Raw genomic sequence first — 144,179 nt, 5'->3', positions numbered from 1 at the left:
AGATCCCTCATTGTCATCAACAGTGGTTTGGTGTTTTATAACTAACCCTAAAGTGCTTCACTACTGGTAAACGAATGATTTAAAAAGCTTCACTACTGGTAAACAAATGATTCCAAAAGTTTAACTACTGGTGAACGAATGGTTCGCGAAAGAGTAATAACTCAGTATGATGCATTACTTTACCTGAAGGTAGGCTACACAAAAAGCTTCACTACTGGTAAACGAATGATTCAAAAAGCTTCACTACTGGTAAACGAATGGTTGAAAAAGCTTAACTACTGGTGAACGAATGGTTCGCGAAAGAGTAACAACTCAGTATGATGCATTACTTTACATGAAGGTAAACAAAAAGCTTCACTACTGGTAAACGAATTGTTGAAAAAGCTTAACTACTGGTGAACGAATGGTTCGTGAAAGAGCAACAACTCAGTATGATGCATTACATTACATGAAGGTACTGTGGCAACCCGCTCCTTGAATGAGCCGGGTTACCGGTACAAACTACGCGTTTATCGAGGGTTAACGCCATCCCAGGCATTTATTATATACAACTTAAATCAAACAAGGCACTCGCGGTCTCTAGGGCCTCTAGCTGCTCGTGGACCCGAGCGCTTCCTTCTTCCTAGCTCTCCTCCACCCTTTGTCCAAGCCCCGGGTAGACAAGTCCCCCGCCCAGGCAGGAATCCCTTCGGGACAAGGCCTCGGCAGCGTCGTCTCCGGCAGCGTCGTCTCCGGCAGCGTCGTCTCCGGCAGCGTCGTCTCCGGCAGCGTCGTCTCCGGCCGCTTCGTCTCCGGCCGCTTCGTCTCCCGCCGCCTCGTCTCCCGCTGCGCCGGCGGCGGCTGCATCTCCTGCCCCGGCGGCGACCGCATCTCTCCTACCCCGGGACTCTAGTGCCGGGTCCCAAAGCCGACGGAAAATCGGGCAGTCCGTCCCGATGAGGAGCGGTACCGGGAGGTGGGGAACAACCCCTACCCGAGCCGTGAACACCCCGCGTGGTGTCCGGATAACCACATGGCGGGACTCGTAGGTCCGTATGTCCCCATGCACGCAGGCCACCTCCATGGGTTTCCCCTCCCTCCCTCCCGTCAAGTCGGGGCGGAGGAGGGTGACCACGCTGCCAGTGTCCAATATGGCCTGCGTGTCCTGGTTCATAACCCTTGCTGGTATGGTCGGGCTCCGGGACGTACTTTGCGTCCAACAGGTCGCCAGCACACAGGGCCGACCCGTCCCCATGTCCGGCGTCCCTTGCGGCGGCGGTGGCGTCCCTTAAAGGCTGGTTTATGCTCGGTTACGTAAGCGTAAGCGCAAGCGCAAGAGGCCCTTGCGCGCCCTTGCGCCCCCCTTGCGCGACTTCTCACGTCTTGCGTGCGTCGGGTGATTTTTCTAGACTTGCGTCATTTTTTACGTAAGCTTTTACGCGAGCCGCCCAGCCTGCAAGGCTGTGATTGGTTTGCTGGTCTGGTTACTACTTCCTGTCTGGAGTATCACCCGGCAGGCTCATATACAAAAGCATTAACCTGAAGTGAAGTTAACTTTGCTGCCAACACATTATGTCGTTTTAAAATGTAGAGAGATATGCACATTTATACAACCCCAATGATCAACAACTTCATCACCCCTGTTCCTCTGTCTGTTGCCATCATGCAGCCGCCTTAAGGCGGCTGCATGCTTCAGCGTTGGTGTTACGTTGTTGCGCAAAATGTACTCAAAGCAATTCATGCTCCCTTTTAGGTTGCGCGTGTTGCGCGTGTTGCCAAGCAATTTACCGCCAGAACAGTAGGTGGAGTAATATGTGGAGGAAAGTTTTTCGTTGAAGACGACCTCGAGAATGACGTCTTTGTCTGTGGGAGTCGTTGGTTTGTTTATGTGCCAGATCGTGTTCTCCCCATACACAGTGAATGATGGCAACAGACAGAGGAACAGGGGTGATGAAGTTGTTGATCATTGGGGTTGTATAAATGTGCATATCTCTCTACATTTTAAAACGACATAATGTGTTGGCAGCAAAGTTAACTTCACTTCAGGTTAATGCTTTTGTATATGAGCCTGCCGGGTGATACTCCAGACAGGAAGTAGTAACCAGACCAGCAAACCAATCACAGCCTTGCAGGCTGGGCGGCTCGCGTAAAAGCTTACGTAAAAAATGACGCAAGTCTAGAAAAATCGCCCGACGCACGCAAGACGTGAGAAGTCGCGCAAGGGGGGCGCAAGGGCGCGCAAGGGCCTCTTGCGCTTGCGCTTACGCTTACGTAACCGAGCATAAACCAGCCTTTACGGCGGCGGCGGCGTCCCTTGCGGCGGCGGCAGCGTCCCTTGCGGCGGCGTCCCTTGCTGCGGCGGCGTCCCTTGCGGCGGCGGCGGCGTCTCGTGCGGCGGCGTCTCTACCGGGGGGTCGTAGTGGGATCTTCATGATGCCTGCATTCTCCACCATATGTGGCAACCCGCTCCTTGAATGAGCCGGGTTACCGGTACAAACGACGCGTTTATCGAGGCTAACGCCATCCCAGGCATTTATTATATACAACTTAAATCAAACAAGGCACTCGCGGTCTCTAGGGCCTCCGTGGGCCTCTAGCTGCTCGTGGACCCGAGCGCTTCCTTCTTCCTAGCTCTCCCGTGCGCGCCGTGCTGTCAGTCCGCCTGCTCCCTTTAAAGAGTCTCCCTGGCTTTCGGCCAGGTGTCCCCCAATCACGCTGATTGGGGAGGCGAAAGGGCTGCTCTCGGTCGCCGTCTGGTGGGTGACGGCGGTATACGCCGTCCAGGACCAACCCTCGGGCTGGTCCGGGCCGAGGGTTACGGGGCGGGATGCCAAAAAGCTTCACTACTGGTAAACGAATGATTCAAAAAGCTTCGCTACTGGTAAACGAATGGTTGAAAAAGCTTAACTACTGGTGAACGAATGGTTCGCGAAAGAGTAACAACTCAGTATTATGCATTACTTTACATGAAGGTACATAAAAAGCTTCCCTACTGGTAAACGAATGATTAAAAAAGCTTCGCTACTGGTAAACGAATGGTTGAAAAAGATTAACTACTGGTGAACGAATGGTTCGAGAAAGAGTAACAACTCAGTATGATGCATTACTTTACATGAAGGTACACAAAAAGCTTCACTACTGGTAAACAAATGGTTCAAAAAGCTTAACTACTGGTGAACGAATGGTTCAAAAAGCTTAACTACTGGTGAACCAATGGTTCGCGAATGAGTAACAACTCATCATCAGTCAGATCCAGCTCCACCAGTCGATCCAGTGTGGGACCCAAGCCAGCCCTCAACAGCGCTTGAAACCAAGGGCGGCAGGTTTAAAGCGTGCCCTGCAGCGGTGGACAATTGCTTTTAAGCCATCACCATTAATAATGCCACATAATAAACCTTAAATGTGAATATTAATGTATGTATTGTGTGTATGTATTGTGAATATCTTTATTAAAATATAACAATCATCCCGCCTGTGTCCTGTTAATTTAATAACTAATTGTGAAATCCCAGGAAAATTCAGTTGCTTTCATAATCAATTGGTCAGTTTGCTAATTCACAGAATGATTAATTAATACAGTATCCCCTAGTCTGTTTACCAGTAACTCATCAGTAGTTACTGAGTAACTCACTTAGGGCCCTGTTAGGGCCCTGGTTGTTCATCATTCGTTATTCAGTAACGAATACAGTAGTCCCCTAGTCTGTTTACCAGTAGCTCCTCAGTAGTTACTGAGTGACTCTGTTAGGGCCGTAACACGGCCCTGTTAGGGCCCCTGGTCGTTCATCACGCGTTACTCATTCGTTCCTCAGTAACTACCTACGTTTTTGCGTACCTTATTGTAAAGTGTTACCCGTTTCTTCAGATACAGGTCATCACGAGCAGGGCGGGGAGGGACACCACTGCTATCAACCTTTCAGCCAACGGTCAAGGACACTAGCAGCTGGGCACTGAGCACATTTGGATCCAGAGGTAAAGGCTTAGGCTGCGGTCCCATCATTTAAAAACGACCCCGGTTACACTTTCCCTCACGATTTGTTGAAAGGTTGCTCTGCACTCAATCATCGCAGCCATGGCATGACATTCTCACTGTTCCCCAGACTCCCAAGTCTGTGAGCATGACCAGTGGCCTCCAAACACTTTTAGAGTATGCCGGCACTATTGGAGAAAACTATGAATCCAGGGCTTGTTTGGTTAGGCTTACTTGTGTTGGACAAAACAAAAGATACATCTATTGCTCGTTTGGAATCGAACAGACGTCAATGGTTTGACAACGGCCCAAATTCAGAACACAAAATCATAGCTGATGGCTCACATCTTGACACAGAGACCGTCTACAATTAGCCAAGCCCCCAAGTCCTTATAAAAGGTTACCTGCAAGTAGATCGTATGCGGTGTGCAGAATCCCTGTCTGATGGAGATAGAGGCTTGTGTCTCATTGAAAAACACTGAACTTTCCACATGCTGCATCTCACATAGGGCGTAAAACGTAAAGCATCTTTCCGTTCAGACTGACCTCCTTGCAACTGATGCTGAGCAACTTGGCTCCCAGGTCTGCACTCATCTCCCCTCGCAGGTTCTTGGTCATCATCTGGACCGTGTGAGGTACGTGCAGGAACCCAAAGATAAGCATGCAAACGTGGGGTCAGCAGTGGTCACAACCACATCGGCGGCATGTGGCAGAACTGACCAACAATGATACAATAGTAAGAACGACCTGACTGTACCGACAGCGATATATTGTTTCTCCTTCTTCTAACAAATGCACACATTGTAAGTCGCTTTGGATAAAAGCATCTGCTAAATTCCCTGAATGTCAATCTAAATGCAAGACCCACCATCTTTTTGGTCTGCAGGTCCAGCCCTTCAATGGCCAAGACGTGAGACAGCTTGGTGAAGACCGCCTCGGGGGTCATGTCGCTACCGCACAGCAGCCCCGCTGCATACAGGCCCTGGGGAGAGGCAGGCAGGTGGCTACAATCCAAGGGCTCATTTCCCTCGTCTGCCATTTTAGGGACTTCTCCTCCAAACGATTCCTCTTATTTCAGTTTTTACGACATTTTCGACTACATTTAAAAAAAGCACAGGACGATGGTAGAATTCAGTTAGTTCAGGGCCTTTAAATTCCAGTAAATGAAGATTGAAGAACCACTTTCAAATGTGATATCAGTCACTCCCTTGGTTGGTTGTTTTCCCAATAGCATTTGTTTGTGTGGTTATTCATTCAGACTTTTGTTGCCATTTACTACTGACCCACTCAGCAGAAGCCCTTCTCTGATGGCTAGCACGCGCTAGCTCCTACCTCGCCCGTGGCGTAGATCGTGGACACGGTGCCCTTCAGACACTGGGTGGTGTTGATGATGATCACGCCGCGGTCGGTGGCCTCCTTCAGCGCGGCCAGGAGGTCGGGGCGGTTGTCGGGGGCGTTCCCGGCGCCGTAGGTCTCCAGGACCACGCCCTCCATGGGCGGCTGCAGGAACGACCTCACCTGCACACACGGGGCAGACGCGTCAGAGCACGCCATACATGGAATCCACTGAACCAGCCAGACATACGGGTTACATCGTGAGCAGGCGAGGAGGAGACAAGGCTACATGGGACTTTGTGTCAGTCACTTGGACTAAGAGCCCCAGATGTTATGTGCCCCCCTCCGAAAACCTAACTACAAGTCGGGGTGATGGAGATGCACCGCCAGCTGTGCCTTTCCTGCTGGGTTTGTCGGTGCATTCATGATTAGTTTTCACACGTGTTCCTTTGTACGACACATCAGCTCCCCGTTAAAGAGATCACCAGATGTCACTGAATAAGTGACTTTCTGCAGAGAAGGCTCCGAACCACAGACGCAGAATCCCAACTGCATCCCGACCTCGAGACCTGCTGGGTACCTACAACTTCCCATACCTAGGGCTCAACTCCCCCAACCCCATCCATGCATGTGATCCTAGCTCCACTCCTAAAAGCACATCTGCCGTTGCCTTGTGATGCTGCCACTCTGAACATAAAGTGGGACAGGTGCGCAGCACTAAAAAAGCCGAGCAGGAAAGGCCGTTTGCTGATACGATAGGCGGATACACCATGCCCCAAGCCTCTCGTACAGACGGAAGAGCTTCAAACCCAAAGCAAACAGCTAGGGTACAGTGAGCCGAGCATGAGTACGACAAAAGCCTGTGCAGTACACATAGTAGGCTATACACATACATAGTATTTGACAGACACATATGGATGTCAATGAAGACAAAAGCCCAAGGTATTTTGACTAACCCACACGTATTGAGATAATGGAATGGAGCCAGCACTGCAGACAAGATCAAGATCGAATATGAATGAAAAGTTTGTTTTTCCTCCCTCCCTTGTGGACACCCCGTCCCTCCCTGTATATATACCTCCCCCTCCTTCTCCCTCCCTTACCCTCCCTCCCTCCCTCCCTCCAGCTTGCTTACTTGCTCCCTCCCACTCCCTCCCTCCCTCCTACTTGCTCCCACTCCCTCCCTCCCTCCCTCCTACTTGCTCCCACTCCCTTCCTCTCTCTCTCCCTCCCTCTCCCTCCCTCCCTCCCTCCCCTACTTGTAGCTATCTCCCGCCGTCTCCCCTCCTCCCTGGCTGACTTACGGTTTCCGTGGTGATCCCAGGGAACAGCCTCAGCAGGCCCACGTTGCAGTTCAGCTCTGTGCTCACGCAGAACTTGGTGTAGGTCTTGTCTCTCCACAGCCTGTCCCAGTAGACTGTAGGGGACAGAGAATTCACTAAATTGCAACGGTAACCACAACTGGAAATACAAACGATAAGGAAGCACCATGACCAGCCATTTATTCATCCATCCATCCATTGATTCATCCATTACCCGTTACATCCACGTCCATCTTGGCCAGGGGGGGCAGGTTAGGGGAGGCGAAGCCATCGAAACTCCCAGCGTCCACTTTGGTGACGCGGTTTCCCCTGTACAGTTTGTTGCGGAAGTACAGGCGTACCTTGATAGGAAAAGACGTACAGGTGAACAATGTATTTTGATAGAGGAATATGGTTTTAATGGTACAATCTTTCTGATGAGGACAGCAGCCATGAACAAACGTCTGTCGGGAAGGACGTTGGTTCAAGCTAAACTATTATAGTTTCATTCACTCACTAGACAAGTGAATTAAGCCATAATAGTGTCAAACGTATCAACAGTTTAATCTTTCGTGTAAAAAAGGGAGTTTAATCAGTTAGTTTTAATGGTCCTCCTAGTATCTTGTTGTACTCCCTGACAGTCCTCTTCCTGTTTGAGATAATCACCTGCTGTTGCGAAACACACCAACGTTTACCCAACAATCTCCTTGAGTGAGAATGTTGACAAAGTTTTTGTTCCTTCCCTCCACATAAAACTGTAAGAAATGTCAATCACAACAATGACTAATTTTTGGTCGGACAATAAAAAGGTGGGAAAAATACGTTCTTTTGAACGTTCCCGTTCAAAATGCAACGTCAATGAAAATGTCCAAATTGGTTGTTGTGCATACAAATGTTAATAGAAGAATCAACTGACACACATTAGCTACATGTAGTATCTACATGCAGTAGCCAACAGTAGCAGCCTCTTATTGCTCACCTCCGGAATGTCAAACAGACCAGCGGCAGCAGCGCCCCCAGCAGGTTGTCTCTGCCATCGTTCCACAGGTCATAAATTGGCACCTGGAAGAAAGTTTATGTTTTCAAATCAAATAACTACATTAGAAAAAGGACGCATCGGTGACTCACCCCACTGATGTGCAAACCAGTCGGGCGACAGTATGCCTTGGTTACCCGGGTTTAAATGTCTTATGCTACATGTCACAATCTCACTCTTTCAACACTCTCTACTATCCTGTCGATACAAAAGTAAAGTAGACAGACATTGACATTGACATTTATGGCATTTAGCAGACGCTTTATCCAAAGCGACTTATAATAAGTACATTTGTCAAAAGAAGGAGAAACAATATATATAACAACAGTATAAATCTTGAGCTGCTGCCCCGACGACACAACCCCGGATAAGCGGATAAAGATGAGGATGAGGATAACGACAGTATATCCTTACTGCCAGTACAGTAAGGATGTTCATAGAACTAAGTGCCACCAAGCACTAACAATTGTTAGGTTAACCCATTCCCTGTATACACCAAAGATAGCTAGGATAAGATGCTACAGACAGAGAGACAGACTACTAATATACTACTAATCATTCCCAAAGGGAAATTTAGGTGCCACAGTCATAAAATAATAACAGAGCGGTATTGCATCAGCAGCCTTGACTGATCCGTCCCATCTTGACTGGGGCGCCATAGCATTATCCAGGGGCTGTTGTGTTGTCAGCCCAGACCTCGTCAGACCGCAGGCGTTACCTGGGAGCCAGTGAGGATGACGGGCTTGCCCAGGTGGTCACACATGAAGGACAGGGCGGAGGACGTGTACGCCATGGTGTCCGTGCCGTGGAGGATCACAAAGCCAGTGACGGACTGGGATTAAAAACGGCCCTGGCATTTTCACCCACCAGCGTGTGCCGTGTGGGCCCACACGACATGCACGGAAATAACACGCACTTTTGTAGCCCCATTGGTGATGAACCCTCTAACATAACAGTGAGGACAGTCAGTCTTAATATGCATGAAGACTGACTGTCCTCACTGTTTCTCACTGTCCTCCTGTCTTACTCCCTGCACTTGGCAGCTTAAAAAACAAATCGGTCAGTTTCGCGCATTTTTCACAGTCAGCAAACAGTAATTTCCTGGATTTCGCTCTCTTTTCTCCGATCCTCCCTTCTGTCGCTTAATTCCTCGATTCATAGTTCATACTCGTAGTAACCTCAGCAGACTGGTGGTATCTTCCAACTTTCAACAACCCCCTATACGCAGACGCGGTCTGATTCGGTTTTGAAATTCCTAGAAGTCATTGCTTCATATAACTTTTGTAAACCAATAATACATTTAAAAATACAGGCAGATTTGTTGTATTTCAATTTCAAACCATGCACTTTTTAAACATCTGATTGAATAAGGCTACAAAATAATGTAGACCGATGTAAATATTAAGGGCAACCATGACTGTAGTATAGGCCCGACACTCATATATGGTATAAATACTGATTTGTTTCCTATTATATAGCATGGATAGGGATTTAGTGACAAAGGGCTAATTTGAAGCTTTGATAGTGGGCCAAGATAATGTGGGGCCGCGTTGCGACGAAGCGGACGCGCGAACACGACAAGCATGCCGCCCCGTGATTGGCCGGCCCGGCCCAAACGGCCAACGAGAGTCTGCGGCCCCTCTGGCATCTGCCCGAATGCCAGACCGTCCAGTCCGTCACTGGTGTAAAATGAGTGTTCTTAGGAAATTTGAAATAATTGATCATTGTTTTGCTTTAGGTAAAGGCATCATGCAAATGAATAATCTTTAATAATACAGTATTCTTTCAATTTAGAAAATGACGAAACAAAAAAAGAGAAAGATAGCATCCCAAAGAGACTTATGGGAGGTAGCAGGCGGCTTGGAGGCCGTGGTGAGTGAATTTTCCCTGGTTAACCTGCACGGGGCCACCTATAGTTCTGATGTTTGGTCAGAGTTATGCCTAACACTCTTTGGAAATGAAGATAAATCCCCAAAACACTGGTTGTGGGTGATATGGAACAACAATAGAAGGGGACTCAGAGATAGAGTCCGTGATCATACCAATATGAAAGGCCTAGATTCAACTGCCAAAGATCCAAAGACGGAAAACAAAGAGGTAGCGTCACATGGGTCGCATGGGTTTGAGGCAGTGATTCAAACATCCAGGGCAATATCGGAGTTGGACAATCTGGATGAGGCAATAGATCTGCCTGAGCCCAACCACAATATTTCCTCTCTGTCTGCCTCCCCATCCTCCAATCCGACGTCCCGATTTGACCATCCTGGGAGAGAAAGGGAAATCCAGTTTGTGGCCGAGATTTTTTCTGGTCATTCAGATACAGAAATGCACGGACACCTAGAAGACAGGATTGAAGGCAGTACTCATAGTTCAGAAGATTCTTCTGAGTCTGTGGTTATAACATCAAAGGCAATGACTGACTTCAACAATCTGGAAGAGGAGCCCAAATGCAATGCTGCCTCTCCATCGTCTTCTGAAAGACAGAGGAAAATCCGAAGGGTCGGCACTGTCCCGAGAAGATTTCGAATCTGTTTGGATAACAAATCGTGGAAAAAAATTAGACCACAGAAAGGGTATCACAAATTGAAACAGTCTTGGACACATGTTTTGTATGATAAATTCCACAAACAAAATCATTGCTGTGTACCTGCTTTCAAATACCAACACATTAGACCGGCAAATAGCAGAAAAATAAATTGTCCATACTTTCATGCAAAAGCGGTGTGCACATTTCCTTCCTGCAAAGCAGTTTATACTTTCACAATGGCAAAAAAACCCTCAATAAAAGAAAATAAAGTGTTTTTGACAGTGTGCCGCCATGGAAATGTGTGTCACCTGAAACAACACACCAGGAAAAGACAGGCGTCAAACGTTAGGAGAGGGAAAATTGCTCAAAAAATCAAAGGTGGGCTCAGTAACACCTATTACAAACTCCTTAGCCAAACCCCTCACGAGGATATAAGGGCTGGGAACATGACTAGATGTCTGAATAGAGGCATCTTAAATGCAATTTCTTGTGAAGTCAGGAAAAGTCTGACCTTACATGATAATGTTGTGATGGAGGTGCTTCTCACTCAGAACATTATGAGAGAATGTGACAGACTTTGTTAATTTCCCTGGATACATCCAGAACTTTCAAGCCGACCCATTTGCCACTCATATGTACAGTGAGACAGGGTTAGGGATTTTGGTTGCACATATGAGGAGGAAGGAACCTGTAAAACTGTACCTGGACGCCACAGGGAGTGTGGTATCCAAGATCCCAGACCAGAAGAAGCGTGTTTTATACTATGCACTTGTTTTACCTGGTCATGGTCGTGGTGCACCCCCCTTGCCTGTGGCAGAGATGCTAAGCAACGACCACACTGTACCCTCGATTGCCTACTGGCTCTTGCAGTTTCTCCACACTGTTCGTAAATTCACTGTGCTGACAGTTCGCCAAGTGGAGACAGACTTCAGCTGGGCGCTGATGCAGGCTGTTCTCCTATCCTTTAACAAGGAAAATATTTGCACCTATTTGAGGAGATGCTTCGCCATCAGCCAGGGCAAACGGCAGATGAAGGCCATCCAGAAGTATACTGTGCTCCACCTTTGCTCGGCGCATGTGCTCAAGGCCATTAGTGGAATCATTGCTAAGCACGTGACTGATAGAGGTCACAGAGAATTTTTGACTTTTGTGTTTGCCAGGCTGCAGAACACACAAAGTCTGAATGAGGCCATCCAGGTGTTCAGGGCCCTGTGCATCATTTTGTTTGCAAAAAGGAATTTACCTGTTGTAATAAACAGTGTGGAGGAGCTGAAAGAGATGATACAGTCAGTTAACTTTGATGTATTGTCCGAGGACCAGGTCAATGCAAAGACCTTCATGACCTTTGAAGACCTTGAAGCTGTCGATTCCAGGACGATTGTCGGCACGTCTCCGTTTTCGTCTGTCTTCCGACGCATCTCTGATGATGCTGCCGAAGCAGTGGATTCAGAGCCAAATGAAGAGGAGGACAATCTCTACTACTGCCCTGCCATAGTCCAAACACTCCTGGACAAATACATGTCCATATATCCACTCTGGAGTGGGCTGATGTTGGGGGATCTGTCACGCCATGCACCACGCCCAAACAATCCAGGGACAAAGGAGAAGGAGACGAGGGACACAAATTGCCACGTGGAGGCATGGTTCGGGATTGTGAAGAACCACATCCTTTTAAAAAAGAAACGAATGCGTCCTGGAGCGTTCCTCAGAAAAATGCACACATCCCTTCATGGCAGGTATGTGGAGCACAGGCTAGGAAATGAACTGCCAGATCAGCTGATTTCCATGAAGGGCAAAATAAACGACATCAGCCTTTCAGAAGAGGCATGGGCCAAAAAAAATCACATGGAAGCAAGTACCAGCTCTAAATCCAGGTCAAAATATTATGCTGCCCCTACCTCAATGCCTACACCAAGAAAAACAAAAAAAAGAGGTTGCAGAATAGGTCCAGTTCCAGGAGGTCCAGTTCCAGGACCTGGTGAAAACTCGGACAAGGAACTCTCTGGCAATGCTGAGGAGCCATCAGAAGAGGCCAGTGAAGATGGTGATGGCAGTCATGAAGCCACATCAAGCACAAAAGCACAAGAGTCAGAGGTATGTTTTTAAAATATATGTATCTTTTTAAATCATCTTAATTTATATTTATTTTGATGTATTTCTCCACACTGTGTGTGTAATTTCCACTCATGAAGTAATTTGCTTCGTTGATTTTATGGGAGTAATTTGTGATTAGTGCTTGCAAAATAGTTTGATTGTATTTAATGAATAAGTGGTTTGTTGACATTGTCCTATTACCTGACCTAGACACAGACTCTTTAGAAAAGGAAGGGGACTGAGGTTGTCATTGCAACTGTTAGGACAAACAATGGTAACTCAATAATTTGCCTGAGGCATAATGACCTCATCTCACTAAGGCCACACAATCTGCTTAATGGTGAGGTAGGTGAACATGCTTTTTTCACACACATTAATATGCAAAAAAAATATTTCCCTTCTGTCCATAAAAGGGAATTTATTTCTCAAATGCATTTCTAGGCAATGGAGTTTTTCATTCAAGCCCCTCTTTCAAGGATGGGGGGTGTGCGCCGACTGTATGTGTTACATCACTTCGTCATTGGTGTAATTTTGTTCGGAGAAACCTCACAAATCTCAAGGCAAAGTTTAAAGACCGTAAGTACAGAATGACTATGAATATGTGAACTCAGAACAATGATAACATTGTTCTGAAGAATTTCAAAATTTGAAACTAATTTGTTATCAAATAATGTCATAGGTGGACTTTGATCAGTACGATGGTGTGATTGGATTTGTTAATGTAAACAACAACCACTGGAAGTTTGTGGTGAGTAAAATAAGTTGACAAACCAAAGTTAAATGTAATAGGCGGGTCATTCTTTCATCATGTATGTATTGTGAATGATTTTTTATGTGTATCCCTTGGCAGTACCTTCATGCTCCAACAAGCCAAATATTCATCATTGATCCTGCTGACCCTGGGATTGATCTGGAAGAGACCAGGAAAGCAGCAAAACGCTTCCGGTAAAATATTTGTATTTACATCTTCCTCTCTCCGTTGACAGTACCCATAGTATTATTTTCAGATAATTACGGCACCCATTTTATCAGTCACTATGGCCCACACAATGGTCACACTTCTGTTTTTTAACAGCAAATACTTTAGGACAAGGTTTAATCTAAACGGACAAAAGGATTGGTTGGTCTTGGCATGGAAACCTGCCACCATTTCCCACACAACACAGAGAGATGGAACTAGCTGTGGAGTCTTTGTCATGGAGGTGAAGTAAACCATCTCAAACCACCACCTTTTGTTTTATCCCCATGAACCTTCATGTGTCAGATTCTTCCATTTCAATAATCATGACTGTCTTTAAAGGCTGTTAATATATTGTTATATTAACACAAATATTGTTATTTTCTGTTAAGATGGCAAGGCAAATAATCCAAAGCTTTCCAGCAATTCCAGAGGAACTCAACATTGATTCTCATTGCAAAAACATTGCACGTTTAAGAGAAGATATGGCAGAGGAGATGCTTCTTGCCGCAGGTAATGTAAAGAAGTTGTTACTATACAATGTCTAATTGATGATACATTTAAAATGTATCAATGTGTAAATTACACACGCTATCTGTTCACATAGGTTAGTTTCTGCTCTTTTATAATGTGAAAAAATGTTCAGAGTCCAAAATGGATTTCTGCTGTCAATGCGGAATGAAAGTTCCTTCGGCCTTCGAAATCCAAACAAAAGACATTCTTTGGGTAAGTATCACAAGTTCAGTGATAAAATATCAATTGCATGAAAAAAACGTGGAGTTAATGTGACTGGGTTTGTGGTTTCTACAGATCGAATGCGGAAAATGCAACAGATGGTTCCATGCATCTTGCCTTGGAATGACAGCTGCCAGTGTTCCAGAGAAAGACACTGCATGGTATTGTGAAATTTGCCTCTAAGATAATAGGGGTATACATATTGGAATAGTCATGAATGTTTGAAGATTCAATCAAAAAATGTCTAAGTCTATTGGTCATATGCTATTCATGACAGTTCTTGTTCTATATTGTTCATGTTTATCCTACAAAGTTGGATCATTTTGGGGCCATACTACCCTCTAGGGTTTGAAAAAACGAAAGAAAGCGAATAAGAAAATTAAGCTCAACAAAATTAAAGGGGAAAAAATACAAAGTAAGGGGACATTATTTAACCACGGACATGGGGTTACCAAAACAGGGGAATGTCTATTTTGACAACGAATTTTTGAGAAATTATACCATAATGTTATAAGAAATACGGTCACTGGCAGCTACATCAAAGCATAAGAAAATGTATTTTTATTCATCACTTGGCTTTGTTTTTGTTTAAGAGATAGCCTACAGCCATATTTACTAATCTGTTATTAAAAAATGTCTTGTTAACCATGCCTTTTGTGTGTTTTTCATAATTACTCCCATCCTATTTAAAAAAAAAGGTCACCAATAATAAATGTGAAAATTTCCTTTTGGTGAATATTTCAAACCATTAATTGCATCCCCATTCGCTATAATGCAAAATGTCAAAAAATAATGACCCGTAGTAAGGAAAAGCCAACCATTGGCAAGTACTACAGCAATCAGAATGAAAAAATGTAGTTTTATTGATTTTTGGTGAATATTTAAAACTATTAATTGCATCCAGTTTCACTATTATGTAAAATATGAACGAATACTGACCCGTAGTAAGTAAAAGCCCACCATTGGCAAGTACTACAGCAATCAGAATGCGAAAATGTATTTCCATTGATTTTTGGTGAATGTTTGAAACTATTAATTGCATCCTGTTTCACTATTATGTAAAATATGAACCAATACTGACCCGTAGTAAGTAAAAGCCCACCATTGGCAAGAACTACAGCAATCAGAATGCGAAAATGTATTTCCATTGATTTTTGGTGAATATTTGAAACCATTAATTACATCCTCATTCGCTATAATGCAAAATTTCCACAAATAATGACCCGTAGTAAGTAAAAGCCAACCATTGGCAAGTACTACAGCAATCAGATTGAAAAAATGTAGTTTTATTGATTTTTGGTGAATATTTGAAACTAGTAATTACATCCTCATTCGCTATAATGCAAAATTTCAACAAATAATGACCCGTAGTAAGTAAAAGCCCACCATTTGCAAGTACTACAGCAATCAGAATGCGAAAATGTATTTCCATTGATTTTTGGTGAATATTTGAAACTATAAATTGCATCCTCATTCGCTATAATGCAAAATTTCAACAAATAATGACTCGTAGTAAGTAAAAGCCAACCATCGGCAAGTACTACAGCAATCAGAATGCGAAAATGTATTTCCATTGATTTTTGGTGAATATTTGAAACTATTAATTACATCCTCATTCGCTATAATGCAAAATCTCAACAAATAATGACCCCTAGTAAGTAAAAGCCAACCATTGGCAAGTGCTACAGCAATCAGATTGAAAAAATTTAGTTTTATTGATTTTTGGTGAATATTTGAAACTAGTAATTACATCCTCATTCGCTATAATGCAAAATTTCAACAAATAATGACCCGTAGTAAGTAAAAGCCCACCATTTGCAAGTACTACAGCAATCAGAATGCGAAAATGTATTTCCATTGATTTTTGGTGAATATTTGAAACTATAAATTGCATCCTCATTCGCTATAATGCAAAATTTCAACAAATAATGACCCGTAGTAAGTAAAAGCCAACCATCGGCAAGTACTACAGCAATCAGAATGCGAAAATGTATTTCCATTGATTTTTGGTGAATATTTGAAACTATTAATTGCATCCAGTTTCACTATTATGTAAAATATGAATGAATACTGACCCGTAGTAAGTAAAAGCCCACCATTGGCAAGTACTACAGCAATCAGAATGCGAAAATGTATTTCCATTGATTTTTGGTGAATATTTGAAACTATTAATTGCATCCTCATTCGCTATAATGCAACATTTCAACAAATAATGACCCGTAGTAAGTAAAAGCCAACCATCGGCATGTACTACAGCAATCAGAATGCGAAAATGTATTTCCATTGATTTTTGGTGAATATTTGAAACTATTCATTACATCCTCATTCGCTATAATGCAAAATCTCAACAAATAATGACCCGTAGTAAGTAAAAGCCAACCATTGGCAAGTACTACAGCAATCAGAATGAAAAAATGTAGTTTTATTGATTTTTGGTGAATATTTAAAACTATTAATTGCATCCAGTTTCACTATTATGTAAAATATGAACGAATACTGACCCGTAGTAAGTAAAAGCCCACCATTGGCAAGTACTACAGCAATCAGAATGCGAAAATGTATTTCCATTGATTTTTGGTGAATATTTGAAACTATTAATTGCATCCTCATTCGCTATAATGCAAAATTTCAACAAATAATGACCCGTAGTAAGTAAAAGCCAACCATCGGCAAGTACTACAGCAATCAGAATGCGAAAACGTATTTCCATTGATTTCTGGTGAATATTTGAAACTTTTAATTGCATCCTGTTTCACTATTATGTAAAATATGAACACATACTGACCCGTAGTAAGTAAAAGCCCACCATTGGCAAGTACTACAGCAATCAGAATGCGAAAATGTATTTCCATTGATTTTTGGTGAATATTTGAAACTATTAATTGCATCCTCATTCGCTATAATGCAAAATTTCAACAAATAATGACCCGTAGTAAGTAAAAGCCAACCATCGGCAAGTACTACATTAATCAGAATGCGAAAACGTATTTCCATTGATTTTTGGTGAATATTTGAAACTAGTAATTACATCCTCATTCGCTATAATGCACAATTTCAACAAATAATGACCCGTTTTTTGTCAATACGCTGTCCTATACTGTCCTCAACATACTACACCCGTAATATAGTGCAATTGTGTTGATTAAGCCGATTGCTGGATTAATCCGATTGCAAAACTGAATATCCGGCGAATATCCAACCTGCTGCTAACTTTTACCCGCTTTTTAGAAGCAGGGTGATTATAGAAAAATATAATTTGCCAGTTTGCCGTTTGATGGTCAATATGTTAACCTGCTTATTATTTATTTATTTCAACCGCGACCCGCCCCCAATCCCTCCAAGTATTACTTTTTTCACGCAATCCACCCAACCCTCCGCAGGTGTATAACCACCAACCGCGCATCTATATCTTTACTTTCGTTTCAATGGAAATCGCGACGGTCTATACTTTCAACATAAAGTGTACATATTTATAAACGAAATACGTGCCAGCCTTTATGCCACAGATACTTTAGGGTCTATAGCATATAACCGCGTTGTCTGATTACAGTTGAATTCATTTTTCACAATTGATCAAATCGTTTTTAAGAATAAACACTGCGCCATTCATTTCATTAGGAATCGCGATGGTCTTTTCTTTCAACATAAAGTGTACATATATTATAATTAGAAATTCGTCCCTGCCTTTATACCACCGATACTTCAGGGTCTATAGCATATGACCGCGTTTTCTGATTACAGTTTAATGTAACAGTAAGCTGACAACATCGCTAATTAACACCGCAGCTGCAAATTAACCGCACAGTGATAACCATGGCAACCGGTCAAGCTAAATTTCTTTTTGCGATCATTTTGCGGGCGCATCAATGGCCATTATTGATGGAAGGCCAACAGTATTGGCCTTCCAATACCCTGAAGCACCAGGAAAACACACACAACATTTGAGGGAAGAAACCCACAAAACTGATATTTTGCTGTTTTTCCGTCATCACGTCTGATGTCAGTGCTTGAAACATGAACCATGTGTTCAACCGCCTAATGCTGGGCGCTGTCTCCCTAGACTCCAAGCATGAGTAGTTATATTAACACAGTCAGCATTGAGTTACTGTTTAGCATCGCTACTGCAGAAGGGCAACTTGCTCCACCCCTAATACTGGATGAATGACTCCAGTTGGGTCAGGTTGACTTTTATAATTCTATAGGTATACATTGCAGGAATGTCAGATTGAGTCACACATCAAGAGCATTGTTCAAATGAATCAATTGATGTGCATCAATATCCCCAAGCTAAATAAAGATAAACCTGAAAATAATTGTTGGGGCCAAAAATGAAAGTGAAAGTTACTGCTCTTACTGAACCTCGAACAGTGTGGACTAAAGGTCTAAATCAGGTTCCTAAATCTTGGTGTGGTTTTGGACTCAGAGCTAAACTGTAATAGCAACATTAGGATTAGTATTTATTTTTATTGTCATTTATGCAGAACATAATAGGAATTTGTCTCAAAGTTCCAGTGTGTGTGATTAACAAATATTGTTTGTGGTTTGTGACCAACCAACATCTTATATCTGCTTGCGTGTTAAGAGCCAACTTCAGCCCTCAGCTTGGATTGATCCAAGCTTGGTGAAGCAGCTCTTATTTTATTTCTTTATCGATCAAGAACACTCTTTTTTCTACAGTCGACACGATGTTGATTTGAAACCTTCACAGACACATAGTTGACTAAAGCGAAATGATTGAACAGCGTGCCTGTGTGCATGTCATCAGGAGTGTGATGTTTCAACCAAAACAGTAGTAGGCCTATGTGTAGGTGTATCTGTCAGAATTTTTCACTAACGCACGTAGTATACTCTGCGTAATCTACATCCTAAATGTCCAAGTAGATAGTCCATCAGATATTCCCTAGACACGCAATGCTCTCTCCCGGCTCATCTGAGGACATAGATAGATAGTTTTGTGCTGATGACAGCGCATATGGTGGGAGACCAACAACGGTGGGATAATTATTATTATTATCATTATTATTATATTTTTATATATTTATGGGGATAAAATAAGAGCGATGACTACTGTCATGTCATCGCTCTTATTTTATCCCCAAAAATGCAGCTGATCGGACGCATCACACGATTCGGAGGCATGCATCACATTTAAGGATTTTAAAAACTGATTCTTATTCTTTTTTTCAAAAATGCATTCGGCAGAGAAGGGAGACTAGGGTTGCTCACGGGTTGGAATGAAAGGGAGAAAAGGGGACAGAGCTTGTTGCCTGTGGAAGCGATGTCTGAGATGCAGAGACAGCTTCACACTGCAGTGTCTGTCTCGTACGGTGTGGAATGAGAGCTCGTGGCACTATTGCACTATTGTAACCTCCCCCCGTTGCAACTTATACTTTTTGCTGTTGTGCTTCAGTTGCTTGAATCTATTCAGTTTATGCCTTAAATTTACTTTAATTAATTTCAGTTTGTGCCTTAATTATGCAATACTGTTCATTCATATTCTTGTCAAAAATGATGGTTTCATTTCAACCCGTTTCGATTCAGCATAGGCCTACTGACTTTGAGTGTTTTTTTACTTCTAAATTGCTCAATAAATTGAGCAAATTGCTTTTTATTTCCTTATTTATTTGACTAATAGATGGAAAACGAATACATTTGTTTAGTGAAGGCCAGACCACGGAAGAACTTCAGGCTACATTATGAGTGCGCTACCCATATATATTTTTTTCGTAGTTCGGTTAACCGGATACTCTTATTTTTATCGAATATTGGTATGCCTTCAAATGCCCATCCCTAGAGCACATACGTAATTCGATTATGCAACGTATGCTCATGTCAAACAATTTCCAGAAACTTGTTATACATTTTTGGTTTGTCTTGATATATGAGACAGGGCCGTGCAGAGACCTTTTGAGTGGCAGGGGCTTTGATTCAAAGAAGGGTACATGCCTGGAACAAGATTTATTAACAATATAACAATATATTATTTATAAATAATGAATTACCCTTGTTAAATATATATATTGCGTAATCTTTCATACAATCTTACATAGTTGTATCCAAACTATATCCCTAAAGACAATAATACTAAATCCACATTTAACCTAAATTTACAACAGAAAATGAAACATAGGGCCTAACATCAGACCCCATTCACATGAATAAAATATGCAACCGTTATTCAAACAAAATGTAATTTTACATACAGTATTAATACTATAGAAAGGGCTACATCAAATTTTTAATCATACTAAATACACAATACTGTACACCTAAGCAGGGGCGATTCTAGGGAGTGTGGGGGCCCTAGGCAGAGGAAGGTTGACGGGGGGGGGGGGTATGGAGCGATTTTATTTTATTTATTTTTTTGGCTCTAAGGGGGCCCCCTAGTAGTGGCCCGGGGCCCCAAGCAATTGCGGGGGCCCTGGGGGGTATGGAGCGATTGTTGACGGAGGGGGGGGGGTATGGAGCGATTGTTGACGAGGGGGGGGGGGGGGGGGGGGGGGGTATGGAGCGATTTTTTTTTTGGCTCTAAGGGGGGCCCCTAGTAGTGGCCCGGGGCCCCAAGCAATTGCGGGGCCCCAGGCAATTGCCTGGTATGCCTAATGGGATGCAGCGCCTCTGCACCTAAGAATGAAACATGGAGTCTTACATCAGACTACATTCACACAAATAGTATCTATCAAAAATGCAACAATCTGACATCATACTATTTGATTGAAATAAAAATGTGTGCTAACTACTACAGCAATCAGAATGAGAAAAGGTATTTTTAATGATTGTTGGTGAATATTTTATTTTGCAATTTGTGTGAACTTTTTTCATAAAATGAGTCAGTGGTGCTCAACCTTTCTTGGGCTGACGCCCACCATGACCCCAACAAGACATTCCAGGCACACCAACCTACGCTTGTAGGGAATGATTGGTAAATTCATACAATTCATACAAATACATTATTACTAGGATATCCTCCCAGCAATATTTGCAGTATTTCACACACAGTGGATTATCCAAAACAAGTAAAACTCATCAACCCAGTCTCACCAATATGCGTACAGATCGCACGGTTTGACACTTTCAAAATGCGTGCAGTACATAGGCCTACGCCAAATTACCATTTTGCGTGCATATGATACGCAAAACCCAGCATTAACTACTGTGGAGGGCGGATGCGTCCATTTCGCGTGCATATGATACGCAAATCCCAGCATTAACTGAATGGGAAATGCAATATTTTAGGACAGATTCACCATTATACGTGTTTCCAATGACATTTCTAGCGAGAAATGTACTTTTTCCTTGAATAATCTTCAGTCAGTGAATGTGTATGATCTTTATTAATCTTTATTATCTGAATGGGAATATTTTAGGACAGATTCACCGTTAAACGTGTTTGTAATAACGTTTCTAGCGAGAAATATACTTTTTACTTGCATAATCGTCAGTGATTGTGTCTGATCTTTAGTTTTATAGTTAATAGGAAGATTTTATCGGCTCGCTCGCATGTTTCAACGACGTCAGGTTGTTAGGGACACTGCTTTCGCTAAACTAGCAGCTCACGTGTTTCCTGCGTTTGTGTTATTAAACCGTTACTTTATGTAACCTTTAATGATATCATCTTGTTAGAAACACGCAGGGGCGATACTAGGGTCAGAGCTTTAGGGGTGCTGAGCACCCAATGAGCCCCACTGCCGCACCACCCACCCTTTTTTTCACACAAAAAAAAAAATTATGTCTATTGAAAAATAACCTTTTCTTTGGAGCCCTTTCCAGAAAACCAGCTTTATTGTGACAGTTCACACAGACAGCCCCCTGTAACAAACACCAAACCTTCTTCACTCAGCTGGTTTTCCTGACCGCTAACTTGATGAACCGTCGATTTGATTAGATTAAACTTTATTGTCATTGAACTGAGTAACAGGTACTTGGACAACAAAATGCAAGTCATCTTCTGTAAATTATTTACAAATGGCAATCTCTAATCTACTTGGTTGCACACCTGTCTGAACTTTTATAAACCAATATAAGTCATCAATAATTAATAATAAAATAAGCTTCACATCAAGAGCAAAAAAAAAAAAAAAAAAAGTCCAAAGGTCTTGAAAATACTTTTTTTTTAATAAAATTAAAGATAGATATAAAAAAAGAAAGGGAGGGAAATCTTTGATAGTGCTTCCCCTGAATCCCCATTTGGCTCTTCCAAGTATGCAGGTAATACACTCTACTTTGGGAGAGTTATTCTATGTCACCGCACTTTGAGGGTGGCAATCCTGTCAATGACCTTTTGGTGTTCAATTCTTTCGAACAACTCCTCCTCAATGGACATCACAGCTAGGTGCTGGAGTCTGCTTTGGCCTGTGGTCCTCCTGAGCCATGTAGGGAGCCGATGCAGGGCACTAAAAGACCGCTCACATGTACAGCTGCTAAATGGTATTGTCAAGGCAACCTGCATAACAGCTTTCAGTGAAGGGAACATTTCAGAATCTAGGAGTTTGTACACTGCTAGCAGGTCCTGAACTGTACCAGACTCACTCTTGCGCTTCAGAAAGTTTTTTGCAACTATCACTTCCTCTGACTTAAGTTCAATATGGTAATGCAGAGCCAGTGCTGCCAGAAGAGGCTCAGACAAGAAGTGGCCTGGGGTTGGACTGCATGCCTGAGTTCCATTGAGTACCTCCTCATTCACACCAGAAAAATGCCTCTCAAGTTCACAGATCATTCGGTCAGATCACTGCCTGCCCCACAAGTTGACTCAACAAGATATTCATCCATTCTCTTTGTCTTCCGCCTCTGTCCTGAGGATGATTCTAAGACTGCTATCTGGTTCGTCTCACACATAGCCTTTGTTCTGAAAAAAAAAGAAGATAGAGGTCATCATGGACTGTCCCTAGTCTCTCACCTGAATCAGTCTTTTTTTTTTTAAAGAACCGTCGTATGTCAATTGCTCACTGGCAGGCCACACACACACACACACACACACACACACACACACACACACACACACACACACACACACACACACACACACACACACACACACACACACACACACACACACACACACACACACAGAGTGTAGGGCGAGGAGTTATCTTTCACATACCTCATACCTGTGTGTAATAAATGGCCTATATATAGACCTGGTGTGTGTGTGTGTGTGTGTGTGTGTGTGTGTGTGTGTGTGTGTGTGTGTGTGTGTGTGTGTGTGTGTGTGGTACTACGGCTGCATAAATGTGATTTTATTATTATTGTTGCAAAGCCTGGTTCAGGTTAAATCCTCTGTAAAACATGAATGAATACAGCAAAATAAAAACATTTAACTTTATTTTATTGTCTATAGTCAGACACAACTGAAAAATAACAGAAATCTAGGAAAAAAATAACAATTAATTTAAAATGCCACAGTGAGTGTTTTCACACATACTGGGGCTATATCTCGTTTCGTTTTTCAGCTCGTACACACGTTTGTTTTCACTCTGGTCCAAACGCCGCACCACTGGCAGGGCTTCATGTTTCCATGACGACGGATCAGAAAAGACGCGCGTGACGTCATGTTGACATGACTCCCGATTGTTAAAATGAGTCTCAAAGTAACGATCAACTTTAACAACAGAGACACACGTACGCACTACACAGGTACTTGTGGCCCTGCTGTTTGTGCTGAATAAACGGATCGCTCCAGTTCGACCGTCGCGGTGCTAATGGAGCTAACCGGGCTAACGGAGCTAACTGGTAACCGGTGCCTGGACTCCAGCACTCACCGATATGGTATCGGAATCAAAACAATTCTAGGTAAAAGGAAAGAAGTGTGAGACACAGCTTTGGAGCAAGTTACTTAGTTGATTCGCAACATTACAACTAAACGGATCTCACTCTGCGTGAGTCGTGCTGGACGATGGTTGGGTTGCGGAGCGGTGCAGGTACAGAGGAGAAGGAGCCTTTGAGAAGAGGATGATACTGTAGCGATCTCGCCAGTGACATGACAATGTGCAGTCATACAAGTACCTGTAGGAACTTTAATGTCACAACCTGGTTACTGAAAACCCGTAACCAACGGCAAAAATCCACACCAACAACAACCGGTTACCCGGGCAACGCACGACCCCCAACCCGGTCCCTTCAACACAAGCCCCCACCCACTAAATACAAAGCAACACATAATACACAAACTCTTTAAATGTCCCAGGGTAGCTACAATACCATTTACTAAGCCGGGCTGTTGGCATTTTCGTCCTTAACATATACATTTTAAACAACAAACTACGGAGTATGTTTTGGACATTGTCAAAGACTAACACATTTTTTAGAATAACAACATTTCTTAGTCCAAGTTTTAGGGGTGCTGAGCCCCCTTTTAGGGGTGCTTCAGCACCCATAAAAAGGTGCTAGCCTCGCCCATGGAAACACGTATATCTGAGAGCCAACCCAGTCGACAAAAGCATACGTTGACAGTGTACGTTTTCGTGAACCCTGGATTACGTCGCATTTCAACATAAAATAGCGTGTTACACACACACACACACACACACACACACACACACACACACACACACACACACACACACACACACACACACACACACACACACACACACACACACACACGATTGGGTTTGTTGACGATATGTTTCCACTACGGAGCGACATAACCCGCTTCAACTTTCATCATTACAGACATTCTATATGTCGTTAGAAAGGGTAGAATCTCCACAATTTATTCATCCGGTTGTTTTTTTCTATAAATCATGAGCACAAAACCATAAATATTGATATTTAACAGCATGGTAAACCGGAAATGCCAAAAAACAGAGTGACTCCCTACCTTTGAAGCAATCTGAGAACCGTAATATGTGTCCATTCCTCAATTATTTATATTCCAATTGTCCATGAGAATCCACTGATCAAAAGCATCCAAATGGTTTTTCATAAAATTATTCCAGCTTGTGATTATCGTCGTGTAAAGTCCATTTGTTTACCATCTCCAAACTTTGTTCGTCAACTAACATCCAGTGGGGTGTTCCACAAAGCCGGTTTTATCACATAACCGGGTAAGTTAACCCAGGGTTTTCGGTAACCCTAGGTTTTCCGTTCCAAAAGGATCACGGTATGTTAGTTGCTTGCTATAGAAACATATGCTCTGGGGCCGGTTTCACTAAAGTAGTTTAGACTGGTCTTTGGGGTAAGATGGGTCTTAAGTTCATTTATAGACCAGTCTCATGCAAGTAAGTCAGTTTCACAAAAGTTAAGACCAACTAATTTTAGACTTAAAAAGTTAGCCACCTCACCCCCAGACTAACATAGGTCTAAAGTGCTATGTAACCATGGTAACCAAAAGTTTCTATCACACAGTTAAACATGTAGCCTAATGTTAAGTGATGTTTTTAGATCGTTGTTATGCGATAAGATTACTAAAATGTATTCTTTACGTCTGCTCAGTTTTAAAGTGTAGGCCTACTGAGTAAAGGTTTGAAAAGAACTTCAAGCTTCAAACTTTCTCTTGGGGAAACTGTTAACTATCTGCCGAGCCAATGTATCTAACGGTGTGACGGTGCAACAGAGTGACAACGCCACACACACACACACACACACACACACACACACACACACACACACACACACACACACACACACACACACACACACACACACACAGAGAGAAGTGGGGGCAGAACTATTTGCGTTCCGATCGACCCGTCAGGGCAGGCAACAGGTTACGGGGGGATGAGGTGATCTCGCCGTCAGTAGAGTTGCAAACGCTAGGTCTGAGGACGCCGCTAACCCCACTTTCCCTGCCGCCTTGGATCCCCCAGAACATGGGCGACTCCTCTCCATAAATCTCAATTACCATTTCGGTAGTGACTTTAAGTTTCGGGAAACTTCCTCCTCCCGTTGGCGGATTTTTACGTTTAAAAATCTCCTTCTTTGCCTCTTGGACCATATTTTTGAAACGCTTCACACACAAATCTCTTTTTTTTTTTCCGGTTACTACATTCCTCCGAGAATCTCCCTAGCAGGGTGTCTTTGTACGAGTTGAACTCGTCCAAAATGCATACATTTTCGGAATGGGTGAAAGGTGCAGAACGGTTCGACTCGACTCGGTCCGCCATCTTTTTTGTTTTGAAAAGAGTCTTAAATTACCCACAATTACCCACAATTCTTTGCACTTAGTACAACTTAGCATAGTCGGTGTCTTAACTGTATAGTGCAACAGTATTATTTAGACGTCTATGTCAAGTCCGACTATATCCTACAGATAGACTATAGTCACAGTCTATCTTTGTGAAACCGGCCCCTGGTCGGACCAGGTTTTGCGCAGGTTAAGTTTGAAACATAACCCGGCTGTGGGTATTTCAACCGGCGTTCACCGCAGATTTCATGTGTTCACATTAGCTTGCCCTTTTTTTGAGAGAACTGCTGATATCGGAACGCAAACTATACGTGCAATCCACCGGGAGCGCTTGATAAGACCACGGCTCAACATCTTGGCATATCGGATGACTTTTTGCTGGAGTGGAGAGATATAGATTCTCGCGCAAATCTTTAATATATTTAAATAGCCTTATATAGCCAACACTACCAATCGAGGACCTGGCCTCAGTTCACTCCAGACTATTTGCGTAGCCCTCCGTTTTTTGCAAATGGTAGTTTTATCTAGGCTATAATGTTGGAGATGCTGAGCACATCACAGTCGTTTCAGATGACCCATCCAAGATTTGTATCGGCCTCCTATCATACAAAGAGCAATATTGTCTGAGTACTATGCCGAGAGGCATTTACAACATAAAGTACAAAATAGTCCTAACGGGCTTGCATCCACTGGAGAATGTTCGATCGTAGCCGGCGGCTTCATTACAAGCACTGATCCATCTTGATCTGTGAAGTTGATGAATTGTCACTTTTAGGTTTTCTACCTAGTTACCAAAAACCGTGCGCTGTGGCAAGCACACGGTTTGCATGTGTTACTTCGAAGGCAAAAAAAATCTAAAATACAAGAAAACACAAAAACCTACATTCAACCAGTGTGGGGTATGGCCCATGACTCTCTGAGGTGGTAGGTACCTCCAGGTAGGCTACCCCCTCCATGCCAGGGCGCCCTGAATTTATGTTTATTAACAGCTCCTCCACCGGGGTCAAGACAATTTGAGGGCCAGATCCAGTCTGCCGACTGTCGGCCTTTTCACGATTGGCTTAAAAAAAATGGCTTGTTTAAATTTATACCAATACGATGGTGGGAAAAGCTTACCAGTTTGTATGTTTTTTATACTTCATTTTTATACTTGATCCTCTGACCGCTTGGAAGCAATCAGAGTACATATTGTTTTAGAAGAAAGGGGTTATGTGGTAGGATCTTTAAGAATGCTTAACTGTCTGTGATATTTATATATTCATGGCTCAAATATTAAGGATCATGCTTTTGACATGTAACTAACGCATTTACGTGGTCAGCGATCCGCTGCCAGGCTTTGGCTCTCCGGGTTCCAGAGGTTTTAGCGTTCCCTTTTCTTGTGATAATGTCCTTCTCCTCGTCATAGCTCTCCAGGAGAACCTGGAGTTCCATTTCATTGAAATAAGCGGCCCGTTTCGCCATATCGATCAGGGTTTCCATGATCCATACATCACGTCTTTTTAAGTTTGGCGTGGACGCGCACAACCCTGTGTTAACCAACCCCGGGTTGATTGAACTAATGCATAACCGCTGCTGTGGAACCGAAAACTCTGGGTTGGTCGGCACAGGGTCAATCAACCTAGAGTTCAGCGTTAACTCAGTGTTTGTTAAACCTCCGTTCGTGGAACACCCCTCTGGGCCCTGTACCACGAAGCTCGCTTAGAGGGTTAGCGAGGTATGTTGAGCTCCAAGCCTGGGTTAGTTGTACCACGAAAGTCGATCTCTTTTAGCGTCGCTGTATCACCATGGTGACTTATGCTCGCAACCAAACCTGGTCGGGAGCAGTTTTTCGGCTTAGTCTAGCCGGAGATCGGCTACTTAAATCGGCGTGCGCAGCTTCCTAGTCCCTCCTCTGACAATGGCGTCACCATTTGTGGGTGTTCCCGTGGACCCCGGCGCACTTCTCCGGAGACAAGGGTTTTACGGGACAGAACCGATCCCTTGGCATTGTCTGACGATATTCAGATTTCAGACTTTATTGTCATTGTGCAAACAACGAAATTGGGGTTCTTCATGAGAGATACAGATTCTCATCAGAGGGTGTTCGTTATTTGATCGTCCTTTTGGACCTTATGTAGACAATGATTACTGTTGCGCATTGTGTCTCAGTGACAGAGTGCTAGAGTGGAGGTAGCGCGTCAGTCTTGAATTTCTGCGCGGGGGGTTCGACTCCCAAGTGACGCGAAATATATGTGAAGCTTAAAAAGTCCCAATTCTCATGCATATGGAATACTTATTCACTAAAGCTTATGGAATTATATTTTTGTGCTTATTTCGAACTTCAACCCATATTTTCAAGGCCGTGCTGGCAACACATCTATGGGGGTAAAATGCATGATGATAGACCGGCGAATTTGAACCCCGGTCGCTGGCGTTCGGGTCTTATACTAATCCACTACGCTACAGCCGCTACCTCTCAGCGGCCAAAAACATGCTATACATTTCTTAAATAGGGTGTATTTAAAGTGAATTCCCTAAATGATAGAATAAGGCAGGATGGACGTTGCTTATGCATTTTTAAATCATCATCATTCTATTTGGATTAATGGCGAACAATTCTGCATTTGGCATAGTTATTTTACAGACAATATGCAGAATCTTTTCACTTATACTCATATAGACTGCTTGATCTATCGTAAAGGTGAGAAAAATGACGCAAAAAACACCCCTTTCACGTGAACGCGCACTGAACCTAAAGCGGAAAACCTGGTTCAACTAATTCAATCTAAAGTGAGCTTCGTGGTACCATTTAACTCTGATTGCGAGTTGCGGCTCTGTCGAGCCAGGTTTTCCCAAGAAAGCCTGGGTATGTTCAGCGAGCTTCGTGGTATAGGGCACTGGTCGGACCAGGTTTTGCGCAGGTTAAGTTTGAAACATAACCCGGTTTTGGGTATTTCAACCGGCGTTCACCGCAGATTTCATGTGTTCACAATGGCATGCCCTTTTGATGAGAGAACTGCTGATATCAGAGCGCAAATTATACGTGCAATCCACCGGGAGCGATTGATAAGACCACGGCTCGACATCTTGGCATAGGCTATTGGATTACTTTTTGCTGGAGTGGAGAGATATAGATTCTCGCGCAAATCTTTAATATATTTAAATAGCCTTACATAGCCAACACTACCAATCGAGGACCTGGCCTCAGTTCACTCCAGACTATTTGCGTAGCCCTCCGTTTTTTTCAAATGGTAGTTTTATCTAGGCTATAATGCTGGAGATGCTGAGCACATCAGAGTCGTTTCAGATGACCCATCCAAGATTTGTATCGGCCTCCTATCATACAAAGAGCAATAGGCTATTTTCTGAGTAGCCTACTATGCCGAGAGGCATTTACAACATAAAGTATAAAATAGTCCTAACGGACTTGCATCCACTGGAGAATGTTCGATCGTAGCCGGCGGCTTCATTACAAGCACTGATCCATCTTGATCTGTGAAGTTGATGAATTGTCACTTTTAGGTTGTCTACCCAGTTACCAAAAAAAGAAACATATGGAATAGTATGCGCTGTGGCAAGCACACGGTTTGCATGTGTTACTTCGAAGGCAAAAAAAATCGAAAATACAAGAAAACACAAAAACCTACATTCAACCAGTGTGGGGTATGGCCCATGACTCTCTGAGGTGGTAGGTACCTCCAGGTACCCCCTCCATGCCAGGGCGCCCTGAATTTATGTTTATTAACAGCTCCTCCACCGGGGTCAAGACAATTTGAGGGCCAGATCCAGTCTGCCGACTGTCGGCCTTTTCACGATTGGCTTAAAAAAATGGCTTATTTAAATGTATACCAATACGATGGTGGGAAAAGCTTACCAGTTTGTATGTTTTTTATACTTCATTTTTATACTTAATCCTCTGACCGCTTGGAAGCAATCGGAGTACATATTGTTTTAGAAGAAAGGGGTTATGTGGTAGGATCTTTAAGAATGCTTAACTGGGATATTTATATATTCATGGCTCAAATATTAAGGATCATGCTTTTGACGTGTAACTAACGCATTTACGCGGTCAGCGATCCGCTGCCAGGCTTTGGTTCTCCGGGTTCCAGAGGTTTTAGCGTTCCCTTTTCTTGTGATAATGTCCTTCTCCTCGTCATAGCTCTCCAGGAGAACCTGGAGTTCCATTTCATTTAAATAAGCGGCCCGTTTCGCCATATCGATCAGGGTTTCCATGATCCATACATCACGCCTTTTTAAGTTTGGCGTGGACGCGCACAACCCTGTGTTAACCAACCCCGAGTTGATTGAACTAATGCATAACCGCTGCTGTGGAACCGAAAACTCTGGGTTGGTCGGCACAGGGTCAATCAACCTAGAGTTCAGCGTTAACTCAGTGTTTGTTAAACCTCCGTTCGTGGAACACCCCTCAGACGTTCGCAGCCGTATCGATATTTTCTCTACCTCCAGTATGGAGTTGTTGGGTATGCTTGTTTTCATTACTTTGCTGGCTACAAAATAAAAGTGTCCCCGTCTTTTTCTGTTCAGTTTTCACCCCGGTACAGCCCGTGAAGTAGATGGAGCGCTCCCAGTTCGAAGGGCCAATGGGCTTTGTTTACTTTGTTTCGCGGCTTTAGTATAGGGACAGCGTATTGGCTATTGATATGTTTACCTTTCCAACGCTGCCAGGCGTGTCCAGTGCCCTATACCACGAAGCTCGCTGAACATACCCAGGCTTTCTTGGGAAAACCTGGCTCGACAGAGCCGCAACTCGCAATCAGAGTTAAATGGTACCACGAAGCTCACTTTAGATTCAATTAGTTGAACCAGGTTTTCCGCTTTAGGTTCAGTGCGCGTTCACGTGAAAGGGGCGTTTTTTGCGTCATTTTTCTCACCTTTACGATAGATCAAGCAGTCTATATGCGTAGAAGTGAAAATATTCTGCATATTGTCTGTAAAATAACTATGCCAAATGCAGAATTGTTCGCCATTAATCCAAATAGAATGATGATGATTTAAAAATGCATAAGCAACGTCCATCCTGCCTTATTCTATCATTTAGGGAATTCACTTTAAATACACCCAATTTAAGAAATGTATGGCATGTTTTCGACTGCCGAGAGGTAGCGGCTCTAGCCTAATGGATTGGTATAAGACCCGAAAGCCAGCGACCGGGGTTCAATTTCGCCGGTCTATCATCATGCATTTTACCCCCATAGATGTGGTGCCAGCACGGCATTGAAAATATGGGTTCAAGTTCGAAATAAGCACAAAAATATAATTCCATAAGCTTTAGTGAATAAGTATTCCATATGCATGAGAATTAGGACTTTTTAAGCTTCACATAAATTTGCATCACTTGGGAGTCGACCCCCCCACGCAGAAATTCAAGACTGACGCGCTACCTCCACTCTAGCACACTGTCACGGAGACACAATGCGCAACAGTAATCATTGTCTACATAAGGTCCAAAAGGACGATCAAATAACGAACACCCTCTGATGAGAATCTGTATCTCTCATGAAGATCCCCAATTTCGTTGTTTGCACAATGACAATAAAGTCTGAAATCTGAATATCGTCAGACAATGCCAAGGGATCGGTTCTGTCCCGTAAAACCCTCTGTCTCCGGAGAGACGCCTGTACGAGAAGTGCGCCGGGGTCCACGGGAACACCCAAAAATGGTGACGACATTGTCAGAGGAGGGGCTAGGAAGCTGCGCACGCCGATTTAAGTAGCCGATCTCCGGCTAGACTAAGCCGAAAAACTGCTCCCGACCAGGTTTGGTTGCGAGCATAAGTCACCATGGTGATACAGCGACGCTAAAAGAGATCGACTTTCGTGGTACAACTAACCCAGGCTTGGAGCTCAACATACCTCGCTAACCCTCTAAGCGAGCTTCGTGGTACAGGGCCCAGGTGTGATACGTATGAGCCGAGATATAAAGCTGCGTCAACACGGCAGACAACTCACTTTGCGCATATTTTGCGCATATATTGTTCATATTTAGTTCTTGTCATATTTTCATGATATGGCCAATATCTCAATATGGCCATATCAAATGAATGTGTGAAAAAATTATGTTTTGAATCATGGAGAAAGGTTTTATAGTCACCAAAATGCTTCAGTAATGTTTCCAGTGTCACAGAAGTAGAGTAAATGCATTTGGCACAATTTGGCCATTTGGAGACATTTTGGAGAGGTTTGTGCCGCCAGTGACAACACACCATAAAAACTCCATTAACTCTCCAAGGTTTAGGCCTAGAACTCCAAAATTTCTTCCAGGTGTAGTTGGCATGATGTAGAAGGCATATATGGCATATTGCCATATGCCTTACATAAAGCACATCCTAGTTATTGTAGTTCAATTATGACCTATTATTTTCGAAGACAAAAAAATTGCTTTAGAGCCATGTCTGAACTGATGTCATTTAGGTTGTGTGTATGATACATGCCAAATAATACATATCTACAGAAACTAGAGCTTGTCAGCTTTCAAATTAAGTATCATACATCCATCTAGGACTTAGGGTTACTGTGTTATAAGCTTTTCCATTTGGGTATGTGTATAGGCGAAAAAAACCAAAATACTGCCGGGACAGAACAGGTTAAACAACAACATATATTATATTCACCGAGCGAAGATTATGAAAGTCCAGGCCCCCCCTTCCTGAACTCGGGGTCCGACTGGGCCAAGTTTAGGGCAGGAAGGACCCCCCCTTCCTGCCCTCGGGGTCCGACCGGGACAAGTTTCGGTGCGGGGGTCCCAGTTAGGCCCTAGAATAAGGTATTCAAATTTCAGGGCGGTAGGACCTTCCTATCTCAAAAACTGTTTTTCCACCACATTCTGAACCATTAGGTCTTGCAGGCAACACTTCTGAGGGGCTTTGTCCAAATGACAGTCCATTTGGGAAAACTTTTTTCTCTAAGGGCTAGAAGTCCAAATCTCGGATATGTCGTTCTCGGGGCCCCGGGAAATGTGTGTAAACATTTTAGCATCCTGAGCTATCTCGAAAAGGCCGGAAAAGGGGCGTGACCTCCAACAGTGCAGTAATTATATTGCCATATGCCTTACATAAAGCACATCCTAGTTATTGTAGTTCAATTATGACCTATTATTTTCGAAGACAAAAAAATTGCTTTAGAGCCATGTCTGAACTGATGTCATTTAGGTTGTGTGTATGATACATGCCAGATAATACATATATACAGAAACTAGAGCTTGTCAGCTTTCAAATGAAGTATCATACATCCATCTAGGACTTAGGGTTACTGTGTTATAAGCTTTTCCATTTGGGTATGTGTATAGGCGAAAAAAAACAAAATACTGCCGGGACAGAACAGGTTAAACAACAACATATATTATATTCCCTCAAATATTATTACTTTCAAAACATTGGCCAAAGTTGAATATCTTTTTTATTTGGGCTGCTTCTAGGACATTTTGGGTGGATTTTGAACGGTATGTGGGCAGGACGTTTTTTGCCGGACCTGGCAACCCTGCGCTGTTGCCCGAGGTGCTGAAATGCTCCGGAACAGATCTGGATCCACTATGGCCAAAAGTCTTGTATGCCCCCCCTCCCCCCTTAAATAAATACTATGGCAGAATAAAGAATAAATTCATGCATTATCATTCAACTTGAACATGTGTTTTTACAGTATAGCGTGGTGGAGGGATGACGTATGTTGGCCAACCCGGAAGCGTCACCCTGGGTTCCCTTGACAAAAAGCCAACGGGGTTTTCCATTGGATTTTGGATTATTGCAGAAAAATGAGCATCTTTGAAGCACCCCCTCAAAAACTGAAAATAAATAAATAAATAAAAATATCCTTGCTCCAAAGAACGAAAAGTAAACCAATGCATTCTGAATGGGAGTGTTTCTCCGATTTTTCCATGCTACACAAAACGAAATGTAAACCCATGCAAATAAAGACTTCATGGTCATAATAATTTAAATATCATTAATCTCCTGAGGGTGGTATTCTATTTTTTTCAACGGGGCTGCATCCAGTCACTTGACCGTCATGGTTGCTATGGTGGTTGCTATCGACCGCCCCCTCATACGTACATGGCTCTAAAAACCACGCGGCAAAGGAGCAAAAAGTTATTAGAGAAATACACATTACATTTTTGTTACCTCATAAACGGCGTGGTGCCGGCTCCTTTTTACCTTTTGACCCCAGACTTCAAAAACGTGGCCACAGGCCAGCTGTGTCTACACACCTTAAGCCACAAATGTACACCTCCATCCCACAAAAAATGGGGACTAGAAACTAACCTCTTTCTTACGTACATTTACTGCACTGTTGGAGGTCACGCCCCTTTTCCAGCCTTTTCAAGATAGCTCAGGATGCTAAAATGTTTACACACATTTCCCGGGGCCCCGAGAACGACATATCCGAGATTTGGACTTCTAGCCCTTAGAGAAAAAAGTTTTCCCAAATGGACTGTCATTTGGACAAAGCCCCTCAGAAGTGTTGCCTGCAAGACCTAATGGTTCAGAATGTGGTGGAAAAACAGTTTTTGAGATAGGAAGGTCCTACCGCCCTGAAATTTGAATACCTTATTCTAGGGCCTAACTGGGACCCCCGCACCGAAACTTGTCCCGGTCGGACCCCGAGGGCAGGAAGGGGGGGTCCTTCCTGCCCTAAACTTGGCCCAGTCGGACCCCGAGTTCAGGAAGGGGGGGCCTGGACTTTCATAATCTTCGCTCGGTGAATGTAAAGGATGTTTGGTCAGATGTTATGACGAAGAATCATAATGTGAATGGGAATATTCTATAAATGTCATATCATCTTTCGTCTCAACACTTCTGCTGCAGCGTCTTAAAGTCTCACTCCGAGAACCTTAAAATATGAATCAATCCATTAGAAGTATGAAAATATCTTCCCGGTGGCGTAACGGGGCAAACAAGGTGACCTTTGACATCTAAATTTCGAGGCGATTGCAACAGTGACACACATGATCATCTTTGAATATGTTTCGGGGTAGTAATTAGCTGTCGATTTTGGAGGCCTTTATCAATAATGACCAGCTATAGATTTGCTTCCCGATGGAGATTTTTGACAAATTACATGTTATTTAGCATCTATACGTTAAGCTGAGTCCAATGAGATCAAGCTCGCCCTCTTGCTACACCGAGATCATGTCCTAGACCTAGGTGTACCATGTAAAATACATGTTACCATTTGCTAGAGTGTCATGCTCGGTGTCATTGGACTCAGCTCAACGTGTAGATGCTAAATAACATGTAATTTGTCACAAATTTCTATCAGGAAGCAAATCAATAGCTGCTCATTATTGATTAAGGCCTCCAATTTCGATGAACATGTTTGAATATGCTCATTTGTGGCACCGTTGCAATTGCCTGGAAGCGTAGATGTTAAAGAACACCTTGTTCGCCCTCTTATGCCACCGGGAAGATATTTACATGCTTCTGATTGACTAATGAATTGATGCAGCTATTCCCCCAGAAGTCAGGGGTCAAAAGGTCAAAAGGAGCCGGCACCACGCCGCTTATGAGACAAAAGTTAATGTGTATTTCTCTCATAACGTTTGGTCATTATTAAAGAGAGGCCTGATTCTCAGATATGCAGGTTGGATGGCTACGTGATGCTTGTGGACAGTAGGGTTGTACACTAGACATAAATAGGAAGCAAACTCAGGAGAAGGAATGACCTCTCACAAATATTTATTTAATAAATTGTTTCAAATAACCCTGCCTCGTTAAATCAATGAGCTTGGTGTTTTGCTTTCAAAAATAGGTTATAGAAGAAGTCTAAACTGCCGAAAATAAAAACATCCAAGCTGCCTTTTAAGGATACCTTGGAATATCTGTCTATTTTTTAACCATCGGACCCTAGTTTATGACAAAAATGACACAATTTACGGCAGCTCCTTTGCCGCGTGGTTTTTAGAGCCATGTACGTATGAGGGGGCGGTCTATAGCAACCACTATAGCAACCATGACGGTCAAGTGACTGGATGCAGCCCCGTTGAAAAAAATAGAATACCACCCTCAGGAGATTAATGATATTTAAATTATTATGACCATGAAGTCTTTATTTGCATGGGTTTACATTTCGTTTTGTGTAGCATGGACAAATCGGAGAAACACTCCCATTCAGAATGCATTGGTTTACTTTTCGTTCTTTTGAGCAAGGATATTTTTATTTATTTATTTATTTTCAGTTTTTGAGGGGGTGCTTCAAAGATGCTAATTTTTCTGCAATAATCCAAAATCCAATGGAAAACCCCGTTGGCTTTTTGTCAAGGGAACCCAGGGTGACGCTTCCGGGTTGGCCAACATACGTCATCCCTCCACCACGCTATACTGTAAAAACACATGTTCAAGTTGAATGATAATGCATGAATTTATTCTTTATTCTGCCATAGTATTTATTTAAGGGGGGAGGGGGGGCATACAAGTCTTTTGGCCATAGTGGATCCAGATCTGTTCCGGAGCATTTCAGCACCTCGGGCAACAGCGCAGGGTTGCCAGGTCCGGCAAAAAACGTCCTGCCCACATACCGTTCAAAATCCACCCAAAATGTCCTAGAAGCAGCCCAAATAAAAAAGATATTCCACTTTGGCCAATGTTTTGAAAGTAATAATATTTGAGGGAATATAATATATGTTGTTGTTTAAGCAGCGAAATACATTGTGTGTGTGTCTGTGTCTGTGTCTGTGTGTGTGTGTGTGTGTGTGTGTGTGTGTGTGTGTGTGTGTGTGTGTGTGTGTGTGTGTGTGTGTGTGTGTGTGTGTGTGTGTGTGTGTGTGTGTGTATAACACGCTATTTTATGTTGAAATGCGACGTAATCCAGGGTTCACGAAAACGTACACTGTCAACGTATGCTTTTGTCGACTGGGTTGGCTCTCAGATATACGTGTTTCCATGGGCGAGGCTAGCACCTTTTTATGGGTGCTGAAGCACCCCTAAAAGGGGGCTCAGCACCCCTAAAACTTGGACTAAGAAATGTTGTTATTCTAAAAAATGTGTTAGTCTTTGACAATGTCCAAAACATACTCCGTAGTTTGTTGTTTAAAATGTATATGTTAAGGACGAAAATGCCAACAGCCCGGCTTAGTAAATGGTATTGTAGCTACCCTGGGACATTTAAAGAGTTTGTGTATTATGTGTTGCTTTGTATTTAGTGGGTGGGGGCTTGTGTTGAAGGGACCGGGTTGGGGGTTGTGCGTTGCCCGGGTAACCGGTTGTTGTTGGTGTGGATTTTTGCCGTTGGTTACGGGTTTTCAGTAACCAGGTTGTGACATTAAAGTTCCTACAGGTACTTGTATGACTGGACATTGTCATGTCACTGGCGAGATCGCTACAGTATCATCCTCTTCTCACAGGCTCCTTCTCCTCTGTACCTGCACCGCTCCGCAACCCAACCATCGTCCAGCACGACTCACGCAGAGTGAGATCCGTTTAGTTGTAATGTTGCGAATCAACTAAGTAACTTGCTCCAAAGCTGTGTCTCACACTTCTTTCCTTTTACCTAGAATTGTTTTGATTCCGATACCATATCGGTGAGTGCTGGAGTCCAGGCACCGGTTACCAGTTAGCTCCGTTAGCCCGGTTAGCTCCATTAGCACCGCGACGGTCGAACTGGAGCGATCCGTTTATTCAGCACAAACAGCAGGGCCACAAGTACCTGTGTAGTGCGTACGTGTGTCTCTGTTGTTAAAGTTGATCGTTACTTTGAGACTCATTTTAACAATCGGGAGTCATGTCAACATGACGTCACGCGCGTCTTTTCTGATCCGTCGTCATGGAAACATGAAGCCCTGCCAGTGGTGCGGCGTTTGGACCAGAGTGAAAACAAACGTGTGTACGAGCTGAAAAACGAAACGAGATATAGCCCCAGTATGTGTGAAAACACTCACTGTGGCATTTTAAATTAATTGTTATTTTTTTCCTAGATTTCTGTTATTTTTCAGTTGTGTCTGACTATAGACAATAAAATAAAGTTAAATGTTTTTATTTTGCTGTATTCATTCATGTTTTACAGAGGATTTAACCTGAACCAGGCTTTGCAACAATAATAATAACATCACATTTATGCAGCCGTAGTACCACACACACACACACACACACACACACACACACACACACACACACACCAGGTCTATATATAGGCCATTTATTACACACAGGTATGAGGTATGTGAAAGATAACTCCTCGCCCTACACTCTGTGTGTGTGTGTGTGTGTGTGTGTGTGTGTGTGTGTGTGTGTGTGTGTGTGTGTGTGTGTGTGTGTGTGTGTGTGTGTGGCCTGCCAGTGAGCAATTGACATACGACGGTTCTTTAAAAAAAAAAAGACTGATTCAGGTGAGAGACTAGGGACAGTCCATGATGACCTCTATCTTCTTTTTTTTTTCAGAACAAAGGCTATGTGTGAGACGAACCAGATAGCAGTCTTAGAATCATCCTCAGGACAGAGGCGGAAGACAAAGAGAATGGATGAATATCTTGTTGAGTCAACTTGTGGGGCAGGCAGTGATCTGACCGAATGATCTGTGAACTTGAGAGGCATTTTTCTGGTGTGAATGAGGAGGTACTCAATGGAACTCAGGCATGCAGTCCAACCCCAGGCCACTTCTTGTCTGAGCCTCTTCTGGCAGCACTGGCTCTGCATTACCATATTGAACTTAAGTCAGAGGAAGTGATAGTTGCAAAAAACTTTCTGAAGCGCAAGAGTGAGGCTGGTACAGTTCAGGACCTGCTAGCAGTGTACAAACTCCTAGATTCTGAAATGTTCCCTTCACTGAAAGCTGTTATGCAGGTTGCCTTGACAATACCATTTAGCAGCTGTACATGTGAGCGGTCTTTTAGTGCCCTGCATCGGCTCCCTACATGGCTCAGGAGGACCACAGGCCAAAGCAGACTCCAGCACCTAGCTGTGATGTCCATTGAGGAGGAGTTGTTCGAAATAATTGAACACCAAAAGGTCATTGACAGGATTGCCACCCTCAAAGTGCGGTGACATAGAATAACTCTCCCAAAGTAGAGTGTATTACCTGCATACTTGGAAGAGCCAAATGGGGATTCAGGGGAAGTACTATCAAAGATTTCCCTCCCTTTCTTTTTTTATATCTATCTTTAATTTTATTAAAAAAAAAGTATTTTCAAGACCTTTGGACTTTTTTTTTTTTTTTTTTGCTCTTGATGTGAAGCTTATTTTATTATTAATTATTGATGACTTATATTGGTTTATAAAAGTTCAGACAGGTGTGCAACCAAGTAGATTAGAGATTGCCATTTGTAAATAATTTACAGAAGATGACTTGCATTTTGTTGTCCAAGTACCTGTTACTCAGTTCAATGACAATAAAGTTTAATCTAATCAAATCGACGGTTCATCAAGTTAGCTGTCAGGAAAACCAGCTGAGTGAAGAAGGTTTGGTGTTTGTTACAGGGGGCTGTCTGTGTGAACTGTCACAATAAAGCTGGTTTTCTGGAAAGGGCTCCAAAGAAAAGGTTATTTTTCAATAGACATAATTTTTTTTTTTGTGTGAAAAAAAGGGTGGGTGGTGCGGCAGTGGGGCTCATTGGGTGCTCAGCACCCCTAAAGCTCTGACCCTAGTATCGCCCCTGCGTGTTTCTAACAAGATTATATCATTAAAGGTTACATAAAGTAACGGTTTAATAACACAAACGCAGGAAACACGTGAGCTGCTAGTTTAGCGAAAGCAGCGTCCCTAACAACCTGATGTCGTTGAAACATGCGAGCGAGCCGATAAAATCTTCCTAATAACTATAAAACTAAAGATCAGACACAATCACTGACGATTATGCAAGTAAAAAGTATATTTCTCGCTAGAAACGTTATTACAAACACGTTTAACGGTGAATCTGTCCTAAAATATTCCCATTCAGATAATAAAGATTAATAAAGATCATACACATTCACTGACTGAAGATTATTCAAGGAAAAAGTACATTTCTCGCTAGAAATGTCATTGGAAACACGTATAATGGTGAATCTGTCCTAAAATATTGCATTTCCCATTCAGTTAATGCTGGGATTTGCGTATCATATGCACGCGAAATGGACGCATCCGCCCTCCACAGTAGTTAATGCTGGGTTTTGCGTATCATATGCACGCAAAATGGTAATTTGGCGTAGGCCTATGTACTGCACGCATTTTGAAAGTGTCAAACCGTGCGATCTGTACGCATATTGGTGAGACTGGGTTGATGAGTTTTACTTGTTTTGGATAATCCACTGTGTGTGAAATACTGCAAATATTGCTGGGAGGATATCCTAGTAATAATGTATTTGTATGAATTGTATGAATTTACCAATCATTCCCTACAAGCGTAGGTTGGTGTGCCTGGAATGTCTTGTTGGGGTCATGGTGGGCGTCAGCCCAAGAAAGGTTGAGCACCACTGACTCATTTTATGAAAAAAGTTCACACAAATTGCAAAATAAAATATTCACCAACAATCATTAAAAATACCTTTTCTCATTCTGATTGCTGTAGTAGTTAGCACACATTTTTATTTCAATCAAATAGTATGATGCCAGATTGTTGCATTTTTGATAGATACTATTTGTGTGAATGTAGTCTGATGTAAGACTCCATGTTTCATTCTTAGGTGCAGAGGCGCTGCATCCCATTAGGCATACCAGGCAATTGCCTGGGGCCCCGCAATTGCATGGGGCCCCGGGCCACTACTAGGGGCCCCCCTTAGAGCCAAAAAAAAAATCGCTCCATACCCCCCCCCCCCCCCCCCCTCGTCAACAATCGCTCCATACCCCCCCCCCCCCCGTCAACAATCGCTCCATACCCCCCAGGGCCCCCGCAATTGCTTGGGGCCCCGGGCCACTACTAGGGGGCCCCCTTAGAGCCAAAAAAAACAAAAAAAAAACGCTCCATACCCCCCCCCGTCAACAATCCTCTGCCTAGGGCCCCCACACTCCCTAGAATCGCCCCTGGCTGCAAGGACAATAAGAAACCATAAAACAGTGTCTGCTGTGTAGGGGGACTTAAGGTGTGATGTTTACAATGGGCTTTGCGACCAACTTGGTAGTCACTAAGATAAGCTGGTGGTACCCTTGTTCTCTGAGGCCTAGCCTGGGACGGGCCTGGACTAATTACAGTCTCAGTGTCTGACAAATCATGCTGATCTGACATGAATTCAGGGGCATCAGGATTTAGGGGATTTTGAGACTGAGAGGTACTCTGTTCAGGGGTTTCAAGGCTCGTGTTCTGAGTTTCCAAGTCTTGATCCACTTCCATTGAAGACAGATCATCCTCAATATCTCCCTCATCAGTCACCTCAGGAACTTGAGTCGGGATTGCCTGCACAACAGTACTCACAGGATCCGCTTCTAAGGTTGCAGTTAAGAACCCACAGGGAAGAAGCATATCTCGATGCAAAACCCGCTCTCTGCCCTCACCATTATCGGGCCTGACAACATACACAGGGATACTCTCATCCGGCTGTTTGGCAACAACGTAAACAGTGGATTCCCATTTGTCAGAGATTTTGTGCTTCTTTCTGAGACTCAGATTCCTCACAAGGACTCGATCCCCTACCTCTAAAGGCAAGGCGGTCACCTTAGCATCCCAGCGCCTTTTGTTCAACAACTGCCGTTTTACAGCATTTCTTGACGCTAGCTCATATGCGTGTCTGAGTCTTTTCTTTAGGTCTCGCACATATTGTGTGTGCGTTTTGGGGTTGTGACCCTGAGGGCTGATGCCAAAACAGAGGTCAATGGGGAGACGCGGCTCTCTGCCAAACATGAGTAGGAAAGGGGCTTCGCCAGTCACATCGTTCCGTGTACAATTATATGCATGTGCAAGGGGCTTGACATATTTCCTCCATTCCTCCTTCTTTTTGTCCTCCAGCGTTCCCAAGAGGTCGAGCAGAGTCCTGTTGAATCGTTCTACCGGATTCCCTCTCGGGGGGTAGGGTGTTGTGCGAGACTTGGCGATTCCAGCATGCTTACAAAGTTCTGCTACAACTTCTGACTCAAAACAGGCTCCTTGATCACTATGCAGCCTGCGTGGAAAACCATAGTGACAAATGAAGTTTTCCCATAACACTGTGGCAACAGTCTTGGCTGTCTGGTCTCTAGTCGTATATGCCTGTGCATATTTTGTAAAGTGATCAGTTATGACCAGTATGTTTCTAGTGTCTCTTGAGTCAGGTTAAATTGTCAGAAAATCCATACAGACTAACTCAAGGGGACCACTGACTTTGATGTTAACTAGTTTGGATGCCTTTTGCACCTTAGATTTTCGTTTGACACATTTTTCACAGCTTTTGCACTTTGTCTCAATGTATTTCGCCATCTTCGGCCAGTAGAACCTTGCTCTAGCTAGTTCCAAAGTTCTTTCGATACCCATGTGGCCTGTCTCATCATGAATACCTTGGAAGGCTCGTTCTCTGTGACTACTGGGTATGACAAGTTGATGAAACGCTTCACCTCTTTGGTTGAGAACCTTGCGGCATAACACTCCATCCTTCAAGAGTAGTTTTGATCTCTCACGTAAGAGTTGAGCAACCTCTGGCTCCACAGACGTTTTATCAAATACCTCAGTGTCAGGCTGCTCTTCCAGTATACAAATAACTTGTGCCAATGCTGCGTCTTCCCTCTGCAACTGATGCCAGTCCTCCATAGACATTTCTGGCAGAGCTGATTGTCCTGGCCCAGGGACTGGATCTTCCAGATCATCAGGGACCGCACTTTCATGACACAAGAGAGTTTCCACTGCAGGTATGACACTATCCGGATCCTGATTGTCTTGTGAAACTGCATGAACATTGACACCGTGGCGCATACAAAGAGTGCTCACTGTCTCCCCATCCAAAACCTTGAACTCCTCAAGTGAGAGGCTAGCGCGATCTAGCATACCGGAGATTCTCTGGTCCATCTCTCGAGACTCATCATCGTCTTCGGATGGTTCATGAGGCCTCCTCGAGAGCCCATCAGCATCAATATTCAGCACACCAGATTTGTAATGGATGTCAAAGTTGAACAATGATAGAGAAGCAAGCCATCTGTGGCTCGCGGCATCTAACTTTGCACTTGTCCACACGTATGTCAGAGGATTATTATCCGTTAGCACTTTGAAGTTAGCCCCGTACAAATAGTCATGAAACTTTTCACTGACCGCCCATTTAAGGGCGAGAAATTCTAACTTATGCACTGGGTAGTTTTTCTCACTTTTAGAGAGACCACGACTGGCGTGTGCTACCACTCGGGTTTGGCCATCTTGGACCTGATACAGGGCTGCACCTAAACCGGTCATACTGGCGTCAGTGTGGAGCACATATGGGAGCTGCCAGTTGGAAAACGCAAGCACAGGGGCAGATGTTAATTTCTCAATAATGAGCTCAAATGCTGCTTGGCAATCAGCGGTCCATAATGCACCAAGTGGATGTGACTGTTTTCTTGGCCAGGAGTTAGGGCCTTTGTGCCTGGGCGCTAGATCTCCTTTCAACAAATCATTTATTGGCCTAACAACCCTGGCATACTCTCTCACAAATCTTCGGTAATACCCTGTGAAACCTAAAAATGACGAAGCTCTTTGGCTGTTTGAGGCCGGGGCCATTCTTTTACAGCAGCAACTTTGTCAGGATCGGGTTGGATTCCCTCAGCAGATATCACATGCCCTAGGTATTTCACAGAGGTCTGGAAGAATTTGCATTTGGAAGGGGACAGTTTGAGGCCAAAATCAGAGACGCGTTTGAGAACCTTCATTAATCTCTCCTCATGTTCCTCCAAAGAGCTAGAGAATATTATGAGATCGTCGAGGAAAGCAACAACCTCTTGGAGGTTGATACCTTGCATCACCTTCTCCATGGTTCGCTGGAAGGTTGCTGGAGAGTTGGTCAGGCCTTGGGGCATTCTCCGAAATTGCCATGTTCCAAAGGGTGTTGTGAATGCTGTCTTTGGCCGATCAGAGGGTTCAACCTCCATCTGATAGTACCCACTCTTTAGATCAAGTACAGTGAACCATTTTGAGCCTGACAGCAGGGAGAATGTCTCCTCTATACGGGGTAATGGGTAGGCATCTTTTTTAGTCAAGTTGTTCAGTCTGCGGTAATCCACCACCATTCGCAGATCTCCGTTCTTTTTCCGGACAAGAACAATTGGAGAGGCGTAGGGGCTATGTGATTCCTCTATGATGCCTATGGCCAAAAGGTCTTGGAGATGCCTTTTTAAGTCATTGAAGTCGGCAGGTGAGACACGTCGAGTTCGCTCTTTGAGTGGTACATGAGGGTCAAGCTCTATGCGATGAGTGACTCCTGCAATGTTACCAACATCTAGATCATGTCTAGAAAACGCATCTGGCACTTCTTTGTTTATTCTAGCCTGTATGTGCTCCCTTAGTTCTGGTGCTATGGGGCTGTCGCTGAAATCAGGATAGAAGATTTCAGCGGCTGAATTGATCTTTTCATTTTGTGACACCGACAGAGCATGTGTCTGTGGAAGGGCAACATCTGACTGTTTGTTCTGGTCAAAGTGTGAAACGGGCACTGCCCAGTCAATGGGAGAGCACTCAGCAATGACTGTTTTTGGGTATAAGGTGATGTCACGCTGAGAAATATTTTTGACAGCAAGCTTAAATTTATTGTGGGATTGAGGCTTTACGATCCACTATCTGGTCATAGACGATCAGGCCTCCTGGCGTGGGTATTTCCTCCGTACCACCAACAAGAGCTTGGAACTCACCTTCACCAGGTTTATTGTGACAGATGCCCTTTAAAGTACAAAGCTCGCCACGCTTCAAGCGTATGGGTACTTTGCTGCTGAGCCTTACACGCAGAACTTTGGCGTCTTTTGTTTGGGAGTCAGTCCGGTTGTCACTCTGCATAAGCCATTAGCCAGCTGGCCTGGATAGGAAGGGTTTCTGGGAACTTAGTTCCGCCTTGCTTAATGCAGTCTTGGATCATTGGAAGCAGGACATTAGTACCTACAAGCAAAGAATGCTTGTCATTGTATGACTGCTCTGGGCTTACTAAAGCTAGGATGTGAAAACATTGGTTTGTGCCACATTTATCTTTAGGGAACTGCACATCCACTTCAACATAGCCCAAATATGGAACCTTTTGTCCCGCTGCACCTTCAATGTTTAGGGCATCTTTAATAGAGAATAACTGTCGGTGGGAAAGGTAACGGGAATAAAATGACTGGGATATGATTGTTACTTGAGACCCTTTGTCAATTATGCAATTGCATTGGACTCCATCTAACCATGCTTCACTATCACAAGGCTCTCCAACAAGTCCTGCTGGAATCTGAATAGTTGCTGATGCATTTGGGGGTTCATGCATGCACTGGCTCAAAACAGGGGAACTAGTTTGACACTGAGCTCCTGCTTGTCCCACAGCAGGAGCCCTTAACTGTTTAAAGACAGATTTGGCTGGGGGCTTGTCTGTTGGTAGCTTAGTGGACGTTGGGTTTGTCTAGTTTGGTGTCTCTCACAAAGTTTATTCTGCACAAGCACAGCATTAGTTTGGTTTGTGCATTGCGGCATCATATGTGACTCCTCTCCACAATTGTAACAAAACCTGCCTGCTTTAATGAGATTCTCTGTGGGCACGGCTTGGAGTGGTGGAGCTGTGTTGCTGCCTTTTGCTTTCGGTGAGAACTTTCGTCCTGCTCTATCATATCTGGGGGGATTGGCATTTTGAGTAGTGACACTTTGCTTTAGCTCAGCCTCTAACAGTCTGATTCTCTCCTCAAGCTGCTCCCTAGTGTTAGCATCGTACACCGCTAGGACTTTGTTGCTAGGGGGCTCAGACTCATCAGTAGTTAGGTGTGTCTTAGTATGAACTTTGGTTGTGCTCCCAGCAGTATGTCGCTTTTTCCTCATTTCCTTTAGCTGACTTTCTTTCTCATAATTTCTTATTTTGAACAGCAACTCTGAGAAAGTGGGCGTGCTCTGGGAGGGGTCATTGAGTTGTTCTTTTAGGTGCAATGTGGTTATCATACTGTCTTCCCAGCAGCCTCTTAGGAACTGCTTTAAAAGTTGAGAATCACCATTTTGTCTAGCCACACCTTTATTTTCAACTACTTCCTGTAACAGAGTTTGGAGTCGACGCAGGTAGTCGGATGCTTTCTCCCCACTGTCCTGATGGGTCTCTAAGAACTGAATATACAGCTCCTCACCTCCTGTAACGTTACCATAAGCCTTGTCTAGTTCATGGAGATAGTCACTTGGTGGGGCTTGGGCTCCAATAGAGAAAGCCACATTTAAAGCAGGGGTATGAAGGATATCAAGAAGCATACGTCGCTGCTGTGCCTCTGACAGGCTGGAGTCATTTATTACTTGCTTAGCTCTAAGCCGCCACACTTTGTAATCCACCTCTGTGGAAGGTTTAGGAGAATTTCCAGAGAATGGACGCAGTTCTCTTGCAGGTGGAATGAACACCAGGGAGTCGTGTTTTACAATATGTTCCACGATTACTCTCTGAACATCTGCAGAGAGGGGGATAACAAGCAGAGTGTCATTAGGGGCCTGTCTTGGACTGGATGAATAGCTATCAACACTGAAGACAACCGGTCTTGGATTAGGGGTAGACTGTGCTTTAAATGCCGGGGCTTCAAGAGCAGATGCTGGGGTAGAAGTTACTGGGCCCTTGTCACTATCCCCTTTTCCAGAAATATGATTCACTGCTACTTGATTCAAATGTTATGTTGTATGTTAGAGCTAACTCATTTACCTGCTCTCTGAAATTGACTGTCATGTCATTAATAGCACGAGCAAGAGGCACTACATCATCTGTGGGTGGCTCACTGACTGACTTAGGTGGACAGTATTCATCTATCTGCATAACCTCCCAATATGAGTCATCAGCTGGATGCTCGCGGTCTAGAAGCATTGGAGTTAAAGACTCGCTAAACTGACACAGAATGGTATTGGGAAGGCTGTCAATGTGAACAACATCATCTAGTAATGCAAAAACCCTTTTTACATCTTCCAGTTTAACCTTAGCTGGGACACCCTTAAGCATAACTGTGCGCTCTGGGTCAAAACCATACATGTCACAAAACTCCATTTTGTTTTCTCAATTAACCCAACCTTACAATTTTCAGATGATTATACTTTAAAGAGTTTTTATATTTAAGATCAAGTAGACACACTTCAGTCCCTGTTCGGGCGCCAATTTTCGTCTGTAACCAATAAACAGAATTTACTCGGGTTGTGATAACAGTTTACTATCGATCCAGTTTTATTTAACATTTGCTGAACTGAAATGCATCTTACTTGATCACAATGTAGGTCAGGAACAACATAAAACAGTAAACCTTAAACCACATGGAAATGTGATTATATTTTTTTGGTAACCCACAATTAGAATAAGAAAAAATAAATATATATATTTCCCCTTTTTAGGCAGTTAACCAAATACTTAAATGTCTGAACAACACCCTGTTATTCAGTACAAAAATACCTGAAGGAATGTTACTCGTCCTCTTAAATTAAATGTCTCTTTCTCAGTCCATGAAAACAAAATGGATACCGAACGGTCTTCTTATAGAACATAGAAAAAATCTTGAAGTGTCCTTATATTGTCTTTAGCAACAAAAAAAATAAATAAAATAAAGTAAAGTGATGGCCAGCAATAATATTATAGAGCTCTATATGTGTGTGGTGGTTTAGTAGTTTTGCCTGCAATCCTCAGGATATTCAGAAGATGACGACTGCTCCTCACGAGCTCACGGGCCACAGGAAAGCACTCAGGAAACAGCGGCAGCGTCTCGTCAATGTTCATTCACTCTGCGGAGTTCCTTGCAAACGGTCTTCTTGTGGATAAACGTTGCCGACGGACTTGCGGATATTATCCAAAGAAAACCGAGTAGGCTACTTTGTACGGTAAATATTTCACCTAAAAATACTTTTAACAAGTTAAACTCCAAAATTAAACAGCAGGAGAATCACAGCTTGACCACACGTTGCTTGCAGGCATTGAAGAAGAGATCTACCCGCGAAAACTTTGTCTCCAAGGTAACAATCATAGACATCATATATGATAGACGGAGCATCGAATGATACCGCCTACTGGCGCTGACGAGACGCGGGGCTGCCATCTTGGAGTGGTCATCCGCTCCACCCAGTGTAATCCGTTTGGCTGGAGCAATTAATCATACCTCACTGAATACCACTGATTTTCATGCGTTTTTTTGTCATACGTGTAGCTATGATAAAGGCCACATTGTTTGGCGTGTTTTATTATTCAATACCAATTATACCAATAGTACGGCAATGTTAAATCTTACTTGTGAAAAGTAATCCCCCCGATTCCTATTGTGGATGGTCCGCCGATTTGAGCAGGAATACGCTGAACAACAGCCCGGCATCCTGTTGCTGCTCCCGGTTGACCACTCCAAGATGGCGGCCGTATTTCTCGTGTCCCAGCAGCCAATCCTCCGTCTATGCTATAAGATGTCTATGGTAACAATAACACACACCGTAAAACAGCAGTCGTAAAGCTGCCGCAACATAAAGTGGTCGTAACCCTTAAAGAGACACACACCAAAAACAGTGATAATACAGAAAAGCATTAGCTGACTGAAAATATATCTGGGTTACATGTCCACTGTGTGTCCTGTGTATCTGGCTACGCCAGAGTTCGTTGCGCGCGACTGTTTAACCCGCCATGACAGAGAATGCGTTCGTGAAGAAAAAAACATTCCTACATCATTCATACATCTGTACATCCATTCCGTCATTCATTTCGTTACTTATTGAAGCCATCATTGATGTCATTCGTCTGCAAGAGATATAAACACCCTGAACTGTTCCCTGTGTATTCGTCTACTCTCTGCCCGGAGTTACCGTCCTGGATAAAGTGATCCCAGCAAACACACACATACATTCTACAATAAGGACAGTAGCCTACCCCCCCCTCGGCAAGGGACGGCTCCAGATGTACTAGATCGAACAGGGAGGGTGGAGCTGGCCCGGAGTCAGTGGTCGCGGTGGCACATGCCACAGGCCAATAAATTATCTTGGCGCTACTGGAGATCAGGCCGGGTGACTGGCAAAAAGAGGCCCGTTCACGATTCTGATTTTAATTTGGGCAAGTGAACATAACATTCGGCCATGTCGAACATGACCTGTACTAGCCCGATGGGCAAGTGCTTTTTCAACCTTAGTGTCAACCCCGTCCCCTGTACTACTTTAGTTATTACTACTACTATTTCAGCTACTACTACTTCATATAATAATACTACTATAATCAGCACTCGAGTTGAGGGGGGATGGCATCCCCCTTTGGAATTAAAATGATCAAAATCATCCTCCTTCTGAAACAGCCATCCCCCCTTCCCATCCCCTGTTATTTTATCAATTAATGTGGAAATATTACCGCTATTTCATTATAGCGGTTTCCTTTTTCAATTAGACGCAACGTAGTGTTGCCGCGGTGTGGACATTTTCACACTGAGTACATTTTTTAAAAAAACTCTGTGTTGCCGGTGTCCTCAACACCGGTAACACCGGTTATACCGCATACCACGGCAACCCTAGCGCAACGTTACTTTTCCCAGGGACAGATTTGACAGCGATACTGCATTCTCGGGCAGTATGCTATTGCGCAAGCATGCAGGCGTACTTGCGCAATAGTTCCACGAGCTCTCATTCCACACCGTACGAGACAGACACTGCCGGTAGCGTGAAGCTGTCTCTGCATCTCAGACATCGCTTCCGCAGGCAACTCTGTCCCCTTTTCTCCCTTTCATTCCAACCCGTGAGCAATGCTAGTCTCCCTTCTCTGCCGAATGCATTTTTGAAAAAAAAAATGTGATGGCATGCATCACACTTAAATGTGATGCATGCCTCCGAATCGTGTGATGCGTCCGATCAGCTGCGTTTTTGGGGATAAAATGTATCCCCAAAATATATAATAATCTAATAATAATGATAATAATAATAATAATAATTATCACCCCGTTGTTGGTCTCCCACCATATGCGCTGTCATCAGCACAAATGATCTGTCCCTTAAAGTTAGTAGTAATACTACTACTTCAGCTGCTACTACTTCTACTTCGTCTTCTGCTACTACTTCAGCTAAATGGACTGCATTTATATAGCACTTTTCTAACCATTGGCAACCCAAAGAGCTCTACAATATTGCCTCACATTCACCATTCATGCACTGACGGCGGAGTCAGCCATGCAAGGCGACAGCCAGCCGGTCGGGAGCAGTTAGGTTCCTTTCAAGGCACCTCAACACTTTAAAAGCTAGGATGAGCCAGGGATTGACCCAGCAACCTTCAGGTTACCAGCCAACCCGCTCTATCTCCTGAGCTTCTACTACTTCAGCTTCTTCTAGTACTACTTCAGCTACTACTACTACTTCATCTTCTACTACTACTTCAGCTTCTACTACTACTTCAGTTTCTACTACTACTTCAGCAACTACTACTACTACTTCATCCACTACTTCAACCTCAGCTGCTAATACTAATACTTCAGCTGCTACTACTACTACTACTTTCAGATTCTTCAGATCAATTCATTTTACATTTCTGCATTTTCAGCAATGCTTTGCGCTTTTTATTCAGCCGTCAGCATTTTAGTATGAAGTTTCTCTGAAATACAATTGGGAAACGACTTATTTGGAAATCATACCCCTAGGCTCTTGCCGTAATATCTAAGGTAATGGTTACACACCGCTAAGGAATTTGGAGGCTGGCCTTACTGCTTGACTTGACTTCACCACCCATAGATCATCCGATATTTGGTAAGTAACCCTTTAAGACTCCACTGTTGTGGTCGGATATAAAGCTAGGGCCAGAGCCGAGAGGGGTTTAAATCACGGCGGTATATAAGACGTCTACGTCGAATCCTCCTTTGATCTCTGAAAAAATGACTTCACTCGCTCAAGCTTTGTCTAATCCCAAACCCAGCCACGCGGAGTCTCTGAACTGCCCCCCCAACGCGATGCCAAAATGGATGATGCATGAACGTTGCGGAGATCGTTGGGTACTGGTCATCAACACCGGAGGAACCATCGGAATGAAGAGACATGACGAGGGTAACTATCTATCTATGTCCTCAGATGAGCCGGGAGAGAGCATTGCGTGTCTAGGGAATATCTGATGGACTATCTACTTGGACATTTAGGATGTAGATTACGCAGAGTATACTACGTGCGTTAGTGAAAAATTCTGACAGATACACCTACACATCGGCCTACTACTGTTTTGGTTGAAACATCACACTCCTGATGACATGCACACAGGCACGCTGTTCAATCATTTCGCTTTAGTCAACTATGTGTCTGTGAAGGTTTCAAATCAACATCGTGTCGACTGTAGAAAAAAGAGTGTTCTTGATCGATAAAGAAATAAAATAAGAGCTGCTTCACCAAGCTTGGATCAATCCAAGCTGAGGGCTGAAGTTGGCTCTTAACACGCAAGCAGATATAAGATGTTGGTTGGTCACAAACCACAAACAATATTTGTTAATCACACACACTGGAACTTTGAGACAAATTCCTATTATGTTCTGCATAAATGACAATAAAAATAAATACTAATCCTAATGTTGCTATTACAGTTTAGCTCTGAGTCCAAAACCACACCAAGATTTAGGAACCTGATTTAGACCTTTAGTCCACACTGTTCGAGATTCAGTAAGAGCAGTAACTTTCACTTTCATTTTTGGCCCCAACAATTATTTTCAGGTTTATCTTTATTTAGCTTGGGGATATTGATGCACATCAATTGATTCATTTGAACAATGCTCTTGATGTGTGACTCAATCTGACATTCCTGCAATGTATACCTATAGAATTATAAAAGTCAACCTGACCCAACTGGAGTCATTCATCCAGTATTAGGGGTGGAGCAAGTTGCTCTTCTGCAGTAGCGATGCTAAACAGTAACTCAATGCTGACTGTGTTAATATAACTACTCATGCTTGGAGTCTAGGGAGACAGCGCCCAGCATTAGGCGGTTGAACACATGGTTCATGTTTCAAGCACTGACATCAGACGGGATGACGGAAAAACAGCAAAATATCGGTTTTGTGAGTTTCTTCCCTCAAATGTTGTGTGTGTTTCCCTGGTGCTCAGGGTATTGGAAGGCCAATACTGTTGGCCTTCCATCAATGATGGCCATTGATGCGCGCGCAGAATGATCGCAAAAATAAATTTTGTTTGACCGGTTGCCATGGTTATCGCTGCGCGGTTAATTTGCAGCTGAGGTGTTAATTAGCGATGTTGTCAGCTTACTGTTACATTAAACTGTAATCAGAAAAAGCGGTTATATATTATAGACACTGAAGTATCTCTGGTATAAAGGCAGGGACGAATTGCTAATCATAAATATTAGTGCTGTCAGTTAAACGCGTTATTAACGGCGTTAACGCAAACCAATTTTATCGCAGTTTTTTTTTTTTTCTTCGGCTCAAAACAAAGAAGCAGTATCCTGACTGCTATGTTGAAGGCAGTAGGCCTATGTTTGTATGTTCATCGCTTAATTGCACTGTCTACACACACACAGATTTAAATTATTTTATTTGGATCTACAAGCAAAACAAAGTTTTCTTTTTTTTTTTGATCCAAACATTAATTAGAAGGTTTCAATCTGAAAACTAACCAGACACTGAATGTGCAAAATGCTTAGGCACGCAGAGGAGTAGAGATGAAATGATGATGGTTTAGCTGAGGTTAAAGCATTGCATATGACAATATGGCATTCAGGGATAGACAACACAACGTCTTTTCCAGATGTGGAGGTTGCCTATGGTCGCTGAGACTGAGCAGAATCTTAGAACTCTTTTCGCATCAGCCTTTTGCAGTCCACCTATCTGCAAACCTCGGAGCACAAGTTTGTGTACATTCCCCAGACTTCCGAACACAAGTATGATTAATTGGCAGTTATATCCTAGAGCTGTGGTACATTCTACCAATGGCTGGTATTTCATGAACTTGGATGTGAAGCAAGTGTCCATATACAGATCAAACGCACAGCCTATTTCAAAGATGGTAACTGATTTTCTGGCTTGGATAATGATGTCTGGGGTGTTTGGGATGTTACACAGTATGTTGTTATCAGTACAATTATGATCAAACCAGTTCAATTTCACAGTGCTGTGCTTATAATACATGTGTGTTGTTCTGTCCTGTACTTGTCTGAGTTCTTGTGAGACCAAGTCCACCAGACGGTCATGTCTGGCGATGTACAGTCCTTTGTAAAAGCTACAGCCGTTTAGGATATGAGCCATTGTCTCTTTATTGTCTGGGGTGGGATGTAGGATGCAGTGTGGGTTGTGTTGTGACGGATACCAGATAACCAGGTTGTATTTTGTTGTTGGCAATACCTGTAAGCGGGCCTTAATGCAAAAGATAAGGACGTCCTCTCCAATGGTCGTGTTTGAGAGGATAGAGTGGGACACAGAGTGGTTTGCAAAGGGTAGCAGTGCCAGTTTGCCCTGCAGGCTTAAGCTAGTCCAGTGATTTTCAACTTTTTTGAGCCGCGGCACACTTTTTGCATTTACAAAATCCTGGGGCACACCACCATCCAAAATGACACAAAATGACACTCTAACACAGTACATAATACATATTATAGTGGCGATTTTTCCTCGATTAAACAATAACTTGAAAATTAAGAAATCAAACACAGCAACATAATCAAAATAGCCACTGAGGCACCAGGGGGGACAAATCTTACGCAGTGCAGGGGAAAGAGTCAACTGTCCAGTCGTGAATTTAGATTTCTGCAGGTTTATTTTCCGATCTTCTAAGCAGACAAAACAAATGTGCAACAGTGTGAACCAGCAGGCTCACTCCTTTGTCTCTCTCGTACAGCTGGTAAAAAACCATGACCCTTCCCAGTGCCTGTCTTACCTATGCCCGCCACCTCTATATATAGGCTGTAATAACTTCAAAACAAAAGCATAAACAAACCCAAATTAACTAATTTATAATACAAACGAGAAAATAAACATACATTTCATATTATTTTATATTAAGCAAACAAACTAAATAAATGTTTTACAATTAAATCTAATTACTGCATAGCTCTAACACATATAGTTAATAATATAGTTTCTAAATCAATTTAATTTTCTTTCTTTTAGCTGGTTCTTGTCCATCCAATGAGTGCCCAGCAGGACGCTTGTTGACACTAGGCTTAGGAGTAACTGTGACTGCAGGGCAAATACTATTTGGAAATGGCTCGAACTGAAGTTTTTTGTTCAGCTCTTCTAAAGTTTGGAACGGTATCTTGTGTCCATTATTTTCTATGTTTGTATCCCAGGCTGCTTTTTGAAACGTTACTTTGCCTACTTTGCAGCAGAATGCCGTCCAGAGACTATCGGGAACAGTAATTGTCCCTAGTTTCTTATCACCCTCACTAATCGCTCCAGTTATAACAAATGCTTCAACCTGTTTCGTCGTGTCATGTATACAGTTCTCATCCATAAATTTTTTGAAATTTCCTTCTAATACTTTCCATCTTCCCACATTAAAAGAACCAACTTGTGGAACACTATTGGTCAGCTTGTATGTGGATTTCTGATCCTCTTCGGTGTTTGCATGAGAAACTGGAAACAAATGGCCTTTTTGATAATCATCAGGGTTTCTGGCTCCACTGTACTCCTCTTCTGTAGCCTGGTCGTCAATCTAGAAAGAAGAGAGAATTCAAGGTTTATTTATGCTTCCTTCTATTTCAATACCTAACTAAACATTGTAATTTACAACCAAATATACTAGTTACATACTTAATTGCACATACTAACAGTTAACTAATGTCATCATATTGGTTACAAATAAAATACTTAACTACCCCTTCCTCCAGTGTCCATGGGCTTTGGACTCGCGAGTCGAAGTGTGTGTGTCCTGTGTATTTATATGCAGAAAACACTGGGATCTTCTTAGCTGTGTCATAGAGCGTCATGAACTTCTTATCGTTGTTGTATTTTTGGCAAATGAGCTTGTAGCGATCGTACTTAACTTTCTTATCCTCCAACACTCCTGGTATTTCTGGTGGGGTTTGATCCAGGAAGAATCCATCACATTCCCCGACTGATCCCACCACATCAGTGGCTGTAGGATCCATGGACACGAGAAGCAGAATGACAAGAGCCAATGGACATCCACCAGTCACTGATGACATCATCACAGGCTGCAGATCTGTGGAGCAGGAAAACTGTGAACCAGATGAGTGGATGTCCATCTAAATTACAAATGTACAGAAAAAGGTTAAAATGTGTTTTTGTGTAAATATACAAATAGTGAATTCACAAATATTTATTGTGATCCAGACACATAGTTTATAATATAAATATCAGATGTGAATAAATCCAATTCTTTATCGCTGGATTCATGTCAGCGTTAAAATCATTGTGTGCAGTAGAAGTAAGTGAAACCAGGTTGACAGAGTTGGTGAAGAGTTAAAACTTACGGGATCCAGAAGATATATGGTGTAGGTTCTCTGAATGAAATGGTCCAACAGTCGTCTCTGTTTCCTTCTGTCCTTTCAAATGGATAGAAGACGCACCAACCCTGCCACTGTAAAAGTAAAAGGAGAGGATCTTCTGAGCTTTCGACGGGGCAGACCTACTATATATGAGCACTCCATTGTCCACAGTTAGAGATATCTGTAATTCAGTTTTGAATAGTCACAACTGAAATATTGATATCAGCCGTGATGTCCCTTAAACCACTCGACTCAATACACATCCTGAATGACCATCGCAGATATCCCTCATTCAGTTTTGATAATCCAAATAAAAGTTGCAGTTATCTCACGCTTCATTAGGACCAGTTCTAACTGGTTTGCATGATGTTGCTCATGCGAGGCAAATGCTTTTGCTGGGACAAGAGCCAATGGGAAAATTAATATTGGCCCCGCAGGTGGGGGATAAGCGATGTGACTTCGGTGCAGCAAAGAGGTCTGTCTGTCTCTCAGTCAGAGGTCTGTCTGTCTCTCAGGTAGAGGTCTGTCTGTCTCTCAGGTAGAGGTCTGTCTGTCTCTCAGGTAGAGGTCTGTCTGTCAGCTAGAGGTCTGTCTGTCTCTCAGGTAGAGGTCTGTCTGTCTCTCAGTCAGAGGTCTGTCTTTCTCTCAGGTAGAGGTCTGTCTGTCTCTCAGCTAGAGGTCTGTCTGTCTCTCAGCTAGAGGTCTGTCTGTCTCTCAGCTAGAGGTCTGTCTGTCTCTCAGCTAGAGGTCTGTCTGTCTCTCAGTCAGAGGTCTGTCTGTCTCTCAGTCAGAGGTCTGTCTGTCTGTCAGCTAGAGGTCTGTCTGTCTCTCAGCTAGAGGTCTGTCTGTCTCTCAGCTAGAGGTCTGTCTGTCAGCTAGAGGTCTGTCTGTCTCTCAGCTAGAGGTCTGTCTGTCTCTCAGTCAGAGGTCTGTCTTTCTCTCAGGTAGAGGTCTGTCTGTCTCTCAGCTAGAGGTCTGTCTGTCTCTCAGGTAGAGGTCTGTTGGTCACTCAGCTAGAGGTCTGTCTGTCTCTCAGCTAGAGTGCTGTCTGTCTCTCAGCTAGAGGTCTGTCTGTCTCTCAGCTAGAGGTCTGTCTGTCTCACAGATAGAGGTCTGTCTGTCTCTCAGCTAGAGGTCTGTCTGTCTCTCAGGTAGAGGTCTGTCTGTCTCTCAGGTAGAGGTCTGTCCGTCTCTCAGCTAGAGGTCTGTCTGTCTCACAGATAGAGGTCTAGCTTTTGTCTGTCTCTCAGTTAGAGGTCTGTCTGTCTGTCTTTCTGTCTGTCTCCCTCTCTTTTGTCTGTCTGCCCTTCTGCTGTTTTTGGTGTTAGATAAACGGCTTGATCCTAGTAGCCCCACTCCCCACTTATACTGCCCCTCCCCCCAATGTACAATATACATTCTATATGATATAGTATTATATAATATTGTGAGGTGTGTACGGTTGATAGCTGGTTCAAGAAGAAAATAATTTAACATATAGGGGTGTCTATAATTATGCAGCCTGTATTTTAATGGAAAAAAAAAAAGAAGTCAGCTGTGTGAAGCTGCTTCTGCTTTATGCATTTAGATAAAAGTCGCGGTGCGGTTGCACCACATGCACCAGCGGTTCCGGCGCCTCTGGATTAGGGATGTCTGCGATTGTCATTCGGGATGTGAAATGAGTCGAGTTGTTTAACGTACTACATAGTGTTCACTCTATATTAAATAGGAATATGTTTTAAATAGTGTACTGTTTGATATGTATGCAGAATGGGGAATGGTGTCCTATATATATCTACTGTACTAAAGAGTTTCGTATATAGTGTACAGTACAATAGGTAGTGAAAGGTAAACAGGGCACAAGCAGAATGGCGAGGCGCACACAGCATTTGGTTGTGTTCTGTAAATGTCCTAGAACACTCTGGGTGCTCCGGCGGGAGTCCTGGAGCTTTATATCTAAATAATATCACATTATACATAGATATCTATATCATATAATATATATTATCACGGCCATATATATTATCACGATATTATGAATCTCAAACGACTGCGTCGGGTTCTCCGAAGTCTCTGGTTCTACCACCTCCACATCAATCTGAAGTAGACTGAACCGCGTCATGGAGGAGAAAGGGATTGTGGCCCGCGATTGTCTCCCGCCGGAGCCTTGCTGCCCGCTGCCGAGGGACCAACGCCGGGGCGGCGGTGCCCCACTGCGGTGGTGCCTCGGCAGCGGGCAACGGACAGCGGGGCTCCGGCGAGAAACAATCGCGGGCAACAATCCCTTTCTCCTGCGTGGTTCACGTACTTCAGGGAATCAAAGCCAAAGTTCCTTCCCCCCAATTCCTTCTCAACCATGGCTGAGATAACGCCCACTATGAGTCTCATTGTGGAAACACCAGAGATGTCGAGAACCCGACGTGTTATGCGCCATAACACCAACGTTATCCAAATAAAAAAGAAGTGTACAACACTTGCGTTACAGTGTGTGTATTCACACACACACACACACATGTGGCGCTCGCACGGTCGTAGCTCATTGGGCAAAGCAGAGAAAGGGGAGGTAGCATGTCCCCCCTTATGACGACATACAGGGAAAATTCCAAAACATCTGTGCATCTGAGCTTTGTTTTTTCAAAGGCGGAACAGAATGCCTAGTGCTCCTTCTAGCTACTATGGGACCATAGGTAGGCAAGGGGAACTCAAATTAATGTTAGAAAACCTCAGAAAATGAAATTTCCATGGCTTGGGATCTTTAACAACTTCCAACTCTTCTGTGTCCAAAAACCCAGATTGAGAAAGCATAGTAGTAGAAGGTTGCTTCGACAAGTATAAACAAACAGTTTATTTTCCATTTAAGATAAGCCACGATCTATTGAGCCATGTTTGTATGTGTGTAAGAGCTGTTGAGAGCACACGTGCTGCCTCCTCAGGATTTTCTGCTTCAGTCAAAATGACGGCGGCATCACTGGTTCCCGGCTCATACCTGCTGGGTGGCCCGTAGTTGAGCTGACGTTGGCGCAGCGTCTCCTCCTCGCTGGTGTGGACGACGCGTCGGGCGATGGGAGGCGATCTTCGGTCCTTGACTGCTGCATCGCTGGCCCTCGGTGGTTGTTCAGGGATGGGTGGGTGGTGGAAGCAGGTGTTCACCTGGCTCCCGCTGATGCATCGCTGGTTCTCTGCTCGTTACAGCTGCATGAACCGCCGGCAGGGGCGATTCTAGGGAGTGTGGGGGCCCCCACACTCCCTAGAATCGCCCCTGCCGGCGGTTCAATCCTCTAGGCAGAGGATTGTTGACGGGGGGGGGGGGGGGGGGGGGGGTATGGAGCGATTGTTGACGGGGGGGGGGGGGGTATGGAGCGATTGTTTTGGCTCTAGGGGGTCCCCTAGTAGTGGCCCGGGGCCCCAAGCAATTGCGGGGCCCCAGGCAATTGCCTGGTATGCCTAATGGGATGCAGCGCCTCTGCTTGCAGCAGCAAATTGCAGGGTTAGTTCAGTCTCTAGCAGTAGGTAGTGACGGGGATGTCACATTTTAAGTGGGGGAGGATGTAACCCAGATATATTTTCAGTCAGCTAATGCTTTTCTGTATTATCACTGTTTTTGGTGTGTGTCTCTTTAAGGGTTACGACCACTTTATGTTGCGGCAGCTTTACGACTGCTGTTTTACGGTGTGTGTTATTGTTACCTTGGAGACGAAGTTTTCGCGGGTAGATCTCTTCTTCAATGCCTGCAAGCAACGTGTGGTCAAGCTGTGATTCTCCTGCTGTATAATTTTGGAGTTTAACTTGTTAAAAGTATTTTTAGGTGAAATATTTACCGTACAAAGTAGCCTACTCGGTTTTCTTTGGATAATATCCGGAAGTCCGTCGGCAACGTTTATCCACAAGAAGACCGTTTGCAAGGAACTCCGCCGAGTGAATGAACATTGACGAGACGCTGCCGCTGTTTCCTGAGTGCTTTCCTGTGGCCCGTGAGCTCGTGAGGAGCCGTCGTCATCTTCTGAATATCCTGAGGATTGCAGGCAAAACTACTAAACCACCACACACATATAGAGCTCTATAATATTATTGCTGGCCAGCACTTTACTTTATTTTGTTTTGTTTTTTTGTTGCTAAAGACAATATAAGGACACTTCAAGATTTGTTCTATGTTCTATAAGAAGACCGTTCGGTATCCATTTTGTTTTCATGGACTGAGAAAGAGACATTTAATTTAAGAGGACGAGTAACATTCCTTCAGGTATTTTTGTACTGAATAACAGGGTGTTGTTCAGACATTTAAGTATTTGGTTAACTGCCTAAAAAGGGGAAATATATATTTTTTTATTTTTTTATTATTCTAATTGAGGGTTACCAAAAAATATATAATCACATTTCCATGTGATTTAAGGTTTACTGTTTTATGTTGTTCCTGACCTACATTGTGATCAAGTAAGATGCATTTCAGTTCAGCAAATGTTAAATAAAACTGGATCGATAGTAAACTGTTATCACAACCCGAGTAAATTCTGTTTATTGGTTACAGACGAAAATTGGCGCCCGAACAGGGACTGAAGTGTGTCTACTTGATCTTAAATATAAAAACTCTTTAAAGTATAATCATCTGAAAATTGTAAGGTTGGGTTAATTGAGAAAACAAAATGGAGTTTTGTGACATGTATGGTTTTGACCCAGAGCGCACAGTTATGCTTAAGGGTGTCCCAGCTAAGGTTAAACTGGAAGATGTAAAAAGGGTTTTTGCATTACTAGATGATGTTGTTGGAGTGCATCACATTGACAGCCTTCCCAATACCATTCTGTGTCAGTTTAGCGAGTCTTTAACTCCAATGCTTCTAGACCGCGAGCATCCAGCTGATGACCCAGTGCCATATGGAAGGGGGAGCCACAGGTAATTTAATATCCAATTTGTAACTAAGATAATGACCTTAGTTAACTGATAATAAAGTATGTAACTAAAATAGTGGCTGTCTCTCTTCTTTGCAGCTTGAAAATGCAACGAGTACAGAAGTGAACATGAGAAAAATGAAGAAACCAACAAACCAGGCTTCCCTAATAGACTACAGGAGTGAAACTTATAATAAAGGGCATTTGTTTCCAAGTTCTCGTGCAAGCGACAAAGTTGTGCAGAAATCCACGTTCACCATGACCAATGCAATGCCACAAGATAAGACATTCAATGTCGGGAGCTGGGGCACAATGGAGGAAAACGTAAAAGATCGGATGGATGAATTATGCTACAACCAAAACAACCAAAGTGAAGCATTTGTTGTGACAGGAGCGATTCACAGTGCTGACACACCACCACTCAATAACAAGGTCAATATACCAACAATTCTCTGGACAGCATTTTGTTGCTATAACAAACTTAGTGGAAAATGGTTAGCATATGCACACTGGGGTAAAAACAATGCAGCTACTCCTATGCTGGAGACCAAAACTTTAGCAGAACTGAATACTGCTCATGGAGTTGAGCCGTTTCCAAATTACCATTGCCGTGGAGCTAGTCAGTCTTAAACACAACCTTACAATGGAAATTGCGCTCTCCATGTTAATGATTAAGCCTTTACTTTTCATTTGTTTTTTCAATATTGCTTACAATATCAGACAATCCATATAACTTGATCACAGAATAAAGATAGTACCTAATAGTCCCAGATGAGAACTTTGAAAATCTACTATGTGCTAGCAAAGTCTTTCCTGCTACCTGAACCTCAACAGCAAGTGACACCCAACTGGTACATGGTGCCTCTCAAAAAGCTGCCCCAGACCGCTCTACATTAAAATGCGCGAATCATGGATAGCTCCAGGCCACTTTGCAACAACATCCAGTAGGCTATGTTTAAATTTGCATTAAAAAAAACCTGCATGTTGATGGAATGCACTTTCTTCTTATTGACGAACCCGTCCTCATCTTTTGATGGCGCAATTATTTGTATGTGCGTCCCGTCAATAGCACCGACCACACCGGGCATACCTGCAATTGCCATGAAGTTGCATGCTTTGACCCTGTGTAATTGTTGAAAGTCCAAAGGAAACCGGATAAACTGTTGGATATGTGGTCAAGAGAGCGCGTTGATAGTTTGGTTTATGGCACGGCTGACTGATGGTTGCGATATTCCGAAATCGTCGGCATTTCAAAGTTGCATTTTCCCTGTTGCTAAATAACGTAGTGTTGCCAAACATTTTATCGGATTATTCCTGTTAGTCGGGGATGTTATTGCACTCCACAACAAGTTTAATACCCTCATTATTTAGCCTATATCTCTTCATTAACACAGTCCTGTATTGTCTCCGAAACATTTCGTCTCGCAGCCATTTTACGATTCTTTGTGAATAGGTCTTACTGAGTTAGGAGTCCTCTAGAGGACTTTTAAGCTCTCCTAGACTTAGGTGCTACTTTTAGGCCTAAAATACTTTGTGAATTGCTCTTAGTGAAAAAAGTTAGGAGTCCTACATTTAAGAGTGACACGCCCATTATGTTTAGGAGTTACTCCTAAATTCGCCAGTTAGGACCTACTTTTAGCCCTAAAATCCTTTGTGAATACGGCCCCTGGTATATAATATATGGTGTAATTTCTGGAAAAATTATGCAAAATAAAGTAAACCAAAATAAATACAGATTCCTACACCCACAAAAAGAAAGGGAAATAATCGTTGCCACATTTTACCTCATATTTGACAGTTTGATTTATTTTTCCAATGGTAGCAAGGCCGAGTTTGTTCAAGTCTCCTTTCTCCACCTCTATCTTCTGTCTGAGCCTGAGGAGGAAGAGGAGGGGAAGAGGCGGGGTACCGTAGGAGAGGAGAGAAGGAAGAGAAAGGATTTCTGGAGAAGAGGAGGGGAAGAGACAGGGTATAGGAGGAGAGGAGAGAGGAGGTGAGGAGAAAGGGTATAGGAGGAGGAGAGGAGGAGGGGAGGAGACAGGGTACTGGAGAGATGGAGGGGAGGAGGAGAAGAGATAATGTTAGTAAGAACCAAAAAATATGCTACAAATAAAAGACAGAATATGGTAAATACAGTTTTCATACAGGATACATACACAGTTGTCATACTGGGTATATACACAGTATTTATACAGGGTACACAGAACAATACTAGGATACACAGTAATAGGGTACATACAAAGTACAGTACTAGGGTACATATACAGCATGCATACAGGGTAGATACACAGTGCATTATTAGGGTGCATACACAGTATTCATACAGGGTACATAGCCAGTATAATACTAGGGTACATACACAGTACTAGGGTGCAGTAGAACCACAGGACAGTGCAGTGCTGTTCTCCGTCTCTTCCTCTGTTATATGAAGTGACACTCCGTCTGATTGGTCCCACTTCCTGTCAGTCTGCTCAGTGTCCAATGGGAGGAAGCCGCTAGAGGGCAGGAGCACATGGCTGACCAAACCCTCTGAGAGAGAGCAACAGAAATGGTAGGTCATCATATACATCATTCACATAAGGCCCTATGTGCCACGAGGCATTTGGAGGACAGGTGACAGAGGTCATCACATAGAGATATAGATAGACAGGGTCATCATATAGAGATAGTAGAGGTCATCAAAGAGATATAGATAGACAGGGTCATCATATAGAGATAGTAGAGGTCATCACATAGAGATATAGATAGACAGGGTCATCATATAGAGATAGTAGAGGTCATCACATAGAGATATAGATAGACAGGGTCATCATATAGAGATAGTAGAGGTCATCATATAGAGATATAGATAGACAGGGTCATAAAATAGAGACAGTAGAGGTCATCACAGAGATATAGATAGACAGGGTCATCATATAGAGATAGTAGAGGTCATCACAGAGATATAGATAGACAGGGTCATCATATAGAGATAGTAGTGGTCATCACATAGAGATATAGATAGACAGGGTCATCATATAGAGATAGTAGAGGTCATCACAGAGATATAGATAGACAGGGTCATCATAAAGAGATAGTAGAGGTCATCACATAGAGATATAGATAGACAGGGTCATCATATAGAGATAGTAGAGGTCATCACATAGAGATATAGATAGACAGGGTCATCAAATAGAGACAGTAGAGGTCATCACAGAGATATAGATAGACAGGGTCATCACATAGAGATATAGATAGACAGGGTCATCATATAGAGATAGTAGAGGTCATCACAGAGATATAGATAGACAGGGTCATCATATAGAGATAGTAGTGGTCATCACATAGAGATATAGATAGACAGGGTCATCATATAGAGATAGTAGAGGTCATCACAGAGATATAGATAGACAGGGTCATCATAAAGAGATAGTAGAGGTCATCACATAGAGATATAGATAGACAGGGTCATCAAATAGAGATAGCAGAGGTCATCATATAGAAATAGAGAGAGACAGGATCATCATATAGCGATAGTAGAGGTCCTCATAAAGAGAAAGTAGAGGTCATCATATAGAGATGGTAGAGGTCCTCATAAAGAGATAGCCTAGTTCATCATATAGAGATAGTAGAGGTCATCATATAGAGATAGTATACGTCCTCATAAAGAGATAGCCTCGGGTCATCATATAGAGATAGTAGAGGTCCTCATATAGCGATAGTCTAGGTCATGGTTTCTCAACGGGGGCGTTCGCACAACGTAGGGGGGCGCTGGGAACGTGATTCCATTTTTGGGGGGAGGTTTTAATTTTTTTTTTTTTTTTTGGGTGAAAAAATAGACTACCTGAAATAAATAGCCTATTTTCATTTATTGGTTTCTAACCCCTCTACCGTCTCAGCTACTTTTTACTGTCTATGCGCAGTGGAACAGTGATAATACAGCGCGTTTCGGTCCTGTACACGCCCAGACTCCCGTTAGCATGATCTGTGTATTAACACTGATGAACAAAAAAATATCAAATTTTGTTTCATAGCCCGTTTTCCTCCTTCCTCTTGTTCAGTTCCAGCTGCTCTGAGCGTAGTCTCCACGAAAAGAGTGTTGCATTTCAAATACAAAATATATAGGCCTTATTAGGCCTCTGTTTTCGTGGAGTCCGCGTTGCCTGGGCCGCGGTGCCGTGGTTCCCGGGCCATTCCTTAATTCGTTCACGGGGCTCGGTGGGAGTCGCTGGAGACGCGGGAGTGGTCGCGGTGCCCAAGGTCACGGTGCCCGGGCCGCAGGGTGCCGCGGCCGGGGCACGACGGGAGACGTGGCGGACGGGAGTCGCGGGTGAATGAATGTTCAATCCAACCATTTCTTCCTCAACTCCCTCTCCCTCCCTCTCTCTCTCTCTCTCTCTCTCTCTCTCTCTCTCTCTCTCTCTCTCTCTCTCTCTCTCTCTCTCTCTCTCTCTCTCTCTCTCTCTCTCTCTCTCTCTCTCTCTCTCTCTCTCTCTCTCTCTCTCTCTCTCTCTCTCTCTCTCTGGAAGTTTAATTGCATGTCATGAATATTCATTCATATTTTTTGTACCAAAACCGACTCAGAGGGCATTCATTGCTATTAGTGACCAACGCAAAATCAATGAAAAACGATGAACCGACGACTTTAAGCAATACAACACGAGAGTGAGTGGGGTTGTTTATTTTTATTTTTTTATTGGGGGGGGGGGGGCGCCAGAGGATCAGGGTAAGGTCAGGGGGGCGTTTGCTCAAAAAAGGTTGAGAACCACTGGTCTAGGTCATCATATAGAGATAATAACGGCCTAGGGGTTAGGGTTAAGGGCTAGGGGTTATGGAGTTAGACGGGTCATGGAAAAGCCCTGCTACACCACCGCACTACCTCCTGGTCAGGTGAGACACCATTGGATGCTGGCAAAGGTGAAAGGTAAACAGTATCAGCAGAAGACAGACAGACAGACACACAAACGCCCACACACACATGTTAACATACACACACCTTGGCGTACGATACTGTGACTACAGTAACACACTCAGTCCGTCCATGTTGATGTTCTCAAAGGTACTTTAAGTCACACACACACACACACACACACACACACACACACACACACACACACACACACACACACACACACACACACACACACACACACACACACACACACACACAGGTCTTAATAATAATAATAAATAATAATTCATTTTATTTGTTGAGCACTCTTCATTCTAAGCAGAATCTCAGAGTGCTAATGGACAAAAGGACAGTTTAAAAAAAATGTATACACTTTTTTTTTTAAAAAGTAGGAAATGCCTTTATGAATAAAAAGGTTTTTAGGCCAGTCTTAAAACAGGCTAGTGTCTTAATTGCCCTTAAGTGGTCCGGGAGGCTGCTCCACAGTCGAGGGGCTGCAGCGGCGAAGGCCCGGTCGCCCATGGTCTTATAACTTTACCAGTCGAGGGGGGGGGGGGGGGGGGGGGGGGGGGGGGGGGAAGAGGGTGAGAGAAGAGAGAGGGCGGGAGGAGAAGGATGAGAGATTGGGGGAGGAGAGACTTGTAATAGCAACAATAATACTACTATTATATAATAATTGTGTGTGTGTTGAGGTAGAGGACTGCGAATGTGATAAAAGACTGAGATCTGTTATGTGCATTGATCACCTTGCTTGCAGCCGGTGCTACAAGTCAATGTTCAATTGCACTGCGGTACCTGAATAACGGTTGCCTTTATTGCAGTATTCTTCAAGGAAAGTGGTCAAATCCAAAGGATAGCTTTTAACAGTTACTTTATTTGGCAAAGTATTTCGGTATGGTAAACTAATACTATGGAGCAAAAGGAGGTTGAAAGTGTGTCTAGCACGTGCTGAGCGTCTCCTAGCTGACCAAAACTATATTAACCCTATCGTATGGGCTGCCGAGAGATTCTGGCGAGCCTCTGGCTCGTGTTTACTGTTATGGTCTGATCCGAATGGCCTGGAAGGAGTGGGAGGAGCCGGTGTGACGCATTACCCTCGGCCCCCTAACCTGTCTGTGGTGCTGCCCTCTGTGGATGGAATAGTAATTGCAGCCTTCAGTAAGGTCCTGCTCCCCTTGTGGCTATGTATAGTATTTACAGCTTATATGTTTGGTCCTGCTTCCCAGGGTCTATGTGTGGGTTGGTAAGGTTCTTAAAATACGTAACACCTTTCATAACAAGTACAGTTGTAACGGTCACAACAGTTTAGTATTGGAGACAAACCTTCTCCAAAAGAGTGCTAGCTTGTTGAAAGGACGGAACCTAAGCTTCGCTCGGTCTAAAGGTTGAGTGTTCAATCCATCAGTCTTTTTCACCAGCAAGATTACCATTGTTTCATGTAATCATGCACCATGTCATAGGTTTTGTTATCGGTTGCTGTGTGTATTCTTTAACATGTAGTTGAACATTTTCCTGCTGGCTAACACTGGCACATTTACAGAAATGTAGATTAACGTGCACTGTCCTTTAAATAGGCCTAAATGAATGAAAAATGTAACGTCAATTGGAAAATGCCATAGATTGGCCTTTAAATGTCAATACTTTATGCTGGACCGATAGTTTGTTAGCGTGGTAAAGGACTGCAAGTGTGACACGGGACTGTAAAGGTCCTTTTACATTGAACGCATTTGTTCATCAGGATTCTGTCGGTCAATAAAATAGTTTAAAAAAAATTGCTTTGCCTGTCATGCGCTTTTTCGCCATGGTTTATCGCTAGGCGTCCGATCTTAAAGGACCTTTAGTGCGATAAGGGACTGTAAATGTCACAACGGACAAAATGTGATAGAGGACTCTTAAGTGTGGCAAAGGATTATAAGTCTGATAAAGGACTGTAAATGCGATATACAGTAGGACTGCATGTTGGTATAAAACAAGATGCAACCAACGGAGCTAACCTGCATGAGGCCGTGGCATGTTGAGTCATGTGCTCCGTATCTCGTTGGTGTGATGTGGAGACCCGCCGCGCGGGACTGTCTGGATGGATGGCAGGCCTGCAGGAGGAGGGTCACATCCAGGGCTCAGGCTCCTCCAGAAGGCCCCTGATCTCTCTGTCTGTGGAGGAACGGGAATCACCGGTCCGCCACGTTAAGGATGATCTTTCTGTACTCCAGCATCTCCGCGTGGTCAAACACTATATAGTATTACTTAGGACTATTTAAAACACATTCCTATTTAATACAGGGAATGTGTTGTTGCAACAACTACAGGGGCAGAGGCGCTGAACCTGTCCACCACCATCTGGATGCCGGCGGTTCATGCAGCTGTACCGAGCAGAGAACCAGCGATGCGTCGGCGGGAGCCAGGTGAACACCTGCTTCCACCACCCACCCATCCCTGAACAACCACCGAGGGCCAGCGATGCAGCAGTTAAGGACCGAAGATCGCCTCCCATCGCCCGACGCGTCGTCCACACCAGCGAGGAGGAGACGCTGCGCCAACGTCAGCTCAACTACGGGCCACCCAGCAGGTATGAGCCGGGAACCAGTGATGCCGCTGTCATTTTGACTAAAGCAGAAAATCCTGAGGAGGCAGCACGTGTGCTCTCAACAGCTCTATCACACACAAACATGGCTCAATAGATCGTGGCTTATCTTAACTGCAAAATAAACTGTTTGTTTATACTTGTCGAAGCAACCTTCTACTACTATGCTTTCTCAATCTGGGGTGTTTTTGGGCACAGAAGAGTTGGAAGTTGTTAAAGATCCCATGGCATGAAAAATTCACTTTCTGAGGTTTTCTAACATTAATTTGAGTTCCCCTTGCCTACCTATGGTCCCATAGTAGCTAGAAGGAGCACTAGGCATTCTGTTCCGCCTTTGAAAAAACGAAGCTCAGATGCACAGATGGTTTGTAATTTTCCCTGTATGTCGTCATAAGGGGGGACATGCTACCTCCCCTTTCTCTGCTTTGCCCAATGAGCTACGACCGTGCAAGCACCACATGTGTGTGTGTGAATACACACACTGTAACGCAAGTGTTGTACACTTCTTTGCTATTTGGATAACGTTGGTGTGATGGCGCATAACACGTCGGGTTCTCGACATCTCTGGTATTTCCACAAAGAGACTCGTAGTGGCCGTTATCTCAGCCATGGTTGAGAAGGATTTGGGGGGAAGGAACTTTGGCTTTGACTCCCTGAAGTACATGAACCACGGAGGAGAAAGGGATGTGGCCCGCGATTGTTTCTTGCCGGAGCCCCGCTGCCTGTTGCCCGCTGCCACGAGGCACCACCCGGCGGTGGTCCCTCGCCAGCGGGCAGCAAGGCTCCGGCGGGAGACAATCGCGGGCCACAATCCCTTTCTCCTCCATGTCGCGGTTCAGTCTACTTCAGATTGATGTGGAGGTGGTAGAACCAGAGACGTCGGAGAACCCAACGCAGTCGTTTGAGATTCATAATATCGTGATAATATATATGGCCGTGGTAATATATATTATATGATATAGATATCTATGTAGAATGTGATATTATTTAGATATAGAGCTCCAGGACTCCCGCCGGAGCACCCAGAGTGTTCTAGGACATTTACAGAACACGACCAAATGCTGTGTGCGCCTCGCCATTCTGCTTGTGCCCTGTTTACCTTTCACCACCTATTGTACTGTACACTATATACGAAACTCTTTAGTACAGTAGATATATATAGGACACCATTCCCCATTCTGCATATATATCAAACAGCACACTATTTAAAACACATTTCGATTTAATATAGAGTGAACACTATGTAGTACGTTAAACAAGTCGACTCATTTCACATCCCGAATGACAATCGCAGACATCCCTGATCCAGAGGCGCCGGAAACGGTGGTGCATGTGGTGCAACCGCACCGCGACTTTTATCTAAATGCATAAAGCAGAAGCAGCTTCACACAGCTGACCTCTTTTTTTTCTTCCATTAAAATACAGGCTGCATAATTATAGACACCCCTATATGTTCAATTATTTTCTTCTTGAACCAGCTATCAACCGTACACACCTCACAATATTATAGAATACTATATCATATAGAATGTATATTGTACATTGGGGGGAGGGCCAGTATAAGTGGGGAGTGGGGCTACTAGGATCAAGCCGTTTATCTAACACCAAAAACAGCAGAAGGGCAGACAGACAAAAGAGAGTGAGACAGACAGAAAGACAGACAGACAGACCTCTAACTGAGAGACAGACAAAAGCTAGACCTCTATCTGTGAGACAGACAGACCTCTAGCTGAGAGACGGACAGACCTCTATCTGTGAGACAGACAGACCTCTAGCTGAGAGACAGACAGACCTCTAGCTGAGAGACGGACAGACCTCTACCTGAGAGACAGACAGACCTCTATCTGTGAGACAGACAGACCTCTAGCTGAGAGACAGACAGACCTCTAGCTGAGAGACCAACAGACCTCTAGCTGAGAGACAGACATACCTCTAGCTGACAGACAGACCTCTAGCTGAGAGACAGACAGACCTCTAGCTGACAGACAGACAGACCTCTAGCTGAGAGACAGACAGACCTCTAGCTGACAGACAGACAGACCTCTAGCTGAGAGACAGACAGACCTCTAGCTGACAGACAGACAGACCTCTACCTGAGAGACAGACAGACCTCTAGCTGACAGACAGACAGACCTCTGACTGAGAGACAGACAGACCTCTTTGCTGCACCGAAGTCGCATCGCTTATCCCCCACCTGCGGGGCCAATATTCATTTTCCCATTGGCTCTTGTCCCAGCAAAAGCATTTGCCTCGCATGAGCAACATCATGCAAACCAGTTAGAACTAGTCATAATGAAGTGTGAGATATCTGCAACTTTTATTTGGATTATCAAAACTGAATGAGGGATGTCTGCGACGGTCATTCGGGATGTGTATTGAGTCGAGTGGTTTAAGGGACATCAGGGCTGATATCATTATTTGAGTTGTGACTATTCAAAACTGAATTACAGATATCTCTAACTGTGGACAATGGAGTGCTCATATATAGTAGGTCTGCTCCGTCGAAAGCTCAGAAGATCCTCTCCTTTTACTTCTACAGTGGCAGAGTTGGTGAGTCTCCTATCCATTTGAAAGGATAGAAGGAAGCAGAGACGACTGTCGGACCATTTCATTCAGAGAACCTACACCAAATATCTTCTGGATCCCGTAAGTTTTAACTCTTCACCAACTCTGTCAACCTGGTTCCACTTGCTTCTACTACACACATTGATTTTAACACTCACGCTAATCCAGTGATAAAGGATCAGATAAATAATTGAATTTATTCACATATATTTATATTATTAATTCTGTGTCTGCATATTTGCGAATTCACAATTTGTGTATAGACACTTTTTCTGTACACTTGTAATTGAGATCAAAAAGAAATAAATTGATGTATAAAAATAATTGCTTGCAGTTAGTTGGACATCCACTCATCAGGTTCACTGTTTTCCTGCTCGACAGATCTGCAGCCTGTGATGACATCATCAGTGACTGGTGGCTGTCCATTGGCTCTTGTCATTCTGCTTCTCGTGTCCATGGATCCTACAGCCACTGAGGTGGTGAGATCAGTCAGAAACTGTGCTCAATTCTTCCTGGAAGGAACCCCACCAGAAATACCAGGAGTGTTGAAAGGGGGGGATATTGTGATCAAGGAACGCTACGAGACCATTTGCCAGGAATATGAAAGTACCATGAGGTTCATGACGCTCTATGACACATTGGAGAAAATCCCAGTGTTTTCTGCATATATATACACAGGACACATAAAAGGGAGAGCCAGTACCAATTGGAAGACTGAGCCAGAGGTAATTTAATATTTTATTTGTAACTAAGATGATGACATTAGTTGAGGGTTAGTATGTGTAATTAAGTATGTAACTAGTATATTTGGTTGTAAATTACAATATGTTAAGTGAGGTATTGAAATAATAGAAGGAAACCTAATTAAACCTTGAACTCTCTCTCCTTTCTAGCTCGAAGACAAACAACAGGCAACAAGGGACTGGCCTAAGGGTAGTTCACATGATAAGGGCCATTTGTATCCATGTTTTCATGCAAACAGCAAAGATGATCAGAAATCCACATTCAAGCTGACCAATTGTGTTCCACAAGTTAAATCATTCAATAGGGGAAGATGGTGCAAAATGGAGAAATATGTCAAAGGTTTGATGGATGGATACTGTTCAAACCAAAACAATAAGCTTGAGGCATTTGTTTTGACTGGAGCAGTTCCCAGTGATACATATATGGGGTCCGGCCAGGTCAATATTCCAAAAACTCTCTGGGCGGCATTTTGCTGCTATAGCGAAAAGTGGCGTCAGTGGTTCGCAAGCGCACACTGGGGTGCCAATGAGGAAGTACCTAAAGATGACCGTAAAACGATGAAGCCCAGAACTTTAGCAGAACTGAAAACTGAGCTTAATATTGAGCCATTCCCAAATGAAAATTGCCGTGCATCAGTTATGCCGGATGATCATATACCTAAAGAGGGAGAAGATTGTGATCTCCCCTGCATTAGCCCTGACAGCGGATAACCCTAACCCTAAAAAAATATATACATAAAAACTAGAGCTGTCAAGCGATTAAAATATTTAATCGTGATTAATCGCATTAATGTCATAGTTAACTCAGATTAATCACGATTAATCGCAAATTATTTTTCTATGCTAAATATCCCTTGATTTATTTTTAACGCCGTTAAAATTGGTTTGCGTTAACGCTGTTAATAACGCGTTTAAGTGACAGCTCTAATAAAAACCTAACCCGCACACTAACCCGAACAATAAGCCTTCACTTTTCATTCGTAGTTTCAATATTGCTTTTAACGTCAGTCAATCCAAATAGCTGGATCATAGAATAAAGATAGTACTTAATAGTCCAAGATGAGAACTTTGAGATCTACTATGTGCTAGCAAAGTCTTTCCTGCTAGCTGAACCTCAACATGCTAATTCTGGTGCTAAAATAATCTGTGTATCCACACCCTTTATGGATGCCTGCTTTAAAGACATATTTACTGGGTGTTATAATGGATAGTACATCTTTATATTTGATGACAGTACTAACAAGTCTTCTTGCTCTCGCTGAATGAATGTTTTAATCTCTTCTGTATCTTTGTGATATAAATAAAGCATCAGATACTGAGTGTTTTAGTGTTTTATTATCGTGTGACAGTACTGTTTTCCTCTTAGTTACAAGGTAAGGTTTATTTCCAACACAGATAACATACTGGCACGATCCGACAGAGACTGATGTGTGATGTGATGGGCACACTGAACCACCAACCAATCAACACACATTAGCAACAGGTGTGTTCACAAAAAGGCATCAATTCAAACTAGAAAATGCATTTCCTGCAGAAAATGCGGTGAGTGCTGTAGTACAAAGTAAGGTTTAAAATATTTTTTAATAAAGCCACATAGATTAAGACAAAAATAAAAGTTAAATGGCTTGTATCAAGTGAAGGGATTTGAACAAAAGTTCAAAAGTCTAAATGGAGTAAACAATGTAAACATTGTCACAAACGCCTTGGCTCAAAGGCGTTGAACATAGGGAGACAGACACCGTCGGGTAACGTTCATTACAATAAACTATATTTATTGACAGGCAGTTCCATAAATCAACATGGGCGCAGAGAAGACAATGCGATCCGCTGCATCCAGCCGTCAAACCGCGTCTATCAGAGAGAGAGGCCGTTTCTCAATTCGTAGCACGCGTACTACGGACTCGATGACTTGCTAGAACGTACTTGGCAAGTCTGTACTTCAAGCACATACTTGCGAGCACGCGAGTACGTACCTGCAATTGGAACAGCAGCGGACTCGATGACGTCACCACCTCTGCTCGTCCGTTAACTGTGCTACGGCCTCATTTAGGCATATACTACTGAACAATATAAACAAATGATATAAAACAAAATCCCAGCCTCTTTCATTTTCAAATAGTATGTAAATATTCTGAATGAATAACAATTGAAAAGATATGAGTGTCCTGTCATGTGTATAAGCTATACACACACACGACCTTACATATATATATTTATATATTATTATTATTATATTAGGCCCATATATTATATATTATATAAATATATATATAAGTTAAGAGTAACTTAAGCTACAGTTGTAACTTGTGCGTCTTCTCCATATTGTCCGCCCTCGTACTGCTGCGAGTGCGAAATGCATCCTGGGATTTATAGCGGGAGCAAGCACACACGAGCCACCTCCGATGCATGCTCGGTGAAACGGCGATATCGAGCACGCATCCAGAACACTTCCGGGTTTTACGACAGTACTCGCTTGATGCGTGCTTCGAATTGGAACAGTGCTCGGGCAACGACTGATGACGTTTCACGAGTCCACGAGCACACGAGCACGCACAAGTACGCGAATTGAGAAACGGCTAGAGAGAGAGAATGGGGCCACAGGGGTCCGTGTACTTTGCGGCCAATGGATTTTCGTTTTGAAATGAGAAAACCAAAATCGGGAAACGAGCTGTTTCCCGATTACCATATAGAGATAGGAAAACAAAAATCCGAAAATGACCCATTTTCCGAATTTTGTTTTGATAATAGAAAACGGAAAACGGTAAAACGACCAGTTATCTGATTTTCTTTGATGTGCTTAAACATGGACATCGGGAATTAAAATACTGCGTGGAAATCTTCTTTCTCAATTTTGCGAATATTTTTGTGTTGTGACCCGGAAGCTATCAGTAGTTGGCGCGCGGTGTATTTAATTTGGAGCCAAGCTATCAGTAGTTGGCGGTGTATTTAATTTGGAGCCAGACATCCTTGAGACGCACCTCAAAATGGCATTGCACGAATATGCAGGTTTTATTTCAGAACACCGAAATAATGGAATGTCCTGTGGGGATATCGCCACTGCGTTATGCACCCAGTTTGGAACTACACGGGGGTTTTCCGAGAGGAATGTGCGGAGGTGGTGTGCTGAGCAGGGGCTTGTCAGGGACTTCTGCCCTGATAGTCAACTTGAAGTTGAAGTCGCTGAAGGTATTCTCGAGGTAGGTTTTTTTTTATCATCCGCCTTTCACGATTACCACTTTTGTTAAGCATACAAAGGAATGCTACTCTTACATAAAAAGCTGACCACAGTTATATGCAAAGTCGGGCATCTGACTGGTGCTAATGCAATTTTTGGATTTAATTCATAAACACGTTGGTTGTTAATCAACAGGAAATATTTCTGTATTTTTAAAAAATGCACGTCTTAATCTTAAATTTAAACTAAGATGATTTATTATTTATAATTAAATATATATATTTAAGCAATATAGTAGGCTGCGAGTGGGGTAGGTAAGGGATATTCCCACGGGTGGTGTTCGGCCGTAGGTAACAGCAGGTAACAATATCCCTTACCTACCCCACTCGCACGAGTACTATATTGCTTTTATAAAACAATTTTATATTCAACCAATTAACATTTCAACACGAAGTTATTGATTTAAAAAATGTTAATTTCACCATTGTTTCTCCGCAACAAAAAATAGTTCCAGTCAACGTCTTGGTTTGGAATTACAAGAACTAACAGTTATCATCAGCGCGCTTTAGAATGTTTCATCGCAGAGTGATTTATTATTAGCTGTGAAAGTCCGAGTTGGGATGTCCTGGGATATTCCAACTCATGGAACGTCTCTCGTCCAATCAGAAACGGCTTAATAACTCGATAGAACCCAATTGTTTTATAATATGTATATATATTATGTATGCTAAACATCATACCTACACCCCCCCCCCCCCACCCCCCCAGACTGGATCGTCTTTTGGTCGAAAAATGATGACTGGATATCTATCCGCAAAAGGGGTTAAAGCTTCTGAAGGCAGAGTGGGCAATGTGTTGAGAAGTATTCATCAACCCTACCACATTGCAAGACAGCAGGTAAGGTCAAATAGCATTGTGTTTTCTACATTTCAATAGAACATACGTGTTGAGATTCTAATCATACGAATGAAAGATTATTGAGTTTTTATTATAATGGAATTCTTATATTTTAGGGTGCCCGGAATCTGAACCCCATACCCTACAATGCAGAATACATGGGTCACAAGCTGCATGTAGATCAGAATGAGAAGCTTGTTATGTTTGGAGTGACTCATGTTATGGCTATCGATGGTTTCAGCAAGAAGGTGGTCGGTCACTCCACCATGCCAATAAAGAACAACATCGTGATTTATGAGGAAGTGTACCGGTAAATTAACTTCACAGACTTTGTAAGGTGGAACCCAAAGTTGTCTCCTTAGGAGGACCCAGACTTGAACAAGTACATTAAAAAAGGTTAAAACCTAGATTTGTAATATGGAAATAATTAATTTGGAAAAAACAAAAAACTTTTTCCCTCTTCCAGTTTCTTAGTTAATTTTCCAGTTTTACTATTATTGATATCATTCCAATTTTGACAAAAAAATGTAATTGTCACTTTAGCTGGCCATGGCTAAGAGACTGATGCTGTTTATGTATATTTTACGTTTGTCGGTGATTTATCTTCAGGCCTGCTGTTCTTTCCTATGGAATATGGGACCAGGTCAGAGTTGACTGTGGGAAAGAATTCTATCTGGCTTTATTCATCCAGGAAAAACTGGCAGAACATCGACACAATACTCAAAGGCAGCCCTACCTTCAGACACCTTCTACAAGGGTAAAATAAATGTGTTGTTAAAAATTAATCCTGGTTTCTTGCCATTGAGGCGTATTTCTAATGAGGGCAGGCAGACTGACACTATCCTTATAACCTGCACAGAACCATGTGATAGAGAGAATGTGGTCGGAGGTGAATGCTCGAGTCAACTACCCTTTGAAGACAGCTCTGGTACAGCTGGTGGACCAGGAGGAACTGGACATGGAGGACAACACATCCAGGTATTGTGTGTCAAACCTGACATGCCAGCTGGCTAGGATTGGCATCACAAATGTCGTACAGGCATGGAATGCACACAGGATCCCAGGTATGATTAATTTCATTTTACTGGCGGTATTACAGGCATAACTTGCTAATAAAGCAGTGTAAATTAATTTTGATGTTCTATTGTAGAGTTCAATCTGAAATGGATTCACAAATGTGTAGCTCAAATTGCAACACTGCAAATCCAGTACTTTCTGTAGAGGGGCAGATTCAATTAGTAAAACATGTTATTAGTTAGAATCAAGTTTTTTGGACGTTGACCATGTTCTTGCTTTTTTAGATGACTTCTACAGGTTTGGAGTTGAATGTAAATGAATACATGCTCAAAGCACAGACATTCATCTTTAATTTGAGGGCATTTACATTGGGTGAATTTTGTAGGAATGACCCCCATCTGAATGAAGCTGTCATTATTGTCAACTCCAATATGCTGTGAAAGACAACTAAAATAACAAGTCAAAACATCATTGGCAAAATGATTACCTCCCCACAAGTGTAACCCCTTTAATCTCACTACTCACTTTACTGTCTTGCAGGAAGGGGAATACCAAACGAACTGGCTAAAGAAGGGTGTCCTGCAAAACTTTCTGAGGACCTTCTGCCAGTCGGTGCAGTTGCAGCTGACCTGTATCAGCAGGAAATGGGATCAGCCTTGAAAAGAGAATCCATTTTTGGAAGTGATCCTTTCCCCTCTGAAGAAGCCCAACAATGGACTGAAACTGAGTTTGGTTCTCTCTTTGATTTGCTATCCCTCTTCCAAAATGTGGTTAACCATAACTATGGCCCTTTTAAAAATGCAGTGAGGTCTCTGATTGATATCACCTCAAGACATGTGCGACCTGTTACACAGTGACCTGCAATGGTCAATGAAGAAGCAGTATACCAAAAATAACATTTTATTACAACAATGATAAAGTGGAAGTTGTCTTTTTTCTTTTCTTTTTTTTTAAAACGGTCACACACAATATAAACATTACAACAAACAACATCTTTCTGGTCATGTACCCATAATAACATCCAACAAACAAACTGAGGTAGTTCCAGTAATGTAAACATAACAAACAATAACAAACAATTATCTATCAAATCAAATCAATTTCTCTCTCCTTGAAAAGTGACAAGGCAGCAGAGAGACCCTTCACTTCATGTATTTTATTTTCAAAGTCTCCTGCCCTGCATTTCAAGCAGTGGTCTGATGTGACTAACCACAGCTCCACACAGGTACGACATCCAATTATCGATTCACAGCATGTGGCGAACATGGGATCTGCCATTACAGCTGCAAGGTTAAAAAAATATATATTATAAATTGATGCAGAAAATAACATTTAATTGTTAGTTGCAATATAGAAGGAAATTAACTAAGCAATCAGAAGTGTGTTTTATCGCAGAGTGAATGTTGAAGATGGCGATGAACACCCGTGACAGCTGGTCAGCGCAGTGCTTGAGGGTGGCAGGCGGCTATGTTTTGTACTGTAGAATGACCTACTGTTACATATCTTACACGTACCTTTACACACAAGACATGCAAAGGCTTCCTTTAAGGGCTGCAAACCGACATTTGCCATTATCTCCTCCTTTTGAGACTTGGCCAGCTGAGACAGCTGGTTGATTGAATTAGTGACCTCTTGGAGACTCCCGGCGGCTTGCTTCAGCTGGTCAACACGTCCAAGGACCTCCTGCAGGCTTGAATCTCCATCCCTTCGACTTAAATGTATGAACAGAAAAGAAAGGATTAAAGATTTTTTTCAAATGGTGCATATGAACAAATGTTTGAATATCTTTCTGAATATTTTATAAATCTTAATTTACTCTGTAAAAGCGTCAACCTATGAGACATTGTTGTCATATAATTGAATCATAATGACTTCATTCATGATCATCACTCAAAAAAGCAGACCAAATTAAGTTCAAATAATAATTATTCTTCCACTCTACTTTCTTTTTCCTTTCTTAACTTTTGCATTACACTGGTATTTCCTTCAGGAAGTTTTAGTTCATATATGAATTTGCCTACAGATCAAATGTTGTATTACCTTGTTTTAGCTCTTCTCCCATTCTGAAACTCCACAAAGTCACTTTCAGGCACAGCATATATTTTTCTTGAGTTCTGTTTCCAGAACTGGGAACCTAAGAAGTCAGAAAACATTAACTTCACTTGTTTTTAAAAGGGGTCATTGACTTTTTGGGGGTATTTCACACGGTTCCTTACGGTCTCCGAATAGGGTATGTAACATTGGTTGGGCTGTAAACAAACACGTGTTATTTATTTGAATGAAACAGTCAGGGACATGAAATAACGTTAGCCACATTGCCAATAAACTAAACCATCACATCTACCGATAATAGAAACAGGGAGGATACGTTAGCAACAACATAATACTACAGCTTGCGGTTGTAATGAACAAAGGGTCAGAACAGCACCTTTTCAGCTACATCTTCTTAGCAAATCCTGCTTTACATACCTACCGGTTTCTAATTGTGAGATTTGCATATGAAAGAAGTGTCAATGGACTTTAAGGGTTCATTGTATGTACATTTTACCCACTGAACTGTCGTTAATCAACTGTGACAAGGTAAATTTGTTTTTTGCAATCAATGACTCCTTTAAAATCAACATTAAGGTTTATTAGAAACCACAAATTAGAAGCAAGTTTCTGATCATACAACTTACTTCTTGTGCCCTCAGAGTCCATTATTTCGTTTCCTTGGGTGTCCGTCAAGGTAATAGGCTCATCAGAGCCCACGGCATCTTGAACTTTGGCCGAAATTCGTTCAACGCAGGCCTCAGCTTCCAAAAAGCGCACAACTACTGTCCTGGAAGGACTGAGTTTCTCATTAACAATTTCTGCCAGATGGATTGACCTGGGGATAAATCAGACCGTCTTAAAATCACACCTATGGGCCTAAAATTATATTTATATATTATAGGACGAGATTTTAGCAGCAGAGATCAGTTACATATTTAACAAGTTACATATTTAACAAGTAACCTTTGGAATGATCTTCCCTGGAACAAGCTTGCTCCACTAGCTCGTGGAGTTCCAGCTCGTGGTGGTGGTGGTGGTGTTTCAGTGGAAAAACCAGACGCAGAAAAAGATGTGGCAGAAGCAGAAGCCGGTGAGGGTCGGCGCATGAACCCAAAAGCAGGGGCACCAGCAGCGGGTGGAAGGTGCTCTGCATCGCCGTGGACCTCATAATGACTGCGATTAGTCAGATTAATTATTGAAAAATGGCCTGCTGGCTCTGGAAATATTGCCGTGTTGGAGTCGTCCGTGATATAAAGACTGCTGCAACTGACCTGTTTAATAGAATTAAATGAAAAATACCATAAAGGATTAAAAAACATTGTAATTAAATAGTACAAATACTACTAATCCCGTGTTTCCATAACAAATATACATCACAGGTCAACATACTTAAAACAATTCATATATACATTAGGGCTGTGAAATGATAAAAAAAAAAAGTGTGGATTAATCTGTGGATTAATCATGATTTATCACATATTACCGATTTTCTCTGTATATTAATCATGACAAAAGACGGATATATACATTTAACATGTTTTCTTTTTTCATTAATGAAAAACTAAAACAATGGTGCTGCAACTCAGCAGTTCTTTAATAATAATTCATTTTATTTGTAACGCACTCTTCAGAAGTTTGTTCAGAAGAATCTCAGAGCGCCAAGTCTTTAGCAGTTCTCTTTGCTTTTCCATATGGAACATTAATATATCATCATCCCAAAAAGAATTCGGGCTTTTTAGCTATTGTTTGGTTGAATACAAATGTTTCTTATCTTTTCAAATCAAACAGAAATGATTTGGGCTTCTTAGCCAGTGGATGGTTGAAAATGTCTCTTTATTGTCAAACAACCATTGACCACACCATGACACAATATAGTCTTCCTTTCGCCAGCTGGTGTGGCAAACTACCTTGTTCACATTCCCTGTGACTGACAAGTGACAACAACGTCTTTCACACGGCATTGTGGATGAAGGAGTGGCTAGATATTTGCGAGCCCTGGCAGTTAGATATTTAGCGAACTATGCTAACTAATCAATCTAGTTGAGAGAACATCCCTAAACAGTTATGTCATGTCAACTAGTATTATTACCACTACTAGTACATCACTAGTCTCTCCAACAAATGAGTTATTGTTAAAATCAAAATGTTAATGTTACCGTTTGTAAAATTGCATGTGGGAAGTCAAAAAACTATTTTGCGCTCAAAAAATAGCCGCGGCTATGCTAACATTAACTCATTCTACCTGTCGTAGAATGACATGCCACCAAGCTAAGGCGCTGTGAACTGTGTGAGCATTTTTTTTGCAATGGATAAAAGTGTCAATTATAAGTTGAAAAGTAACATCACCTGAAAAATCCTGCAAATTTTGTCTGCAGACATGTCCTCTTGCTTCATAGTCAGCCGTTTGGGTCCGCGAAACAATATGAAGCTCTCCATTTCCATTCCATGCAATGTAACGGTTAAGCTTGTGAGAGGAACTTCCGGGTCACAACACAAAATCTTCGCAAAATTGAGAAAGAAGATTTCCACGCAGTATTTTAATTCCCGATGTCAATGTTTAAGCACATCAAAGAAAATCAGATAACTGGTCGTTTTACCGTTTTCCGTTTTCTATTATCAAAACAAAATTCGGAAAATGGGTCATTTTCGGATTTTTGTTTTCCTATCTCTATATGGTAATCAGGAAACAGCTCGTTTCCCGATTTTGGTTTTCTCATTTCAAAACGAAAATCCATTGGCCGCAAAGTACACGGACCCACAGGACACCACCTATATCAGCCAGAACACGGCTGCCTCCAATTCCCTCATTACGCCAGGAACACTCTAGCTCCTCCTGCAGGCCAAAGGGAACAGTACCATACATAAACAATATGCAACCATATTCCTATACCCTACAGGCAGAGGGAGGAATAGGCCTAGCGCTCAAGGCACAGAGCGGGGCGTCACAACATGCAAACCATTTAAGAAAAAGTAAATGGTTGGAAACAAATAAAGTGACAGCTGAATGAAAAGCACAAAGCATTGCTAAAAATGCAGAAATGTAAAAGGTCAAATTTATTGCCCTGCACTGCTGGTGTGTGTGTGTGTGTGCAGTGGCGAACTTAGCCCTTTGGGGGCTCAAGGCGAACAGTCATTTGGGGGCCCCTGCATCTACCGGTCTAATTTACCTTATATCGCATAATGAGATCGATTTACGAATTGAGAATAACATATAAAAACAATAAGATTAGTTATATTGACCCATTACACTGACTTATGTCACAATTTACCTGAGGGTTTCCAGCAGGTCACAGCAGCTATCTGCTGTGACCTGCTGGAAACCACTACTGGAACCTACTGATAGCTGCTTCCAGCTATCAGTATTTTTCCTGTGCTCTTCAGACCTTTCATGGTTGATTAGCATTGCAAGGTTTTTCCAGTCTTTAAAGCCTTCCTCACTCAGTTGTTGTTTTTGTTTTCCAAAAAGGCAACAACAAAAGCAAAAACACGCTCTGCACTTTCACTGTAGACTAACCAAGACCTGTTCACCCTCTCACCATTTTTCATTACTATGTAATAGCATGCTTTTGTGAATCTGCGCCCCTTTTCATTTTGCGGAAAATCTTTATCTTTGACCTGGACTGGCCCCAATTTGACTATCGAGCAGCGCTCTCTATCAGTGAGCAGCTTGGGCCAGAGTGCTGGTTCATCCACAAGAATATGTGTCCTGCAGTCATTGTTATCATAATTTTCAATAACCGAAGTGGAAGAAGGAGCAGGGGCGGCCTTCCCTACAGGCGGGTTAGGCGGCCGCCTAGAGCGCCCGCCTAACCCGCGAGCGCTCTAAATTACTTATTGGCCACGTCTCCCCCCCCCCCCCCCCCCCCCCTGTCAACAATCGCTTCATACCCCCCCCCCCCCCCCCCCCCCCGTCAACAATCGCTCCATACCCCCCCCTCGCCTAGAGCGCCAAATGTGCTGGGGCCGCCCCTGAGAAGGAGAGTGAGCAATATTCACTACCAGCTGTGCATCATCTCCGTCAGCTTGTTGACACACGTCATCAGCATCGCTGCTGGCTGAGCCAGAGCCACTTGGAATGAAAGGAGCAGTAACGCGACAGCAAACGACGTTGACGGCTGCTCTTGATCCGCCGACGGTCCCGCTGCCACTGCGGTGGCTGTAAAAAAGCTGGATAGCTTTGGCAGCTTTGAAAGAAAGTCCTGCATTTGGTCGTTCTTCTTCTTTTTATGTGACCAGCTTTCGTACGATCGCTTCATGTTTTACTCGATTTATGTCTCACTCGATTTCTCTCTCTCTACTCTTACCGCTTACTGTTTTGAATTTGACATCATTTCCGCATACGTGTGATGAGCGTGATGCGCGTAACATGGAATAGTCCATGTAGTGCAGACTGAAGGGGGGTGCACACGGAAAGATCGTCAAAACATGAGTAATTAGACAACCCGATGCTACTATTGTGAAGAGATTTTTATAAAACATAATAAATATGGGGACAAAATATATGCATTGGGGCATTTTGGGGGCCCCAAAAACCTTCTATGGGGCCTGGGGCTCCAGGCAAATGCCTGGTTTGCCTAATAGTATGGCCCGCCACTGTGTGTGTGTGTGTGTGTGTATGTGTGTGTGTGTGTGTGTGTGTGTGTGTGTGTGTGTGTGTGTGTGTGTGTGTGTGTGTGTGTGGGTGTGGCTTTAAGAGAATAGCGAGCCGGTGTGTGATGAAAGTACCCCATAGAGCGGGAAAAACAGCCCAATCTGGCAACACTGCCTGAACGACCTCCAAAAGTAGCCCAATCTAGCGGGAAAAAACGTCCAATCTGGCAACACTGCTGAACGTCCTCACGCTCCCGCGTCAATTTAAATCAATGAGACCAACCAGAATGAAACTAAAACTGTTATTCTGGAAAATGTTTAAATGATATCGAAATTCTGATATTATTGAAGATACAAGTGTGTAGATTTGTTTAATGGTTTGAACGATGCTAAACGGTTGAAATTTGACCGAGTTACGATGTCTTAAGTAATTTCAGTGTCAGAATGGGCAGACGGCTTCAATGGGACCAACTGTAGAATATGACGGTTTGAAACTAAGGCCCCGTCCACACGAAGCCGAAACGGGTGAAACTGTTACGGTTTCGATCTATCCGGTTTCGGAGTATCTCCGTAAAGACGGAGTCAAGTGAAACCGGGTAGATCTGTAGAAACGCTGTAGTACACATTCCAGGCCCATAAGAGGCGCTGCTTCTGCTACAGAAATCCAGAAGAAAAATAAATAAGAAGAGGAGGCGAGCATGCGCATAAAGGGTGAGACTCCGCGGGCTCAACAGTCATTGGCTAGAGGGTCGAGGGGTGGGGCGATGACGTCATGGTTTACGGTTTCAGTCGGTTTCAGGCGTCCACACGAATTCAAAACGAAACGGAGTAGATTTGAAACCACCTTCGAGGGTGGTTTCAGAAGTTTACGGTTTCGGTCAGCGGATTCCCCGGCTTTGTGTGGACGGAAGGCCAAACCGTACAAGACCTTTGCGGTTTCGCCATGAAATCGGCTTCGTGTGGACGGGGCCTAAAACTGTGATAGGGCTTGACACTGTGCCAGGGAGTCTGGGGTCAGAGCATATGTTGGAACCCCACACAGGAGCAGGAAGCTACGGGGTCAAAGCGTGCTGACCCCTGCCTGGTGTTCTAGATTATCTCGTTGACCATTTGGTTAGAGGAATTTGTGATTGATTGTGGGTGGACACCTCAAACAAGAAACTGCCATGTGTGTGTGGATAAAGAGGACGGCGGAATCTGTTAACAGTCAGTGCTTTGCAAACCATTCGGCCTGGTCGTTGGCCTTTTTAAACGATAAAGTATTTTTTGTCAATACTTGCTCCGGACCCCTCGATTTCTTTTCCTCTCTCTTAAATTAGTCGAAGTGTTTATATCTCGGTTAAATTCCACCACATATTGGCGTCACGAACAGGATCGAGTAGAGACTCGCCAGCTGCCGGGCCGGAGGACGGGACGCGAGCGGATCATACGACCAGAGCTCAAGGGTAAGTTGTCTTGCCATATATAGGATAGAGTCGTTTGATCTGTTCTTGCCCCGTCTGAACGCCGAGCAGCAGGTAAAGTGTCTCTTCGATCCAACCAATCAAAATCATCGAGAGAGTGAGAGAGAAATAGGGGAGTTCCTTGAGAGATTGACGTGCGTGCGCACATAAGCCATGAGCGCTCTGTGGTTTTAAATAACCAAGACGCTTTGTGGCTCCCAATTAATACGAGTTGTTATTGGTGTTTTGGTGTTTTGGTAAAGTAGGCCTACTATAAAGTCCTGTGGCTGTCTTCTAGAGGAACGAATTAGTGGAGAAGTTCCAATAGGAAAGTGCAGGTCCGCAGGTTGTGCGATTGCGTAACTATTGGATTTCCGAGATCTCATTTGGAGTTGGGTTGGAATTCATTGCTGTCGATTAATTCATTTTTATTTGAGAAGAGTTTCCTAATCTTGGACCGGTTGAACTGCAGATCCCGCACCAATTGATGGTGAATTTCTAATTCCGATCTTGGCATCTTGAGAAAACAGGCTTCTCGCACTTTTGAATAGATACGTTTCTTGGTTGGGGTACCGTTTGAGTTGGTATTTTGAGGAGTTTCTCGTTCGTTCTTGATCTGGGCCCCGTTTCCCGATAACGATGGATCTTCGCTCATACGAACATTCTCCCGATGGATCTTGCGATCCATCGATAATTTCTTTGTCGCGTTTCCCGAAACTCCTCTTAACGTGAACGCGCATTCGCTGCACTCACGACGTCGTAGGATTGTAACTGTCTACTGACACGGTGCTGAAATGGGCTCCGTAGGAGGGGGAGACGCAGGAATGTCGCAGGAAAATTGTGTTAAAAAGGGTTAAAATATATCCCCATCAAGGACAACAGCAGAGTAGCCTACGAAAAAAATAGACTGCAATTATATGAATGCTAAAGACATTAAAACACAATTGATTAGGCTTAAACCGACATATATCAGTCCTAATCCTGAATGCACTGTGCGTTTCACGGCATTTTCCCCCCTTAAATAATTCCTCTTCACACCTGTGAATAACCCGGGAGACGTCCATGATGAGGAATACAACGAAGCCCACCGTCTGGCCCGGTGCATCGTTGAGCGCACGATCGGGAGGTGGAAGTTGCGCTTTAGATGCCTTCACAAGTCAGGCGGAGGGCTCCAGTTTTCGCCGGCCAAGTCATGCGCCGTGATATGTGTGACGGCTATGTTGCACAACATTGCAGCTAAGGCTGGGGTGGCATTGCTTGAACCGGAGGACGCTGAGGACGATGACGACGAGGAAGATCGGTGTGAGGACGGCCTCCCTCATAACTACGCGGCTGGTTTTCATGCACGTCGAAGAGTGATTGAGACTTTTTTTTAACCCCCTCCACCCTCCCACATGTCACTAAACATTCCCGTCAACGTGACCAATCCCCACCATATCCCAGCCTTTTGCCTACTCCTTTGCTTGTTTTTTATAATTTATTTTACTTCTTTATTTTTATTATTATTATTATTATTATTATATTTTTTTTTTTTTACATACATTTTCTGGACTGTCCCGTTTTATTTTGGCCATTTTAACATCTTTATTAATAAATTAATTAATAATCTTTATTAATTACCAAACTAAGAACATAAAGGCGCAATGCGTTTTAATAAAACGCATCCAATAGACGGAATGTCCGATGGTGACGCCACTGAGGCTATAGCTGACGATGCTCTTAGCGTCCTACGAGTACCTACGAGCACCCCTGGAGTACTCGTTAGCTACGAGCGTTTTCATGACGTTCGTTCCCAACGATGCTTTCGGGAAACGCGGTGAAAACTCTACGATGCCCTTTCGACGCACTTCACGATCCACTTAGGCTAACGACGCTTTCGGGAAACGGGGCCCTGGTCGAGTAGTTATGTGTTCAACCATTATTTTAAAAGAATAGGCTTGTTGTTTAAGGTGCCGTGTGAATGAGTTTGATGTGCTAATCGTGGAACGATTGAGATGCAGCTCTTGGATAAACTGAGATAGTTAATTTGTAATTCTGATCTTGGCACTGTGAAACGATAGATACTTGTTTGAAATTCTGGTTGATTGATTATATATCCGACCGTTCATGTTTTAAGCAAAAGGCCAGCTTCAACGCTCGGTCAACCTTTTATTTGTAATTAAAGACGAGCTAGTAATAAATAATAATAATAATACATTTAATTTAGAGGCGCCTTTCAAGACACCCAAGGTCACCTTACAGAGCATATGGTCATCATAAATCGTTTAAAAAAAAAAGACATTGTGGAAAAAATAAATAAATAAATAAAACAAAAACAAGACAAAACAAAACAATCAGTGACTAGTTCCACTCAGCATCTTGTGCAAACAATTCAGACATTTTTTCGATACGCTATCAAAAGTCGCATAAATCGGTTTATTTCTGTATTCAAGCCGTGATAGGATTAAGTTACCTCGGAGACTTGTACGGCCCGTTTTCTTTTTAGTTGATTCTGTCATAAATAAATTAGACGGACAGAGAATAGTTAATTTATTTGAAGTGATTCATAATCATAAATAAATTAGATGGATAGAGAATAGTGAATTTGTTTAAGTAATGAATAAATGTGTAAACCTTCTTTGATTTAAACATTATCGCGCTGACTCAGACTGTGAAGACACAGGAGACGAGCAAAATCGGGGACGAGCAAAATCGGGGACGAGCAGAAGCAGGGATAAAAATAGCATAGCTCAAGCAAGGATGCACATTCCAATCGTAGGGGGTGACAGTCGCGCTAGAGAAAAGGGCACATCTGAACCCATAGTGATAATTTAGACAAACAAGTAGAATAAACTAAATCAAATTGCATTAATAATAGTGTTTTAACACCAAAAATATGAATACAGTACCGACGGCAGCGGAGATTTGAATCCCGTTTCTTTGCTCACTGTCTCAACCCTAACCCTCATTGCTACCCCTCATTGCTACCCCTCATTGCTACCCCTCATTGCTACCCCTAACCGATCCCCTACCAAATGGGACAACCCTACCCTGTGACGTCATCATGGCCTCCCCGTGCCCCCTAGCAGATAACCAGACCCCTGGTAATGTTACAAGAGACAGTCTGGCTGCCATTGTCTCGGGCAACGAGCAAGACCCATTGTAAAGATGTTTAACCTGAAATGGTATTTATATTTTGTAATTGGCATGTTTAAATAAACTATTAAAAAAAAAAAAAAAATTAATACTATTTGTCCCTCGTAATATACCTTTATTTTGAATGTCACTTAGCTACATGGGCCATCCAATCTTTGTACTCCCAAAGCGAGAGCTGTGTTCGTGTTCTCGGCAGCCAGTCAGTTTCGTTCTCAGTGGGTGCTGGTCTCCGCCAGGGCTGCGCCTTGTCACCAATCCTGTTTGTGATATACATGGACAGGATATCGAGGCGTAGTCGTGGTGGGGAGGGGTTGCAGTTCGGTGGTCTGAGGATCTCGTCACTGCTTTTTGCAGATGATGTGGTCCTCATTGGATCATCGGCCTGTGACCTTCAGCACTCACTGGATCGGCTGGCGGCCGAGTGTGAAGCGGCTGGGATGAGGATCAGCACCGCTAAATCTGAGGCCATGACTCTTAGCAGGAAACCGGTGGATTGCTTACTCCGGGTAGGAAATGAGTCCTTAGCCCAAGTGAAGGAGTTCAAGTACCTCGGGGTCTTGTTCGCGAGTGAGGGTACTATGGAGCGTGAGATTGGCCGGAGAATCGGAGCAGCGGGGGCGGTATTACGTTCGCTTTACCGCACCGTTGTAACGAAAAGAGAGCTGAGCCGCAAGGCAAAGCTCTCGATCTACCGGTCGATCTTCGTTCCTATCCTCACCTATGGTCATGAGGGCTGGGTGATGACCGAAAGGACGAGATCGCGGGTACAAGCGGCCGAGATGAGTTTTCTCAGAAGGGTGGCTGGCGTCTCCCTTAGGGATAGGGTGAGAAGCTCAGCCATCCGTGAGGAATTCGGATTAGAGCCGCTGCTCCTTTACTTAGAAAGGAGTCAGCTGAGGTGGTTCGGGCATCTGGTAAGGATGCCCACTGGGCGCCTTCCTTGGGAGGTGTTTCAGGCACGTCCAGTGGGGAGGAGACCTCGGGGAAGACCCAGGACTAGGTGGAGAGATTATATCTCAACACTGGCCTGGGAACGCCTCGGGATCCCCCCGTCAGAGCTGGTCAATGTGGCCCGGGAAAGAGAAGTCTGGGGCCCCCTGCTTGAGCTGCTTCCCCCGCGACCCGACCCCGGATAAGCGGATGACAATGAGGATGAGGACTTAGCTACATGTTAAAGGTGGTATTAGGGTGCACTCACACTAGGCCATCTGGCCGTGGCCGTTGGCTGTTTTCACACCTAACCGTGCTCAAATGGCCCCATTGTTCTCTGGCCTGCACTCACACTAGGCCATCTGGCCGTGGCCGTTGGCCGTCGCAGCTGTGGCCTGGCCACGGAAGGCTCTTGTACATACGTCATCACGTCGTAACACGTCATCACCAAGCGTCCGCTGCATGGACCCTAATAAAGTCTGCCGCCAGTCAGAGTTTTAACAACAATGGACAACAACACAGAGAACACACCAACAGTTGAACTGCTTGACGCGATGTTTACCGTTTAATGGGAAAGAAGGCTCGTCGCCTTTATTATGTCCGTGGTCGTCGCATTGACTATACGTCATCCAGCTCAGGTTGCGTAGCCGTGCGTGTGCGCATGTCGGCTCATTAGCATCTGTACCGTAGCGGCCCGTGCCGTAGCAGCACACCTCTCCCAAGTGGCCAAATTGGCCCGGCCTGGCCAGACTGGCCACACTCACACTGGCAGATTTGAGCATGGTTAGGCCACGGCCACGGCCAGATGGCCTAGTGTGAGTGCACCCTTAGATAATAATCGGTTATGAACAAGAACACTTTAGAAGAAAGACTTTATTTAAATAAGAAACACTGAACCACACATCTAAAAATACACACACACGCATCTAAAAATACACACACACGCACACCTAAAAATACACACACACACACACACACTCTCTCTCTCAGCTTTTGAGAGAATGGTGGAGAATCACATCTTCTCAACCATTCCGCCAACTTTGCCGCCCGACCCCGGTTCTCGGCCGGGCTGCCGGCCGAGAACCCGGGTCGGGCGGCCCGCGAAAGTCGGCCTCGCGATCTTCCGCGAAAGTCGGCCGCGGACTTTCGCGATCTTCCGAGAGTCCACGGCCGGGCTTCGAAGCCCGCGGCCGGGCGGCAGAGTATAATTAATAAAATAATTACTAGTTAATTACAGAGAAAACACTTACATTTGGGTTTTTCCAATCCTGTCGCATCTTTTCGCCTTCCATCTTGTCTAGGATATTTCTTGATTTTCCGTTTTCTCGCAAGGTATTGTGGGAGCAAGTCACAACTGAAGCGCTTTGAGGGTGCCCATCGAAAATCTCAATTTTGAGGGGATGTTAGCCCTCCCCCTTACCCCTTAAGCTACCTCAAAACTGGTATTGGGACATGGCTCCACGGCGCGTGAACGCGCAACAGCGAGGGTTAGGGTTGAGATTTTCTATGTAGCAAAGGAATGAGATTCGCCCCTGGAGTAGAGTCTATTGCTCAAAGGTGAGATGGAAAAAATCTCTGAGAAATGGGAAGAAAGGACAGAAGGATCAGGCACTATATGGCCCATGGGAGGGACTTTTGATCCAATAATGTATAGGGACATGGAGGTAGTAATAAGGAACTACAAAGATAACAGAAACGGAAAAAAGGCCTTAGTGAAGAGGGACAGGGAAAAGTTAATACTAGCTTTGTTCCTAGAGGAAGGAGAGAGATGGCGAACATTACAGAGAGTGGCGGGAGAAATAATAGCTAATAACAAGAAGGCTCAACCATTGCCTCTGAAGGTTGAGCCACCGCTGTACAAACCAGTATCATTGTACCCATTGCTAAAAGGCACGGTAAAAATTAAAGGGGAAGTCACACTAAATGAAGAAGATAAGAAATGCAACCCAGGGTTAGAGGGGCCTGTCTGCAGTAAAGCATTACAAAGCCTCCCGGCACTTGAGTTACATGAGAAGCATAGATCGCATGAGGAGAGAAGAGCACCCGACACGTCATCAGGAAGTTATCCTACTCCAGTTGATGGACAGCAGGCATTCTCTCCCCCAGTACAACAGCCTCAGAGGCAACTGTCACCTACTCCACCTGTCACACATGTACACTTCCATAATTATGGGAACCCCACAAATGGAAATAGGCAGAATCAGTATAAGGGACCCCAAGGACAGTATAAAAACAATCAAAAACATGGACACCAAGGACAACGCAGAGGTCCTTTAATATGTTATGGGTGCAACCAGGAAGGACATACTAAGAAAGATTGTTTGATTAACCCCTATCCACCACAGCAAACACAGGGTAACAGCAACCAGGGACAGGCGGGTCCCTTCATGGGTCAGGGATACTAAGGGGGCCCAGAGAATCCACAGGGGGAGGGTCAGCTTGTAGCAATCACAAAACAGGCTGATGAGGAACCAATACTGCAGGTTCTGATAAATGACAGAGGCATGCCAATCATGGCTGACACTGGAGCCACTTACACTTACGTAGGTTCAAAACATGCCTCTCACCTCCCCATGGCAGGAAAATTCACCAAAACTGTAGGATTCTCGGGACACATGCAGTTAATACCTATGACAGCTCCAAGGATAACAATCTGAGAATTCTTATTTTAAGGTGTATATGTGAGTGAGTGAGTGAGTGAGTGAATGAATGAGTGAGTGAGTGAGTGAGTAAGAGAGAGAGAGAGCGAGCAGGAACGCGAGTAAGAGGAAAAAACCGTCGGTGGGGGCTGGACAGAGAGAAAGAGACTGAATTTGCATTGTACTGAATAGATTATTTGTGCGCTTGGATGTACTCTGTAATTGGTCCCTGAATGTAACCTATGTCCACTGTCTTAGAAAAAATGTAGAACCACCACTGGGATTGGTGATTCTGTGGTTCTTGGAGACTCTCCATCGCATCGAAGCGCCATGTGGTATAGATCATTACATCTTGGTACACAGAGCACTGGTGAGACAACGGGTTGGATAAGAAGGTGTTTGAAGAAGGGAAAGGAATGTAAGGAACGTAGAGAGGGCGGTTGGGGACCGACCCAGAGATAACAAGTCAGGGGAGAGACCTGGGGTATTCAAGGGATCAAGGGGTTTAATGGCGCCAGGGTAAACACAGTTGCACTCATCAAAAGAGGAGCTGACCCAACCCATGGACTCTGTGGGAGCGCGGTGGATAGGTGGATGTTGTTTTCCTTAGAGATTACGATAGTAACAGACATTTTATTAAAAGTGATCTTATAATTTAGAAAAAACAATCGGCAATACATAAAACTAGACTAAATAAGTACGATAAAATGTTATCCATAAATAAGTAATATAAAATAAAAAAGGACGTGTGTGTGAGTCTGTTCTCGTTAGTGTGTCAGGGCCGCCGAGGTAGGGGAGAATCCTCTCCTATCTCAGAGTGATGGAATACACAAGGGGATACTGAAAGCATACTTCAGATAAAACAATATGGTTAATTAGAAAATGGAAACAATTTATCGATTCAGTGTTGAATAAATAGAGGGTTAGGGTTGGGTACATAGTAGTGAATCAAAATGTGGAAAACACTAAATGCAAGCAATAGGTAGAATACAAGGTTAAATTAGGTCCAATTTAAATGGATAGTGTAGGGCAATCGGGTAGAATCATGAAGGGAATTATGATTTTGAGTAACGGTTAAGACGAAAGTGAGTCGCACAATATTGAAATGCAAGTTTTAATATTGTGAATTTTGTTTTCTTTCACATCTCCCTAGTTAAGGACAATAGGTGGATTGACGCTACATCTGCTGGGAAGGAGTCCTACATGCTATGTTCTCAATTTTGGTTCAGAGGTAGTGGGTTTGCCTTTCAAATGCCACTACTGCTGCTGCAACACTTTTGTAATTTTACTAATTGATAGTACGATATTTTTAACTCTGATAAATTACCTTTAAATTCACCCCATCATACGCCCCCTCGCACACACAGTGTAAAGTAGTTGTTATTGATGTTATAGTCGCCCTGATTTGTATCCATTACGCACACACTTGGCTGCATGGGCAGATGGGACTGAAGACTGTCTCCATCCCTCCACTTTTCAATCTATACTACCTTATGGGTGGAGATTGATTGTATCCCAGGCACGGCATCCTGCAATAAGCCAGTATGGAAGGCTGGTGAACCAACAACGGGTAAGATCCCACCTTGAAGCCCGGGCCAACCTAAAACAGGCACAGTCACGATTACTTGGCAGAGTCACTGTGAGCACTGGCTCACTTGATCAGGAAGCGACGAACTGCAACCATCATAGGAAGAGCCGGCTGATGAAAGGTGGAGGGGGAACAGGAGTCAGATATGTCAGCTCTGGCAGCAGAGGTGGTGGTCTTGGAACGGGGCATGTCGCGTTTTATTTTATTTTATTTTATTTTACCTTTGTGGTATAGAAGCCCACTAACGCATGTACGTTTTTGGTTTAGTGCATGACTTTGGGAACAGCGTGGTTTCAGGCGGCTGATGGTAAACCCACCTATATCGGCTTTGGTTTTGTATATACTGGTTGTGATTTCCCTTCCCAATAGATTGGTTTTAGTTTACAGATGGTTAAAGTTAGACGTTTCAACGTTGGTTGCACCAACAGCGTTATTAGGTTTGCTTATCATTTCATGCGCATGGTTTTGACCATTGCCCAAGGAGGCAGGGAGGTATTGAGGAGAATTAGAAAACAAGGTTTTTCTTCACCATACTTGCAAACAATGATTGACAACCAGCTAAATGAGTGGGAAATATTTGACAAAACAATGTAAGAAAAACAATCAATACTCCAATGGGACACATTCCCAAAACACTTTGACATTTGGTCATGGACTATGTTGACATGTTATACATGTAGTTATCATTGACAGGTTCAGCAGATGGGTAGAAGCTGTCCCATCAAAAGACCAAAGTGCGGCTACAGTAATCAAGTTTCTGACTAGAGAAGTCATGCCAAGGTTTGGTATTCCATCACAAATTAGCTCAAGACGATAGGCAGCGTTTATTCAGAAAACACTCAAACAAGTGATTTAACATCTGCATGTCAAATAAAGACTAGGTCGTGTCTACAATCCTCAAACCACAAGGTATGGTGGAGAGAGGAATGGGACGCTCAAGACAAAAATTAACAAAATTAAATTAAAGTACTAAATTGAATTGGATTAATGCTCTACGACTGACACTAATGAGTTATAGCATGCAAACTAACGGAACGACGCATCTAACCCCACATGAAACGCTTAAGGGTCGACCCATGCCTTCACCTAACATTTGAGGGTCCCAAAAGGGACTTCCATTAGAGTAATAAAATTAAGGAAAATATGTTTGAACAACTAACTGCTGTACATAAGTTTGTAATTCCAGCGAAAGCAGCACAGAGTTCCAGAGTTGGAGGAGGAACCACCAAGAGGGGTGGAGCCAGGTGACCAAGTGTACCTGAGGGTGTTGGAGAAAGTGGAACGAGCCCAGGAGAGAAGGACCATACAAAGTCACCAACGCAACACCAACAGCCATCCAGGTGGAAGGATGTGCCACGAGGCATCATCTCAACCACTGACTGCACAAAAGCCTCTCAACCCAAAGCCAGGGATGAGCGTGAGGAGCGTGAGGAGGAGCCAGATGCAGACACGCCTGGGGCTGACCAGCTACCCCAGGATCATACCCAGCCGAGCCAGGAGCAACAGCCACATGATGATGCTGAAAACGGGGAGCCTGTTCCTGATCCTCTAAGGGTTGTGCCAGATTCCGCTGGCTCAAGGACAGATCCCGAGGAAGGATGAAACCATGGAGACAACACAGACCGGGAAGAGCCAGGAATCAGGGGCGGATACTGAAGGAAGCCTGAGAGAAACACAGGACAATCCGGCCCGACTCATTTAGGAATAGTTAATAAGGAAGAGAGAATAGTCCTATATGCTCAGATACCACCGCAAAAAACAAGTTAATGAATTTGTGTTTACTGTTATGTCAGGTAACCAATCATTATGTACATTAAATTTCCACCAGAATTATGAATAAGCTCAGAGGAAAAGTCAGTGTGTACATATTCAACCTAAACCAATGAAATGGTGTTTAACAGTAAAGTCAGGAAAAACATGGGATTATAACAGCGAGTATAAATTAAATATGAGAGGATATATGCTTCTTATGGTAGTGTCAGAAAGAACATTCAATTTTACATTAGAAGCAGAAGACCCTTGTATAATCAAAAATCAACTGGGTAAGGTCGTTGAAATTGATCAAAGCAATCCACTAAAATCTTCAGATAATGACAAAGTAAATGTAACCACAGCCACCAATAAAGAAGATCAACCTCCAGTTAGATAATGGGAAAAATGTATTGGTAACCACTAATAGATTCAATTCAACTCTAGATGCAAGTAAGACTAATGAAACTTCTGATATCAGGGATTTAGCACAACCTTCAGTCACTAATGTAACTTCTATTAGAGAGGAAACAACAACATTAGCAATCACAAATGTAACTTATATTAGAGAGGAAGAAACAATACTAGCAGCCACTAATGTAACTCCAATTAGAGAAATAACAACAGTCATGAGTGATCTAATAAACAAAACATGGTACAGCAGCAACCCTAGGAAAAAGTGTGTAGGGTAAGGTTACATTGAGTACAATCGCAATTCGCAATATTCCGATGACATTCCCAACATTGCTCAACTTAATCTGAATTAGCCATAATCGCTGCTTCTGACAGACAATTCATTCAGAGGAACTGTAGGCCTATGAGTAAAGAGATAAAAGGCATGTCCATGCATTTATATGATATGCATTTAGCATATCATGATTAGGCTGTACTGTGTCTATCTGCGAATATTAACAGTTTTTGGTTTTGTTTTTTGGAGAAACACAGCTTCTGATGCCCACTTGTAAGTCAATGTTGTCAAATCAATTTATGGTTCAATGGAGCAAGGTAAGTGAATCCAGTCCAGGTAAGTCTACATTTTAACAATCTAAATCATCTGCAATGATGCGAGTCCAGACAATTCTGTATAATGTATGTAAAAGTTTATTTATGCATTGCAAAATTGAAAAGCGACAGTTTCTGTTGATGTACACCTTGGAGACTGTCAAAGGTGAGTTAACTTGATTCTCTCCCAATGGAGGGAACAGGATGGGTCGTCAATATTCAGTGAATGCAGTGTGTGATTGATGCATTATATTACATTATTTGGGCATGTACATTTTTTCAATCAGTGTAACCAATGTATTTGTCCCACACTGAATTCAGTGTGTAAAGTGTAAAGGTGCTCATGTGAGGAATCTTAAAAAAGCTAAATATGGCCAAAATATGGTCTATATCCATACATAATGAATACAAATAATGAATTGTATACAAAAATACTATGAATGATGCTCAAGAATATTTAACAAATTATAAGAGTTTAGACCTCTTCATTTTGAGAATCATTGCAGCCTTAATCAATGCAGTCGAGGTTGATCAGTGGAGCAGCTGAGCACTTGACCTACGTAACGTCTTGTCCAACGTAACGTAACGTATAAATATATAAATATATATATATATATACAGTATATATATATATATATATATGCATATATATGTGGCAGACGGCAGGGAGGAGAGAGGGGAGTGGTAGGTCGGGCAACCTGCTGGCTCCACCCCCAAGCCTTACATGGACTTCCTCACTTTAACGAGGCGAGCCTGGGGATCATTAAGCAGGGGTGCTTGGGCTTAAAAGAGCTAGCAAACGACAGACAGCGGGAACTGGAGCTAGAGCTGGCGCTAGGGCTAGGGCTAGGGCTAGGGCTAGGGCTAGGGCTAGGGCTAGGGCTAGGGCTAGGGCTAGCACAGGACAGGACAGGACAGGACAGGACAGGACAGGACAGGACAGGACAGGACAGGACAGGACAGGACAGGACAGGACAGGCAGGATCTGTGTGATCGCCTGGAAGCACGGAACGGCCTAAGGGAAACAGATAGGTGGAAGGTGTTGGACTGGATCATAGAAGAGGTGGACGACCCTTATCCCACCCTGGTTTTGGTTTACTAGGTAAATAAACCATTCTGCACTGGAACTGCTCTCTGTGTTGTGTCATTTTGTCTATTCAACTTGGTAGCGTGGAAACCCCACACCCACTGGCCCTCTACTATATATATATATATATATATATATATATATATATATAAAAAGGTGACCAAGCTTTTGGGGGGGCCGAGTCGTTAGCAACAGTGACACGTATAGCATGTTCACCTCTGACCTCCAGAGTATCATGGAGCCATTACAATGTTACACAAAAAGTTTACGCACGCACACCCAAACACACACATCAAACGTAGTGACGTACTAGAGCTCATTCTATGATAATGCGTGGATATTGAGTGATTCCTGGACAACTTTTAAGGTGCTGAAAATGTTACTTGAATAAGACAAAACATTTCTGCATTTTTAGCAAAGCTTTGCGCTTTTCATTCAGCTGTCACTTTATTTGTTTCCAACCATTTACATTCTCTTAAATGGTGTACATGTTTACATTGTTTACTCCATTTAGACTTTGAACTTTTGTTCAAATCCCTTCACTTGATTTAAGCCATTTAACATTTCCTTACGTCTTAAACTGTCTTTATTAAAACATATTTTCAACCTCACTTTGTACGACAGCACTCACCGCATTTCCTGCAGGACATGCATTTTCTAGTATTATTGTTGCAATTACAAGTCTCTCCTCCCCCAATCTCTCATCCTTCTCCTCCCACCTGCTCTCTCCAGCGCCCTCTCTCTCCCCCCCCCCCCCCCCCCCCCCGTAAGTGTGATAAAAGACTGATCTGTTTTGTGTATCGATCATCCATCTTGCTTGCAGCCGGTGCTACAAGTCAACTTTTACTTGCACTGCGGTACGTGAATAAAAGTTGCTTTTGATAACATGTAGAGTTGTAACAGTTTCGTATTGGAGATAAACCTTCTCCAAAAGAGTGCTAACTTGTTAATATGACGGAGCCCAAGCTCGACTTCTCTAGTCTCTAAAGGTTGAGTGCTGAATCCATCACCTGCAAGATTATCATTGGAAAATGCCAAAGATTGGCCTTTCGTAGCCCGTTGAGATCAAAAGTAACGAGGCTTCCCCGTTCCTTTTACCTGACAGTCTGCGTCACTCCCTGCGATGGTTGCGTCACGTTTCCTTAGTGGGACTTGATACGTTTTAATGTGTAGATTCATTCAGTACTGATCAAGCGATATCTAAATACAATATTACCTTCATGAGTTGGTTGTCTTTATCAAAGTATGTTCGATGTGGACGTAACATTTCACCATTGATTACAGGAGATTTATTAAGAATGGGACGTATTTATTAAATGTTATCATACATTTAATTTTGAATCGAATAGGAACAGCATTTAAGCATATTGATACGACAGGGACACAAAACCCTTACCAAAACCCTGAAAAACTTTGTGTTTTGTTGGACAGCAATTAATAAAACTCACACAAACCTTAATTGATGGCTTTAGAAGAATACATTCAAGCATTAACTACTTTAACATTGGCTTTGGGTACAAGCAATGGTCAAAAGTGATAATGAAGCACTGCAAATATAACAACTCGTCCAGCACGGTGCGCAAATAGTTCAGCAGCAGGGACAACAGCAAACAGAAGGCCGGAAACAATGGTTCAAGAATCTCAAGTGTAGTAGTTTAATAAAAGACCCCCCCACACATACACACACACACACACACACACACACACACACACGTTTTTGAATCAGCAAATACACATGTTTGGTGGCGTACCGAGACGCTCGTGACAAAGGGATCGAGAAAGCGTTGAAGCGGCAGGACATGCTGGAACATTGGAAGGAGAGGCGATGGCGCCGCTCTGGGAAGGGCAGTGAGCGAGCCTGGCTGGCGTAGGAGCCCACCCGGGTCTAGCATCCCACCGGGGGGGCGCTGGGCTTGATCCCACTCTGAGGGAGAAGCGCGAGAGGAGATGGGATTAGGATGGGGGGCAGGGGGGTTGGGGACGGTGGGGAGCAGAGGCTGCCTCTGCGGAGGACTATGGCTGCTTTGTTCTGACCGCATGCTCACGTGCACACAGAGATACACGTGCACACAGAGTTGTGCAGGTATTTCCTGGAGATCTAGCCCCACGCAGGAGTAGGCATGGTGGGGTAGGATTAACAAGATGGTCGCTATGATAAATGATAATAATGCTTCTAAACCTTTAACTATGAGCTTTTTTGTCAACCAAGACCTCAAATTCATCAATACAAAAGTGCAGAAACTTTGCCCTCCATACACATCACAAGTGTAGGGATATACCCAGAAATTAGACTAACGTGAGCTGAAAATTTCACAAACAGAAGGAGGGGAAAAAGGAATAATAACACAAGTCCTTAAGGAAGATTCCAAAGAGCATGAACGTGCAAGGGAGGTCAGAATTCAGACATAGGAAAATCACACGGGTTATACACACATAGACAGTGAATATTATTTACCTCACCCCTGTCACCAACATTATCATCATCCTACTCATCACCCAGTTTGTCCTGGAAAGACAGACAAGAGTTGATGACAGAGAGACCAGAGAAACACACTAAAGTTCAGTTGGTTTACTGGCTTTCGTTGTGTCTTAAAAGTGTGGTGGGGTGGTGGTGGGGGGAGAGTGGTGAGAAACAACAACGGCTCACCTGATCCTTGGCACTCAGGAGGCGATTAAGCAGCGCAACGGCCTCCAACTTGCCAGCCCCCTTGGCCTGGAAGGAGGAACACGTTACTGTCATGTTGACACCTCCACGCTTTTATCCAAAGCTTACATGAGTTATCATGACTTACATGAGTACATTTTTAAGAAGAAAGAGAAACCAAACATCACTGGCTGTACAGGAAGGATGTTCATAGAACCAAGGGCCAAGCACTAACAATTGTTCGGTTAACCCATTCTCCGTATACAAAGAATAACGCTATTATAAGACGCGACATGATGCTACGTACCGTTTTGAAGTGCCATGACATACAATATAAAATAAGTGCGGAAAGGGAACGTAAAAGGACTCCAGTACTAACCACCGACAGGGCTGTCTGTCCGTCGTACCCGGGGGCGTTCAGATCGGCCCCGGCTACGTGCCAGATCTGCAGACCGTCCAGGTCTCCGTGAGCCGCAAGGCTAAAAACACACAAGGGATCAGAGGTCAGAGGGATAGCATCCGGACCGTGACGGAGCCGACGGGCCCAGCGACCCGAGCGTGGGGGCCACACGGAGGAGCCAGGCTCTGCGTGCATGGGGGCCAGGGAGAGAGAGAGATGCTGGAGATGAGGAGAGCCGCAGTCATGCTGCCTGGGAGCGCTCGGCCTCAGACTCGGGGGGGCTGGTCGTAGCTGTGATGACGAGGGTGGGGGTGGTTGTCTCAACGCTTGTCCCCCATACCATCTCCGAGTGCGTCTCACCTGCACAGCTCTGTGCCCGAGACGGCCAGCTGCTCTCGGGACAGGTGGGCTCCGGCCTTCCGCAGGAGCCTCACGGTGTCTTTGCGTCTGCAGGAGACCACAGAGGGGCGGAGGGGGGAACATAGGAGTTGTGCATCAGTAACAATTGGGCACGAATGAGTATTATTAGATGGGGGGTTGCGACAGAACAAAGATGCACTCGTTGGGAGGAGTCTGTGTTGTTGAGGTGCAACCACAGGGGACAAATACAGCGTGTACCATCATACGCTCTTTTTCTTTGACACCCTAAAGACTGGCTCTTCCCTGAGGCTCAGTGACTTCAGCAGAAAGACCCAACATGTCCAGATACAAAAACACAAAAAATGGGGACACCCCAAACTGGCTTGGCTATAAATCGAACTAATCACCCTAATTACTTTCTAATAGTTTAAAGTTTAAAGACCTCGGTTCCCCAATGACAATCAAAGAGGAACTCCTCCGGCCCGTCCTCCGTGGAGTTAATGACAAAGAACATAAAAGAGGCGGTTGTTAAAAGCCAGTTAAGCACAGTCCTTCACAAACTTTTGCGGGGCTTACCTGAAGAGCACTGCGTTGGACAGGGGTGTGTCGCCGTGGCGATCCCGGCCGTGGATGGTGGACCCGTGCTCCAGGAGGTACTGGACCACCTTCAGGTGGCCCTCACTCGCAGCGACGTGCAGCGGTGTGCGTCCGTCGAAGTCGCCCAGACTCAGGATACTCCCCTAGTCCACACACCGGACAAACCACGACTGCCGTCAGTTTTTTGGTCAAATGATGAAGACCGGATGATGATGTAGTTAAAACAGCTGACAGGGCGAGATATATTTTATTAAGGAACGATAGAAAAGCTGAATCAAGGAAAACACGGTCGATCTTAGCCTCCGGGTCCCTCAAAGTAACAGAAGCGATCAATAGAATTGTAGATCTGTATAACCTGTCAAGCTGCTGCGTTCAACGTCTTGGCCTTAGGGCTGCAGCTAATTTTTATAGTCGATGAATCCAACAGGATCTTTTTTAGATTAATAATTTTGACAATAAAATGTCAAAGCAAATTTCATCATAAGGTTACAGACAAAGAGAAGGCTTGAAGGTGCTTGCTTTTTCTGACAAGCCAACAAAAATAACATTTCAGTCCGGTTAGACGATTTGGAGGTCGATTTTGAAGGCCTTCCTCCAAAGTGACTCTCCTGAAACATATTACTCTACTCGCTGGCTAGCTTTAGCAATAGCTCTGCCTAGCCTTGTGGAAAGCTCTGGTCATGCGTGATGAGTGCATGGGCAGACTGTGTTGTGTTGGGATGTAAAGAGAACACAAATAAATGCTTCTGAAATAAATTGCCTGCACTAGCTTTAGGAGTTAATTGTTTTATACTTATACTTGATAAATAACTATCAAAATAAGATTTAATGAATTTTCTCGCTTGATCGACTCATCGTTGCAGCCCTACCTGGCATGCTACATTATTATTATGCGTTTATTTCAGTGTTGCTTGCCATTTCCCGGATGGATTCCAGGGCCTCCACGTCTCCGATCTTGGCGGCGGCGCAGGCCAGCGGGGGGCCCAGGGCATCACGTATTGCTTTCAGCTCCTGGGGAAACGCATTCAAAATCAGTGAAGCTTTATCCGTCACAGCATGCCTAGTGGCCTCTAAACACTTGTGGATTTTAGAGTATGCCGGCACAATTGGAGAAAACTATGAATCCAGGGCTTGTTTGGTTAGGCTTACTTGTGTTGGACAAAACAAAAGATACATCTATTGCTCGTTTGGAATAGAACAGACGTCAATGGTTTGACAACGGCCCAAATTCAGAACACAAAATCATGGCTGATGGCTCACATCTCGACATAGACACCGTCTACAATTAGCCAAGCCCCCAAGTCCTTATAAAAGGTTACCTGCAAGTAGATCGTATGCGGTGTGCAGAATCCCTGTCTGATGGAGATAGAGGCTTGTGTCTCATTGAAAAACACTGAACTTTCCACATGCTGCATCTCACATAGGGCGTAAAACGTAAAGCATCTTTCCGTTCAGACTGACCTTCTTGCAGCTGATGCTGAGCGACTTGGTGATGACCTGGATGAAGCGGCTGTCACTCAGGTTGCGCTTGGCTCCCAGGTCTGCACTCATCTCCCCTCGCAGGTTCTCTACCATCATCTGTACCGTGTGAGGTACGTGCAGGAACCCAAAGATAAGCATGCAAACGTGGGGTCAGCAGTGGTCACAACCACATCGGCGGCATGTGGCAGAACTGAACAACAACGATACAATAGTAAGAACGACCTGACTGTACAGACAGCGATATATTGTTTCTCCTTCTTCTAACAAATGCACACATTGTAAGTCGCTTTGGATAAAAGCATCTGCTAAATGCCCTGAATGTCAATCTAAATGCAAGACCCACCATCTTTTTGGTCTGCAGGTCCAGCCCTTCAATGGCCAACACGTGAGACAGCTTGGTGAGGACCGCCTCGGGGGTCATGTCCCTACCGGGCAGCAGCCCCGCTTCATACAGGACCTGGGGAGAGGCAGGCAGAAGGCTACCAAGGGCTCATTTCCCTCGTCTGCCATTTTAGGGACTTCTCCTCCAAACGATTCCTCTTATTTCAGTTTTGACGACATTTCGACTGCATTTAAAAACTGCACAGGACGATGGTAGGATTCAGTAAGTTCAGGGCCTTTAAATTCCAGTAAATGAAGATTGAAGAACCACTTACAAATGTGATATGAGTCACGCCCTTGGTTGGTTGTTTTCCCAATAGCATTTGTTTGTGTGGTTATTCATTCAGACTTTTGTTGCCATTTACTACTGACCCACTCAGCAGAAGCCCTTCTCTGATGGCTAGCACGCGCTAGCTCCTACCTCGCCCGTGGCGTAGATCTTGGACACGGTGCCCTTCAGACACTGGGTGGTGTTGATGATGATCACGCCGCGGTCGGTGGCCTCCTTCAGCGCAGCCAGGAGGTCGGGGCGGTTGTCGGGGGCGTTCCCGGCGCCGTAGGTCTCCAGGACCACGCCCACTATGGGGCGCTGCAGGAACGACCTCACCTGCGCACACGGGGCAGACGCGTCAGAGCACGCCATATATGGACTCCACTGAACCAGCCAGACATACGGGTTACATCGTGAGCAGGCGAGGAGGATTCGAGGCTACATGGGACCCCAGATGTTATGGGCCCCCCTCCGAAAACCTAACTACAAGTCGGGGTGATGGAGATGCACCGGCAGCTGTGCCTTTCCTGCTGGGTTTGTCGGTGCATTCATGATTAGTTTTCACACGTGTTCCTTTGTACGACTCATCAGCTCCCCGTTAAAGAGATCACCAGATGTCACTGAATAAGTGACTTTCTGCAGAGAAGGCTCCGAACCACAGACGCAGAATCCTAACTGCATCCCGACCTCGAGACCTGCTGGGTACCTACAACTTCCCATACCTAGGGCTCAACTCCCCCAACCCCATCCATGCATGTGATCCCAGCTCCTCTCCTAAAAGCACATCTGCTGTTGTCTTGTGATGCTGCCACTCTGAACATAAAGTGGGACAGGTGCGCAGCACTTAAAAAGCCCAGCAGGAAAGGTCGTTTGCTGATACGATAGGCGGATACACCATGCCCCAAGCCTCTCGTACAGACGGAAGAGCTTCAAACCCAAAGCAAACAGCTAGGGTACAGTGAGCCGAGCATGAGTACGACAACCATGTGACTCAAGACAGTCAGGGAGAGAGAGGGAGGGAGACAGAGGGGGACAGAGGGAGGGAGACAAGGAGAGATAGGGAGGGAGGAAAGGAGAAAGAGAGAAGGAGGAAAGGAGAGAAAGAGAGAGAGAGAGAGAGAGAGAGAGAGAGAGAGAGAGAGAGAGAGAGAGAGAGGGAGGAAAGGAGAGAGAGGGAGGGAGGAAAGGAGAGAGAGAGAGAGGGAGAGAGAGAGAGGGAGAGAGACAGAGAGAGAGAGACAGAGAGAGAGAGAGAGACAGAGAGAGAGAGAGAGAAAGAGAGACACAGAGACAGACAGACAGACAGACAGACAGACAGGCAGAGAGAGGCAGAGAGAGAGAAGGTCTTTTGATGGTCGACGGGGGTAACGGGAGAGAAACCCTCGGTTTCCTCTCAGTCTAATTCGCCTCGCCACAGGAGCCCTTCCCCGTTGTAAAGTCTGGTGTTTATGCCTCTAAAGGGACCTGACGCCTACTGCGATGGCAAATGGGTATTTAAATCAAATGTGTTTGTCTTACTGCGTGGCTTGTCACCTGCACTCGATACACTGGACGACAATCCAAGAAGATGCACGCACAATCTGGCCTGTTAGATCCCAGTCTAACGCTGTAATAATTCCCTCAATTTATTTTTCCAATTGCCGTAGAAGTCGTACAAGCACGTGTCCTTCTGAAAATGCGACATGGGACTCAGGCAGTTTACAAACATGGGTCAGGCGACTAATTACAGGGAAGGAAAAAAACAAAATCATTCTAGAGCAAATATTTGTGTAAAACATGGATGCTATTCTCAGAATTTTGTAAGAAGTTGAAGAGGAAAGGACACCACTATTACCAATATTACCAATGCCACTATCCCTACTTTAGAAGACAGACGCATGGCTAGATGGAGGGCTTCCTTCATGCCATAGCCCTGTGTTGTTTGGAGCCCATCGTCATAACATAGTGAAATGTATTCCTATAACTGAGCAAAGCCTGTGCATTACACATAGTATACACATACATAGTATTTGACAGACACATATGGATGTCAAAAGACAAAATCAAAAGGTATTTTGACTAATCCACACGTATTGAGATAATGGAATGGACGCTGGGAGTTTCGATGGCAGACAAGATCAAGATCGAATATGAATGAAAAGTTTTTTTTTTCCTCCCTCCCTAGTGGACATCCCGTCCCTCCCTGTATATATGCCTCCCCCTCCTTCTCCCTCCCTCCCTCACTCCCTCCCTCCTTCCAGCTTACTTACTTGCTCTCTCCCACTCCCTCCCTCCCTCCCTCTTACTTGCTCCCACTCCCTCCCTCTCTCTCTCCCTCCCTCTCCCCTCTCCCTCCCTCCCCTACTTGTAGCTATCTCCCGCCGTCTCCCCTCCTCCCTGGCTGACTTACGGTTTCCGTGGTGATGCCAGGGAACAGCCTCAGCAGGCCCACGTTGCAGTTCAGCTCTGTGCTCACGCAGAACTTGGTGTAGGTCTTGTCTCTCCACAGCCTGTCCCAGTAGACTGTAGGGGACAGAGAATTCACTAAATCGCCAAGGTAACCACAACTGGAAATACAAACGATAAGGAAGCACCATGACCAGCCATTTATTCATCCATCCATCCATTGATTCATCCATTACCCGTTACATCCACGTCCATCATGGCCAGGGGGGGCAGGTTAGGGGAGGCGAAGCCATCGAAACTCCCAGCGTCCACTTTGGTGACGCGGTTTCCCCTGTACAGTTTGTTGCGGAAGTACAGGCATACCTTGATAGGAAGACACGTACAGGTGAACAATGTATTTTGATAGAGGAATATGGTTTTAATGGTACAATCTTTCTGATGAGGACAGCAGCCATGAACCAAACGTCTGTCGGGAAGGAATTGGTTCAAGCTAAACTATTATAGTTTCATTCACTCACTAGACAAGTGAATTAAGCCATAATAGTGTCAAACGTATCAACTGTTTAATCTTTCGTGTAAAAAAGGGAGTTTAATCAGTTAGTTTTAATGGTCCTCCTAGTATCTTGTTGTACTCCCAGACAGTCCTCTTCCTGTTTTGAGATAATCACCTGCTGTTGCGAAACACACCAGCGTTTACCCAACAATCTCCTGGAGTGAGAATGTTAACAACGTTTTTGTTCCTTCCCTCCACATAAAACTGTAACAAATGTCAATCACAACAATGACTAATTTTCTGTCGGACAATAAAAAGGCGGCAAAAATACGTTATTTTGACGTTCCCGTTCAAAAGGCAACGTCGATGAAAATGTACAAATTGGTTGTTGTGCAAACAAATGTTAATAGAAGAATCAACTGACACACAGTAGCTACATGAAGTATCTACGTGCAGTAGCCAACAGTAGCAGCCTCTTATTGCTCACCTCCGGAATGTCAAACAGACCAGCGAGCAGCAGCGCCCCCAGCAGGTTGTCCCTGCCATCGTTCCACAGGTCATAAATTGGCACCTGGAAGAAAGTTTGTTTTCAAATCAAATAATTACATTAGAAAAAAGACGCATCGGTGACTCACCCCACTGATGTGCAAACCAGTCGGGCGACAGTATGCCTTGGTTACCCGGGCATAAATGTCTTATGCTACATGTCACAATCTCACTCTTTCAACACTCTCTACTATCCTGTCGATACAAAAGTAAAGTAGACAGACATTGACATTGACATTTATGGCATTTAGCAGACGCTTTATCCTAAGTCGCTTTGGATATACAATATATATAACAACAGTATAAATAAATCTTGAGCTGCTGCCCCGACGACACAACCCCGGATAAGCGGATAAAGATGAGGATGAGGATAACGACAGTATATCCTTACTGCCAGTACAGTAAGGATGTTCATAGAACTAAGTGCCACCAAGCACTAAAAATTGTTAGGTTAACCCATTCCCTGTATACACCAAAGATAGCTGGGATAAGATGCTACAGACAGAGAGACAGACTACTAATATACTACTAATCATTCCCAAAGGGAAATTTAGGTGCCACAGTCATAAAATAATAACAGAGCGGTATTGCATCAGCAGCCTTGACTGATCCGTCCCATCTTGACTGGGGCCCCATAGCATTATCCAGGGGCTGTTGTGGTGTCAGCCCAGACCTCGTCAGACCGCAGGCGTTACCTGGGAGCCAGTGAGGATGACGGGCTTGCCCAGGTGGTCACACATGAAGGACAGGGCGGAGGACGTGTACGCCATGGTGTCCGTGCCGTGGAGGATCACGAAGCCATCGTAGCGCTCGTAGTTTTTCTACCGAGACAAATATAATATGGTTTAAAAGGGTGAGATGACCAATCTATGGAAAACTCATTTTTGATTAGTGAATGAGCAGACACATCTATCCAACACGCACCAGCAATGCCTTCTTCTTAAATGTTACACCTTATATTTAATTGATTGTGATGCCCAAAAGGCATGATAATTAATGTGCCGCAGAGAAACAGATAATTGGGCATCACATACCTCGATGTCCTTCCCGATTTTCTCCCAGTCCTTGATTGTCATGTTGGAGGAATCCAGTAAGGGGTTGTACTCTAGAATGTAGTACACAACCCGTTGATCGTTCTTGCTATATGACCTGTGAAAAGACGTCGACTTTGCAATTATCAAATACATTACCCAGCCGATTAAAAGGGAGGGCGTTAAAAGTAAGAAGTGAATACAGCAGTTACAATAAGGCCGATATTCAGCATAAAAATGAAAAAGATGGACAAAAGGAGTAATGGATCACACACGTTAATTTGGTTAATCCTAATGGTGGATTAATTTGAGAGTTTTAAGAGAATGGATGGGAAATGTTTGAAAAACGCAAGCATGCAACGAAACGATGGACTGTGCAGCAGATCCCCTTCTGCTTGAGCTGCAGGGGGTCCCAAGGCATTTACAAGCACAGTCAGAACTGTGGATGGGCGTAGCATTTCCCCCCTCTTCTCAAACCATGGGACGAACGCGTGGCAACGTCTATGTGGGGCTGCCAGTGTAGCCTTCAGGTGTTACAAGGCTGCCAGTGTAGCCTTAAGGTGTTACAAGGGTAGTGCATTATCATACTGACGCTGTCTGATGAATGGAGGACTAACATATGAGTCTGTGCTTGTGGGGGGGGGGGGTTGGCCAGCCTTGTGGCCTGCCCTATCAATAAACAACAAATTGGATAAATCATTAGCCAAAACCAATTCCGTCCCGGGAATCAATGTTAAACATATTCTTGGCAAAGGCAAATGATCCACAGCGCCACCATCAGACCAGCCTATGAGGCTTCCTCAGACAGAAATTCAGAAACAACAAAACCTTTTTTTACATTTGAACATATTGTTGACAAGTACGTAACGTGTTGTTTTACATGAATATCTGTCTCAAATGTGAGGAAAATGCCCCAAATGTGAGGAAAGTGAACTAAATGTTGAAAATTTATCAAAAGTGTAACCGAATTTTTACAATCGGCACCCCATACAATAGGATTGTTAAATTATATTTTATTTGTATAGCCCTTAATCACACAGTCTCAAAGGGCTTAACAGCCCTCAAAGGGCTTAACAGCCCTTTGAGACTGAGCAATATATTTATGACATATTGAAGGGGTGTCTTGGTGGACGAAAGGCTTACGGCAGGACCAGTGTGTTTTCATGGCGGTCGTATCCCTTTTCCTTGGCATATTCTGCATCGTGGAAGATATTCATCTCTCGCAACTCCTTCACAAACGCATTGGGCTCCGGTTTGAGGCCTGGGGGTGAGACAGAAACTATCAGTCTTTGAGAGGCGTGTGTTTGTGGCTGTGTTACAATCAAGCAGCCCAGAAACCTGGCTGACAGTGAACTCTGCTGGTAACAATGAAAATTGCACTTGATGCGCATGCTTAAGAACATAATATAATAATAATAATAATAATAATAAATGAAATTTATATAGCGCTTAATATGGTACTCTAAGACGCTGTACATATTGCCCTAACAAAACTATGTAAGACAGACTAGGAATAAAAGAAAAACAGAGGTTAAACATGAAGAATAAGGTGGGAGTTAGGTGGGGAAGGCTAGTGTGAAAAGGTATGTTTTGAGGGCAGATTTGAAAGAAGAGAGGGTTGGAGGGACTTTGATGTGGGAGGGGAGTGAATTCCGAAGGGTGGGGGCAGCAACTGAGAAGGCCCGATCACCCCAAGTCCGTCGCTCAGTCCGTGGAACTTGTAGCAGGTTGGCAGAATTGGACCTGAGGAATCGGGAGGGGGCGTGGTGATGGAGGAGGTCGGCAAGGTAGGGGGGGGCTAGGCTGTTGAGGGCCTTGTAGGTGATGAGTACGATTTTGTAGTTGATTCTGTGTTTAATTGGAAGCCAATGGAGTTCACGGAGGACAGGTGTGATGTGTTCTCTGGAGCGGGTACCAGTGAGGAGGCGTGCAGCTGAGTTCTGGACAAATTGAAGTTTTTTGAGGACTTTGTTGGTGGTGCCGTAGAGAAGACCATTGCAGTAGTCAAGCCTGGATGAAATGAAAGCGTGGATGAGTGTCGCAGCAGCGGTAGTTGACAGGTGGGGGCGGAGGCGGGCGATGTTTCGGAGGTGGAAAAAGGCTGTTTTGGTAATATGGTTAACATGGGGGAGGAAGGAGAGAGTGGGGTCCAGGATAACTCCAAGGTTACGGATTTTGGTGGAGGGGGTGATGGTGGAGCCGTCAATGTTAAGGGTGAAGTTCAGAGTGGAGTGAGTGAGGGTGTCAGGACCAATGATGAGATTTCGGATTTGTTGGAGTTGAGTTTGAGAAAGCTGTTTTGCATCCAGGTCTTGATGTCAGTCAAACAGTTGGAGAGGGTTGAGAGGGTGGAAGGACTGATGGTTTTGGAGGGGAGGTAAAGCTGTGTGTCATCGGCGTAACAATGGAACCGGAGTCCATGGTGACGAAGGATCTGACCAAGAGGAAGCATGTACAGAATGAAGAGGAGTGGACCAAGCACAGAACCCTGGGGGACACCGTGGATGAGAGGAGTAGTGGCTGATTGACAGTTGTTGATGGCGATGAATTGATGTCTGTCGGAGAGATAGGATCCAAGCCAGGAGAGGGCGATGCCAGTGATGCCAAGGGTGGATTGGAGACGGGAGAGGAGAATGGAGTGATTGATCGTGTCAAAGGCAGCACTGAGGTCAAGGAGGATGAGGATATTTAGGGAGCCAGTGTCAGAGGATAGCAGAAGGTCATTGGTCACTTTGAGGAGGGCAGTTTCTGTACTGTGTTTGGAGCGGAAACCGGATTGGAAGAGTTCAAAGAGGTCGTTGGTGTTATAATAATAATATAACTTTTATTTATTTTTTAACTTTATTGACATGTTCGTGTTCCATTACATATTCACAGATTGGGAAAAATTGTTTGAACCGAACCCTAAAACAGAACCTAAAACTGCAAGAGATTAAAGTCTTAGTCTCAGTTTACACATTCAAGTAGGACTCCTCCATTTATTATATCGTACCATTTGTAATCATAATGCTAAATACAGAGATTTCTCAGGCAGTATATATGATTTTTTTATTTATGAATTGTCTTTGTCAATACAATGAATGCATGACTGCACTCATGGCATGCAAGCTTGTCTATCAAGCTTGCTTGCTTGCCATATGGCTGACAAGCTTATTCAAGCCTGAGAAGTGTTAACTACATTTGAGGAAATGTTTTCATACTGAAGTACTTTAATGTAGGATTCGTTATTTGAATACATATAAACCATTGGATCTTTCACTTAGTTGAGGAGTAGGCCTACATTATCAACCGCCAAATTCAGATGTGACATTTGCAGTTGATATGTGATTTCAGACATACTGCATGTCAGGAAAACCTCCATGTTTGTTATTGTATTTTGGCCAGGGACATATTATGAAAACAACAATTTTCTTGGGATCTAGGTTGTTGGAAAAAAGTCTGTAGCCTACATGATTTTTTGAGTGAGATGCATTCTGAAAGGACCCCGCCTCCAGTTACCCAACGAGCGAATCAGTTTCGGCGATTTTGAACATTAGCTCCCACTTCCCCATCCCCCTCCAATCAGAGCAGCTAAGATTTTGTGGACAAGGGGACCAGCTGTCCAATCAGAGCAGCTAAGATTTTGTGGACCAGGGGACGAGCTGCCGACTGCCGGTAGTCCGAACTCCGGAGGAGGAGACATGGAGGAGAAAGGGATGGAACTCCCGGAGCTGAGCTGCCAGACTGCCGCCGAGCTCCCCGGCAGTCCGGAGGAGGAGACATGGAGGAGAAAGTGAGGGTGATTTGTCTCGGAGCTGAGCTGCCGGACTGCCGCCGAGCTGCTCCATTGGGGGGAGCGCGGCGGCAGTCCGGCAGCTCAGCTCCGGGAGTAGGCCTACAATCCCTTTCTCCTCCATGTCGGGGTTACTTCAGAGAGTCAAGGCCAAAGTTCCTTTCCCCCAATTCTTGTCAACCATGGCCGAGATAACCCCCACTACGAGTCTTTACTTGTTGTGGAAGTACCAGCAGTGGCGCCGGAATGATTTCAGGGTGGGGGTGGCAAATGCGCATGCATGTGTCGAACAGCGCGTGACACCTCATCAGCCTGTGCTTGCACGAACATAGCCAACGTGGTCTTATTATAACCCGATCATTAACTAAAAGCCACATAGAAAGAATAAAGCATCCAGCATATAATTTCAACAATGTGTGAGGGCATATGCAGCAGGGATGATCGCGCAGTGGAATGCCTATTGAAAACCAGCGGACGAGCGCTGGGCGGAGATTTTAGACGCAGGGTGATTATAGAAAAATATAATTTGTCAATTTGCCGTTTGCTTGTCAATATGTTAATCTGCTTATTATTTATTTATTTCAATCGAGACCCGCCCACAATCCCTCCAAGTATTACTTTTTTTCACGCAATCCACCCAACCCTCCGCAGGTATAACCATAGACATCTGATAGACGGAGCATCGAATGCTACCGCTGGCGCTGACGAGACGCGGGGCCGCCATCTTGGAGTGGTCATCCGCTCCACTCAGTGTAATCCGTTTGGCTGGAGCAATGAACTGTCAGCGCATTTAATCAATCATACCTCACTGAATACCACTGATTTTCATGCGGTTTTTTGTCATACGTGTAGCTATGATAAAGGCCACATGGTTTGGCGTGTTTTATTATTCAATACTAATTATACCAATAGTACGGTAATGTTAAATCTTGCTTGTGAAAAGTAATCCCCCGATTCCTATTATGGATTGTCTGCCGATTTGAGCAGGAATACGTTGAACAACAGCCCGGCATCCTGTTTCTGCTGCTGTTGCTGCTCCCGGTTGACCACTCCAAGATGGCGGCCGTATTTCTCGCGTCCCAGCAGCCAATGCTCCGTCTATCTATAAGATGTCTATGGGTATAACCACCAACCGCGCATCTATATCTTTACTTTCGTTTCAATGGAAATCGCGACGGTCTATACTTTCAACATAAAGTGTACACGAAATACGTGCCAGCCTTTATACCACAGATACTTTAGGGTCTATAGCATATATAACCGCGTTGTCTGATTACAGTTTAATTCATTTTTCACAATTTATCAACTCTCGTTTTTAAGAATAAACACTGCGCCATTCATTTCATTAGGAATCGCGATGGTCTTTACTTTCAACATAAAGTGTACATATATTATAATTAGAAATTCGTCCCTACCTTTATACCACCGATACTTCAGGGTCTATAGCATATAACCGCGTTTTCTGATTACAGTTTAATGTAACAGTAAGCTGACAACATCGCTAATTAACACCGCAGCTGCAAATTTACCGCACAGAGATAACCATGGCAACCGGTCAAGCAAAATTTCTTTGTGCGATCATTTTGCGCGCGCATCAATGGCCATTATTGATGGAAGGCCAACAGTATTGGCCTTCCAATACCATGAAGCACCAGGAAAACACACACAACATTTGAGGGAAGAAACCCACAAAACTGATATTTTTCAAGCACTGATTGTTTCAGTGCTTGAAACATGAACCTGTGTAATGCTGGGCGCTGTCTCCCTAGACTCCAAGCATGAGTTGTTATATTAACACAGTCAGCATTGAGTTACTGTTTAGCATCGCTACTGAAGAAGGGCAACTTGCTCCACCCTTATTACTGGACGAATGACACCAGTGGGGTCAGGCTGACTTTTATAAATCTATAGGTAGTTAACATTGCAGGAATGGTCAGATTGATTCACTCATCAAGGGCATTGTTCAAATTAATGAATTGATGTGCATCAATTTCCCCCAGCTAAATAAAGATAAACCTGAAAATAATTGTTGGGGCCAAAAATAAAAGTGAAAGTTACTGCTCTTACTGAATCTCGATCAGTGTGGAATAAAGGTCTAAATCAGGTTCCTAAATCTTGGTGTGGTTATGGACTCAGAGCTAAACTGTAATTGCAACATTAGGATTAGGATTTATTTTTATTGCCATTTATGCAGAACATAATAGGAATTTGTCTCAAAGTGCCAGTGTGTGCGATTAACAAATATTGTTTATGGTTTATGACCAACCAACATCTCTCATCTGCTTGCGTGTTAAGAGCCAACTTCAGCCCTCAGCTTGGATTGATCCAAGCTTGGTGAAGCAGCTCTTATTTTATTTCTTTATCGATCAAGAACACTCTTTTTTCTACAGTCGACACAATGTTGATTTGAAACCTTCCAGACACATAGTTGACTAAAGCGAAATGATTGAACAGCGTGCCTGTGTGCATGTCATCAGGAGTGTGATGTTTCAACCAAAACAGTAGTAGGCCTATGTGTAGGTGTATCTGTCAGAATTGTTCACCAACGCACGTAGTAGACTCTGCGTAATCTACATCCTAAAAGTCCAAGTAGATAGTCCATCAGATGATTCCCTAGACACGCGATACTCTCTCCCGGCTCATCTGAGAACATAGATAGATAATTACCCCCGTCATGACTCTTCATTCCGATGGTTCCTCCGGTGTTGATGACCAGTACCCAATGATCTCCGCAATTTTCACGCAGGATCCGTTTTGGCATCGCGTTGGGGGGGCAGTTCAGAGACTCCGCGTGGCTGGGTTTGGGATAAGACAAAGCTTGAGCGAGTGAAGTCATTTTTTCAGAGACCAAGGGAGGATTCGACGTAGACGTCTTATATACCGCCGTGAGTTAAACCCCTCTCGGCTCTGGCCCTAGCTTTATATCCGGCCACAACAGTGGAGTGTTAAAGGGTTATTCACCAAATATCGGAGGATCTATGGATTGTGTCAAGTCAAGCAGTAAGGCCAGCCTCCAAATTCCTTAGCGATGTGTAACCATTTCCTTAGAAATTACGGTAAGAGCCTAAGGGGTATGATTTCCAAATAAGTCGTTTCCCAATTGTATTTCAGAGAAATGTAAAATGAAGTGATCTGAAAGATCTGAAAGAAGTAGTAGTAGTAGCAGCTGAAGTATTTGTAGTAGTAGCTGAAGTAGTAGTAGTAGTAGCTGAAGTAGTATTAGCAGCTGAGGTTGTAGTAGTATATGAAGTAGTAGTAGTAGTAGTTGCTGAAGTAGTAGTAGAAACTGAAGTAGTAGTAGAAGCTGAAGTAGTAGTAGAAGCTGAAGTAGTAGTAGAAGCTGAAGTAGTAGTAGAAGTTGAAGTAGTAGTTGTAGTAGCCGAAGTAGTACTAGGAGAAGCTGAAGTAGTACTAGTAGCTCAGGAGATAGAGCGGGTTGGCTGGTAACCTGAAGGTTGCTGGGGCAATCCCAGACGGGCTGGCTGTCGCCTTGCATGGCTGACTCCGCCGTCAGTGCATGAATGGTGAATGTGAGGCAATATTATAAAGCGCTTTGGGTGGCCAATGGTTAGAAAAGTGCTGTATAAATGCGGTCCATTTACATTTAGCTGAAGTAGAAGTAGAAGACGAAGTAGAAGTAGTAGTAGCTGAAGTAGTAGTATTATAGTATCACAGTCAGTGGTCGAGTTGCAAAAGAAAAGCCAGGGGGGATGATGGATTCAAGGGACAGATAATTTGTGCTGATGACAGCGCATATGGTGGGAGACCAACAACGGTGGGATAATTATTATTATTATCATTATTATTATATTATTATTTATTTTTGGGGATAAAATAAGAGCGATGACTACTCATGTCATCGCTCTTATTTTATCCCCAAAAATGCAGCTGATCGGACGCATCACACGATTCGGAGGCATGCATTACATTTAAGGATTTTAAAAACTGATTCTTATTCTTTTTTAAAAAAAATGCATTCGGCAGAGAAGGGAGACTAGGGTTGCTCACGGGTTGGAATGAAAGGGAGAAAAGGGGACAGAGCTAGTTGCCTGTGGAAGCGATGTCTGAGATGCAGAGACAGCTTCACACTACCAGTGTCTGTCTCGTACGGTGTGGAATGAGAGCTCGTGGCACTATTGCACTATTGTAACCCCCCCGGTTACAACTTATACTTTTTGCTGTTGTGCTTCAGTTGCTTGAATCTATTCAGTTCATGCCTTAAATTAACTTTAATTAATTTCAGTTTGTGCCTTAATTATGCAATACTGTTCATTCATATTCTTGTAAAAAATGATGGTTTCATTTCAACCCGTTTCGATTCAGCATACTGACTTTGAGTGTTTTTTTTACTTCTAAATTGAGCAAATTGCTTTTTATTTCCTTATTTATTTGACTAATAGATGGAAAACGAATACATTTGTTTAGTGATGGCCAGACCACGGAAGAACTTCAGGCTACATTATGAGTGCGCTACACATATATATTTTTTTAGTAGTTCGGTTAACCGGTTATTCTTATTTTTATTGAATATTGGTATGCCTTCAAATGCCCATCCCTAGAGCACATACGTAATTCGATTATGCAACGTATGCTCATGTTAAACAATTTCCAGAAACTTGTTATACATTTTTGGTTTGTCTTGATGCATGAGACAGGGCCGTGCAGAGACCTTTTGAGTGGCAGGGGCTTTGATTCAAAGAAGGGTATGCCTGGAACAAGATTTATTAACAATATATCTTTATTTCTAAATAATGAATTACCCTTGTTAAATATATATATTGCGTAATCTTTCATACAATCTTACATAGTTGTATCCAAACTATCTTCCATTAGGCAAACCTAGGCAAGTGCCTAGGGCCCCAACCAAATCTGTCTTTATTAGGGGCCCCCAAATCTGACCCCCCCAGCCATTACTTATGTAAAGTAAAAAAAAAAAAAACATTTCTAGTAGAAAAAAATAACAAAAATATCAACATAACGCCGAACTAATGCCTAAATAATAATTTTCCAGCACACATGCTCCCCTCCATTGTGCATTGGACTAGTCCAGAATATGATTACGTAGTAACGCGCGCAGCGCGAAATAACGTACTTCAAACCAAAGCAGAGGGATGCGACTCGGTGAAAATGAAGCGGCGGAATTATGATAGTGGTTGTGCTAAACGAAAACAAAAAGCTGAGAAGAAAAGAATTGCAGATACACTGCCGAAATTGATTTCATTTTTTACACCTGCTGCTGCCACAGCAGCCGCTGCTGAACTTGCGACAGGCTCTGCTGTTGGGGTTCTATACTGCTGCTCACCACTTTTCTCTGATATGAAGACTTTTGAGAAGACGACAACAGTAGGACTTTGTGTTTACAAATGCTTTCTGTCTCACACACACACACACACACACACACACACACACACACACACACACACACACACACACACACACACACACACACACACACACACACACAGAGCTTTGCCACTCACTCAGTCACTCACTCACATACTCTCTCTCACTCACTCACTCACTCACTCACTCACTCACTCACTCACTCACTCACTCACTCACTCACTCACTCACTCAGTCACTCACACACACACACACACACACACACACACACACACACACACACACACACACACACACACACACACACACACACACACACACACACACACACACACACACTGTTTTACTCACATGAAATGGTGAAGGCAACAGGGAAAATGGACATTTGAAGATGGAGAACTTAACCACTTGCACACCTAAACACCCACCCCCCCCCTCTGTCTCTCTCTCTCTCTCTCTCTCTCTCTCTCTCTCTCTCTCTCTCTCTCTCTCTCTCTCTCTCTCTCTCTCTCTCTCTCTCTCTCTCTCTCCTGTCAATCACTCACTCACACTGAACCACTGCTTTGCCTGTCTCTCACTCACACACACAGCCACTGTTATTCCTGTCCACACACAAAATATTTTCATTGGTCCTGTTTAAATGTAAATGGTGGTTTTCATAGACTCATATCCATTTTGTATTTTAGTTCTGTTAAGTGCAAGATCATTTTGTAACTCTGGCAGAGAATGGAAATTCTAATCTCTCTCTCTCTCTCTCTCTCTCTCTCTCTCTCTCTCTCTCTCTCTCTCTCTCTCTCTCTCTCTCTCTCTCTCTCTCTCTCTCTCTCTCTCTCTCTCTCTCTCTCGTTTGAGTAATAAACATGTAATTTTGGCAAAGGCTGGAGAAATCTGAAACTGATTTTACTGTGGAGAGTTGAGTGGCAGTGCACTATGGGTTTATTGCGATTCTAAGAGTATTGGGATGGTTATTTGTTTTGTGTACGTGTTTCAAAGATGAGGGCCCCATGTCTATATTTTGCCTAGGGCCCCAAAATGGCTAGATCCGCCCCTGCCTACAGACAATAATACTAAATCCACATTTAACCTAAATTTACAACAGAAAATGAAACATAGGGCCTAACATCAGACCCCATTCACATGAATAAAATATGCAACCGTTATTCAAACAAAATGTAATTTTACATACAGTATTAATACTATAGAAAGGGCTACATCAAATTTTAAATCATACTAAATCCACAATACTGTACACCTTAGAATGAAACATGGAGTCTTACATCAGACTACATTCACACAAATAGTATCCATCCAAAACGCAACAATCTAACATCATATTATGTGATTGAAATAAAAATGTGTGCTAACTACTACAGCAATCAGAATGAGAAAAGTTATTTTTAATGATTGTTGGTGAATATTTTATTTTGCAATTTGCTTGAACTTTTTTCATAAAATGAGTCAGTGGTGCTCAACCTTTCTTGGGCTGATGCCCACCATGATCCCAACAAGACATTCAAGGCACACCAACCTACGCTTGTAGGGAATGATTGGTAAATTCATACAATTCATACAAATACATTATTACTATCCTCCCAGCAATATTTGCAGTATTTCACACAGTGGATTATCCAAAACAAGTAAAACTCATACAGGCGGAGGGCAAGAGAGCAGTGTCCTTTACGTGGTAAACTACTGACATCAGCTACTAGGGTGTCTCAACAACTCACAAATGTTCCAGTCAAGATGTGGTGACTGCTTAGTATCTGTAATGACCTGTCCGTGTCATTACAAATACCGTAGTAGTAATGTAATGTACCATAAATATCAGTTCAGAATACTGTGTTGGGTATCTAATGTACTGTCAGCATCAGGACGAATACTGTTTAGAGGGATACCAAGCTGTACTGGGGTATGTAATGTACTGTCAGTATATTTACACATACTGTATAGGGCTATGTAATGTACTTTCAGTATTATACATTGTGGCATTCCCCCGGTGCCACGCCCCCTGTTCGGGAGAGTCGAGGCCGGGATATACCGCCGGTGGCCAACAGCCGGCGACAAATCCCGACCTCCCGAGAGCCGCAATCGGGGAAACGAGGAACACCTGGGCAGGAGACACCCAGGTGTTAAAAGGAGGCCACCGGCCGACAGAACGGGGAGAGTCGAGTGGAAGAGAGGACGACGCAGAGGATCGAGACACCGTAGAGTGAGCCGCACGGCGGACACGTGGACCACGACTCGAGCAACCCCCCGTCTTTGATGTACAGCGTGCGCTTGTGTGGCTATTGGAAACCAAGTGTAATAAACCGCCGTTTGAGGCTTTGGACAATCACACCCTGCCTGGTCCTTACTTTGAGCCCCTCTACCGAACCGAGTTACCACAACATATACTGTGTTGGCGTATGTAATGTATGGTCAGTATCGTTAGATTCAGTACAAATTGCTTCACTTCGTCTCCACCCCACTGCCAGCTACTAGTGCGAGTTCTGCAACACATTTATCGCAAATGGTGTTGCAAAATTTAGGCAAGAGGTTCCTCACTCCTCACCTCACACTTGTGCGGGGGAGCACATTTGTGAAGTTAATTCGTGATTTTGTAATCACTGTGGTGTTTTACTTGAAGATGAACTCAAGGAGAAACAATTCCTATGTGTCAATGTTATTAGTACAAGTTTGCAGCTGTCATTGTATTCATGTAAATATGAATTTGTGATGGGAAGGATGTGAAAAGATTATTTGTGTGACTTCACCATCAATATCAACACACACAAGTAAAACAAAATTCTACAAGCTATGTGTTTGAATATTAGTATTGAAGATGTTCCGATGTTTGTTGAAAATTGCACATCGCATACCTACCAGTTCTCCCATCAAGTCTACAAGTTCTCACATTTTTTAACATTTTTAACTTGAAAGTCAGTATCAAGATAAATATGTATAAGTAATAAGCTTGTTAAAAGAGGAAGTGTCAACGAGAACTCTTTACAAGGGATATTTAGCATAGAAAAAATATTTAATAATAAAAATAATCGTGATTAAATATTTTAATCGCTTGACAGCCCTAATATTTACTGATCACAACAATGGAGCTTTAGCCACTACATGCCCATATGGACGGCACGCGCCTGGCCCAGGCCTATACAGAACGCAGTGTCGGTGCTAAGGGGGGGCATTTGGGGGCCGTGCCCCCCCTAGCGGTCATTAATGCCCCTCCTACCACAGGTCATTATTTTATTTATTTTCCCGATAATGACCGGCGTTCTATACATTATCCCTTACTTATTACACGGGTCTTCTCAATGCTGTGGAACGCTCCGTTCACTTGCATGGGGCCTTCACAACTTCGGGCCAAGTATGACCGCTGTCAAGGTAAACAAAGGATTTTTTGTCTCTCATGACGTCTTTGGTATCACTCCGCAAGTATTCCGTAACTTGTCAACCCCAGAGTCTTCGGTTGCTTAGCAACGTCTTTGGCCGACTATTTCTATAAGGCCTACTAAGCAGGTACATTTTGATTAATGTTTGCTTTGTCTATCTATTGGTGTTTAATAGGCTTGTATACGTATGGCATTGTGTCATTTCTGCCTGGTGTGTGGCTTGTTCAATAGGCTACTTTCTGCCACAATGCGTGCCTTCTGTCAGCGGTCCTGTTCTGTTATATGTTGTCAGGGGTGATTTTGATTATTGTGGAGGCTGTTCTCTAAGGTTTATAAACAGTGCCAGGCCTACTTAATTTTTTTTTGGAGGTTCATAAACTGTTGATGTGAATAAACTATTTATGACATAGCAGAGGTGGTTAAACTGCATTTATTTGCGTTTAGCATCCACGGCAGCCCTCCCCCTTTTTTTGCGTTATAATATTTCACAAACGGCAGTGCCCCCCCGCTGGCGACGCATGCCCCTCCAGTAGATCTGCTCTGGAGCCGACTCTGACAGAACGCAATTCGGCAAAACAAACAAAACAAATGAATATAGCTTATGAGAAGTCATCAAGCAAGCTATCAGGCCTTCATTTTTAGAGGGACTTGGCCTAACCATCTTTCATGTGTGCAAAAAATTCAACGACTCTGTTAAAATCAGGTTTTTGAAAAAAATTCTCAACAACAACTCTGTTGAAATCAGATATTTCTAATTAAATTTCTCAACAACAACTCTGTTGCAATCAGGTATGAAATCAGGTATACAATTTAAATACCTGCTGAAAAAAATAAATAAATAGGCTTCAATGCCTTAACAATTCCATTGAATATCCAAATATATTTTTTCTGTCAATAGACAACATATGCTTAGCAGGTGCATTGCAAATAAATTAATGAAAAGTAGAAATAAAAAGTAGGTAGGCTACTATAGCCAGGCCTATACAGAACGCAAGAATATACAGAAACAATGCCATTGCGCTGCTGCATGATCTGAAGTCATGGTTTGCAGACGTGGTTTGCTCAACATTGGATAGGCATCAACTGCCTTTCAGAGGGCTGCTGTGGGGAAATCTTCTGCGTATTCAGGAAAATGCTCACTGTCAAACAGTACAGCCGCAGCCAAGTGTCCAGTAAATGTAAATCTATCCTTCGCATTGGCAACTACAGTGTCACACACTTCAGATCCAATTTTCTGCAAGTTTGGAGCGCCACCACGTCGAGGCGCGTCAGGACTGAATTGCGCACAAATAAAAGGCACTGAATCACTAACTTTTGAAATTAAGCTGACAACGTGTTCTACGATCCTTTGAGTATGCACCACATCAATGTTACTCCTCTTAACCTGTGCAAAGAGCGTATATACACAGGACAGTATGGTATGGAACAGCTCATGGTAAAAAAGGAATTCTTTGTCCCCCATCATTTGGCAGTAGCCCTTTGCGTCTCTGAATGAGATTGCATTAAATTCTGGAGATACTCAAATAGTATTAAAGCATTCCAGCAAGAGATCCTAATTCTCATACACTGTACTGACTGCACGACTATGAAAGTTCCAGCGTGTCTGCGGTGCCCGTGGCTACCTCCTTGCTACAATGCTGTCCAAAGTGGCAGTTCTCTTTGGGGAACGTGAAAAAAGGAAGAAAAGCCGCTGATGTCGGAGAAGAAGCCACGCACTGGCGTAATTGAGGAAACGGCCTGTTGCATAACCAAATTCAGTTGGTGTGTGTAACCTATATAGTGGGCATTGGGATAAATGTCTTGAAACTTCCTCCTCACTCCACCTGTTGCTCCTCGCATCACACTTGCTTCATCATATGTGCCATCATTCTGTCTCTGTCCACCTCATTCTCCGCTGAACAAACGACACCCAACTGTTGCAGAAGTACATTAAAGATGGCCTCTGCGGTCGTGCCTCCAACAATTTGTTTGAAAACTAAAGAATCTCTCCTGCAATGTGTTGGCTTCGTCTATATAACTAGACGCATAAACGATTTGCCAATGGGTTCAAACATCAGTCATTTCATCGGCCTGCACTGCCAGGAATTCTGTGTTTTTCAGATCCTGTATAATGCGTCCAAGGGTGTAGCCATGGTACCAACATTGGGGGGGGGACAAATGTTTTGAACATACATTCATCTGGTGCACTCTGAGAGCAAAATCTCAATACCTAGCACCTCATTTTGAAGCCTTTTTTAGCGATGGATGTTTAAAACACTTTAATATGTGATGTGACCAAGCAGTCTGGGAGTGTGGAAGACTTGAAATTAGGAAAAAGTTGACACACATATAATTCAGAGCTCTGTTTTCCTTTACTTTTTAAATTAAATAAAACATTTCGTGCTACTCAATATATCAACCAATCCAGTCATTTTTTTCACAATATATTCATTGACGTTTTGGCTTTTTTACAACACACACACAAAGAAACACCTGCACCATCACAACAAGGACACAAAATCCAGCAAGTTCTTATTTCCATAATATTTTTTATTGCATACCCATCACATTTGCCAATGTTGAGTAAAACCCACCCAAGTGCATCAATCTCATGGACCTACTCAGAAAACATAGAATTTCTGATATTTATGTATCAGAAATTATAGATCTGTAATAGACTGAATTAGTGTTGCACTCATTTATATCCTGCACCCCGGAACCTTTGTGCTTATACCTGTGTACCCCGCTGTGTTGTTGTAGTGATTGCTCTGCACCTGAATGTCTCTCGTATACTTTGGCTGTTCTGCTGTGAGCATGGTTTCAGTAAAGACGTTAAACTGAGTTACAAGTGTGCGTGCATTATTGCCCGCGGGTTACCACATTTTCAACCACTTGTTTAATAAGTACATAGAGGAGTTTCATGAGAGAGCGCACTGAGCTAATTTAAGTGACTGAATATGTTTAGAGATATTTACTGATCACAACAATGGAGCTTTAGCCAATACATGCCCATATGGACGGCACGCGCCTGGCCCAGGCCTATACAGAACGCAATTCGGCAAAATCAAACGAATGAATATAGCTTATGAGAAGTCATCAAGCAAGCTATCAGAGCTTCATTTATAGAGGAACTTTGCCTAACAATCTTTCATGTGTGAAAAATTCTCAACAACAACTCTGTTGAAATCAGGTATTTCTAATTACATTTCTCAACAGCAACTCTGTTGAAATCAGGTATGAAATCAGGTATACAATTTAAATACCTGCTGAAAAAAAAAAAAGGCTTCAATGCCTTAACAATTCTATAGAATATCCAAATAATTTTTTTTGCAGGGTTTGCATAAGTGGTTTGCTCAACATTGGATAGGCATCAACTGCCTTTCAGAGAGCTGCTGGGGGGAACTCTTCTGTGTATACAGCAAAACGCTCACGGTCAAACAGTACAGCGGCAGCCAAGTGTCCAGCAAATGTAAATCTATCCTTTGCATTGGCAATTACAGTGTCAAACACTTCATACCCAATTTACTGCAAGTTTGGAGCGCCACCACGTCGAGGCGCGTCAGGACTGAATTGCGCACAAATAGAAGGCCCTGAATCACTAACTTTTGAAATTAAGCTGACAACGTGTTCTACGATCCTTTGAGTATGCACCACATCAATGTTACTCCTCTTAAGCTGTGCAAAGAGCGTATATACACAGGACAGTATGGTATGGAACAGCTCATGGTAAAAAAGGAATTCTTTGTCCCCCATCATTCGGCAGTAGCCCTTTGCGTCTCTGAATGAGATTGCATTAAATTCTGGAGATACTCAAATAGTATTAAAGCATTCCAGCAAGAGATCCTAATTCTCATACACTGTACTGACTGCACGACTATGAAAGTTCCAGCGTGTCTGCGGTGCCCGTGGCTACCTCCTTGCTACAATGCTGTCCAAAGTGGCAGTTCTCTTTGGGGAACGTGAAAAAAGGAAGAAAAGCCGCTGATGTCGGAGAAGAAGCCACGCACTGGCGTAATTGAGGAAACGGCCTGTTGCATAACCAAATTCAGTTGGTGTGTGTAACCTATAAAGTGGGCATTGGGATAAATGTCTTGAAACTTCCTCCTCACTCCACCTGTTGCTCCTCGCATCACACTTGCTTCATCATATGTGCCATCATTCTGTCTCTGTCCACCTCATTCTCCGCTGAACAAACGACACCCAACTGTTGCAGAAGTACATTAAAGATGGCCTCTGCGGTCGTGCCTCCAACAATTTGTTTGAAAACTAAAGAATCTCTCCTGCAATGTGTTGGCTTCGTCTATATAACTAGACGCATAAACGATTTGCCAATGGGTTCAAACATCAGTCATTTCATCGGCCTGCACTGCCAGGAATTCTGTGTTTTTCAGATCCTGTATAATGCGTCCAAGGGTGTAGCCATGGTACCAACATTGGGGGGGGGACAAATGTTTTGAACATACATTCATCTGGTGCACTCTGAGAGCAAAATCTCAATACCTAGCACCTCATTTTGAAGCCTTTTTTAGCGATGGATGTTTAAAACACTTTAATATGTGATGTGACCAAGCAGTCTGGGAGTGTGGAAGACTTGAAATTAGGAAAAAGTTGACACACATATAATTCAGAGCTCTGTTTTCCTTTACTTTTTAAATTAAATAAAACATTTCGTGCTACTCAATATATCAACCAATCCAGTCATTTTTTTCACAAAATATCCATTGACGTTTTGGCTTTTTTAGAACACACACACAAAGAAACACCTGCACCATCACAACAAGGACACAAAATCCAGCAAGTTCTTATTTCCATAATATTTTTTATTGCATACCCATCACATTTGCCAATGTTGAGTAAAACCCACCCAAGTGCATCAATCTCATGGACCTACTCAGAAAACATAGAATTTCTGATATTTATGTATCAGAAATTATATATCTGTAATAGACTGAATTAGTGTTGCACTCATTTATATCCTGCACCCCGGAACCTTTGTGCTTATACCTGTGTACCCCGCTGTGTTGTTGTAGTGATTGCTCTGCACCTGAATGTCTCTCGTATACTTTGGCTGTTCTGCTGTGAGCATGGTTTCAGTAAAGACGTTAAACTGAGTTACAAGTGTGCGTGCATTATTGCCCTCGGGTTACCACATTTTCAACCACTTGTTTAATAAGTACATAGAGGAGTTTCATGAGAGAGCGCATTGAGCTAATTTAAGTGACTGAATATGTTTAGAGATATTTACTGATCACAACAATGGAGCTTTAGCCAATACATGCCCATATGGACGGCACGCGCCTGGCCCAGGCCTATACAGAACGCAATTCGGCAAAATCAAACAAATGAATATAGCTTATGAGAAGTCATCAAGCAAGCTATCAGAGCTTCATTTATAGAGGAACTTTGCCTAACGATCTTTCATGTGTGAAAATTTCTCAATAACAACTCTGTTAAAATCAGGTATTTAAAAAAAATTCTCAACAACAACTCTGTTGAAATCAGGTATTTCTAATTACATTTCTCAACAGCAACTCTGTTGAAATCAGGTATGAAATCAGGTATACAATTTAAATACCTGCTGAAAAAAAAAAAAGGCTTCAATGCCTTAACAATTCTATAGAATATCCAAATAATTTTTTTTGCAGGGTTTGCAGAAGTGGTTTGCTCAACATTGGATAGGCATCAACTGCCTTTCAGAGAGCTGCTGGGGGGAACTCTTCTGTGTATACAGCAAAACGCTCACGGTCAAACAGTACAGCGGCAGCCAAGTGTCCAGCAAATGTAAATCTATCCTTTGCATTGGCAATTACAGTGTCAAACACTTCATACCCAATTTACTGCAAGTTTGGAGCGCCACCACGTCGAGGCGCGTCAGGACTGAATTGCGCACAAATAGAAGGCCCTGAATCACTAACTTTTGAAATTAAGCTGACAACGTGTTCTACGATCCTTTGAGTATGCACCACATCAATGTTACTCCTCTTAAGCTGTGCAAAGAGCGTATATACACAGGACAGTATGGTATGGAACAGCTCATGGTAAAAAAGGAATTCTTTGTCCCCCATCATTCGGCAGTAGCACTTTGCGTCTCTGAATGAGATTGCATCAAATTCTGGAGATACTCAAATAGTATTAAAGCATTCCAGCAAGAGATCCTAATTCTCATACACTGTACTGACTGCACGACTATGAAAGTTCCAGCGTGTCTGCGGTGCCCGTGGCTACCTCCTTGCTACAATGCAGTCCAAAGTGGCAGATCTCTTTGGGGAACGTGAAAAAAAGAAGAAAAGCCGCTGATGTCGGAGAAGAAGCCACGCACTGGCGTAATTGAGGAGCGGAGCACTGCTGCCGGGGCGGAGGCGGAGGGCGGGAGACATGTCTCCGGAATTTCTCTGCCTCCTCGGAAGCGGCCTGCATGTCATCCACCATAGATGACAGACGGGGCCCGAACAGCACGTCCGGGCTGACGGGGCACTCCAGTAACTGCCGCCTCATCGGCTCAGTGATGCCCGGGGTCTACTGCAGCCTCAGGTTCCTCTGTATGAGGTGCTGCCATGCCGCCGGGGGGCCTGAGGCATGGGCACCGCAAGGCATGGTTTGCGGCTGCCCTGGCGATAATGCCCGGAAGCTCTGCCACCAAAGCTCCAACCACTGGAAGTGAGGTAGCGGCAGAGACGGGCAATGCTGCCGCCCCGGGCTCCGACCTCTCCGTTTGGAGAGGGGAAGCCGGGGGAGACGCCCCCTCCTCGTTGCGGTCGGAGTCGTCCGACTCCGATCTCACAAGGAGAGAGAGGGCATCGTCGAGCGGGACAGTAAAGTCGTCGATACCTTCAGCAATGATATCCATCTAATTATGCTACAGGATCGTCCTGAAGAAAATGGGAGCAGAACCTCCGCCGGCGCCCGCTCATATGTGGGGACTGCGGACGTGATTGAGGCCCACGCTGATGGTGGGCGGGGATTACTAATTTTTCAGTGCTACGGCGCACGCCTAGGGAAAACCCAATAGCGATAGCCTTAAAAGGCGAAGCCTATACGACATAGAACGAAGAGTTTTGATATTTCGTGTGCAGTGCACCAAAAATGGCGTGGTAACCACCAAAGCCATAGACCATTGGGAATGCTTTTCCATGACAAATGAAAGAAATATCCTCTCTGAAATTAATTTACAAATTTCGGTCTTATTTTTATGATGCAGAACTCCCATAATGTATGGGATGGCTACAACTGATCACATACCTGTCTCATTGATGTTAAATGTTGAAAGTTTACCTGAATTGTTCCGTTATGATACCCATGAACCAATAGGGAAACTAAATTGGGCAAGAATGACAGAAAAGGACCTCTGGCATTACAAGTCATTGACTGATAAGGGTTTAAGTTATGTTGATATCCCATCTGATGCTTTCCAATGTGATAACATTAACTGTAAGAACCAGAATCATAGTAAAGATCTGTGTATAATATATGAGAAAATTGTGAACTGTCTTATCCGTAGTGGTAAGCTTTTTTGCAATAATAGCTGTAAACAACATAACGTCAGACCAGGATGGAATGAATATGTGTCTGAACTCCATGCAGAGGCCAAAGAAGCTTTTAAAACCTGGGTGTTATCAGGGAAAGCTAGACATGGGCCTGAATGTGAGCGTAAGAAACAGGCAAATGCAAGATTCAAGTATGCTGTACGCTTTATTAAAATAAATTAGCAGGCTATGAGGGCTAACTCCATGGCCAAAAAGCTTCAGCAGAATAATGCCAATGATTTCTGGAAAGAAGTTAAGGTTATTAATAACAGTAAGGTGCCCTTGCCGTCTAGTATTGCTGGGATCACTGGATCTGAAAATATTGCAGAACTTTGGAGAAAACATTCTTATTAATGATAGGGTGATTATTAGACCTGATGAGGTGTGCTATGCCATTGAGAAGCTGACTATGAACAAAGCATGTGGTCTCGACCAGATAACAGCAGAACATCTAAAACATGCTTGTGGTAGAACCCCTGTCTTGCTTGCTATGTGTTTTACTGGTTTGTTAATGCATGGCATACTTCCTGACTCTATGTTGCCTGTATTGTTAGTGCCAGTGATCAAAGTCAAAACTGGGAAAATCTCTAGCATTGAAAACTACAGGCCAATTGCTCTGGCTAGCATACTGTCTAAAGTTTTAGAAATAATTATTTTAGATAGGCTTAGTGAGTATGTGGAAACCACTGACAACCAGTTTGGTTTTAGAAGTAAACTTGGAACAGATCATTGTATATATGCACTTAAAGAAGTCGTAAGTAAATACAGACGACAGAACTCTACCATGTTTATGTGCTTCTTAGATGCTTCAAAAGCATTTGATAGGATTAATCATGGTAAATTGTTTGTCAAACTCCAAGAGCGAGGGGTTCCACCTTACCTGATAAGGATTTTAAAGTTCTGGTACACACAACAAACCATGCAAATTAGATGGGGCAGTAGTTTATCTGCACCCTTTCAAGTCACTAATGGGGTGAGACCAACCCGGTATCACGCGATTGCGTGCTCCTGCGCACGAACGTTAATCTATTGAAGCGTGTTCCCGAGCACGATAGTCCGACTTTTTGCGTGTTACAAAAAACGAAATGTAAACCAATGCATTCTGAATGGGAGTGTTCTAAGACAATTAACGTGCTCCACAAAACGGTACGAGAGAGAGAAAGAGAGAGCGGGAGGGACAGAGAGAGAGAGAGAGAGAGCGAGAGAGAGGCTTCAGAAAGGATGTGCGCAGATAGTACAGTGCACCCTAGTTATGTTTATGCCAAAACCTATATATATAATTAGGCTGTGGAAATTGCAATAAGTTAAGAACACAACTTCGCACGTTGAGCACACAGCCGTGTGACTCGTTTATTTTGTAAAAAAGAAAACCGGAAATCAAAGCGTGCTGAAGGTAAACAAATCCAGCATGGTCTGTGACGTCATGAGACGCACGTAATCCTTAACGTTAGTTGAAGGGGGGGGGGGGGGGACACGTTTGTTGAGGGGGGGGGAGACACGTTTGTAGGGGGGGGGCACGCTCGACAACGAGAGTTGGTTTTTATTGAACGCTCGACAACGAGAGTTGGTTTTTATTGAACGAGACTTCAACACGGAACAGCTGCACGAAACGATGGTCACGTCACTCTCGGTGACGGTGTCGACAATAATGAACACACGAACAATGTTAATAGAACAACAAACAACCACATAACATCCCGAACCCATTAACCCCACTTAATCCTAACAACAAAACAAGTTAACAAAAGCCCCATTTGTCAACTGAGAACCCCAATTCCCAGAATCCCCCGCGGCTCCGGAACACGGCGTAGCTTATATTAATCTTTATTATCTGAATGGGAAATGCAATATTTTAGGACAGATACACCATTAAACGCGTTTCTAATGACATTTCTAGCGAGAAATGTACATTTTCCTTACATAATCTTCAGTCAGTGAATGTGTATGATCTTTATTAATCTTTATTATCTGAATGGGAAATGCAATATTTTAGGACAGATACACCATTAAACGCGTTTCTAATGACTTTTCTAGCGAGAAATGTACATTTTCCTTACATAATCTTCAGTCAGTGAATGTGTATGATCTTTATTAATCTTTATTATCTGAATGGGAAATGCAATATTTTTGGACCGATTCACCGTTAAACGTGTTTCTAATAACATTTCTAGCGAGAAATATACTTTTTACTTGCATAATCTTCAGTCAGTGATTGTGTCTGATCTTTAGTTTTATAGTTATCAGGATTTGATCGGCTCGCTCGCATGTTTCAACGACGTCAGGTTGCTTTCGCTAAACTAGCAGCTCACGTGCTTCCTGCGTTTGTGTTATTAAACTGTTACTTGATGTAACTTTTAACGATATCATCTTGTTAGAAACAGGTATATCTGAGAGCCAACCCAGTCGCCAAAAGCATACGTTGACAGTGTACTTTTCGTGAACACTGGATTACGTCGCATTTCAACATAAAATAGCGTGTTATACACACACACACACACGCACGCACACGCACAGACACACACACACACAAGCACACACAATCACACACACGCACGCACAGACACACAGACACACACACACACACACACACACACACACACACACACACACACACACACACACACACACACACACACACACAAATTAAATTTTGGCCAAATTATTGGCCAAAATGGCCAATAATATCATTTTTTATTTGGGATGCTTCTAGGATATTTTGGGTGGATTTTGAACGGTATGTGGGGGGCACGTTTTTTGCAGGACCTGGCAACCCTGCGCTGTTGCCCGAGATCTGGATCCACCCCGGCGTGGTGCCGTCTCCTTTTGACCTTTTGACCCCAGACTTCTGGGGGAATAGCTGAATCAATTCATTAGTCAATCAGAAGCATGTAAATATCTTCCCGGTGGCGTAAGAGGACGAACAAGGTGTCCTTCAACATCTACGCTTCCAGGAGATTGCAACGGTGCCACACATGAGCATATTCGAACATGTTTAATGGTAGTAATTAGCTGTCGAAATTGGAGGCCTTAATCAATACTGAGCAGCTATTGATTTGCTTCCCGATAAAGATTTGTCACAAATGACATGTTATTTAGCATCTACACGTTGAGCTGAGTCCAATGACACCAAGAACGACACTCTAGCTAATGGTAACATGTATTTTACATGGTACACCTAGGTCTAGGACATGATCTCGGTGTAGCAAGAGGCCGAGCTTGATCTCATTGGACTCAGCTTAACGTGTAGATGCTAATTGACATGTAATTTGTCAAAAATCTCCATCGGGAAGCAAATCTATAGCGGGTCATTATTGATAAAGGCCTCCAAAATCGACAGCTAATTACTACCCCGAAACATATTCAAATATGATCATGTGTGGCACTGTTGCAATCGTCTCGAAACGTAGATGTCAAAGGACACCTTGTTTGCTCTGTTGCACCACCGGGAAGATATTTTCATACTTCTAATGGATTGATTCACATTTTAAGGTTCTCGGAGTGAGACTTTAAGTGGCTGCAGCAGAAGTGTTGAGACGAAAGATGATATCAAGAGATTTATAGAATATTCCCATTCACATTATGATTCTTCGTCGTAACATCCGACCAAACATCCTTTACATTCACAGAGCGAAGATTATGAAAGTCCAGGCTCAGCAAGTGCTCCATCTCGTTGCACCTGCACCCAGCGGCTCGCTTGCAAGATTTTGGCCTGAAGTTCTTCCCAGATCTACACCCTAGCCATCCAACATGCATATCTGAGAATCAGGCCTCTCTTTAATAATGACAAAAAGTTATGAGAGAAACACACATTCACTTTTTGTTATCTCATAAGCGGCGTGGTGCCGGCTCCTTTTGACCTTTTGACCCCCGACTTCAAAAACGTGGCCACAGGCCAGCTGTGTCTACACACCTTTAGCCACAAATGTACACCTCCATCCCACAAAAAATGGGGACTAGAAACTAACCTCTGTCTTATGTACATTTACTGTACTGTTGGAGGTCACGCCCCTTTGCCGACCTTTTCGAGATAGCTAGGGATGCTAAAATGTTTACACACATTTCCCGGGGCCCCGTGTACGACATATCCGAGATTTGGAGTTCTAGCCCTTAGAGAAAAAAAGTTTTCCCAAATGGAGTGTCATTTGGACAAAGCCCCTCAGAAGTGTAGCCTGCAAGACCTAATGGTTCAGAATGTGGTGGAAAAACAGTTTTTGAGATAGGAAGGTCCTACCGCCCTGAAATTTTAATACCTTATTCTAGGGCCTAACTGGGACCTCTGCACCGAAACTTGGCCCGGTCGGACCCCGAGGGCAGGAAGGGGGGGCCTGCCCTCGGGGTCTGACCGGGCCAAGTCTCGGGCAGGAAGGGCCCCCCCTTCCTGCCCTCAGGGTCCGACCGGGCCAAGTGTGTGTGTGTGTGTGTGTGTGTGTGTGTGTCTGTGTCTGTGTCTGTGTGTCTGTGCGTGCGTGTGTGTGCTTGTGTGTGTGTGTCTGTGCGTGTGCGTGCGTGTGTGTGTGTGTGTATAACACGCTATTTTATGTTGAAATGCGACGTAATCCAGTGTTCACGAAAAGTACACTGTCAACGTATGCTTTTGGCGACTGGGTTGGCTCTCAGATATACGTGTTTCTAACAAGATGATATCATTAAAAGTTACATAAAGTAACAGTTTAATAACACAAACGCAGGAAGCACGTGAGCTGCTAGTTTAGCGAAAGCAACCTGACGTCGTTGAAACATGCGAGCGAGCCGATCAAATCCTAATAACTATAAAACTAAAGATCAGACACAATCACTGACTGAAGATTATGCAAGTAAAAAGTATATTTCTCGCTAGAAATGTTATTAGAAACACGTTTAACGGTGAATCTGTCCTAAAATATTGCATTTCCCATTCAGATAATAAAGATTAATAAAGATCATACACATTCACTGACTGAAGATTATGTAAGGAAAATGTACATTTCTCGCTAGAAAAGTCATTAGAAACGCGTTTAATGGTGTATCTGTCCTAAAATATTGCATTTCCCATTCAGATAATAAAGATTAATAAAGATCATACACATTCACTGACTGAAGATTATGTAAGGAAAATGTACATTTCTCGTTAGAAATGTCATTAGAAACGCGTTTAATGGTGTATCTGTCCTAAAATATTGCATTTCCCATTCAGATAATAAAGATTAATATAAGCTACGCCGTGTTCCGGAGCCGCGGGGGATTCTGGGAATTGGGGTTCTCAGTTGACAAATGGGGCTTTTGTTAACTTGTTTTGATGTTAGGATTAAGTGGGGTTAATGGGTTCGGGATGTTATGTGGTTGTGTGTTGTTCTATTAACATTGTTCGTGTGTTCATTATTGTCGACACCGTCACCGAGAGTAAACGTGACCATCGTTTCGTGCAGCTGTTCCGTGTTGAAGTCTCGTTCAATAAAAACCAACTCTCGTTGTCGAGCGTTCAATAAAAACCAACTCTCGTTGTCGAGCGTGCCCCCCATAGACATCTTGTCTATGGTGCCCCCCCCCTACAAACGTGTCTCCCCCCCCTCAACAAACGTCACGGACCATGCTGGATTTGTTTACCTTTAGCACGCTTTGATTTCCGGTTTTCTTTTTTACAAAATAAACGAGTCACACGGCTGTGTGCTCAACGTGCGAAGTTGTGTTCTTAACTTATTGCAATTTCCACAGCCTAATTATATATATAGGTTTTGGCATAAACATAACTAGGGTGCACTGTACTATCTGGCACACCCTTTCTGAAGCCTCTCTCTCGCTCTCTCTCTCTCTCTGTCCCTCCCGCTCTCTCTTTCTCTCTCTCTCGTTCCGTTTTGTGGAGCACGTTAATTGTCTTAGAACACTCCCATTCAGAATGCATTGGTTTACATTTCGTTTTGTGTAACACGCAAAAAGTCGGACTATCGTGCTCGGGAACACGCTTCAATAGATTAACGTTCGTGCGCAGGAGCACGCAATCGCGTGATACCGGGTTGGTGAGACAGGGTGGCATTTTATCACCTGTCTTCTTCAATGTTTACATGGATGATCTTTCGAAGAAGCTTAAAGAGTGTAAGACTGGATGTATGGTGGGAGAGAGTCTTATCAACCACCTCATATACGCTGATGATTCGGTCATCATGTCTCCATATAGTGCTGGGCTACAGCAACTGCTTAAAGTGTGCTCTAGCTACGGTGTGCAATATGACATTGAGTTCAATCCTAAGAAGAGCGTTATTATGATTGCTAAAACTAATGAGGATCAGAATCAAAAGTTTCCTTTATTCTTACTGTCTGATCGTACTCTAGAGGTGGTTAAGAAGGTAAGGTATTTAGGTCACATCATCACTGATGATCTGTGTGATGATGATGATGTCCAGCGCCAGTGCTGTAAGCTTTATGCACAGGCCAATATGTTGGCACCAAATTCCATATGTGCACAGAAGATGTTAAAGTAAGTCTTTTCAGAGCCTACTGTACTCCATTTTACACAGCTCAGCTCTGGTGTAAATATAGAACAGCAAAATTGAAGAAACTACAGGTAGCGTATAATGATGCGTTTAGGATCCTCCTTAAGCTTCCAAGATGGACAAGTGCTAGCTCTTTGTTTGTGACTAGTAATGTCCCCACCTTTCATGCTGTATTAAGGAATTTTATGTACAAATGTATGTATCGACTTCTAGAGTCAAAAAACGTACTAATAATTGCACTCACAGTGGCCCTCATTTATCAAACAAACGTAGAAATGAGCGCAAATCTGAACGCATGATTCATCTTACGATAGGACCCACGTGAGATTTACGAAACCTTCGTATCACACCAATCCCAGCGTACGAAGGATCTTGGTGTTGATAAATACGGCGGCTGAGATCGATCGTAATTAACGTAACACGCCCATATAAAAGCACGTCTTCAGAAGTCTCGCCCCTAACTTCTACGACATGGAGAAACGTCCAACGGTAAAATAGAGGAATTTTTCCGAGACCCAAATGGAGACGCTCGGGTCACTGGTGGATGCGAACCGTCTGGTTTTATTTGGTAGCCTATAGCTGGCATTAAAGGCCAGCAAAAGAATGCTATATGGAAGGAAATAACTGTTGCAGTGAATAGTGTTTCCAATGTTCGTCGGGCTACGGAAGAGGTTTGTTAATTAAATTAATTAAATAATACATTTAATGTACAACTTCTGTTATCCAGCTTAAAACATTTCACATATATGCTATTGTTTGCATTCCGTTAAAGTTATTTAATTCCGAATAAGGTGAAGAAAAAATGGTCCGACATGAAGCTCAGCACCAAAAAACGTGTTGCGGCTGTGAAGCGGGCCAAGCAAGAAACGGGAGGAGGCCGGTGCAGTGCGACTGCAGCGTAACTCACCGAGATGACTCTGACCATGTAGTGCGCCCTGATGTAGACGATGCCCAACGTTGCTATTTTGGAAAATAAAAGAATCGTGCCTGCCCCCAGGCCATCGGGCTACCATGTTCAGGATTGACATTCTTGCATCGCAAATAATCGGAACATTAACTGAATGGTAGCTTTTGCGGTTGATGTACGCGTAATCATTAATAGATGGTTCATACGCACATGGGTACAATCAACCGCACCAATCACATTTGGAAACCTAGCAATAGCATAAAAATCCTGTTTGATTCCAGTTTGCTGATCGTTATTATATGGGAATTTAATATAACGTTCGGAGAGGGACATTATCGCTGCCAAAACTGCTGGCATGGTTCGGCTAATACTTGGCTGGGAAATAGCAGACCTGTCCCCGATCTCCCGCTGCAAGATCCCGGTGGCCAAAAATCCCAAGGTAGAGCAAACCTGCGCAGGTATTGCGTTTGATCGCCTAGTTTCTCGCCTTAACTGTGGCTCCAAAGCATTGCATAGCTCCATCAGGAGATGCCTTGGGAGACGAAAACGACTCAATAGCCATTCATCGCCCTCCTTAAAAAAATCGGCGCGGTCTCGAAAAACTCTCTCGTCTGTGCGTTGAGGTCCTTAACAGAGCCAGATCTGCCATCGCTGAGACACGACCACCTATTTGGCAAAGCTCCTGTTAATATAGACAGCTGAATAAACATTTCACCTGTCACATTCTAATTATTTTCATAGCAATACTGTTTTTAATTAGGCCTGACTTGATTGTAATTGTTTGAACGGCTGGGCTAATTCCAATTTATTTAGTAATTAATACAGATGTTGAACATGGGCTACTTGTGCTGCACTATTCATCATTGAAATACCTGTATGTTGCGCCAAAAAAACTTGCGTACACGAGCTCAGACCTGACGTGAGATTTCATCGCAGCCTGCGCTCACGTTCAAATTGATAAATGCCAAGCTCAACGTTGAAATGAGCGTACGTCCATTTTACGCACGTTTTCTGTCGTATGCTCGTTTGATAAATGAGGGCCACTGACACTAAACAGAGTGATACAAGGTACTCCTCTGGGTTGTGGAAACATTGGAATCGATGCTTATATGTATTTTAATCTGTGTGACCTTGTATTTGTATTGTCATGTAATTTGTATTCTTGTCTTGTAAATGGAACTTCGAGTCCGGAATAAAGTATTCATTCATTCTCGGTCAAATTAATTTGATTAAGTCAGAGATAAATGTATCTGTTAAATGTTAATAATTTTTAGTTTTCTGATTTAATGCATTGTAAGCGCCTCTGTGGTGTAACTGGCATTGATGCACAAGCCTATAGTTATGTAATGCTTAAAATGAAATACGGGTGCACTCACACTACGCCATCTGGCCGTGGCCGTGGCCGTTTTAGCACCTAACCTTGCTCAAATCTGCCAGTGTGAGTGTGACCAGTCTTGCCAGGCCAGGCCAATTTGGCCACTTGGGAGAGGTGTGCTGCTACGGCACGGGCCGCTACGGTACAGATGCTAATGAGCCGACACGCGCACACGCACGGCTACGCAACCTGAGCTGGATGACGTATATTCCATGCGACGACCACAGACATAATAAAGGCGACGAGCCTTCTTTCCCATTAAACGGTAAACATCGCGTCAAGCGGTTCAACTGTTGGTGTGTTCTCTGTGTTGTTGTCCATTGTTGTTAAAACTCTGACTGGCGGCAGACTTTATTATGGTCCATGCAGCGGACGCTTGGTGATGACGTGTTACGACGTGATGACGTATGTACAAGAGCCTTCCGTGGCCAGGCCACAGCTGCGACGGCCAACGGCCACGGCCAGATGGCCTAGTGTGAGTGCAGGCCAGAGAACAATGGGGCCATTTGAGCACGGTTAGGTGTGAAAACGGCCAACGGCCACGGCCAGATGGCCTAGTGTGAGTGCACCCTAATTGACTTTGGGACCTGGTTTTGTCTTTCTACTTTGTTTTGGTTCAGTGCAGTAACCTGAATGTCATTTTGATTATTTTCTGTATGGCTTGACTGTTTGCTATTCAAAATAAATAAACCTGCATTTGTGATAACTTGGCTGTGTTCTAGCTACTATTTGCATGCTGTAATGCCTTGACTAAATGTGAAGAAGTTGCAACTTCAGAATAGGGATTAATAAAGGTCAAACTACTTGTGAGTTAAATATGAACAAGACCACACTCTAGAATAGGGAACATATTTTGATTTAATAAGACTTAATTAATAGTTAATACAGGTAAAATTATCACTTGTAGTTTTGCATTGTATTCCATAAGAATAGACCATACTAATCCAGCGTAATAAAGAGGGAATGACTATTATTGTGCTATTGCCCCTTTAAAAGGCCCCAATGATGCCTTGGTTTTTAGCATTGTTACTTATATCCAATAACGGCTTTATTTACAGTAATTAAACAATAATTGGGAGGTTATATCGGGCGAAATCTTAATCAATGGAGTAGTAAGGGTTAAATAGGGTTATACAGAATAAGGTATTAAAATGAGTCTAATAATTACTAATAAAGGGGCCAGTATGTCATAGTAATAAGCACCTAGTTAATGGTGAATATGTGTATCTTAATATAAAGTGTTACATTTTTTCTTCTCATACCATGCTCGGGAGAAAGTTTGGTTGCACGTTTTCCCCCTATCCTTCGTTTGTTGGATAATGTTAATATCCGGTCTGTCTGGGCCAAGTTGTTTGATGGCTAATTTATCTTCTGTGTGCAAATTTCTCAATAACAACTCTGTTGAAATCAGGTATGAAATCCGGTATACAATTTCCTGAATTCCTGAATATTAGAATATGTTAACAATTTACTATGCAATTTCATAGTAAATTGCAATTAGTTAACTAAACCAAATTAGTTTCGAGTAATATTACAATATGTTAACAAGACCATATCAGTTATAGTAATGTCATAATATGTGAACTAGACCATAATATAATTGCACATGATCTTGTTCAATCTTAGGACACGCCCTGTCTTCTATCAATTTATAAGAGGAATCAAAGGGGTGGACCAACACACTTGTGGTTCACACCGCCGACGACTGTTGGACAATATCATTCAGAGAACCCACACCAAATATCAGCTGGTATCCCGTAAGTCTTTAATGCACTCTTCACTCTTCAATTCAGCTAGAATTTAAACGTTCACACGTATCCAGTAGGTGATTAATAAATACAGAATGGTAAAGAATTGGATTTCTTCACATCTGATATATAAATGGTCAATTGTGTGTCTGCATCAGAATCATATTTGTAAATAAACGATTGGTTAATTTCTAGAAAACATGTTTGAATCTTGATCTGTACATTTGTAATTGATATTATTCTGATTCAAATAATTGCTTGATGTTAGTTGGACATCCACTCATCAGGTTCACTGTTTTCCTGCTCTGCAGATCTACAGCCTATGATGATGTCATCACATCACTCACACGGTGGCTGTCCATTGGCTCTTGTCATTCTGCTTCTCGTGTCCATGGATCCTACAGCCACTGAGGTGGTGAGATCAGTCAGCGACTGTGCTCAATTCTTCCTGGATGGAACCCCACCAGAAATACCAGGAGTCCTGCAGCACGGAACCATTCAGAAACAGAATCGTTACAAGCCCATTTGCCAAACATTCTATGATACCAAGAGGTTCATGACGCTCTATGACACAGACAAGAAGATCCCAGTGTTTTCTGCATATAGATACACAGGGCACACAATGGACAGACCCAGTGCCATATGGAAGGGGGAGCCACAGGTAATTTAATATGCAATTTGTAACTAAGATAATGACCTTAGTTAACTGATAATAAAGTATGTAACTAAAATAGCAGCTGTTGTTGTTAATGACGTGATGTTACGTTGGGTATTGAACTATAACAAATTTGGAAGGGGGAACTTAAATTAACCTTGATTTCTCTCTTCTTTGCAGCTTGAAACTGCAACGAGTACAGAAGTGAACATGAGAAAAATGAAGAAACCAACAAACCAGGCTTCCCTAATAGACTACAGGGGTAAAACTTATAATAAAGGGCATTTGTTTCCAAGTTCTCATGCAAGCGACGTCATTGTTCAGAAATCCACATTCACCTTGACCAATGCAGTGCCACAAGATAAAACATTCAATACCAGGAGCTGGGGCATAATGGAAGGAAACGTAAGAGATCGGATGGATGAATTATGCTACAACCAAAACAACCATCTTGAAGCATTTGTTGTGACAGGAGCGATTCCCAGTGCTAACAAACCACCACTCAACAACAAGGTCAATATACCAACAATTCTCTGGACAGCATTTTGTTGCTATAACAAAGTTAGTGGAAAATGGTTTGCATCTGCACACTGGGGTGACAACAATGCAAATACTCCTAGGCTAGAGACCAAAACTTTAGCAGAACTGAATACTGCTCATAAAGTTGAGCCGTTTCCAAATGACAATTGCCGTGGAGCTAGTCAGTCTTAAACACAACCTTACAATGGAAATTGCGCTCTCCATGTTAATGATTAAGCCTTTACTTTTCATTTGTTTTTTCAATATTGCTTATAATATCAGTCAATCCGTATAACTTGATCACAGAATAAAGATAGTACCTAATTGTCCCAGATGAGAACTTTGAAAATCTACTATGTGCTAGCAAAGTCTTTCCTGCTACATGAACCTCAACATGCTAACACTGGTGCCAACGTAATCTGTGTAACAACACCCTATATGGGCTCTTTCTTTGAAGACATATTTCCTGGTTGTTATACTGGATAGTACCTCTTGCTATTTGATGGCACTAACAGGTCATCTTCTTGCTCTCGCTGAATGAATAATCTAATCTCTTTTGCATCTTCTTTATGATATAAATAAAGCAACCGATACTGAGTGTGTTTTAGTGATTTTATCTTGTGAGAGTACTGTGGTCCTCTTAGTTACCAGGTTAGGTTAATTATATCATGAATGAAAGGCACAGTCACACAGATAGGAGGTACAGTTAGGAGATAACCTCTCCCTAACTAGTCCTGCTGCAGGGTCAGGGGTTCTATTCCCTGTGTAACTCAGTAGGTAGAGTAACCTCCCACCTCTGCAAAGCAGTTTGGATGAATATTGATACATATGAGTGGACGGGGGGGGTGAGCATCCAGTCATGTGACCACATGAATGAATAATATTAATAATAGTAATATTTTCACTGTGTTTTCCCCGTTTATATAGCCTGCATGAAGCAACATGGTAAGAACACCCCCCCACCACACACTAGTACTACCCCGGCGAAGGACCCTCACACAGGGACTCTCTCTGATGACAGCAGCACCACCTACCGCCACACACTAGTACTACCACAGCAACACAGCCTCACACAGGGACTCTCTCTGAAGACAGCAGCACCCCCTACCGCCACACACTAGTACTACCACAGCAACACAGCCTCACAGAGGGACTCTCTCTGATGACAACAGCACCCCCTACCGCCACACACTAGTACTACCACAGCAACACAGCCTCACAGAGGGACTCTCTCTGATGACAGCAGCACCCCCTACCGCCACACACTAGTACTACTACAGCAACACAGCCTCACACAGGGACTCTCTGTTGCAGATTTTGGACTCCATTTTCGGAACATTGTAGTTATGTAGCCTAGTGGGCCATCGGGTTCTTCAAAGCACCACGGTTGTCTTTTCCTAAATCCTTGTGAATTCTCCACATCTTTCCTTGATTTCACGAAAATGTTCATAGAGATCAAGGATCAAGGTTTTAGGAAAGGTCGTAGGCTTATACGACCAGAGCTTAGTCTTCCAAATTCACCGGCGTTGTACTACTACCACTACTTCGCCGTTTCCTGTTTCCATCTCGCAGAACATGACTCATGCTTGGTATTGCACCGTGCCTACATGATCCACTAAAGGCCAGGGAGACGTGCACAAAGGACACACCAAACGCACGCAGGGTACGGCCTCCATCATGCACATGGGTACAAGGACTAGGCGTGAGGTATAATACGGCCTTTACAAGGACGCAGGCGTAGCTTATCGTCACGGTGGCGTGGCAAACCGTCACGTTGTAGGAGCACCTCCGATCAGCAACTTGTTAGGTTCCCTTGTCACAAATGGGTAATGTTTGCCTTCAGGTATGTTTAACGATCTGGTACATTATATATGGTGTCATTTCTGGAAAAATTATGCAATATAAAGTAAACCAAAATAAATAGTCAAGAAACAGATTCCTACACCCACACAAAGAAATAATCGTTGAGACATTTTATTTCATATTTGACAGTTTGAATTATTTTTGTTTAAGTTTGTTTAAGTCTCTTTTCTCCACCACTATCTTCTGTCTGAGACTGAGGAGGAGGAGGAGGGGAAGAGACGGGGTACTGGAGGAGAGGAGAGTAGGAGGAGAAAGGAGTTCTGGGGAAGAGGAGACGGGGTACTGGAGGAGAGGAGAGAAGGAGGAGAAAGGAGTTCTGGGGAAGAGGAGACGGGGTACTGGAGGAGGAGAGGAGAGAGGAGGAGGTGGAGGAGGAGGAGGAGAGGAGGAGTGGAGGAGACAGGGTATAGGAGGAGGAGGAGAGGTGAGAGGAGGAGGAGGAGGAGGAGGGGAGGGGGAGGAGGAGGAGGAGGAGGAGGAGGAGAGGGGTACTAGAGAAATGGAGGGGAGGGGAGGAGGAGAAGAGATAATGTTAATAAGAACCAACAAATACGCTACAAATAAAAAGACAGAATAGGGTACATACAGTTGTAATACAGGGTACATGCACAGTATTTATACAGGGTATACAGTTCAATACTAGGATACACAGTAATAGGGTTCATACAAAGTACAGTACTAGGGTACATATACAGCATGCATACAGGTTAGATACACAGTGCATTATTAGGATGCATACACTGTATTCATACAGGGTACATAGACAGTATAATACTAGGGTACATACATACATACACAGTACTAGGGTGCAGTAGAACCACAGGACAGTGCAGTGCTGTTCTCCGGCTCTTCCTCTGTTATATGAAGTGACACTCCGTCTGATTGGTCCCACTTCCTGTCAGTCTGCTCAGTGTCCAATGGGAGGAAGCCGCTATAGGGCAGGAGCACCTCCTGGTCCAGGAGACGCTCCCCATTGGATGCTGGCAAAGGTGAAAGGTCAACAATATCTGCAGGAGATAGAGACACGCACACACACACACACACACACACACACACACACACACACACACACACACGCACACACACACACACACACACACACACACACACACACACACACACACACGTTAACATACACACACCTTGGCGTACACAGATACTGTGACTACAGGAACACACACTCACTCAGTCCGTCCATGTTGACGGTCTCAAAAGTCCCAGGAGGGTCCGTCAGGAGTACAGGGTACTTGAAGTCAAAGGAATACCACTGACACACACACACACACACACACACACACACACACACACACACACACACACACACACACACACACACACACACACACACACACACACACACACACACACACACACACACACACACACACACACACACAATTTTCATTAGTCTTTCTCCAATCTTGAAGAGTTTTTTCAATATATTTTTTATGTTGGCTTCAGATAAGCTGACTCACCCTGGATTTTCTCCTGAGAGAAATGAGGATCCAGCAAAGCACAGCAAGGGCTATCACTATTATCACCAAGAAAATATAACCTGTAGAGAGGGAGGGAGAGAGAGAGAGAGAAACTATTATCACCAATAACAAGTAACCTGTAGAGAGATACTATTATCGCCAACAACAGACAATATGTAGAGCGAGAGAGACTATTATCACTAAAAAACAAATAACCTGTAGAGAGAGAGAGACTATCATCACCAACAACACGTAACCTGCAGAGAGAGACTATTATCATCAACAACGCATAACCTGTAGAGAGAGAGACTATTATCACCAACAACACATAACCTGTAGAGAAACGTTTGTCACCAATAACACATAACTGTTGAGAGAAGTGAGAAACTATCATCACCAACAACGCATAACCTGTAGAGAGAGAGAGAGAGAGACTTATCACCAACAACACATAACCTCTAGAGAGAGAGACTATTATCACCAACAACACGTAACCTGTAGAGAGAGAGTAGACTGAATTAAAGGGTCTCCCTATAAGAAATATGCGATATATTATATAGAGAGACGTGTGTGTGTGTGTGTGTGTGTGTGTCGCCCTACCTGCAATTGTTGAAGCCGTAACTATGGCACCTGTTCCGGCAGGGCTGCTGGTTGATTGGACGAGGTTTGTTGTGTTGTTTGGCTGCTGTGAATAGCTGGAAGTGGTTATGGGGTGCATTGCTTCCGGTGTAGTTGCATTTCCTCTGACTGAGGGTGACGGGGTCTTTACGAAGAGAGGAGATGGACTGATGTTTTTGCGTTGATGTCTTCATTTATGCATGATGATATGTGGACACTGATGTACTACATGTAGCTCCGGGTTAGGCTTTTCTACAATTGGAGTGTTTACACAGACCAAATGGCAGGTTTGCAACAAAGTCAATGCTACACTGGGCTTCCATCACCTGAGTTTGAGCACGGGTACTCAGCCCAACAAAGTCAACTTTTCCCTGATGTCCCCAATACAACGAGCGCCACCTGCGTGGATTGATCCACAATACCAGGTGAAAGATTGGGTCTCTACTCACTGAAACTTGCGTCATTAAGAACAGCCCACACATCACAGTAACTAATAATAAGTAATCCCCAGTGTTGACTGAAGCCAATAACATAAGAAACTATAAAATAATTGTAACTCCATGCTTAACTAAAGTATCAAAACATTCTCCATACTAAACTATCAAATCACTCTCCATACTAACATATGTTAGACAATCCCAGCATTGACCAAGAAACTAGACAGGACCCTTGCTTGATGCTTTGACTATTTGCTGTGATGGAAGTGGATATTGACATTACCATGGAAATGTTTGCCGGTATCCTGGAAACGAGTGTGGATGAGCCTTTATCTGTCGTGGTTGGCTCAGAACTTGTGGAAAAGTTTTGCACTGTGGGGACACAATAGGTTACACACAACAAGGGGAATATTTTCCTTCTAAGTCCCTCAGCGTTATAGGCTATAGTGGAACAATTGGTTAAAATCTCAACCTTCCTTCACAGTAAATGTCCCCTCAGAGGTAAAGTGGAACACTGGGTTCATATCTGGACTGGACCATCCTTCTCATAAATTGGTTAATATAGGTATAGTCCTTCCTTCACAGTAAAAGTCCCTAAGTGGTCTGGAACATTTGGTTAATATCTTGAACTTCCTTTACAGTTTAAGTCCCATGAAAGGTATAGTGGAACATTGTTAATAGCTGATCCTTCCTTCACAATAAAAGTCCCTCAGAGATAAAGTGAAACATTTGGTTAATATCTGCACCTTCCGTGACCGCAGAAGTCCGCTGAGTGGTGGAGTCGGTCGCAGAAATAAGAGGTACCAAGAAGAGCCCTGAGAGAAATAGAAAGGATGATGATAGTTCAACTTCAACAGGTTTCAAACTCACTGGTTCAGCTTTCAATATCATGTTTTCACTTGAACAAGTGCGAAAGGAGAGCTCACCTGCCAGGTACACTCTCAACCAATCCATAGTCATCATGGAAACAAAGCTATCCGTTCCGAAGGATGGAGACCTGTATCCAAGTTACTTCCTGTACTAATGTGCCAATCTCTATCTGATTCTTAGTATATCTTTCTTCTTCGACAAGCACCCTGACTCAGTACGTCACTCCGATTCTCAGCAACTCTCTGGAGGGTGCGAATGTGTCACACAGGAAGTCACAAAACCACTAGGTGA

The 144,179-nt window shown here is 43.5% G+C and overlaps 7 protein-coding genes and 1 long non-coding RNA gene across 11 annotated transcripts; 3 read left to right on the top strand and 5 right to left on the bottom strand.

Annotated features, from left to right (window-relative positions):
- Positions 1–4,287: 4,287 nt before the first annotated feature.
- Positions 4,288–8,424, bottom strand: LOC130370499 (L-asparaginase-like). Its single transcript, XM_056576244.1, has 8 exons — positions 8,337–8,424; positions 7,562–7,644; positions 6,818–6,944; positions 6,586–6,698; positions 5,279–5,464; positions 4,815–4,928; positions 4,493–4,567; positions 4,288–4,293 (listed from the first exon to the last, which is right to left on the bottom strand). The coding sequence occupies exons 3-8, from the start codon at positions 6,834–6,836 to the stop codon at positions 4,288–4,290; spliced, it is 513 nt and encodes a 170-aa protein (XP_056432219.1). The 5' UTR covers positions 6,837–6,944; positions 7,562–7,644; positions 8,337–8,424.
- A 45,086-nt stretch (positions 8,425–53,510) lies between these two features.
- LOC130370498 (endonuclease domain-containing 1 protein-like) lies at positions 53,511–58,513 on the bottom strand. The gene is made up of 4 exons (XM_056576243.1): positions 58,405–58,513; positions 54,807–55,066; positions 54,204–54,643; positions 53,511–53,520 (listed from the first exon to the last, which is right to left on the bottom strand). Exons 1-4 carry the CDS (start codon positions 58,511–58,513, stop codon positions 53,511–53,513), a joined length of 819 nt encoding a protein of 272 aa, XP_056432218.1.
- Positions 58,514–70,338: 11,825 nt separating this feature from the next.
- On the top strand, positions 70,339–71,612 carry LOC130370497 (endonuclease domain-containing 1 protein-like). Its single transcript, XM_056576242.1, has 4 exons — positions 70,339–70,420; positions 70,721–71,064; positions 71,233–71,520; positions 71,565–71,612. The coding sequence occupies exons 2-4, from the start codon at positions 70,735–70,737 to the stop codon at positions 71,610–71,612; spliced, it is 666 nt and encodes a 221-aa protein (XP_056432217.1). The 5' UTR covers positions 70,339–70,420; positions 70,721–70,734.
- Positions 71,613–73,690: 2,078 nt separating this feature from the next.
- LOC130370286 (uncharacterized) lies at positions 73,691–80,123 on the top strand. The gene is made up of 6 exons (XM_056576007.1): positions 73,691–74,279; positions 75,026–75,154; positions 75,271–75,464; positions 75,764–75,911; positions 76,014–76,218; positions 76,712–80,123. The coding sequence occupies exons 1-6, from the start codon at positions 74,067–74,069 to the stop codon at positions 77,026–77,028; spliced, it is 1,206 nt and encodes a 401-aa protein (XP_056431982.1). The 5' UTR covers positions 73,691–74,066; the 3' UTR covers positions 77,029–80,123.
- On the bottom strand, positions 75,017–80,848 carry LOC130370287 (uncharacterized). 3 transcript variants are annotated; one of them, XR_008893009.1, is made up of 3 exons: positions 80,552–80,848; positions 77,686–79,476; positions 75,017–77,454 (listed from the first exon to the last, which is right to left on the bottom strand). It is a non-coding gene; the product is annotated as an uncharacterized LOC130370287 (long non-coding RNA). The 3 variants fall into 3 exon arrangements; XR_008893008.1 differs by lacking the exon at positions 80,552–80,848 and having other exon boundaries at positions 77,686–77,882; positions 78,212–80,123; XR_008893010.1 differs by lacking the exon at positions 80,552–80,848 and having other exon boundaries at positions 77,686–78,420; positions 78,850–80,123.
- Positions 80,849–97,630: 16,782 nt separating this feature from the next.
- LOC130370294 (60 kDa lysophospholipase-like) lies at positions 97,631–113,764 on the bottom strand. 2 transcript variants are annotated; one of them, XM_056576018.1, is made up of 17 exons: positions 113,397–113,764; positions 108,101–108,218; positions 106,961–107,075; positions 106,622–106,747; positions 105,868–105,951; positions 105,124–105,250; positions 104,892–105,004; positions 102,653–102,838; positions 102,194–102,307; positions 101,830–101,946; positions 101,284–101,379; positions 100,348–100,511; positions 99,772–99,858; positions 99,391–99,490; positions 99,015–99,080; positions 98,828–98,873; positions 97,631–98,291 (listed from the first exon to the last, which is right to left on the bottom strand). In XM_056576018.1, the coding sequence occupies exons 1-16, from the start codon at positions 113,563–113,565 to the stop codon at positions 98,853–98,855; spliced, it is 1,803 nt and encodes a 600-aa protein (XP_056431993.1). In that variant the 5' UTR covers positions 113,566–113,764; the 3' UTR covers positions 97,631–98,291; positions 98,828–98,852. The 2 variants fall into 2 exon arrangements, with proteins under 2 accessions (XP_056431993.1, XP_056431992.1); XM_056576017.1 differs by having other exon boundaries at positions 98,823–98,873; positions 113,397–113,763.
- A 23,612-nt stretch (positions 113,765–137,376) lies between these two features.
- On the top strand, positions 137,377–139,246 carry LOC130369936 (endonuclease domain-containing 1 protein-like). Its single transcript, XM_056575551.1, has 3 exons — positions 137,377–137,460; positions 137,763–138,112; positions 138,287–139,246. Exons 2-3 carry the CDS (start codon positions 137,774–137,776, stop codon positions 138,815–138,817), a joined length of 870 nt encoding a protein of 289 aa, XP_056431526.1. The 5' UTR covers positions 137,377–137,460; positions 137,763–137,773; the 3' UTR covers positions 138,818–139,246.
- A 1,742-nt stretch (positions 139,247–140,988) lies between these two features.
- On the bottom strand, positions 140,989–144,107 carry LOC130369703 (uncharacterized). The gene is made up of 7 exons (XM_056575198.1): positions 143,945–144,107; positions 143,765–143,833; positions 143,302–143,390; positions 142,564–142,726; positions 141,964–142,043; positions 141,674–141,755; positions 140,989–141,495 (listed from the first exon to the last, which is right to left on the bottom strand). Exons 1-7 carry the CDS (start codon positions 143,979–143,981, stop codon positions 141,290–141,292), a joined length of 726 nt encoding a protein of 241 aa, XP_056431173.1. The 5' UTR covers positions 143,982–144,107; the 3' UTR covers positions 140,989–141,289.
- Between the last annotated feature and the right edge of the window lie 72 nt (positions 144,108–144,179).

This window comes from Gadus chalcogrammus, chromosome 17, assembly GCF_026213295.1.
Source record: "Gadus chalcogrammus isolate NIFS_2021 chromosome 17, NIFS_Gcha_1.0, whole genome shotgun sequence".
Lineage (NCBI taxonomy): Eukaryota > Metazoa > Chordata > Actinopteri > Gadiformes > Gadidae > Gadus > Gadus chalcogrammus.
Note: the sequence above shows the minus strand (reverse complement) of the source record. Positions and strands in the feature narration are given on the sequence as shown.

Excerpts from the sequence above, each read along its gene's own strand:
- LOC130370499 (XM_056576244.1), bottom strand. Across the intron at positions 5,465-6,585 it reads CTGGGATCACCACGGAAACC|GTGAGGTCGTTCCTGCAGCC; the intron begins GTAAGTCAGCCA and ends CCGTGTGTGCAG. Across the intron at positions 4,929-5,278 it reads CGATCTACGCCACGGGCGAG|GGCCTGTATGCAGCGGGGCT; the intron begins GTAGGAGCTAGC and ends GCCTCTCCCCAG.
- LOC130370498 (XM_056576243.1), bottom strand. The coding sequence starts at position 58,513 with ATGCAGCAGTCAAGGACCGAAGATCGCCTCCCATCGCCCGACGCGTCG. Across the intron at positions 55,067-58,404 it reads AACTACGGGCCACCCAGCAG|CCACTGATGTGGTGGGATCA; the intron begins GTATGAGCCGGG and ends TGGATCCTACAG. Across the intron at positions 54,644-54,806 it reads CATGGACACTGGAGGAAGGG|ATTGACGACCAGGCTACAGA; the intron begins GTAGTTAAGTAT and ends TCTTCTTTCTAG.
- LOC130370497 (XM_056576242.1), top strand. The coding sequence starts at position 70,735 with ATGACATCATCAGTGACTGGTGGCTGTCCATTGGCTCTTGTCATTCTG. Across the intron at positions 71,065-71,232 it reads ATTGGAAGACTGAGCCAGAG|CTCGAAGACAAACAACAGGC; the intron begins GTAATTTAATAT and ends TCTCCTTTCTAG. Across the intron at positions 71,521-71,564 it reads CATATATGGGGTCCGGCCAG|CGAAAAGTGGCGTCAGTGGT; the intron begins GTCAATATTCCA and ends TTGCTGCTATAG.
- LOC130370286 (XM_056576007.1), top strand. The coding sequence starts at position 74,067 with ATGGCATTGCACGAATATGCAGGTTTTATTTCAGAACACCGAAATAAT. Across the intron at positions 74,280-75,025 it reads TCGCTGAAGGTATTCTCGAG|ACTGGATCGTCTTTTGGTCG; the intron begins GTAGGTTTTTTT and ends CCACCCCCCCAG. Across the intron at positions 76,219-76,711 it reads GAATGCACACAGGATCCCAG|GAAGGGGAATACCAAACGAA; the intron begins GTATGATTAATT and ends ACTGTCTTGCAG.
- LOC130370294 (XM_056576018.1), bottom strand. The coding sequence starts at position 113,565 with ATGACTTCACTCGCTCAAGCTTTGTCTTATCCCAAACCCAGCCACGCG. Across the intron at positions 101,947-102,193 it reads ACCTGCAGACCAAAAAGATG|ATGATGGTAGAGAACCTGCG; the intron begins GTGGGTCTTGCA and ends CACACGGTACAG. Across the intron at positions 99,081-99,390 it reads GACAGACAGCCCTGTCGGTG|GCCAAGGGGGCTGGCAAGTT; the intron begins GTTAGTACTGGA and ends TCCTCCTTCCAG.
- LOC130369936 (XM_056575551.1), top strand. The coding sequence starts at position 137,774 with ATGATGATGTCATCACATCACTCACACGGTGGCTGTCCATTGGCTCTT. Across the intron at positions 138,113-138,286 it reads TATGGAAGGGGGAGCCACAG|CTTGAAACTGCAACGAGTAC; the intron begins GTAATTTAATAT and ends TCTTCTTTGCAG.
- LOC130369703 (XM_056575198.1), bottom strand. The coding sequence starts at position 143,981 with ATGATGACTATGGATTGGTTGAGAGTGTACCTGGCAG. Across the intron at positions 143,391-143,764 it reads GACTTCTGCGGTCACGGAAG|TGCAAAACTTTTCCACAAGT; the intron begins GTGCAGATATTA and ends GTGTCCCCACAG. Across the intron at positions 142,044-142,563 it reads TACGGCTTCAACAATTGCAG|GTTATATTTTCTTGGTGATA; the intron begins GTAGGGCGACAC and ends CCCTCTCTACAG.